This window comes from Musca autumnalis, unplaced genomic scaffold (assembly GCF_047663935.1).
Source record: "Musca autumnalis isolate F117 unplaced genomic scaffold, ASM4766393v1 scaffold_1, whole genome shotgun sequence".
Classification (NCBI taxonomy): domain Eukaryota; kingdom Metazoa; phylum Arthropoda; class Insecta; order Diptera; family Muscidae; genus Musca; species Musca autumnalis.
This window is the reverse complement of record NW_027411644.1, coordinates 55,310,745-55,454,923: the sequence shown is the minus strand read 5'-3', so window position 1 is coordinate 55,454,923 and position 144,179 is coordinate 55,310,745. Positions and strand designations below refer to the sequence as shown.

Sequence of the window (144,179 nt, the reverse complement as noted above, 5' to 3'; positions counted from 1 at the left end):
TTATTAAAAAATCCACGCTTGTCAAGGAGCCTAAAAATAATTTATTAAAAAATCCATGCTTGTCAAGGAGCCTAAAAATAATTTATTAAAAAATCCACGCTTATCAAGGAGCCTAAAAATAATTTATTAAAAAATCCACGCTTATCAAGGAGCCTAAAAATAATTTTTAAAAAAATCCACGCTTGTCAAGGAGCCTAAAAATAATTTATTAAAAAATCCACGCTTGTCAAGGAGCCTAAAAATAATTTATTAAAAAATCCACGCTTATCAAGGAGCCTAAAAATAATTTATTAAAAAATCCACGCTTGTCAAGGAGCCTAAAAATAATTTAATAAAAAATCCACGCATGTCAAGGATCCCAAAAATAATTTATTAAAAAATCCACGCATGTCAAGGATCCCAAAAATAATTTATTAAAAAATCCACGCTTGTCAAGGAGCCTAAAAATAATTTATTAAAAAATCCACGCTTATGAAGGGTCCTTAAAATAATTTATTAAAAAATCCACGCTTATCAAGGATCCTTAAAATGATTTATTAAAAAACCCACGCTTATCAAGGATCCTTAAAATGATTTATTAAAAAATCCACGCTTATCAAGGATCCTTAAAATGATTTATTAAAAAATCCACGCTTATCAAAGATCCTTAAAATAATTTATTAAAAAATCCACGCTTGTCAAGGAGCCTAAAAATAATTTATTAAAAAATCCACGCTTGTCAAGGAGCCTAAAAATAATTTATTAAAAAATCCACGCTTGTCAAGGAGCCTAAAAATAATTTATTAAAAAATCCACGCTTGTCAAGGAGCCTAAAAATAATTTATTAAAAAATCCACGCTTGTCAAGGAGCCTAAAAATAATTTATTAAAAAATCCACGCTTGTCAAGGAGCCTAAAAATAATTTATTAAAAAATCCACGCTTGTCAAGGAGCCTAAAAATAATTTATTAAAAAATCCACGCTTGTCAAGGAGCCTAAAAATAATTTATTAAAAAATCCACGCTTGTCAAGGAGCCTAAAAATAATTTATTAAAAAATCCACGCTTGTCAAGAAGCCAAAAAATAATTTATTAAAAAATCCACGCTTGTCAAGGAGCCAAAAAATAATTTATTAAAAAATCCACGCTTGTCAAGGAGCCAAAAAATAATTTATTAAAAAATCCACGCTTGTCAAGGAGCCAAAAAATAATTTATTAAAAAATCCACGCTTGTCAAGGAGCCAAAAAATAATTTATTAAAAAATCCACGCTTGTCAAGGAGCCAAAAAATAATTTATTAAAAAATCCACGCTTGTCAAGGAGCCTCAAAATAATTTATGAAAAAATCCACGCTTGTCAAGGAGCCTAAAAATAATTTATTAAAAAATCCACGCTTGTCAAGGAGCCTAAAAATAATTTATTAAAAAATCCACGCTTGTCAAGGAACCTAAAAATAATTTATTAAAAAATCCACGCTTGTTAAGGAGCCAAAAAATAATTTATTAAAAAATCCACGCTTGTCAAGGAGCCTAAAAATAATTTATTGAAAAATCCACGCTAGTCAAGGAGCCTAAAAATAATTTATTAAAAAATCCACGCTTGTCAAGGAGCCTAAAAATAATTTATTAAAAAATCCACGCTTGTCAAGGAGCCTAAAAATAATTTATTAAAAAATCCACGCATATTCAAGATCCTAAAAATAATTTATTAAAAAATCCACGCATATCAAGGATCCTAAAAATAATTTATTAAAAAATCCGCGTATCTCAAGGATCCTAAAAATAATATATTAAAAAATCCACCCATATCAAGGATCCTAAAAATAATTTATTAAAAAATCCACGTATCTCAAGGATCCTAAAAATAATTTATTAAAAAATCCACGCATATCAAGGATCCTAAAAATAATTTATTAAAAAATCCACGCATATCAAGGATCCTAAAAATAATTTATTAAAAAATCCACGCATATCAAGGATCCTAAAAATAATTTATTAAAAAATCCACGCATATTCAAGATCCTAAAAATAATTTATTAAAAAATCCACGCATATCAAGGATCCTAAAAATAATTTATTAAAAAATCCACGCATATCAAGGATCCTAAAAATAATTTATTAAAAAATCCACGCATATCAAGGATCCTAAAAATAATTTATTAAAAAATCCACGCATATTCAAGATCCTAAAAATAATTTATTAAAAAATCCACGCATATCAAGGATCCTAAAAATAATTTATTAAAAAATCCACGTATCTCAAGGATCCTAAAAATAATATATTAAAAAATCCACCCATATCAAGGATCCTAAAAATAATTTATTAAAAAATCCACGTATCTCAAGGATCCTAAAAATAATTTATTAAAAAATCCACGCATATCAAGGATCCTAAAAATAATTTATTAAAAAATCCACGCATATCAAGGATCCTAAAAATAATTTATTAAAAAATCCACGCATATCAAGGATCCTAAAAATAATTTATTAAAAAATCCACGCATATTCAAGATCCTAAAAATAATTTATTAAAAAATCCACGTATCTCAAGGATCCTAAAAATAATATATTAAAAAATCCACGTATCTCAAGGATCCTAAAAATAATATATTAAAAAATCCACCCATATCAAGGATCCTACAAATAATTTATTAAAAAATCCACGTATCTCAAGGATCCTAAAAATAATTTATTAAAAAATCCACGCATATCAGGGATCCTAAAAATAATTTATTAAAAAATCCACGCATATCAAGGATCCTAAAAATAATTTATTAAAAAATCCACGCATATCAAGGATCCTAAAAATAATTTATTAAAAAATCCACGCATATCAAGGATCCCAAAAATAATTTATTAAAAAATCCACGCATATCAAGGATCCTAAAAATAATTTATTAAAAAATCCGCGCATATCAAGGATCCTAAAAATAATTTATTAAAAAATCCACGCATATCAAGGATCCTAAAAATAATTTATTAAAAAATCCACGCATATCAAGGATCCTAAAAATAATTTATTAAAAAATCCACGCATATCAAGGATCCTAAAAATAATTTATTAAAAAATCCACGCATATTCAAGATCCTAAAAATAATTTATTAAAAAATCCACGCATATCAAGGATCCTAAAAATAATTTATTAAAAAATCCACGTATCTCAAGGATCCTAAAAATAATTTATTAAAAAATCCACGCATATCAAGGATCCTAAAAATAATTTATTAAAAAATCCACGCATATCAAGGATCCTAAAAATAATTTATTAAAAAATCCACGCATATCAAGGATCCTAAAAATAATTTATTAAAAAATTTTTTATTTATTTATTAAATAATTTATTAAAAAATCCACGCTTGTCAAGGAGTCTAAAAATATAAAAATCGCCTTCAACGACACCCTTTAGATTGTCTATAAAGACTCTCTTTCTATCGTTTATAACTATTCCCCTCAGATCGTCTTTAAGACTCACTTCTGCTCTTCTATAAACACTCCCTCTAAGTCGTCATAAAGACTTCCATTTCCTCTTAACTAACTTCAATTATTTTATTACATTTCCATTGAAAATCCTCAGCTAATATTTTGCGTTTTTTATTCCCACATCCTGCCAACAACACATAATTGAATTGTAAACGGATCAAAGGTTAATTGGCCAATTGACGGTTCACATTACAAAATAATAATTTGATCGGCTTTTTTATGCCAATCAACTTCAGTGAGGAGGTTTAACCTTATAAGCCTTATTTGTTTAAGTGGCGCTTAACAAACAATTTGCGAGGGTACTCCGCGCTATAAAAAACCAACAAATTAAGCCTAAAAATAATTTATTAAAAAATCCACGCTTGTCAAGGAGCCTAAAAATAATTTATTAAAAAATCCACGCTTGTCAAGGAGCCTAAAAATAATTTATTAAAAAATCCACGCTTGTCAAGGAGCCTAAAAATAATTTATTAAAAAATCCACGCTTGTCAAGGAGCCTAAAAATAATTTATTAAAAAATCCACGCTTGTCAAGGAGCCTAAAAATAATTTATTAAAAAATCCACGCTTGTCAAGAAGCCAAAAAATAATTTATTAAAAAATCCACGCTTGTCAAGGAGCCAAAAAATAATTTATTAAAAAATCCACGCTTGTCAAGGAGCCAAAAAATAATTTATTAAAAAATCCACGCTTGTCAAGGAGCCAAAAAATAATTTATTAAAAAATCCACGCTTGTCAAGGAGCCAAAAAATAATTTATTAAAAAATCCACGCTTGTCAAGGAGCCAAAAAATAATTTATTAAAAAATCCACGCTTGTCAAGGAGCCTCAAAATAATTTATGAAAAAATCCACGCTTGTCAAGGAGCCTCAAAATAATTTATGAAAAAATCCACGCTTGTCAAGGAGCCTAAAAATAATTTATTAAAAAATCCACGCTTGTCAAGGAACCTAAAAATAATTTATTAAAAAATCCACGCTTGTTAAGGAGCCAAAAAATAATTTATTAAAAAATCCACGCTTGTCAAGGAGCCTAAAAATAATTTATTGAAAAATCCACGCTTGTCAAGGAGCCTAAAAATAATTTATTAAAAAATCCACGCTTGTCAAGGAGCCTAAAAATAATTTATTAAAAAATCCACGCTTGTCAAGGAGCCTAAAAATAATTTATTAAAAAATCCACGCATATTCAAGATCCTAAAAATAATTTATTAAAAAATCCACGCATATCAAGGATCCTAAAAATAATTTATTAAAAAATCCGCGTATCTCAAGGATCCTAAAAATAATATATTAAAAAATCCACCCATATCAAGGATCCTAAAAATAATTTATTAAAAAATCCACGTATCTCAAGGATCCTAAAAATAATTTATTAAAAAATCCACGCATATCAAGGATCCTAAAAATAATTTATTAAAAAATCCACGCATATCAAGGATCCTAAAAATAATTTATTAAAAAATCCACGCATATCAAGGATCCTAAAAATAATTTATTAAAAAATCCACGCATATTCAAGATCCTAAAAATAATTTATTAAAAAATCCACGCATATCAAGGATCCTAAAAATAATTTATTAAAAAATCCACGTATCTCAAGGATCCTAAAAATAATATATTAAAAAATCCACCCATATCAAGGATCCTAAAAATAATTTATTAAAAAATCCACGTATCTCAAGGATCCTAAAAATAATTTATTAAAAAATCCACGCATATCAAGGATCCTAAAAATAATTTATTAAAAAATCCACGCATATCAAGGATCCTAAAAATAATTTATTAAAAAATCCACGCATATCAAGGATCCTAAAAATAATTTATTAAAAAATCCACGCATATTCAAGATCCTAAAAATAATTTATTAAAAAATCCACGTATCTCAAGGATCCTAAAAATAATATATTAAAAAATCCACGTATCTCAAGGATCCTAAAAATAATATATTAAAAAATCCACCCATATCAAGGATCCTACAAATAATTTATTAAAAAATCCACGTATCTCAAGGATCCTAAAAATAATTTATTAAAAAATCCACGCATATCAGGGATCCTAAAAATAATTTATTAAAAAATCCACGCATATCAAGGATCCTAAAAATAATTTATTAAAAAATCCACGCATATCAAGGATCCTAAAAATAATTTATTAAAAAATCCACGCATATCAAGGATCCCAAAAATAATTTATTAAAAAATCCACGCATATCAAGGATCCTAAAAATAATTTATTAAAAAATCCGCGCATATCAAGGATCCTAAAAATAATTTATTAAAAAATCCACGCATATCAAGGATCCTAAAAATAATTTATTAAAAAATCCACGCATATCAAGGATCCTAAAAATAATTTATTAAAAAATCCACGCATATCAAGGATCCTAAAAATAATTTATTAAAAAATCCACGCATATTCAAGATCCTAAAAATAATTTATTAAAAAATCCACGCATATCAAGGATCCTAAAAATAATTTATTAAAAAATCCACGTATCTCAAGGATCCTAAAAATAATTTATTAAAAAATCCACGCATATCAAGGATCCTAAAAATAATTTATTAAAAAATCCACGCATATCAAGGATCCTAAAAATAATTTATTAAAAAATCCACGCATATCAAGGATCCTAAAAATAATTTATTAAAAAATTTTTTATTTATTTATTAAATAATTTATTAAAAAATCCACGCTTGTCAAGGAGTCTAAAAATATAAAAATCGCCTTCAACGACACCCTTTAGATTGTCTATAAAGACTCTCTTTCTATCGTTTATAACTATTCCCCTCAGATCGTCTTTAAGACTCACTTCTGCTCTTCTATAAACACTCCCTCTAAGTCGTCATAAAGACTTCCATTTCCTCTTAACTAACTTCAATTATTTTATTACATTTCCATTGAAAATCCTCAGCTAATATTTTGCGTTTTTTATTCCCACATCCTGCCAACAACACATAATTGAATTGTAAACGGATCAAAGGTTAATTGGCCAATCGACGGTTCACATTACAAAATAATTATTTGATCGGCTTTTTTATGCCAATCAACTTCAGTGAGGAGGTTTAACCTCATAAGCGCCTTTTTTATTGATACGAACCGTGTTTGTGTAAAAAATCACCCCATAAAACAAAGGGAGTGTTTTTTACAAATGAAAAAAAAAACTGCGACCCCTCTCACAGGATGCACACACACGCAATCACTCACGTAACCACAAAAAATTTGTTTAAGTGGCGCTTAACAAACAATTTGCGAGGGTACTCCGCGCTATAAAAAACAAACAAATTAAGGGTGTTGATTTTTTACCCTCACAACGGAAGGAAGGATAGATGGAGAATGATTACATGATAGAGACCCTCAAAAAAGTGATGATGAAAAATAATCCCCCAAAAAAATTACACACAAATCATCAAAATAATTACAACACTGAAAAAAATGGTCCACAAAAAACAAGGGATGGGAAATTAGGGAAATTGAGGTGTAATGATTGCTCTCTTCATTTCAACGCTTATAAAAAACGGAAGTGGTTGCAGCATTCAACAAATGTCAGTGGCAAGATATTGAATGTTTTAAAAAAATTGGTGGTTAATTATCGGCAGCGTATCTTTAGATAACCAAAAAATGGAAACAAGGGAGTGAGTGATAAGTATCCCAAATTAGGATGAGGGTAATTCCATTACCCCTAAGTCAAATTAAATTGTTTGTTGTTTTTTTTTTTCGTTCCACCTTTTTTATCCTCTTTATTAAATGTCGAACTGTCAAAAGTGATAAGTTTTTTATCACTTTAAACTCCCATTGTGTGATATTGGATAACAGAGAAGAGAGTCAGCAACAAGTTGTTTTTTTAAGATCTACCCTGTATAGCACGTGATATGGAGGGGGTCTTGTTTTTACCCTTCCACATCAAACACATCACTCTTCGTGTGTGTGTGTTTGGCTTCAATTTTGGGGGCATAAACAAAAGGATTACCAATTGGATGACGTCAAAGTGTTTGCGGTAGCAAAAGGGTTTTACTCACATCATTAAATTTATTCTGAGTAGGGATGTTGTTTATGTTATCGGCTGCCATTCGTCACCGTCACCGTTGGTGTTGAGTGTTATTGGGTAATTTAAGACAACAAATGTTTTTATGTTTTGTAAGTAGCTCTTCTTTTCAACATCGGGTTTTCCCGAAATTGATCATTAAAAATAGATTTTTGATAACTCATTTAGAAAAAAATTGAAACCAACCCCTTTTTAACACTTTGAAGAGACTTTCCAAATGTTTTACAAAAACAAATGGATTACAGATGTTTTGGATTTTTCAAGTTCATTGTCAGTAGAGAAAATTAAATATTAGAAATTTAGATGGAGGGAGGAATATAAAAGAGACACAAAAATGATCAGAAAAGGCAGTATCTGAAATATGGCACTTCCTGTCCTACAGGATCACCTTGTGGTCTTCTCTAAGACCTTGTGGACTTCTGTAAGAAGAACTAGTGGTCTTCTATAAGAAGAAAACTTTATGGTCTTCTCTAGGAAGATATTGAGGCCTTCTATAAGAAGACATTGTGATCTTCTATAAGAAAACCTTGCTGTTTTCTAAAATCAGACATTTTAGTTTTCTAGAAGAAGAAGACTTTGTTGTCCTCTATAGAAAGACTATAAGAAGAAGTTGTGGTATTCAATAAGAAGAAGACCTTGTGGTCTTACTTAAGAAAAAGGCCTTGGAGTCTTCTATATGAAAACTTTGTGGTCTTCTACAAGAAAAAGGACTTGAATCTTTTTTAAGAGGAAGAATTTGAAGTCTTCTATAGAATGAAGACCTTCTAATTTTCAACAAAAAGGCCTTGCGGTCTGTAATAAAAGGACGTCGAGGTGTTCTAAGAAGGAAATTGGTCTTAGAAGACTGTGTTTCTCTTTTTAAAGGAGACGCTGTGATCTTCTATAAGAAGCCATTGTGGTGTTCTATTAGAAGAAGACCTTGTGGTCTTCTATAAGAAGAAAAACTTGTGGTCTTCTATAAGAAGAATACCTTGTGGTCTTCTATAAGAAGAAGAATTTGTGGTCTTCTATAAGAAGAATACCTTGTGGTCTTCTATAAGAAGAATACCTTGTGGTCTTCTATAAGAAGCCATTGTGGTGTTCTATTAGAAGAAGACCTTGTGGTCTTCTATAAGAAGAATACCTTGTGGTCTTCTATAAGAAGAATACCTTGTGGTCTTCTATAAGAAGCCATTGTGGTGTTCTATTAGAAGAAGACCTTGTGGTCTTCTATAAGAAGAAAAACTTGTGGTCTTCTACAGGAAGAAGAGCTTTTGGTCTCCTATAAGAAGAAGACCTTGTGGTCTTCTATAAGAAGAATACCTTGTGTTCTTCTATAAGAAGAAGCTCTTGTGGTCTTCTATAAGAAGAATACCTTGTGGTCTTCTATAAGAAGAAGAATTTGTGGTCTTCTATATGAAGAAGACTTTGTGGTCTTCTATAAGAAGTAGACCTTGTGGTCTTTTATATGAAGAAGACTTTGTGGTCTTCTATAAGAAGAAGACCTTGTGATCTTCTATAAGAAGAAGCCCTTGTGGTCCTCTATAAGAAGAAGACCTTGTGGCCTTCTATCAGAAGAAGACCTTGTGGTCTTCTATCAGAAGAAGACCTTGTGATCTTCTATAAGAAGAAGACTTTGTGGTCTTCTATAAGAAGAAGAAGACTTTGTGGTCTTCTATAAGAAGAAGACATTGTGGTATTATGTAAGAAGAAGACCTTATGGTCTTCTGTAAGAAGAAGACCTTGTGGTCTACTATAAGAAGAAAACCTTGTGGTCATTGTGGTCTATAAAAAGCCCTTCTGGTCTTCTATAGGAAGAAGACATTGTGGTCTTCTATAAGAAGACATTGTGGTATTCTGTAAGAAGAAGACCTTATGGTCTTCTGTAAGAAGAAGACCTTGTGGTCTACTATAAGAAGAAAACCTTGTGGTCCTTGTGGTCTATAAAAGAGCCCTTGTGGTCTTCTATAAGAAGAAGAACTTGTGGTATTCTACAGGAAGAAGACCTTTTGGTCTTCTATAAGAAGAAGACCTTTTGGTCTTCTATAAGAAGAAGCCCTTGTGGTCCTCTATAAGAAGAAGACCTTGTGGTCCTCTATAAGAAGAAGACCTTGTGGTCTTCCATCAGAAGAAGACCTTGCGGTCTTCTATAAGACGACCTTGCGATCTTCTATAAGAAGAAGACCTTGTGGTCTTCTATAAAAGGAAGAACTTTGTGGTCATCTATAAGATTCCTAGTAGTCTTCTACAAGAAAAAGACTTTGTGGTGGTTTTCCAATAGAAGAGAACCTTGTGGTCTTTAAAAAAAAGAAGACCTTGTGGTCTTCTATAAGGAGAATACCTTGTGGTATTCTATAAGAATAATACCTTGTTTGTCTTCTATAAGAAGAATACCATGTGGTCTTCTATAAGAAGAAGACCTTGTTGTCTTCTGCAAGAAGAAGGCTTTGTGGTCTTCTACAAGAAGAAGTCCTTGTGGTATTTTATAAGCAGAAGACCTTGTGGCTTTCTAGAGGCAGAAGACCTTGTGGTCTTCTATAAAAAGAAGACCTTGCAGTCTTCTATAAGAAGAAGACCTGGTGGTGTTCCATTAGAAGAAGACCTTGTTGTCCTTTATAAGAAAAAGACCTTGTTGTCTTCTACAAGAAGAAGGCTTTGCGGTCTTCTATAACAAGAAGACCTTGTGGTCTTCTATAAGATGAAGACCTTGTGGTCTTCTACAAGAAGAAGAACTTGTGGTCTTCTACAGGAAGAAGACCTTTTGATCTTCTACAGGAAGAAGACCTTTTGGTCTTCTATAAGAAGAAGACCTTTTGGGCTACTATAAGAAGAAAACCTTGTGGTCCCTGTGGTCTATAAAAAAGCCCTTGTAATCTTCTATAAGAATAATCCCTTGTGGTCTTCTACAAGAAGAAAACCTTGTGGTCTTCTATAGGAAGAAGACCTTGTGGTCTTCTATAAGAAGAAGACCTTGTGATCTTCTATAAGAAGAAGCCCTTGTGGTCCTCTATAAGAAGAATACCTTGTGGTCTTCTATCAGAAGAAGATTTTGTGGTCTTCTATCAGAAGAAGACCTTGTGATCTTCTATAAGAAGAAGACCTTGTGGTCTTCTATAAGAAGAAGACATTGTGGTCTTCTATAAGAAGAAGACCTTATGGTCTTCTATAAGAAGAAGACCTTGTGGTCTACTATAAGAAGAAAACCTTGTGGTCCTTGTGGTCTATAAAAAAGCCCTTGTGGTCTTCTATAAGAAGAAGAACTTGTGGTCTTATATAAGAAGAAGACCTTCTGATCTTCTATAAGAAGAAGACCTTGTGGTCGCCTATAAGAAGAAGACCTTGTGGTCTTCTATAAGAAGAAGCCCTTGGGGTCTTCTATAAAAAGAAGACATTATTGTATTTTATAAGAAGAAGACCTTGTGGTCTTCTATAAGAAGAAGACCTTGTGGTCTTCTATAAGAAGAAGCCCTTGTGGTCTTCTATAAAAAGAAGACCTTGTGGTCTTCTATAAGAAGAAGACCTTCTGATCTTCTACAAGAAGAAGACCTTGTGGTCTTCTATAAAAAGAAGACCTTGAGGTCTTCTATAAGAAGAAGACCTTCTGATCTTCTACAAGAGGAAGACCTTGTGGTCTTCTATAAGAAGAAGCCCTTGTGGTCTTCTATAAGAAGAAGCCCTTGTGGTCTTCTAAAAGAAGAAGACCTTGTGGTCTCCTATAAGAAGAAGACCTTTTGGTCTTCTATAAGAAGAAGCCCTTGTGGTCCTCTATAAGAAGAAGACCTTGTGGTCTTCTATAAAAAGAATACCTTGTGGTCTTATATAAGAAGAAGACCTTCTGATCTTCTATAAGAAGAAGACCTTGTGGTCGCCTATAAGAAGAAGACCTTGTGGTCTTCTATAAGAAGAAGCTCTTGGGGTCTTCTATAAAAAGAAGACATTATTGTATTTTATAAGAAGAAGACCGTGTGGTCTTCTATAAGAAGAAGCCTTGTGGTCATCTATGAGAAGAAGACCTTCTGATCTTCTAAAAGAAGAAGACCTTGTGGTCTCCTATAAGAGGAAGACCTTGTGGTCTTCTATAAGAAGAAGCCCTTGGGGTCTTCTATAAAAAGAAGACATTATTGTATTTTATAAGAAGAAGACCTTGTGGTCTTCTATAAGAAGAAGCCTTGTGGTCATCTATGAGAAGAAGACCTTCTGATCTTCTAAAAGAAGAAGACCTTGTGGTCTCCTATAAGAAGAAGACCTTGTGGTCTTCTATAAGAAGAAGACCTTGTGGTCTTCTATAAGAAGAAGACCTTGTGGTCTTCTATAAGAAGACCTTGTGGTCTTCTATAAGAAGACCTTGTGGTTTTCTATAAGAAGAAGCCCTTGTGGTCATCCATGAGAAAAAGACCTTCTGGTCTTCTATAAGAAGAAAACATTGTGGTATTCTATACCAACAAGACCTTGTGATCTTCTATAAGAAGAAGACCTTGTGGTCTTCTATAAGAAGAAGACCTTGTGGTCTTTCATAAGAAGAAGACTTTGTCTATAAAGACTCTCTTCAGCTTGTCAATAAAAACTCACTTCGACTCATCTACAAAGCCTCCTTTCAGCTCGCTTATAAAGACTCCCTTCAGTTCGTCTGTAAGACTCCCTATCGCTTGTCTATAAAGCCTCACTTCCACTCGTCTATAATGACTCCCTTCCGCTCGAGTATAAGGACTCCCTTCAGTTCGTCTGTAAGACTCCCTATCGCTTGTCTATAAAGCCTCCATTCAGCACGACTATAAGGACTCCCTTCAGCTCGCCTATAAAGACTCCCTTCAGCTCGTCTATAAAGACTCACTTCCACTCGGCTATAAAGCGTCATTTCAGCTCGCTTATAAAGACTCGCTTCAGCTAGTCGATAAGGCTTCCTGCAACTCGTCTATAAAGACTCCATTCAGCTCGAATATAAGGACTCTCTTCAGCTAGCATCTAAAGACTCGCTTCAACTCGTCTATAAAGATCCACTTTCACTCTTATATAAAGCCTCACTTCCACTCGTCTATAAGGATTCCCTTCCGCTCGTCTACAAAGACTTCCTTCAGTTCGTCTATAAAACTCCCTTTCGCTCGTCTATAAAGCCTCCCTTCAACTCTACTATAAGGACTTCCTTCGTCTATAAAGACTCAGTCACACTCGTCCACAAAGTCTGCATATCGCTCGCCTATTAAGACTCCCTTCAGTTCGTCTATAAGACTCCATATCGCTCGTCTATAAAGCCTCCATTAAGCACGACTATAAGGACTCCCTTCAGATCACTTATAAAGATTCCCTTCAGCTCGTCTATAAAGACTCCCTTTAGCTCGTCTATAAAGATTCCCGTCAGCTAGTCAATAAGACTTCCTGCAACTCGTCTATAAAGGCTCCCTTCCGCTAGTCTATAAAGACTCCCTTTAGTTCGTCTTTAAAAACTCTCTTCAGTTCGTCTATGAAGTCTCTTTCCTATTTGTCTCTAAAGAATCCATTCTGCCCATCTATAAAGACTCCCTTGAACTCGTCTATAAAGACTTTCTTCAGGTCGTCTATAAAGTATCCATGGCTCAGTCTCCTAAAAATATCATATTTTTATTTTTTTAATTGTTTATGTTTTATTTATACTTTTATTGTAGGGTATTTGTTGTTGTTTTTGTTGTAACAACAACTACTTATTTTTTATATAAAACTCCCAGCATTAAAAAATCTATAAAAAAAAACTCCCGTTCGTTCTCGGTTTCCTATTCGCTAGGCTTTAACACACACAACTCACACTCCAATATGCAAATCCAAACACCCCACGCCATTTTTGCTTATTTCGGCCTCTTTATTCAAATGAACGCCCCCTTGCTCCAATCGAAAACCACAGACATTTCTCCCCCAACCACCAACATCATCAAAGTTTTTATTTTATTTTTATTTTAAGAAAAAGATGAAAAAAGAAGTCTTTATGAGGCTGTGAAACACGCGTGCGCCATACTTTTGTTGCATTCATTAAAATCAACGACAGGCTGACTGGATGGATGACAGGCAACGACGACTCCACACCTAAGGTATCCCATTGAGGAATACAAATGAAAAACATGCGGCAATACTTATCAACGTGGAAGAGGTAAAAAGGAAAGTGCAAGAGTTGGTTGGAGTCGAGGAGAGTTCTCTTGTGTGAATGAATAGAATGAATGGATGGGATGGTGAATGTGTCTGTGTGTGCGTGTAGTTGCTCCTGGAGGCTGCGAACATTACCGGCAACACTTAAGAAACCAATTAAAGTCATCTCAGCGTCAATAACAACAAATTGCTCGCGATGTTGTTTTTAGTTTAATTTTAAAATGACGACATTTTCTTTTTTCGAAATTTGTTGGAGGGGGAGGGGGGTTTTCCTAGGGAAGGTGGGTGGAGGTGGAGCAAAGTTAGGCATTAGGGATTTTAAGTTGTTGAAATATGTCACATTTTCCAAAATTTAATTAGTTTCAAGGCATTTGGTGTTTGAGGTAAAGGATTACATGTGAATGTTCCTGTAACAGCTTGAAAATATTTGGTAGATGGCAAAAATAGATATTCAGTTCAGCTTCAAAAATAAACTTTAAAAAAATGTATTGCTCGTATGTTCATCGTCTCTCTAGACTCTCTAGTAAGTCTTTAAAGGCAAGAATAGGACTCGTTTGTAATGACTTCCTTCAGTCCATCCATAAAGACTACCTCTATCCAATCTGTAGAGATTCAAGTCTCATATAAGGACTCTCTATTGGAATCTCTCCAATTCGTCTGTAAAGACTACTTATTGACCGCGTAAGTATCCAGTTACTTGTCATTTTAGAACTTCATACTATAATAAAGAGGTCCAGCTTCATAAAATAATCTCATCCACTGTGATAAAAACTGTTATGATAAAAAGGATCAATGTCGAAATTACTGAATCGAACACTAGTACACACACGTGACCGATACAATGAAAGAAAAAACGTAATCCTCTCCACTTTTAAGATCCCCGAGCTCCATGGACAATTAGTAATCAACAATTAGAAGAAAATTAAAACACATTGTCATGCCAACAGAAAGCAAAAAACACAGAAGCCAAACCAAACTTCAAAAAAAACATAAAAAGACAAATTCTAATTTAATCCTGTCAGCGTGTGATTGCCAGATTGTGATCAAAAGTGTCTAAAGAGATCTTCAAAAAATTAGAGCAAAGATTTTATTTCAATCCTCGAACAAAGAAAAAACTGAAAATATGATTTTTATTTTCAAAAAATGGAAAATATTCAATGAAGAAATCGCCAATAAGAGGAAAATGTCACGCTTATTTGCTATAAGGATAATAAGATCTAAAGGACATCTGTTTATGTGCAGCATGTTGCGGACAGCGGTTGGTATTGTCAATGGCAGTGATGGACAGAAATCAAACCAGCCAGTGGACAAAGGCTGCGGGTAGAAACGATAAGTGTTTGGATGGAAAATAAGGATATGGTAAGGATACACCTTAGCCATGACAAAACACATGGCTTGTGACAAGCAACTAAAATGAGTTTGAATATGGTTTGAGGAAGCCAGTATGACAAGTAGGGAAGAGATGTTTGCAGACATTCTAAGGGAGAAGAAATGGAAATTTAGAGAGGACAATAGGGAGTTTTGTAGACTATCTGAAGAAGTCTTCAAAGAGGAACTAATGGGAGTCCTTATATACGAGCGGATGGGAGTCTTTATAGACGAGCGGAATAGAGTCTTTATAGAGGAGCGGAATTGAGTCTTTATAGACGAGCTTAAGGGAGGTTTTTCACACGGACTGGAGAGAGTCTTCATAGACGAGCTGAAGCGAGTCTTTATAGACGAGCTGAAGGGAGTCTTTATAGACGAGCTGCAGGGAGTCTTTATAGACGAGCTGAAGGGAGTCTTTATAGACGAGCTGAAGGGAGTCTTTATAGACGAGCTGAAGAGAGTCTTTATAGACGAGCTGAAGAGAGTCTTTATAGACGAGCTGAAGGGAGTGTTTATAGACGAGCTGAAGAGAGTCTTTATAGACGAGCTGAAGAGAGTCTTTATAGACGAGCTGAAGGGACTCTTTATAGACGAGCTGAAGGGAGTCTTTATACAAGAGCTGAAGGGAGTCTTTATACAAGAACTGAAGGGATCAGAAAGGGAGCGGAAGGGAGTCTTTATAGACGAGCTGAAGCGAGTCTTTATAGACGAGCTGAAGGGAGTCTTTATAGACGAGCTGCAGGGAGTCTTTATAGACGAGCTGAAGGGAGTCTTTATAGACGAGCTGAAGGGAGTCTTTATAGACGAGCTGAAGGGAGTCGTTATAGACGAGCTGAAGGGAGTCTTTATAGACGAGCTGAAGGGAGTCTTTATAGACGAGCTGAAGGGAGTCTTTATAGACGAGCTGAAGAGAGTCTTTATAGACGAGCTGAAGGGAGTCTTTATAGACGAGCTGAAGGGAGTCTTTATAGACGAGCTGAAGGGAGTCTTTATAGACGAGCTGAAGGGAGTCTTTATAGACGAGCTGAAGGGAGTCTTTATAGACGAGCTGAAGGGAGTCTTTATAGACGAGCTGAAGGGAGTCTTTATAGACGAGCTGAAGGGAGTCTTTATAGACGAGCTGAAGGGAGTCTTTATAGACGAGCTGAAGGGAGTCTTTATAGACGAGCTGAAGGGAGTCTTTATAGACGAGCTGAAGGGAGTCTTTATAGACCAGCTGAAGGGAGTCTTTATAGACGAGCTGAAGGGAGTCTTTATAGACGAGCTGAAGAGAGTCTTTATAGACGAGCTGAAGAGAGTCCTTATAGACGAGCAGAAGGGAGTCTTTATAGACGATCGGAAGGGAGTCTTTATAGACGAGCTGAAGGGAGTCTTTATAGACGAGCTGAAGGGAGTCATTATAGACGAGCGGAAGGGAGTCTTTATAGACGAGCGGAAGGGAGTCTTTATAGACGAGCGGAAGGGAGTCTTTATAGACGAGCTGAATGGAGTCTTTATAGACGAGCTGAAGGGAGTCTTTATAGACGAGCTGAAGGGAGTCTTTATAGACGAGCTGAAGGGAGTCTTTATAGACGAGCTGAATGGAGTCTTTATAGACGAGCTGAAGGGAGTCTTTATAGACGAGCTGAAGGGAGTCTTTATAGACGAGCTGAAGGGAGTCTTTATAGACGAGCGACAGAGAGTCTTTATAGACGAGCGACAGAGAGTTTTTATAGACGAGCTACAGAGAGTCTTTATAGACGAGCTACAGAGAGTCTTTATAGACGAGCTACAGAGAGTCTTTATAGACGAGCTGAAGGGAGTCTTTATAGACAAGCGGAAGGGAGTCTTTATAGACAAGCGGAAGGGAGTCTTTATAGACGAGCTGAAGGGAGTCGTTATAGACGAGCGGAAGGGAGTCGTTATAGACGAGCGGAAGGGAGTCGTTATAGACGAGTGGAAGGGAGTCGCTATAGACGAGCGGAAGGGAGTCTTTATAGACGGGCGGAAGGGAGTCTTTATAGACGCGCGGAAGGGAGTCTTTATAGACGAGCGGAAAGGAGTCTTTGTAGACGAGCTGAAGGGAGTCTTTATAGACGAGCTGAAGGAAGTCTTTATAGACGCGCGGATGGAAGTCTTTATGGACGAGCTGAGGGGAGTATTTATAAGCGAGTGGAAAGGAGTTTTTAGACGAGCTGAAGGGAGTCTTTATAGGCGAGCAACAGAGAGTCTTTATAGACGAGCGAGAGAGAGTGGAAAGGAGTTTTTAGACGAGCTGAAGGGAGTCGTTATAGACGAGCGGAAGGGAGTCTTTATAGACGAGCGGAAGGGAGTCTTTATAGACGAGCGGAAGGGAGTCTTTATAGACGAGCGACAGAGAGTCTTTATAGACGAGCGGAAAGGAGTCTTTATAGACGAGCTGAAGGGACTCTTCATAGACGAGCTGAAGGGAGTCTTTATAGACAAGCGGAAGGGAGTCTTTATAGACAAGCGGAAGGGAGTCTTTATAGACGAGCTGAAGGAAGTCTTTATAGACGCGCGGATGGGAGTCTTTATAGACGAGCTGAGGGGAGTATTTATAAGCGAGTGGAAAGGAGTTTTTAGACGAGCTGAAGGGAGTCTTTATAGACGAGCAAGAGAGAGTCTTTATAGACGAACTACAGAGAGTCTTTATAGACGAGTAACAGAGAGTCTTTATAGACGAGCGACAGAGAGTCTTTATAGACGAGCGACAGAGAGTTTTTATAGACGAGCTACAGAGAGTCTTTATAGACGAGCTACAGAGAGTCTTTATAGACGAGCTACAGAGAGTCTTTATAGACGAGCTGAAGGGAGTCTTTATAGACAAGCGGAAGGGAGTCTTTATAGACGAGCTGAAGGGAGTCGTTATAGACGAGCGGAAGGGAGTCGTTATAGACGAGTGGAAGGGAGTCGTTATAGACGAGCGGAAGGGAGTCTTTATAGACGGGCGGAAGGGAGTCTTTATAGACGCGCGAAAGGGAGTCTTTATAGACGAGCGGAAAGGAGTCTTTGTAGACGAGCTGAAGGGAGTCTTTATAGACGAGCTGAAGGAAGTCTTTATAGACGCGCGGATGGAAGTCTTTATAGACGAGCTGAGGGGAGTATTTATAAGCGAGTGGAAAGGAGTTTTTAGACGAGCTGAAGGGAGTCTTTATAGGCGAGCAACAGAGAGTCTTTATAGACGAGCGACAGAGAGTCTTTATAGACGAGCGACAGAGAGTCTTTATAGACGAGCGGAAGGGAGTCTTTATAGACGAGCGGAAGGGAGTCTTTATAGACGAGCGGAAGGGAGTCTTTATAGACGAGCGGAAGGGAGTCTTTATAGACGAGCGGAAGGGAGTCTTTATAGACGAGCGGAAGGGAGTCTTTATAGACGAGCAGAAGGGAGTCTTTATAGACGAGCGGAAGGGAGTCTTTATAGACGAGAGGAAGGGAGTCTTTATAGACGAGCGGAAAGGAGTCTTTATAGACGAGCGGAAGGGAGTCTTTATAGACGAGCGGAAGGGAGTCTTTCTAAACGCGCGGAAGGGAGTCTTTATAGACGAGCGGAAAGGAGTCTTTATAGACGAGCTGTAGGGAGTCTTTATAGACGAGCTGAAGGGAGTCTTTATAGACGAGCTGAAGGACGTCTTTATAGACGAGCGGAAAGGAGTCTTTATAGACGAGGTGAAGGGAGTCTTTATAGACGAGCTGAATGGAGTCTTTATAGACGAGCTGAAGGAAGTCTTTATAGACGCGCGGATGGGAGTCTTTATAGACGAGCTGAGGGGAGTATTTATAAGCGAGTGGAAAGGAGTTTTTAGACGAGCTGAAGGGAGTCTTTATAGACGAGCAACAGAGAGTCTTTATAGACGAACTACAGAGAGTCTTTATAGACGAGTAACAGAGAGTCTTTATAGACGAGCGACCGAGAGTCTTTATAGACGAGCTACAGAGAGTCTTTATAGACGAGCTACAGAGAGTCTTTATAGACGAGCTGAAGGGAGTCTTTATAGACAAGCGGAAGGGAGTCTTTATAGACAAGCGGAAGGGAGTCTTTATAGACGAGCTGAAGGGAGTCGTTATAGACGAGCGGAAGGGAGTCGTTATAGACGAGTGGAAGGGAGTCGTTATAGACGAGCGGAAGGGAGTCGTTATAGACGAGTGGAAGGGAGTCGTTATAGACGAGTGGAAGGGAGTCGTTATAGACGAGCGGAAGGGAGTCTTTATAGACGAGCGGAAGGGAGTCTTTATAGACGAGCGGAAGGGAGTCTTTATGGACGAGCGGAAGGGAGTCTTTATGGACGAGCGGAAGGGAGTCTTTATAGACGAGCGGAAGGGAGTCTTTATAGACGAGCGGAAGGGAGTCTTTATAGACGAGCGGAAGGGAGTCTTTATAGACGAGCGGAAGGGAGTCTTTATAGACGAGCGGAAGGGAGTCTTTATAGACGAGCGGAAGGGAGTCTTTATAGACGAGCGGAAAGGAGTCTTTATAGACGAGCTGAAGGGAGTCTTTATAGACGAGCTGAAGGGAGTCTTTATAGACGAGCTGAAGGAAGTCTTTATAGACGAGCTGAAGGAAGTCTTTATAGACGAGCGACAGAGAGTCTTTATAGACGAGCTACAGAGAGTCTTTATAGACGAGCTACAGAGAGTCTTTATAGACGAGCTGAAGGGAGTCTTTATAGACAAGCGGAAGGGAGTCTTTATAGACAAGCGGAAGGGAGTCTTTATAGACGAGCTGAAGGGAGTCGTTATAGACGAGCGGAAGGGAGTCGTTATAGACGAGTGGAAGGGAGTCGTTATAGACGAGCGGATGGGAGTCTTTATAGACGAGCTGAGGGGAGTATTTATAAGCGAGTGGAAAGGAGTTTTTAGACGAGCTGAAGGGAGTCTTTATAGACGAGCAACAGAGAGTCTTTATAGACTAACGACAGAGAGTCTTTATAGACGAGCGACAGAGAGTCTTTATAGACGAGCTACAGAGAGTCTTTATAGACGAGCTGAAGGGAGTCTTTATAGACAAGCGGAAGGGAGTCTTTATAGACGAGCAGAAGGGAGTCTTTATAGACGAGCGGAAGGGAGTCTTTATAGACGAGCGGAAGGGAGTCTTTATAGACGAGCGGAAGGGAGTCTTTATAGACGCGGGGAAGGGAGTCGTTATAGACGAGCGGAAGGGAGTCGTTATAGACGAGTGGAAGGGAGTCGTTATAGACGAGCGGAAGGGAGTCGTTATAGACGAGCGGAAGGGAGTCTTTATAGACGAGCGGAAGGGAGTCTTTATAGACGAGCGGAAGGGAGTCTTTATAGACGAGCAGAAGGGAGTCTTTATAGACGAGCGGAAGGGAGTCTTTATAGACGAGCGGAAGGGAGTCTTTATAGACGAGCAGAAGGGAGTCTTTATAGACGAGCGGAAGGGAGTCTTTATAGACGAGCGGAAGGGAGTCTTTATAGACGAGCGGAAGGGAGTCTTTATAGACGAGCGGAAGGGAGTCTTTATAGACGAGCTGAAGGGAGTCTTTATAGACGAGCTGAAGGAAGTCTTTATAGACGAGCTGAAGGAAGTCTTTATAGACGAGCGACAGAGAGTCTTTATAGACGAGCAACAGAGAGTCTTTATAGACTAACGACAGAGAGTCTTTATAGACGAGCGACAGAGAGTCTTTATAGACGAGCTACAGAGAGTCTTTATAGACGAGCTGAAGGGAGTCTTTATAGACAAGCGGAAGGGAGTCTTTATAGACGAGCAGAAGGGAGTCTTTATAGACGAGCGGAAGGGAGTCTTTATAGACGCGGGGAAGGGAGTCGTTATAGACGAGCGGAAGGGAGTCGTTATAGACGAGCGGAAGGGAGTCGTTATAGACGAGTGGAAGGGAGTCGTTATAGACGAGCGGAAGGGAGTCGTTATAGACGAGCGGAAGGGAGTCTTTATAGACGAGCGGAAGGGAGTCTTTATAGACGAGCGGAAGGGAGTCTTTATAGACGAGCAGAAGGGAGTCTTTATAGACGAGCGGAAGGGAGTCTTTATAGACGAGCGGAAGGGAGTCTTTATAGACGAGCGGAAGGGAGTCTTTATAGACGAGCAGAAGGGAGTCTTTATAGACGAGCGGAAGGGAGTCTTTATAGACGAGCGGAAGGGAGTCTTTATAGACGAGCGGAAGGGAGTCTTTATAGACGAGCGGAAGGGAGTCTTTATAGACGAGCGGAAGGGAGTCTTTATAGACGAGCGGAAGGGAGTCTTTATAGACGAGCGGAAGGGAGTCTTTATAGACGAGCGGAAGGGAGTCTTTATAGACGAGCGGAAGGGAGTCTTTATAGACGAGCGGAAGGGAGTCTTTATAGACGAGCGGAAGGGAGTCTTTATAGACGAGCGGAAGGGAGTCTTTATAGACGAGCGGAAGGGAGTCTTTATAGACGAGCGGAAGGGAGTCTTTATAGACGCGGGGAAGGGAGTCTTTATAGACGAGCGGAAAGGAGTCTTTATAGACGAGCTGAAGGGAGTCTTTATAGACGAGCTGAAGGGAGTCTTTATAGACGAGCTGAAGGGAGTCTTTATAGACGAGCTGAAGGGAGTCTTTATAGACGCGCGGATGGGAGTCTTTATAGACGAGCTGAGGGGAGTATTTATAAGCGAGTGGAAAGGAGTTTTTAGACGAGCTGAAGGGAGTCTTTATAGACGAGCAACAGAGAGTCTTTATAGACGAACGACAGAGAGTCTTTATAGACGAGCGACAGAGAGTCTTTATAGACGAGCTGAAGGGAGTCTTTATAGACAAGCGGAAGGGAGTCTTTATAGACGAGCTGAAGGGAGTCGTTATAGACGAGCGGAAGGGAGTCGTTATAGACGAGCGGAAGGGAGTCGTTATAGACGAGTGGAAGGGAGTCGTTATAGACGAGCGGAAGGGAGTCTTTATAGACGAGCGGAAGGGAGTTTTTATAGACGAGCGGAAGGGAGTCTTTATAGACGAGCGGAAGGGAGTCTTTATAGACGAGCGGAAGGGAGTCTTTATAGACGAGCGGAAGGGAGTCTTTATAGACGAGCTGAAGGGAGTCTTTATAGACGAGCTGAAGGGAGTCTTTATAGACATCTGAAGACAGTCTTTTAGACGAGCTGAGGGGAGTATTTATAAGCGAGTGGAAAGGAGTTTTTAGACGAGCTGAAGGGAGTCTTTATAGACGAGCAAGAGAGAGTCTTTATAGACGAACGACAGAGAGTCTTTATAGACGAGCGACAGAGAGTCTTTATAGACGAGCGACAGAGAGTCTTTATAAACGAGCGACAGAGAATCTTTATAGACGAGCGACAGAGAGTCTTTATAGGTACGCTGAAAGGAGTCTTTATGGACGAGTGACAGGCAGTCTTTATAGTCGAGCTAAAGCAAGTTTTTATAATATATAAAATTTAAAATATAAAGTTTAAAATATAAAATATAAAACATATAAATATATAAAATATAAAATACAAATTATAAAATATAAAAAATAAAATATAATATATAAAATAAAAAATATAATATATAAAATAATTAATATAAAATATTAAAAATTTAAATATAAAATATAAAATAATAAATATTAAATATAAAATAAAAAACATGGATTATCTATATTAGGCCGGGGCGATTTGTATGGAAGGAAAAAACCTTAATGGGCCCTTTGCGTTTCTGATTCCTGGGATTGAACTGAACAAAAAAGTCCACTGGACCATATATATAGATAAAAATCGAGCCTCCCGATTTTGACTTGAAGTTTTTTATTGACGATTTTTGGATATTTTCGCATATAACAGTCAAACCATTGAGATTTGCGATCCAACACAAAGACCAAAATGGTAGCCAACACAATTATAAAGAACTCTCCAGTACATCGCAAAAGTATTGGTATGCTTCTTCAGGCAGTTTTTGCCTTGAGAAAGTGCAAACTATTCGGAAAATGTCGATAAATGACATTCTGCTTCAAAAGTTGACCAGAAAAATATTCAAGCGTTCTGATGCAAAATTTTATCGTGTTGGGATCCATGGACAACGTAAGTGCCTGTAGTTAGTTTGGGTCACTTTGTTTTGTTTTTTTTTATAACGGTAAAAGTAGTGAAAATCTGGCTTTCTTACATTTTCAAATTTAAACGGACGTATCTTCTTTTTTCACAACGGATATCTATTGATCCTTCTTCCTTTAAAAGGGGCGAATAATATCTTTCGAACAAATTATTATTTTTTTAAATCGGTATATATGACTAATTTCGCTGAAATTTGGAATATGTTAAGGAATTTGTTCTAGACATAAATGTGTCAAATTATATCGAAATCGGTTCAGATTTGGATATTCCTCCTATATATATTTTCGGCCGATTTCCTGTACTTTATGCACCAAACACGCTATATATGTCCAATTTCCCTGAAATGTGGAATGTATAACGGAATTTGGTCTAGAAATATCGAAATCGATTCAGATTTGTATATTGATCCTATGATTTCCTGTAATTGACATTTGGGTAAGTATTTGAAGAAAATTTGAAGGCTACCATTGATTTGAAGGACATTTTAATGGCTATCCTAAAGGGAGTCTTTAGAGCAACGATAAAAACGTAAAAAATGTCAGATCTTATGTATTGTTAGTAGGCTTGAAGTGAATCTTTGTACATATAAGTATCGGTTCAACAATCCTCCCTCTACATCAACAAAAATCTGCACCTTTATGCATCTATTAGAAAACTATTGAAATGTCATTGTCATCGGTGACAAATAAAATTTAACAAAAAATAAATTACAATGCAACTCTACAACGGCAACAGCATCAAAAGAAGTTGTCTTGATGAGCCTACAAAACATCTCACTAACAAAGTCATCCGTCCATCCAACGCGACATTCAATCGCTGCCATGTAACAAAATTAAACCAGCATAAATTGCATTACCTTTCACAATATTCAGCTAAATATTCAATACGAGACCCAAAAAGTATTAAAAACGGGTCACGACAATAGCATTCACACACATACATACATACATATACACACGTACAAAATCCTAAACACATGCCAATGACAAAATATGTATCTGTGAACATCCAACAAAAAAAAAATTGAGGAAATTAATGGAAACAAAATTCTGGGCAATTTTTAGCCATTTAAATATATTTATGTTACGTTGTTGTTGTTGTTTTTGCTGTTTTGCATGTTGTACACATTTCTAATATCCTTTTTATGCAGGATATTTTTATTATTGTTGGCAGAGCAGAGCCGTCATCATCAGTGGCTGTTGCTGTGGATTATTTGTTTTTTTTTATTTCGTTCTTTCAGGGGATATTTATATTGAATTTCCCGAGAAAAAACGGTTATTTTATATTTATGTAGGGATATATTTTATAGACAACTCCACACGCACACACTTACCAGTATTCAAAATAAACAAATTTATTTTGCGCGTGTATTTGTGTTAGGACATCCGTTAGAAACATTGCCTAGTAATGAATATGAATAACCAACAAAAACGAGATACAAATACAGACAGATATGCACAAGGACTCTGGTCTAATGTCATACCTCGTCAAGGGGAGAAGAACATACACACACACATCCACACTCACATGTCGGCATATCCTTCCAGCAACAGCACATAAGAGCCTCCAACAAAACAGCCGGTTTGTTGTCTATGCGTTTTTGCGGAATTATTCAGCTGACACTGAATGAGACACGAACAAAAACAATACCAAACACCAACGACAACAACAACAAATAAAAATACTATAAACACATAATAACTATCAAATACGAGGAATATAGAAAAAGAACGAAACAACGAACCAAACAAAAAAAGCAAAAACCGAATAACATTCAATAAACAGCAAAGTAACAGAAATCAAAATCAACGGAAAATAGCAACAACAACAACCACGCACACACCAGATGAAGTACTCCTACCACCAGTGCCAATGCCACCACCATGATGGACACCTTCACAATTGCCACCATCATCATCCTCATCAGCATATGCAGCAGCATCGCAGCATTAACGTCATCATCAACAACATCGTGACTGTCGGCATCATCGTCACCACCACGTTTGATTTTTTCCTATGTCCTTTCCTTCCACCAAAGTTGTTGGTGGACAACTGGGCTATGCACCCGCTATTGTTGTTGTTGCTGTTTTACTTTTCTTTTTTGCCACTCTATTCCGAGTTTGTGTGTTTTTTGTTCACATTTTCTTCATTCTCTTCCGTTGTCCTGTTTTGTATCCTCGTGTTTACGCCTCATGAGTTTAGCACAAAATATAAATGCAACAACAAGAACAACAAAAAGTGCACTTACTTTTGAATTATAATATCGAGACAGACAGACTGGTCTGTCATTTTAATCATCATCATCAGTGGTCATGCACGAAGTACGAGGGCACCTTGAGCAGGTGAGGGAAAGAAAAAAATTGTCACATACGGCCTGGATTTTTACAGATTTTTTGGAGTACCCAAAAGGCTGCCCAAGGCGTGGATTTTTTAACATTTTTTGGAGTATCCAAAAGACTACCAAAGGCGTAGATTTTATAGATTTTTTGGGGTATCCCAAAGACAACAAAAGGCGTGGATTTTTAAAGATTTTTTGGGGTATCCCAAAGGCTACAAAAGGCGTGGAATTTTAAAGATTTTTAGGTGGATCCCAAAGACCACAAAAGGCGTGGATTTTTAAAGATTTTTAGGTGGATCCCAAAGACCACAAAAGGCGTGGATTTTTAAAGATTTTTAGGTGGATCCCAAAGACCACAAAAGGCGTGGATTTTTAAAGATTTTTAGGTGGATCCCAAAGACCACAAAAGGCGTGGATTTTTAAAGATTTTTAGGTGGATCCCAAAGACCACAAAAGGCGTGGATTTTTAAAGATTTTTTGAAGTATTTCAAAGACCACAAAAGGCGTGGATTTTTAAAGATTTTTTGAAGTATCCCAAAGACCACAAAAGGCGTGGATTTTTAAAGATTTTTTGAAGTATCCCAAAGACCACAAAAGGCGTGGATTTTTAAAGATTTTTTGAAGTATCCCAAAGACCACAAAAGGCGTGGATTTTTAAAGATTTTTTGAAGTATTTCAAAGACCACAAAAGGCGTGGATTTTTAAAGATTTTTTGAAGTATCCCAAAGACCACAAAAGGCGTGGATTTTTAAAGATTTTTTGAAGTATTTCAAAGACCACAAAAGGCGTGGATTTTTAAAGATTTTTTGAAGTATCCCAAAGACCACAAAAGGCGTGGATTTTTAAAGATTTTTTTTGGGATATCCCAAAGACCACAAAAGGCGTGGATTTTTAAAGATTTTTTTTGGGATATCCCAAAGACCACAAAAGGCGTGGATTTTTAAAGATTTTTTGGTGGATCCCAAAGACCACAAAAGGCGTGGATTTTTAAAGATTTTTTTGGTTATCTCAAAGACCACAAAAGGCGTGGATTTTTAAAGATTTTTTTGGTTATCTCAAAGCCCACAAAAGGCGTGGATTTTTAAAGATTTTTTTTGGGATATCCCAAAGACCACAAAAGGCGTGGATTTTTAAAGATTTTTTGGTGGATCCCAAAGACCACAAAAGGCGTGGATTTTTAAAGATTTTTTTTGGGATATCCCAAAGACCACAAAAGGCGTGGATTTTTAAAGATTTTTTTGGTTATCTCAAAGCCCACAAAAGGCGTGGATTTTTAAAGATTTTTAGGTGGATCCCAAAGACCACAAAAGGCGTGGATTTTTAAAGATTTTTAGGTGGATCCCAAAGACCACAAAAGGCGTGGATTTTTAAAGATTTTTAGGTGGATCCCAAAGACCACAAAAGGCGTGGATTTTTAAAGATTTTTAGGTGGATCCCAAAGACCACAAAAGGCGTGGATTTTTAAAGATTTTTAGGTGGATCCCAAAGACCACAAAAGGCGTGGATTTTTAAAGATTTTTAGGTGGATCCCAAAGACCACAAAAGGCGTGGATTTTTAAAGATTTTTGGGTGGATCCCAAAGACCACTAAAGGCGTGTATTTTTAAAGATTTTTAGGTGGATCGCAAAGACCACAAAAGGCGTGGATTTTTAAAGATTTTTAGGTGGATCCCAAAGACCACAAAAGGCGTGGATTTTTAAAGATTTTTAGGTGGATCCCAAAGACCACAAAAGGCGTGGATTTTTAAAGATTTTTAGGTGGATCCCAAAGACCACAAAAGGCGTGGATTTTTAAAGATTTTTAGGTGGATCCCAAAGACCACAAAAGGCGTGGATTTTTAAAGATTTTTAGGTGGATCCCAAAGACCACAAAAGGCGTGGATTTTTAAAGATTTTTAGGTGGATCCCAAAGACCACAAAAGGCGTGGATTTTTAAAGATTTTTAGGTGGATCCCAAAGACCACAAAAGGCGTGGATTTTTAAAGATTTTTTTGGTTATCTCAAAGCCCACAAAAGGCGTGGATTTTTAAAGATTTTTAGGTGGATCCCAAAGACCACAAAGGCGTGGATTTTTAAAGATTTTTAGGTGGATCCCAAAGACCACAAAAGGCGTGGATTTTTAAAGATTTTTAGGTGGATCCCAAAGACCACAAAAGGCGTGGATTTTTAAAGATTTTTAGGTGGATCCCAAAGACCACAAAAGGCGTGGATTTTTAAAGATTTTTAGGTGGATCCCAAAGACCACAAAAGGCGTGGATTTTTAAAGATTTTTAGGTGGATCCCAAAGACCACAAAAGGCGTGGATTTTTAAAGATTTTTAGGTGGATCCCAAAGACCACAAAAGGCGTGGATTTTTAAAGATTTTTAGGTGGATCCCAAAGACCACAAAAGGCGTGGATTTTTAAAGATTTTTAGGTGGATCCCAAAGACCACAAAAGGCGTGGATTTTTAAAGATTTTTAGGTGGATCCCAAAGACCACAAAAGGCGTGGATTTTTAAAGATTTTTAGGTGGATCCCAAAGACCACAAAAGGCGTGGATTTTTAAAGATTTTTAGGTGGATCCCAAAGACCACAAAAGGCGTGGATTTTTAAAGATTTTTAGGTGGATCCCAAAGACCACAAAAGGCGTGGATTTTTAAAGATTTTTAGGTGGATCCCAAAGACCACAAAAGGCGTGGATTTTTAAAGATTTTTAGGTGGATCCCAAAGACCACAAAAGGCGTGGATTTTTAAAGATTTTTAGGTGGATCCCAAAGACCACAAAAGGCGTGGATTTTTAAAGATTTTTAGGTGGATCCCAAAGACCACAAAAGGCGTGGATTTTTAAAGATTTTTAGGTGGATCCCAAAGACCACAAAAGGCGTGGATTTTTAAAGATTTTTAGGTGGATCCCAAAGACCACAAAAGGCGTGGATTTTTAAAGATTTTTAGGTGGATCCCAAAGACCACAAAAGGCGTGGATTTTTAAAGATTTTTAGGTGGATCCCAAAGACCACAAAAGGCGTGGATTTTTAAAGATTTTTAGGTGGATCCCAAAGACCACAAAAGGCGTGGATTTTTAAAGATTTTTAGGTGGATCCCAAAGACCACAAAAGGCGTGGATTTTTAAAGATTTTTAGGTGGATCCCAAAGACCACAAAAGGCGTGGATTTTTAAAGATTTTTAGGTGGATCCCAAAGACCACAAAAGGCGTGGATTTTTAAAGATTTTTAGGTGGATCCCAAAGACCACAAAAGGCGTGGATTTTTAAAGATTTTTAGGTGGATCCCAAAGACCACAAAAGGCGTGGATTTTTAAAGATTTTTAGGCGGATCCCAAAGACCACAAAAGGCGTGGATTTTTAAAGATTTTTTGGTGGATCCCAAAGACCACAAAAGGCGTGGATTTTTAAAGATTTTTTGGTGGATCCCAAAGACCACAAAAGGCGTGGATTTTTAAAGATTTTTTGGTGGATCCCAAAGACCACAAAAGGCGTGGATTTTTAAAGATTTTTTGGTGGATCCCAAAGACCACAAAAGGCGTGGATTTTTAAAGATTTTTTGGTGGATCCCAAAGACCACAAAAGGCGTGGATTTTTAAAGATTTTTTGGTGGATCCCAAAGACCACAAAAGGCGTGGATTTTTAAATATTTTTATTTGGATCCCAAAGACCACAAAAGGCGTGGATTTTTAAAGATTTTTATTTGGATCCCAAAGACCACAAAAGGCGTGGATTTTTAAAGATTTTTTGGTGGATCCCAAAGACCACAAAAGGCGTGGATTTTTAAATATTTTTATTTGGATCCCAAAGACCACAAAAGGCGTGGATTTTTAAAGATTTTTATTTGGATCCCAAAGACCACAAAAGACGTGGATTTTTAAAGATTTTTTGGGGTAGCCAAAAGTTGATAGTCTATAAAGACTCTCTTTTAAAGACTTCCTTTAGCTAGTCTATTAAACCTCCCTCCAGCTCCTTTACAAAGACTTCCTTTTAGTCTCTTATAGTCTATAAACACCTTTTCCTTACTTGTCATACTACCCTCGACCACCCATATTCAAACACAACTGAATTGGTTGGCGCAAGCCATGTGTTTTGTCATAGCTAAGGTGTATCCTTAACATATCCTTATTTTCCCTCAAAAACACTTAACGTTTCTACCCGCAGCCTTTGTCCACTGGCCGATTTCATTTCTGCCCATCACTGTCATTGACAATACCAGCCACTATCCACAACATGCTGCACACAAACAGATGTCCTTTAGATCGTATTGTCCTTATGCCAAATAAGCGTGACATTTTCCTCTTATTGGCGATTTCTTCATTGGATATTTTCCATTTTATTGAAACAAAAAATCATATTTTCAGTCTTTTTTGTTCGAGGATTTAAATAACATCTTTGCTCTAATTTTTTGAAGATCTCTTTAGATACTTGCGATCACAATCAAGCAATCACACGCTGACAGGATTAAATTTGAATTTGTCTTTTTTAATTTTTTGAAGATTGGTTTGGCTTCTGTGTTTTTTTGTTTTCTGTCGGCATGACAATGTGTTTTAAGTTTCTTCTAATTGTTGATTACTAATTGACCATGAAGCTCGGGGATCTTAAGAGTGGAGAAGATTACGTTTTTGCTGTCATTGTTTTGGTCACGTGAGTGTACTCGTGCTGTACTGGATTATGTTGACAGTGATCGTTTTTATCATGAAATGATTTCTATATTTTATGGAAAGGAAAAGGATCAGTTTCATGTGATTGTAAATTTTGAGAAACACGGATAAGTAAGCCAGAGAATTGAGAAAGACAAACTTGAAACTGCAACAAAAAAAGAAAATGGACTAAACGACTAAATATGGTCTGGCAAAAGTTGAGAGTTGTATACTCCGAAAAATCTTAAAAAACCCACCTAAAAATCTTTAAAAATCCACGCCTTTTGTAGTCTTTGGGATCCACCTAAAAATCTTTAATTTTGTGGTCTTTGGGTTGCTCCAAAAAATCTTTAAAAATCCACGCCTTTTGTAGTCTTTGGGGTCCACCTAAAAATCTTTAATTTTGTGGTCTTTGGGTTGCTCCAAAAAATCTTTAAAAATCCACGCCTTTTGTGGTCTTTGGGTTCCTCCAAAAAATCTTTAAAAATCCACGACTTTTGTGGTCTTTGGGTTGCTCCAAAAAATCTTTAAAAATCCACGCCTTTTGTGGTCTTTGGGTTCCTCCAAAAAATCTTTAAAAATCCACGACTTTTGTGGTCTTTGGGTTGCTCCAAAATTCTTTAAAAATCCACGCCTTTTGTGGTCTTTGGGGTGCTCCAAAAATTTTTAAAAATTCCACGTCTTTTGTGGTTTTAGGTTGCTCCAAAAAATCTTTAAAAAGCAACGCCTTTTGTGGTCTTTGGGTTGCTCCAAAAAATCTTTAAAAAGCAACGCCTTTTGTGGTCTTTGGGTTGCTCCAAAAAATCTTTAAAAATCCACGCCTTTTGTGGTCTTTGGGATCTACCTTAAAATTTCTAAAAATCCACGTCTTTTGTAGTCTTTGGGGTGCTCCAAAAATCTTTAAAAATCCACGTCTTTTGTAGTCTTTGGGGTGCTCCAAAAATCTTTAAAAATCCACGTCTTTTGTAGTCTTTGGGGTGCTCCAAAAATCTTTAAAAATCCACGTCTTTTGTGGTCTTTGGGTTGCTCCAAAAAATCTTTAAAAGTCCACGCCTTTTGTGGTCTTTGAGTTGCTCCAAAAAATCTTTAAAAATCCACACCTCTTGTGGTCTTTGAGTTGCTCCAAAAAATCTTTAAAAGTCCACGCCTTTTGTGGTCTTTGGGTTGCTCCAAAAAATCTTTAAAAATCCACGCCTCTTGTGGTCTTTGGGTTGCTCCAAAAAATCTTTAAAAATCCACGCCTTTTGTGGTCTTTGGGTTGCTCCAAAAAATCTTTAAAAATCCACGCCTTCTGTGGTCTTTGGGTTGCTCCAAAAAATCTTTAAAAATCCACGCCTTTTGTGGTCTTTGGGTTGCTCCAAAAAATCTTTAAAAATCCACGCCTTTTGTGGTCTTTGGGTTGCTCCAAAAAATCTTTAAAAATCCACGCCTTTTGTGGTCTTTGGGTTGCTCCAAAAAATCTTTAAAACTCCACGCCTTTTGGGGTCTTTGGGTTGCTCCAAAAATCTTTAAAAATCCACGCCTTCTGTGGTCTTTGGGTTGCTCCAAAAAATCTTTAAAAATCCACGCCTTTGGTAAACTTTTGGCTATTCCAAAAAAATATTTAAAAATCCACGTTTTTCGTAAACTTCTGGCTAATCCAAAAAATGTTTAAAATCCACATTTTTGGTAAAATTTTAGTTACTCCAAAAATGTTTAAAAATACACGCCTTTGGTAAACTTTTTGGCTACTCCAAAAAAAAAAATCTTTTAAAACCCACGCCTCTTGTGGTATGTGGGATACTCCCGAAACATTTTTAAAATCCACGCATTATAATAATACTTTGGCTACTCCAAAAACTCTTTTAAAATCCACTCTTTGGTTCCCTTTTGGATACTTCCAATATTTATCTTTTCTATCGCATAATTTTAATTACATCTTCATTGAACCGAATTGAAATAATAAAAACAGTGTTTAAACTGAATTAACAGCATGTTCGCTCCCTCCCAATCTAAAGTTCATCGGAAGTAATAAATATTCAAATTAAATTATGCATAATCATAATTTCCCAAACACAAAAACCAAAATCCCCTATACCACAATGCATTCTTTTCCACAACCACAAGATTTGTATCAACCCAAGAGAAAGAAGAAGAAAATTCTCATGCCAAAGCATAAGCGTGGTGGCATAATAAAGACTACACTTCCTGTCTAAAAATCCAAATAATCCTCCAAGGATCATCGGGTAAGAAATCAAACAAATCAAAACAATTATCATAAATGAAAATCATATGAAAATTTGAAAGAATTTGGAAAGGGAAGGGAATTGCGCGTGCGCAACACACGCTACCAAAATGGCATTGTTCCCAAGTCCCCACACTCTTTTTTTTTTGTATTGGGATGATGGTGATAAGAAGCAAAAGAGGGAAAACAAATCTGAATCTCTACCGAATAGACGTAAGATTATGAACCCTTGGCAGCACACAGCATCTTTAATGAATGGAATATTTTCCTAATGTTGCATTAGAAAAGCAACAACAACAACAGAAGGGAGGAAAGGAAGTGTAAAGAAAACATCACACCACACCAAGAGGGAAAACTAAGAGCAGCAACAACAATAACACTACATTTCAAAGGACATCTTAAGGGAGCAAATGCTAAGTGATGCTGCTGGGGCATCGAACACTAAGAAGTGTTAGATTCTAGTGGCGCGCGCGTTTCCTTGGTATGTGTCAAAAGTGCTACTAAGGCAGTTGCCGTCATGACCTTTTTATTTCGTCGACCAGACTCTGCCACTGATATGGATGACATTTGTTATGGATTGCGCACTAACAAACATTATTTGAATATTTGTTGAAGAGCATGTCCATGAATGAATCCCTGAATAGTGGAGTGAGAGGATACGGGGGGAGACTGTATTAAATACAGTTCAGAGTTCATGGCATGGCATTATGTGATCCGAAGGGGATATGGATTTCTTAAGAAAATAAATTTTGAATGAAATTCTTTTCTTCTGCCCTTTGCCTTTATTTTGGCTGACATATCCCTTTGCGCACGCGCATTTATTTGATGAGTATGTGTGTGTGTGCCTGTCGTTTTGGTATTCGTGAAAATCAATGTAAATGTTTTGGTCTTAACGACCTATGACTATTTTTGTTGTAACATGTGCTAACCGAAGCAAAGTCGCCAAAGATTGTGTTATTCGAAAGGAATTTGTTATGGAGCGAAGTCTGACACATGAGGAGACTATTAAATCATGTATTTACAGCTGCCGGATGACCCCGCAAATGTACATGTGGGGGAAATTGGAAATTTTAATTTTTTTTTTTTTGGGCGTCTTTAGAGACGAACAAAAGAGAGTCTATTATATACTAGCCTGGAAAACTTTTGGATAATACAAAAAATCTTTAAAAATCCACGCCTTTTGTGGTCTTTGGGAGCCTTTTTGCTACTCCTGAAAATCTTTCAAAATCCAAGTAGTCCAAATCTTTAAAAATCCACGGCTTTTGTGGTCTTTGGGAGCCTTTTTGCTACTCCTGAAAATCTTTCAAAATCCAAGTAGTTCAAATCTTTAAAAATCCACGCCTTTTTAGGACCTTGGGATACTGCAAAAAATCTTTAAAAATCCACGCCTTTTGTGGTCTTTGGGAGCCTTTTTGCTACTCCTGAAAATCTTTCAAAATCCAAGTAGTCCAAATCTTTAAAAATCCACGGCTTTTGTGGTCTTTGGGAGCCTTTTTGCTACTCCTGAAAATCTTTCAAAATCCAAGTAGTCCAAATCTTTAAAAATCCACGCCTTTTTAGGACCTTGGGATACTGCAAAAAATCTTTAAAAATCCACGCCTTTTTAGGACTTTGGGATACTGCAACAAATCTTTAAAAATCCACGCCTTTTTAGGACCTTGGGATACTGCAAAAAATGTTTAAAAATCCACGTCTTATTAGGACCTTGGGATACTGCAAAAAATCTTTAAAAATCCACGTCTTATTAGGACCTTGGGATACTGCAAAAAATCTTTAAAAATCCACGCCTTTTTAGGACCTTGGGATACTGCAAAAAATCTTTAAAAATCCACGCCTTTTGTGGTCTTTGGGAGCCTTTTTGCTACTCCTGAAAATCTTTCAAAATCCAAGTAGTCCAAATCTTTAAAAATCCACGGCTTTTGTGGTCTTTGGGAGCCTTTTTGCTACTCCTGAAAATCTTTCAAAATCCAAGTAGTCCAAATCTTTAAAAATCCACGCCTTTTTAGGACCTTGGGATACTGCAAAAAATCTTTAAAAATCCACGCCTTTTTAGGACTTTGGGATACTGCAACAAATCTTTAAAAATCCACGCCTTTTTAGGACCTTGGGATACTGCAAAAAATGTTTAAAAATCCACGTCTTATTAGGACCTTGGGATACTGCAAAAAATCTTTAAAAATCCACGTCTTATTAGGACCTTGGGATACTGCAAAAAATCTTTAAAAATCCACGCCTTTTTAGGACCTTGGAATACTGCAAAAAATCTTTAAAAATCCACGCCTTTTTAGGACCTTGGGATACTGCAAAAAATCTTTAAAAATCCACGCCTTTTTAGGACTTTGGGATACTGCAAAAAATTTTTAAAATCCACGCCTTTTTAGGACTTTGGGATACTGCAAAAAAACTTTAAAAATCCACGCCTTTTTAGGACTTTGGGATACTGCAAAAAATCTTTAAAAATCCACGTCTTTTTAGGACTTTGGGATACTGCAAAAAAATTTTAAAAATCCACGCCTTTTTAGGACTTTGGGATACTGCAAAAAATCTTTAAAAATCCACGCCTTTTTAGGACCTTGGGATACTGCAAAAAATCTTTAAAAATCCACACCTTTTTAGGACTTTGGGATACTGCAAAAAATCTTTAAAAATCCACGCCTTTTTAGGACTTTGGGATATTGCAAAAAATCTTTAAAAATCCACGCCTTTTTAGTACCTTGGGATACTGCAAAAAATCGTTAAAAATCCCCGCCTTTTTAGGACTTTGGGATACTGCAAAAAATCTTTATAAATACACGCCTTTGGTAGACTTTGGGATACCGTAAAAAGTGTTTAAAAATACACGCTTTATGTGGTCTTTGGGATACTGCAAAAAATCTTTAAAAATCCATGCCTTTGCTAGCGTTTTGGATACATCAAAAATCTTTAAAAATCCACGGTTTGGTACAATTTTAGATACTCGTAAACATCTTTAAAATCGACGCCTTCCGTAGCCTTTTGGATACATCAAAACCGCGGATTTGTAGAATTTTAGATACTCGTAAACATCTTTACAATCGACGCTTTTCGTAGCCTTTTGGATACTCCAAAAAAAATCTTTAAAAAACCACACCTTTGGTAGCCTTTTGGATACTCCAAAAAAAACTTTAAAAATCCACCCCCTTGGATAAGCTTTTGGATACTCCAAAAAAATCTTTAAAAAACCACACCTTTGGTAGCCTTTTGGATACTCCAAAAAAAACTTTAAAAATCCACCCCCTTGGATAAGCTTTTGGATACTCCAAAAAAATCTTTAAAAAACCACACCTTTGGTAGCCTTTTGGATACTCCAAAAAAAACTTTAAAAATCCACCCCCTTGGATAAGCTTTTGGATACTCCAAAAAATCTTTAAAAAACCACACCTTTGGTAGCCTTTTGGATACTCCAAAAAAAAACTTTAAAAATCCACCCCCTTGGATAAGCTTTTGGATACTCCAAAAAAATCTTTAAAAATCCACGCCTTGGATAAGCTTTCGGATACTCCAAAAATCGTTAAAAATCCACGCCTTGGATAAGCTTTTGGATACAAAAAAATCTTTAAAAATCCACGCCTTGGATAAGCATTTGGATCCTCCACAAAATTTTTAAAAATCCACGCCTTGGACAAGCTTTTAGATACTCCAAAAAATCTTTAAAAATCCACGCCTTGGATATGCTTTTGGATACTCCAAAAAATCTTTAAAAATGCACGCCTTGGATAAGCTTTCGGATACTCCAAAAAAATCTTTAAAAATCCACGCCTTGGATAAGCTTTTGGATACTCCAAAAATCGTTAAAATCCACGCCTTGGATAAGCTTTTGGATACTTCACAAAATTTTTAAAAATCCACGCCTTGGACAAGCTTTTAGATACTTCACAAAATTTTTAAAAATCCACGCCTTGGACAAGCTTTTAGATACTCCAAAAAATCTTTAAAAATCCACGCCTTGGATATGCTTTTGGATACTCCAAAAAATCTTTAAAAATGCACGCCTTGGATAAGCTTTCGGATACTCCAAAAAAATCTTTAAAAATCCACGCCTTGGATAACCTTTTGGATACTCCAAAAAATCTTTAAAAATCCACGCCTTGGATAAGCTTTTGGATACTCCAAAAAATCTTTAAAAATCCACGCCTTGGGTAACCTTTTGGAGTATCTAAAAAGCCATGCAATTTGTGGTCTTTTGTATACTCCTAAAGAGCCTATTTCCTTGATTTATTACAACACATTAATAAGATATTCTTTGGAAATAGAAGAAGACCAACAAAAATGAAAAATGGGTTAATACGTTAAAACAACATGTAATCCTTTTAAAATCCCATAATCGACACCCCAGAGGTACACCTCTAACACCTACTAAGCTGGCTGGCTACCCTTTCTACTTCGGTGGCACTTTGGAGTCAGCAGGCCATGATAATACATATTGATCTCATCTCATCAAAGAAGGGAAGACAATGTCATCCCTACCTCTTTCAACTAAAAGTGGATGCAACATGTTGTGTTTTTTTCTGGGGGTTTCTCAAATTTACCCTAAAGTACACACACGCTCATACGCATACACAAACAACATACATACATACATACATCCACATAAATCTCTGACATGGATATTTCCAAAAAACAAGGACATTTATATTAATAAAAATTCAATTTTCATAGTAAACACTAATTTTTGTCGAACTCGTTACAAATGGAAATGGAGTGTTACGTCGACATAGGATGGATGTCAGCAGCAACTACTGCAGCGGCAGCTGTTACACCATGAATAACAACGAATGACACATGTTTTGCCCCAACGACGACGACCCAAAGCAAAAAACACAGGACATTTAGCGTAATGATCCTTAACTAAAAAAACATGCAAGGATTTTAAAAATAGTTTTGTAATATCAGCTACCATAAGAGAACTCATCGCAAAGCAAAGAACACAGAGTAAGGTGTCACAAGGACTTCCTTCTACTGCTTGACAACTTGTTGCAACATCTTGAAATCTTCTGCTTCTATTTGAGAGTGTGTGTGTGTGGTAATTTATGTGACAGAGTTTACATGTTTTTACTTAATTTTAATTTAATTTTTATTGTGTGTAAAAAAACAGAAGGATGGACTTTCCTTCCGCCATCTGATGATGTACTTTACAGGCAGTGATACATATTAGGATATATTTAAAACTAATGAGGAGTACAGGACATGTTTTACATTTTTTAAAATATTTTTTTATGGAAAGGAAGTGAAAACCTTTTTTGCTGTTGGAATCTAAAGATTTGAATATTTTGGCGTCGATTTTTAAAGATTTTTTGGAAGATCCCAAATACCAAAAAAATGCGTGGATTTTTAATGATTTTTAGCTGAATCCCAAAGACAAAGGCGTGTATTTTTTAAGATTTTTAGGTGGATCCCGAAGACCACAAAAGGCGTGGAGTTTTAAAGCTTTGTAGGTGGATCCCAAAGACCACAAAAGGCAAAGATTTTTAAAGATTTTTAGGTGGATCACAAAGACCACATAAGAAGAGTATTTTTAAAAAATGTTAGGTGGATCCAAAAGACCACAAAAAGCGTGGATTTTTAAAGATTTTTAGGTGGATCCCAAAGACCACATAAGACGTGGATTTTTAAATATTTTTAGGTGGATCCCAAAGACCACAAAAGGCGTGGATTTTTAAAGATTTTTAGGTGGATCCCAAAGACCACAAAAGGCGTGGATTTTTAAAGATTTTTAGGTGGATCCCAAAGACCACAAAATGCGTGGATTTTTAAAGATTTTTAGGTGGATCCCAAAGACCACAAAAGGCGTGGATTTTTAAAGATTTTTAGGTGGATCCCAAAGACCACAAAAGGCGTGGATTTTTAAAGATTTTTAGGTGGATCCCAAAGACCACAAAATGCGTGGATTTTTAAAGATTTTTAGGTGGATCCCAAAGACCACAAAAGGCGTGGATTTTTAAAGATTTTTAGGTGGATCCCAAAGACCACAAAAGGCGTGGATTTTTAAAGATTTTTGGTGTTTCCGAAAGACCACAGAAGGCGTGGATTTTTACAGATTTTAGGTGGTTCCCAAAGACTACAAAAGGCGTGGATTTTTAAAGATTTTTAGGTGGATCCCAAAGACCACAAAAGGCGTGGATTTTTAAAGATTTTTAGGTGGATCCCAAAGACCACAAAAGGCGTGGATTTTTAAAGATTTGTGGGTGGATCCCGAGGACCACAAAAGGTGTGAATTTTTAAAGATTTTTAGGTGGATTCCAAAGACCACAAAAGCCGTAGATTTTTAAAGATTTTTAGGTGGATTCCAAAGACCACAAAAGCCGTACATTTTTAAAGATTTTTAGGTGGTTTTTTAAAGATTTTTAGGTGGATCCCAAAGACCACAAAAGGCGTCGATTTTTTAAGATTTTTAGGTGGATCCCAAAGACCACAAAAGGCGTCGATTTTTTAAGATTTTTAGGTGGATCCCAAAGACCACAAAAGGCGTCGATTTTTAAAGATTTTTTGGAAAATCCCAAAGACCACAAAAGGCGTGGATTTTTAAAGATTTTTTGGAAAATCCCAAAGACCACAAAAGGCGTCGATTTTTAAAGATTTTTTGGAAAATCCCAAAGACCACAAAAGGCGTGGATTTTTAAAGAGTTTTTGGAAAATCCCAAAGACCACAAAAGGCGTGGATTTTTAAAGATTTTTTGGAGTAGCCAAAAGTGACCACGGACAAGGATTTTTAAAGATTTTGGAGTAGCCAAAAGTAGACCAAAGACGTGGATTTTTAACGATTTTTTTGGAGTAGCTTAAAGATTTTTTGAAGTAGTTTAAAGTAGACCAAAGACGTGGATTTTTAAAGATTTTTTGGAGTAGTTTAAAGTGGAGCAAAGGCGTGGATTTTAAAAGATTTTTTTGGAGTAGTTTAAATTGGACCAAAGGCGTGGATTTTTAAAGATTTTTTGGAGTAGTTTAAATTGGACCAAAGGCGTGGATTTTTAAAGATTTTTTGGAGTAGTTTAAATTGGACCAAAGGCGTGGATTTTTGAAGATTTTTTGGAGTAGTTTAAATTGGACCAAATGCGTGGATTTTTAAAGATTTTTTGGAGTAGTTTAAATTGGACCAAAGGCGTGGATTTTTAAAGATTTTTTGGAGTAGTTTAAATTGGACCAAAGGCGTGGATTTTTAAAGATTTTTTGGAGTAGTTTAAATTGGACCAAAGGCGTGGATTTTTAAAGATTTTTTGGAGTAGTTTAAATTGGACCAAAGGCGTGGATTTTTAAAGATTTTTTGGAGTAGTTTAAATTGGACCAAAGGCGTGGATTTTTAAAGATTTTTTGGAGTAGTTTAAATTGGACCAAAGGCGTGGATTTTTAAAGATTTTTTGGAGTAGTTTAAATTGGACCAAAGGCGTGGATTTTTAAAGATTTTTTGGAGTAGTTTAAATTGGACCAAAGGCGTGGATTTTTAAAGATTTTTTGGAGTAGTTTAAATTGGACCAAAGGCGTGGATTTTTAAAGATTTTTTGGAGTAGTTTAAATTGGACCAAAGGCGTGGATTTTTAAAGATTTTTTGGAGTAGTTTAAATTGGACCAAAGGCGTGGATTTTTAAAGATTTTTTGGAGTAGTTTAAATTGGACCAAAGGCGTGGATTTTTAAAGATTTTTTGGAGTAGTTTAAATTGGACCAAAGGCGTGGATTTTTAAAGATTTTTTGGAGTAGTTTAAATTGGACCAAAGGCGTGGATTTTTAAAGATTTTTTGGAGTAGTTTAAATTGGACCAAAGGCGTGGATTTTTAAAGATTTTTTGGAGTAGTTTAAATTGGACCAAAGGCGTGGATTTTTAAAGATTTTTTGGAGTAGTTTAAATTGGACCAAAGGCGTGGATTTTTAAAGATTTTTTGGAGTAGTTTAAATTGGACCAAAGGCGTGGATTTTTAAAGATTTTTTGGAGTAGTTTAAATTGGACCAAAGGCGTGGATTTTTAAAGATTTTTTGGAGTAGTTTATATTGGACCAAAGGCGTGGATTTTTAAAGATTTTTTGGAGTAGTTTAAATTGGACCAAAGGCGTGGATTTTTAAAGATTTTTTGGAGTAGTTTAAATTGGACCAAAGGCGTGGATTTTTAAAGATTTTTTGGAGTAGTTTAAATTGGACCAAAGGCGTGGATTTTTAAAGATTTTTTGGAGTAGTTTAAATTGGACCAAAGGCGTGGATTTTTCAAGATTTTTTGGAGTAGTTTAAATTGGACCAAAGGCGTGGATTTTTAAAGATATTTTGGAGTAGTTTAAATTGGACCAAAGGCGTGGATTTTTAAAGATATTTTGGAGTAGTTTAAATTGGACCAAAGGCGTGGATTTTTAAAGATATTTTGGAGTAGTTTAAATTGGACCAAAGGCGTGGATTTTTAAAGATATTTTGGAGTAGTTTAAATTGGACCAAAGGCGTGGATTTTTAAAGATATTTTGGAGTAGTTTAAATTGGACCAAAGGCGTGGATTTTTAAAGATTTTTTGGAGTAGTTTAAATTGGACCAAAGGCGTGGATTTTTAAAGATTTTTTGGAGTAGTTTAAATTGGACCAAAGGCGTGGATTTTTAAAGATTTTTTGGAGTAGTTTAAAGTGTACCAAAGGCGTGGATTTTTAAAGATTTTTTGGAGTAGTTTAAAGTGTACCAAAGGCGTGGATTTTTAAAGATTTTTTGGAGTAGTTTAAATTGGACCAAAGGCGTGGATTTTTAAAGATATTTTGGAGTAGTTTAAATTGGACCAAAGGCGTGGATTTTTAAAGATATTTTGGAGTAGTTTAAATTGGACCAAAGGCGTGGATTTTTAAAGATATTTTGGAGTAGTTTAAATTGGACCAAAGGCGTGGATTTTTAAAGATATTTTGGAGTAGTTTAAATTGGACCAAAGGCGTGGATTTTTAAAGATATTTTGGAGTAGTTTAAATTGGACCAAAGGCGTGGATTTTTAAAGATTTTTGGAGTAGTTTAAATTGGACCAAAGGCGTGGATTTTTAAAGATTTTTTGGAGTAGTTTAAATTGGACCAAAGGCGTGGATTTTTAAAGATTTTTTGGAGTAGTTTAAAGTGTACCAAAGGCGTGGATTTTTAAAGATTTTTTGGAGTAGTTTAAAGTGTACCAAAGGCGTGGATTTTTAAAGATTTTTTGGAGTAGTTTAAAGTGTACCAAAGGCGTGGATTTTTAAAGATTTTTTGGAGTAGTTTAAAGTGTACCAAAGGCGTGGATTTTTAAAGATTTTTTGGAGTAGTTTAAAGTGTACCAAAGGCGTGGATTTTTAAAGATTTTTTGGAGTAGTTTAAAGTGTACCAAAGGCGTGGATTTTTAAAGATTTTTTGGATTAGCCAATTAGTTACCAAAAGCGTAAATTAAAAAAAAAATTGGAGGAACCCAGAGACGACAAGGGAGTCTGCTCTTTCATATAGACTCTCTTTCGCTCATCTATAAGTAATATCTTGTGAATTCGGAAGTCATCACTTTTATCAGTGATAACCATCAAAGTCATGTTTACCTCTAACAGATAACTATCTTCCAGGCTATCGTATTAAATTCTTCTTCCTCATAAGTGTTGCTTATTCGTCTTCTTTTTTTTCCTCAAAACTGTTGCTGACATGGGACACTTACACGGCTTATTTTTTATGAATGACACAACGAAAAAAAAATGATCGATGATCGATAATCTCTGAGAACAAAAAAGGACAATCTCCTTTTTTCGTTGAAGAAAAAATCCTTCTAACAAGGACAATAATTAAAAAACATTTCAATGTAACATGAGCTAAAAAACCAACAGATTAGTAGATGTATCATTCCAATTCATTCAAGGACAACAATTATACCTCAAATGATCTTTGGTTGTCCTGTCCCTGATGATTATTTCATTTCAAATTTTTTGGCAATTTGCAATTGCGTTGTCGTAATGTCTTCCAACTAAATCCGGAAATGTCCTGTGTGTGTGAGCATGTGACAATAGGGTCATTGTTTCTCTTGCCACTTTTGTCCACAAGGATGGATTATGGGGAAAAGGAAGAATAATAAGAATGAGGACAAAAAGTAAAGTATTGGCCACTTCCTCAAGATGTTAACTGTGAAATAGAGAGAGAGAGGGAAAGATAGTTAGAATATGAAACCAAGTGGTTTTCAAAGATGTTACAGAGTTGGCTCTCATTTCAAAAGGACGCTTTTCTAAATGGAAATGGACCGTTGTGTTTGAGAGAGCTCATTTGTGTTAATACAACAACACAATGTGTAAGCAGGATAATACAATGACCCTATCAAAGCAAATGACATTTTAAAAACAAATGTGATCAAAGTAAATAGAGATTTCTGTGACACAACAAGGGGAGAGCGAAATTGTAAGGGACAAGAGAGCGCGCCAAATTTTGAGCACATTGAGCCAACTGCAAATGAAAATTAATGAGGTTTTCTGTTGAAAATGAGCATTTAAGATCATCTTGACGTTGGGACGACTTTGCTGGTTGGCTCAATGGCTGGCCAGCATAGCAAAAGGTGCAACATTTCCCTTCTGCTCAAAGCATCAACATCCCTCATAGAATTGACATTTTTTTTTTGCTTCAAAGAAAATAATGGTCTTGAATGACCTCTAAGGTAACCTCAAACGCGTGTAACGTTTTTCCTTTCTAAGAACGGCTTTTGTTTTGCTTAGAAGACTGGACAATTACTATCTCCAGGTTTTTTTTTGTTTTTCAGTTAAACAATTGACCTTTTGTCATCATCGGCAGTATCATCACAGATTCAATTTATGATAAGAACGAAGAAGGCCCAATCAATTTTTGCGCTTGTGCCAAAGACCTCAAAGATTCTGCTGCTGCTGGATTTTTTACAGGCCGTCATAAAAATGCCTTTTTGGGTTATAAAAATCGACCTTTAATTGTCCACTGTTTAGGGGAGAGAGACATCTGGTGTCTCTTTCTGGTCGAATTACTTTAATAGCGGGTGATATTTGGCGTAGATCTTCCTATGCTACCCTTAAACTAAACTATTCTCCATATTGTTTTTGTGTCATTTTTACACATGTTCTATTTTTTTTAAGAATTGAAAGAATGTGTGTAAATCTTAAATTTATGACCATTTAAAAAAACTGTCCTCTCTTAGTAGATTTTATTGTGTGAGAGTAATAAATTGCTCCAGATTTTTTAGCTCGGGGTTTCCTAAAACATCACTAAGTCTTTTGTCCAAAGACACAATTTTTTTGTTTTCATAGGATACGCCTAACGGATTACATTCGTTTTACAATTTTTATGCTGCTTCATGTTTCTGAAGAGATTTTTTTGTTCTTCTTCCGGTAACCATTGATGGTTAGAACATAACCTAAAAACCATTGGAGTGGTGGTTTAAAAAAAGAGATTTTTCTAAGAATTTTTACGCTTCTTCAGAATGTCAACTTAGCTATTAAAGGTTAAGGGGAAATGTTATATCAATAAGAATGGAGAGAGGATAATATTTTTCTGCAATTTCAAAACCACACAATCCTAGATTTTTTAAGAATTGGCTTGGATTTTTTAACAATATTTTTCCACATATCCCAAGAGCCACAGGCTTGGATTTTTTAAGAATATTTTTCCACATATCCCTAGAAACACAGGCGTGGATTTTTTAACTATATTTTTCCACATATCCCAAGAGCCACAGGCGTGGATTTTTTAACTATATTTTTTCACATATCCCAAGAGCCACAGGCGTGGATTTTTTAACCATATTTTTCTACATATCCCAAGAGCCACAGGCGTGGATTTTTTAACTATATTTTTCCACATATCCCAAGAGCCACAGGCGTGGATTTTTTAACTATATTTTTCCACATATCCCAAGAGCCACAGGCGTGGATTTTTTAACTATATTTTTCCACATATCCCAAGAGCCACAGGCGTGGATTTTTTAACTATATTTTTCCACATATCCCAAGAGCCACAGGCGTGGATTTTTTAACTATATTTTTCCACATATCCCAAGAGCCACAGGCGTGGATTTTTTAACTATATTTTTCCACATATCCCAAGAGCCACAGGTGTGGATTTTTTAACAATATTTTCCACATATCCCTAGAAACCAGGCGTGGATTTTTTAACTATATTTTCCACATATCCCTAGAAACCAGGCGTGGATTTTTTAACTATATTTTCCACATATCCCTAGAAACCAGGCGTGGATTTTTTAACTATATTTTTCCACATATCCCAAGAGCCACAGGCGTGGATTTTTTAACTATATTTTTCCACATATCCCAAGAGCCACAGGCGTGGATTTTTTAACTATATTTTTCCACATATCCCAAGAGCCACAGGCGTGGATTTTTTAACTATATTTTTCCACATATCCCAAGAGCCACAGGCGTGGATTTTTTAACTATATTTTTCCACATATCCCAAGAGCCACAGGCGTGGATTTTTTAACTATATTTTTCCACATATCCCAAGAGCCACAGGCGTGGATTTTTATACCCTCAGCCTTTAGGCTAAAGAGGGTATTTACACTTTGATACGACCAAAAATGTGCCTCATCGAAATAATGGTTTTAGACCCCAAGTATGTTTGTACGATATCCGTTTCAGACAATTTTGAGTAGATCTAGCAATGTCCGTCCGTCTGTCTGTCTGTCCGTCTGTCTGTCTGGCTGGCTGGCTGGTGCGCACGATAACTCTCGAACGGATCAATCGATTCGGTTCAAATTTTGGGTATCGAAATATTTTGCCCAGATTCGATTTAAGTTCGAAGATGGGCCATATAGGTCCACTCCTTCAGGTACCTCCCCCACAAATGTTCAAAAATTGTCGCAAAACTTGTGCGCACGATGACTCTTGTAGGGAATAACCGATTTGGTCCATACTTTGCACATCGTGTAATTTCTACCAAACTTAGATGAGGTTCCAATATGGACTCAATCGGTCCACTTCTTCGGGTACCTCCCCCACAAAATTTCGGAAAAGTTCAGTTTAGGACCTGGTCTCGAATCGCTTTGATTTTTGTTTACTCAAGTTGTATTCGCTGTCCTCTATACGACGCTGTAAGTTTCATTAGGGGCAAGTCCATACTTCCTCAGCAAATAGCCTGAAAGTTACAAAAAACCCTATGACACCGTTTGTAGTGGTTGGAGCGCATGATAACTCTCGAACGGACCTGCCGATTCGGTCCAAAATTTGGCTTTCGTAATATTTTGTCCAAACTTAGTTCAAGTTCAAAGATGGATTATATCGGTCCACTCCTTCCGGTACCTCCCCCACAAAAGTTCGAAAATGTTCGGAAAATTTGTGCGTGCAATAACTCTTGAATGAAGTAACCGATTTGGTCCATACATTGCACATTATGAAATTTCTACCGGACTTAGATGAGGTTCCAATATGGACTCAATCGGTAAACTCCTTCGAGTACCTCCCAAACAAATTTTTGGAAATGTTCAGTTTAGGACCTGCTCTCGAATCGCCTTGGTTTTTGTTGTAACATTTTGTATTCACTGTCCCCTATACGAAGGTACAAGTTTCCTCAGGGGCAAGTCCATACTTCCTGAAAAAATAGCCTGAAAGTTGAAAAATAAACCCTATGACAACATGTTTATGGGTGGAAGCCAAGATAATTCTCGAACGGGAATGCCGATTCCGGCCAAAATTTGGCCTTCGTAATATTGTTTCCAAACTTAGTTTAAGTTCGTAGATAAGCCATATCGGTCCACTCCTTCAGGTACCTACCCCACAAAAGCTCAAAAATATTCGGAAAAGTGTGCACATGATAACTGTTGATGGGAGTGACCGATTTGGTCCATACTTTACACATTCTCATAATATCTACCAGATATAGATCAGGTTCGAATATGGAATATGGAGTGGACAAATATCCCCTCCATCCCGTACCTCCCACACAAAATTTTGGATAAGTTCACTTTAAGACCTGCTATTAAATCACTTTGATTTTTGTTTTTTTGTTAACTTACATTCGCTGCCTCAATTACGATGGTAAAAGTTGTTTCAGGGGCAAGTCCATACTTCATGGGAAATTAGTCCGAAGGGTGTAAAAACCCCCATGGTCTATGTCGGTCCATTCCTTTAAGTACCTTTTCCGCAAAATTTTTGAACTTTAATCATAATCAACATTTTTGTCGGTTCATACGACCAAAATTTTGAAACCCCCTAAATACATAAGTTTTTTTTTGTGAAAAAAGTGTTTCAATTTGCACAGGCTGAGGGTATATCTCTGTCGGCAAAGCCGACTGATACTTTTTAACTTGTTTAACTATATTTTTCCACATATCCCAAGAGCCACAGGCGTGGATTTTTTAACTATATTTTTCCACATATCCCAAGAGCCACAGGCGTGGATTTTTTAACTATATTTTTCCACATATCCCAAGAGCCACAGGCGTGGATTTTTTAACTATATTTTTCCACATATCCCAAGAGCCACAGGCGTGGATTTTTTAACTATATTTTTCCACATATCCCAAGAGCCACAGGCGTGGATTTTTTAACTATATTTTTCCACATATCCCAAGAGCCACAGGCGTGGATTTTTTAACTATATTTTTCCACATATCCCAAGAGCCACAGGCGTGGATTTTTTAACTATATTTTTCCACATATCCCAAGAGCCACAGGCGTGGATTTTTTAACTATATTTTTCCACATATCCCAAGAGCCACAGGCGTGGATTTTTTAACTATATTTTTCCACATATCCCAAGAGCCACAGGCGTGGATTTTTTAACTATATTTTTCCACATATCCCAAGAGCCACAGGCGTGGATTTTTTAACTATATTTTTCCACATATCCCAAGAGCCACAGGCGTGGATTTTTTAACTATATTTTTCCACATATCCCAAGAGCCAAAGGCGTAGATTTTTTAACTATATTTTTCCACATATCCTAAGAGCCACAGGCGTGGATTTTTTAACTATATTTTTCCACATATCCCAAGAGCCACAGGCGTGGATTTTTTAACTATATTTTTCCACATATCCCAAGAGCCACAGGCGTGGATTTTTTAACTATATTTTTCCACATATCCCAAGAGCCACAGGCGTGGATTTTTTAACTATATTTTTCCACATATCCCAAGAGCCACAGGCGTGGATTTTTTAACTATATTTTTCCACATATCCCAAGAGCCACAGGCGTGGATTTTTTAACTATATTTTTCCACATATCCCAAGAGCCAAAGGCGTAGATTTTTTAACTATATTTTTCCACATATCCTAAGAGCCACAGGCGTGGATTTTTTAACTATATTTTTCCACATATCCCAAGAGCCACAGGCGTGGATTTTTTAACTATATTTTTCCACATATCCCAAGAGCCAAAGGCGTAGATTTTTTAACTATATTTTTCCACATATCCCAAGAGCCACAGGCGTGGATTTTTTAACTATATTTTTCCACATATCCCAAGAGCCACAGGCGTGGATTTTTTAACTATATTTTTCCACATATCCCAAGAGCCAAAGGCGTAGATTTTTTAACTATATTTTTCCACATATCCTAAGAGTCACAGGCGTGGATTTTTTAACTATATTTTTCCACATATCCCAAGAGCCACAGGCGTGGATTTTTTAACTATATTTTTCCACATATCCCAAGAGCCAAAGGCGTGGATTTTTTAACTATATTTTTCCACATATCCCAAGAGCCACAGGCGTGGATTTTTTAACTATATTTTTCCACATATCCCAAGAGCCACAGGCGTGGATTTTTTAACTATATTTTTCCACATATCCCAAGAGCCAAAGGCGTAGATTTTTTAACTATATTTTTCCACATATCCCAAGAGCCACAGGCGTGGATTTTTTAACTATATTTTTCCACATATCCCAAGAGCCACAGGCGTGGATTTTTTAACTATATTTTTCCACATATCCCAAGAGCCACAGGCGTGGATTTTTTAACTATATTTTTCCACATATCCTAAGAGCCACAGGCGTGGATTTTTTAACTATATTTTTCCACATATCCCAAGAGCCACAGGCGTGGATTTTTTAACTATATTTTTCCACATATCCCAAGAGCCAAAGGCGTGGATTTTTTAACTATATTTTTCCACATATCCCAAGAGCCACAGGCGTGGATTTTTTAACTATATTTTTCCACATATCCCAAGAGCCACAGGCGTGGATTTTTTAACTATATTTTTCCACATATCCCAAGAGCCAAAGGCGTAGATTTTTTAACTATATTTTTCCACATATCCCAAGAGCCACAGGCGTGGATTTTTTAACTATATTTTTCCACATATCCCAAGAGCCACAGGCGTGGATTTTTTAACTATATTTTTCCACATATCCCAAGAGCCACAGGCGTGGATTTTTTAACTATATTTTTCCACATATCCCAAGAGCCACAGGCGTGGATTTTTTAACTATATTTTTCCACATATCCCAAGAGCCACAGGCGTGGATTTTTTAACTATATTTTTCCACATATCCCAAGAGCCACAGACGTGGATTTTTTAACTATATTTTTCCACATATCCCAAGTGCCACAGGCGTGGATTTTTTAACTATATTTTTCCACATATCCCAAGAGCCACAGGCGTGGATTTTTTAACTATATTTTTCCACATATCCCAAGAGCCACAGGCGTGGATTTTTTAACTATATTTTTCCACATATCCCAAGAGCCACAGGCGTGGATTTTTTAACTATATTTTTCCACATATCCCAAGAGTCACAGGCGTGGATTTTTTAACTATATTTTTCCACATATCCCAAGAGCCACAGGCGTGGATTTTTTAACTATATTTTTCCACATATCCCAAGAGTCACAGGCGTGGATTTTTTAACTATATTTTTCCACATATCCCAAGAGCCACAGGCGTGGATTTTTTAACTATATTTTTCCACATATCCCAAGAGCCACAGGCGTGGATTTTTTAACTATATTTTTCCACATATCCCAAGAGCCACAGGCGTGGATTTTTTAACTATATTTTTCCACATATCCCAAGAGCCACAGGCGTGGATTTTTTAACTATATTTTTCCACATATCCCAAGAGCCACAGGCGTGGATTTTTTAACTATATTTTTCCACATATCCCAAGAGCCACAGGCGTGGATTTTTTAACTATATTTTTCCACATATCCCAAGAGCCACAGGCGTGGATTTTTTAACTATATTTTTCCACATATCCCAAGAGCCACAGGCGTGGATTTTTTAACTATATTTTTCCACATATCCTAAGAGCCACAGGCGTGGATTTTTTAACTATATTTTTCCACATATCCCAAGAGCCACAGGCGTGGATTTTTTAACTATATTTTTCCACATATCCCAAGAGCCACAGGCGTGGATTTTTTAACTATATTTTTCCACATATCCCAAGAGCCACAGGCGTGGATTTTTTAACTATATTTTTCCACATATCCCAAGAGCCACAGGCGTGGATTTTTTAACTATATTTTTCCACATATCCCAAGAGCCACAGGCGTGGATTTTTTAATTATATTTTTCCACATATCCCAAGAGCCACAGGCGTGGATTTTTTAACTATATTTTTCCACATATCCCAAGAGCCACAGGCGTGGATTTTTTAACTATATTTTTCCACATATCCCAAGAGCCACAGGCGTGGATTTTTTAACTATATTTTTCCACATATCCCAAGAGCCACAGGCGTGGATTTTTTAACTATATTTTTCCACATATCCCAAGAGCCACAGGCGTGGATTTTTTAACTATATTTTTCCACATATCCCAAGAGCCACAGGCGTGGATTTTTTAACTATATTTTTCCACATATCCCAAGAGCCACAGGCGTGGATTTTTTAACTATATTTTTCCACATATCCCAAGAGCCACAGGCGTGGATTTTTTAACTATATTTTTCCACATATCCCAAGAGCCACAGGCGTGGATTTTTTAACTATATTTTTCCACATATCCCAAGAGCCACAGGCGTGGATTTTTTAACTATATTTTTCCACATATCCCAAGAGCCACAGGCGTGGATTTTTTAACTATATTTTTCCACATATCCCAAGAGCCACAGGCGTGGATTTTTTAACTATATTTTTCCACATATCCCAAGAGCCACAGGCGTGGATTTTTTAACTATATTTTTCCACATATCCCAAGAGCCACAGGCGTGGATTTTTTAACTATATTTTTCCACATATCCCAAGAGCCACAGGCGTGGATTTTTTAACTATATTTTTCCACATATCCCAAGAGCCACAGGCGTGGATTTTTTAACTATATTTTTCCACATATCCCAAGAGCCACAGGCGTGGATTTTTTAACTATATTTTTCCACATATCCCAAGAGCCACAGGCGTGGATTTTTTAACTATATTTTTCCACATATCCCAAGAGCCACAGGCGTGGATTTTTTAACTATATTTTTCCACATATCCCAAGAGCCACAGGCGTGGATTTTTTAACTATATTTTTCCACATATCCCAAGAGCCACAGGCGTGGATTTTTTAACTATATTTTTCCACATATCCCAAGAGCCACAGGCGTGGATTTTTTAACTATATTTTTCCACATATCCCAAGAGCCACAGGCGTGGATTTTTTAACTATATTTTTCCACATATCCCAAGAGTCACAGGCGTGGATTTTTTAACTATATTTTTCCACATATCCCAAGAGTCACAGGCGTGGATTTTTTAACTATATTTTTCCACATATCCCAAGAGCCACAGGCGTGGATTTTTTAACTATATTTTTCCACATATCCCAAGAGCCACAGGCGTGGATTTTTTAACTATATTTTTCCACATATCCCAAGAGTCACAGGCGTGGATTTTTTAACTATATTTTTCCACATATCCCAAGAGCCACAGGCGTGGATTTTTTAACTATATTTTTCCACATATCCCAAGAGCCACAGGCGTGGATTTTTTAACTATATTTTTCCACATATCCCAAGAGCCACAGGCGTGGATTTTTTAACTATATTTTTCCACATATCCCAAGAGTCACAGGCGTGGATTTTTTAACTATATTTTTCCACATATCCCAAGAGCCACAGGCGTGGATTTTTTAACTATATTTTTCCACATATCCCAAGAGCCACAGGCGTGGATTTTTTAACTATATTTTTCCACATATCCCAAGAGTCACAGGCGTGGATTTTTTAACTATATTTTTCCACATATCCCAAGAGCCACAGGCGTGGATTTTTTAACTATATTTTTCCACATATCCCAAGAGCCACAGGCGTGGATTTTTTAACTATATTTTTCCACATATCCCAAGAGCCACAGGCGTGGATTTTTTAACTATATTTTTCCACATATCCCAAGAGCCACAGGCGTGGATTTTTTAACTATATTTTTCCACATATCCCAAGAGCCACAGGCGTGGATTTTTTAACTATATTTTTCCACATATCCCAAGAGCCACAGGCGTGGATTTTTTAACTATATTTTTCCACATATCCCAAGAGCCACAGGCGTGGATTTTTTAACTATATTTTTCCACATATCCCAAGAGCCACAGGCGTGGATTTTTTAACTATATTTTTCCACATATCCCAAGAGCCACAGGCGTGGATTTTTTAACTATATTTTTCCACATATCCCAAGAGCCACAGGCGTGGATTTTTTAACTATATTTTTCCACATATCCCAAGAGCCACAGGCGTGGATTTTTTAACTATATTTTTCCACATATCCCAAGAGCCACAGACGTGGATTTTTTAACTATATTTTTCCACATATCCCAAGTGCCACAGGCGTGGATTTTTTAACTATATTTTTCCACATATCCCAAGAGCCACAGGCGTGGATTTTTTAACTATATTTTTCCACATATCCCAAGAGCCACAGGCGTGGATTTTTTAACTATATTTTTCCACATATCCCAAGAGCCACAGGCGTGGATTTTTTAACTATATTTTTCCACATATCCCAAGAGTCACAGGCGTGGATTTTTTAACTATATTTTTCCACATATCCCAAGAGCCACAGGCGTGGATTTTTTAACTATATTTTTCCACATATCCCAAGAGTCACAGGCGTGGATTTTTTAACTATATTTTTCCACATATCCCAAGAGCCACAGGCGTGGATTTTTTAACTATATTTTTCCACATATCCCAAGAGCCACAGGCGTGGATTTTTTAACTATATTTTTCCACATATCCCAAGAGCCACAGGCGTGGATTTTTTAACTATATTTTTCCACATATCCCAAGAGCCACAGGCGTGGATTTTTTAACTATATTTTTCCACATATCCCAAGAGCCACAGGCGTGGATTTTTTAACTATATTTTTCCACATATCCCAAGAGCCACAGGCGTGGATTTTTTAACTATATTTTTCCACATATCCCAAGAGCCACAGGCGTGGATTTTTTAACTATATTTTTCCACATATCCCAAGAGCCACAGGCGTGGATTTTTTAACTATATTTTTCCACATATCCTAAGAGCCACAGGCGTGGATTTTTTAACTATATTTTTCCACATATCCCAAGAGCCACAGGCGTGGATTTTTTAACTATATTTTTCCACATATCCCAAGAGCCACAGGCGTGGATTTTTTAACTATATTTTTCCACATATCCCAAGAGCCACAGGCGTGGATTTTTTAACTATATTTTTCCACATATCCCAAGAGCCACAGGCGTGGATTTTTTAACTATATTTTTCCACATATCCCAAGAGCCACAGGCGTGGATTTTTTAATTATATTTTTCCACATATCCCAAGAGCCACAGGCGTGGATTTTTTAACTATATTTTTCCACATATCCCAAGAGCCACAGGCGTGGATTTTTTAACTATATTTTTCCACATATCCCAAGAGCCACAGGCGTGGATTTTTTAACTATATTTTTCCACATATCCCAAGAGCCACAGGCGTGGATTTTTTAACTATATTTTTCCACATATCCCAAGAGCCACAGGCGTGGATTTTTTAACTATATTTTTCCACATATCCCAAGAGCCACAGGCGTGGATTTTTTAACTATATTTTTCCACATATCCCAAGAGCCACAGGCGTGGATTTTTTAACTATATTTTTCCACATATCCCAAGAGCCACAGGCGTGGATTTTTTAACTATATTTTTCCACATATCCCAAGAGCCACAGGCGTGGATTTTTTAACTATATTTTTCCACATATCCCAAGAGCCACAGGCGTGGATTTTTTAACTATATTTTTCCACATATCCCAAGAGCCACAGGCGTGGATTTTTTAACTATATTTTTCCACATATCCCAAGAGCCACAGGCGTGGATTTTTTAACTATATTTTTCCACATATCCCAAGAGCCACAGGCGTGGATTTTTTAACTATATTTTTCCACATATCCCAAGAGCCACAGGCGTGGATTTTTTAACTATATTTTTCCACATATCCCAAGAGCCACAGGCGTGGATTTTTTAACTATATTTTTCCACATATCCCAAGAGCCACAGGCGTGGATTTTTTAACTATATTTTTCCACATATCCCAAGAGCCACAGGCGTGGATTTTTTAACTATATTTTTCCACATATCCCAAGAGCCACAGGCGTGGATTTTTTAACTATATTTTTCCACATATCCCAAGAGCCACAGGCGTGGATTTTTTAACTATATTTTTCCACATATCCCAAGAGCCACAGGCGTGGATTTTTTAACTATATTTTTCCACATATCCCAAGAGCCACAGGCGTGGATTTTTTAACTATATTTTTCCACATATCCCAAGAGCCACAGGCGTGGATTTTTTAACTATATTTTTCCACATATCCCAAGAGCCACAGGCGTGGATTTTTTAACTATATTTTTCCACATATCCCAAGAGTCACAGGCGTGGATTTTTTAACTATATTTTTCCACATATCCCAAGAGTCACAGGCGTGGATTTTTTAACTATATTTTTCCACATATCCCAAGAGCCACAGGCGTGGATTTTTTAACTATATTTTTCCACATATCCCAAGAGCCACAGGCGTGGATTTTTTAACTATATTTTTCCACATATCCCAAGAGTCACAGGCGTGGATTTTTTAACTATATTTTTCCACATATCCCAAGAGCCACAGGCGTGGATTTTTTAACTATATTTTTCCACATATCCCAAGAGCCACAGGCGTGGATTTTTTAACTATATTTTTCCACATATCCCAAGAGCCACAGGCGTGGATTTTTTAACTATATTTTTCCACATATCCCAAGAGTCACAGGCGTGGATTTTTTAACTATATTTTTCCACATATCCCAAGAGCCACAGGCGTGGATTTTTTAACTATATTTTTCCACATATCCCAAGAGCCACAGGCGTGGATTTTTTAACTATATTTTTCCACATATCCCAAGAGCCACAGGCGTGGATTTTTTAACTATATTTTTCCACATATCCCAAGAGCCACAGGCGTGGATTTTTTAACTATATTTTTCCACATATCCCAAGAGCCACAGGCGTGGATTTTTTAACTATATTTTTCCACATATCCCAAGAGCCACAGGCGTGGATTTTTTAACTATATTTTTCCACATATCCCAAGAGCCACAGGCGTGGATTTTTTAACTATATTTTTCCACATATCCCAAGAGCCACAGGCGTGGATTTTTTAACTATATTTTTCCACATATCCCAAGAGCCACAGGCGTGGATTTTTTAACTATATTTTTCCACATATCCCAAGAGCCACAGGCGTGGATTTTTTAACTATATTTTTCCACATATCCCAAGAGCCACAGGCGTGGATTTTTTAACTATATTTTTCCACATATCCCAAGAGCCACAGGCGTGGATTTTTTAACTATATTTTTCCACATATCCCAAGAGCCACAGGCGTGGATTTTTTAACTATATTTTTCCACATATCCCAAGAGCCACAGGCGTGGATTTTTTAACTATATTTTTCCACATATCCCAAGAGCCACAGGCGTGGATTTTTTAACTATATTTTTCCACATATCCCAAGAGCCACAGGCGTGGATTTTTTAACTATATTTTTCCACATATCCCAAGAGCCACAGGCGTGGATTTTTTAACTATATTTTTCCACATATCCCAAGAGCCACAGGCGTGGATTTTTTAACTATATTTTTCCACATATCCCAAGAGCCACAGGCGTGGATTTTTTAACTATATTTTTCCACATATCCCAAGAGCCACAGGCGTGGATTTTTTAACTATATTTTTCCACATATCCCAAGAGCCACAGGCGTGGATTTTTTAACTATATTTTTCCACATATCCCAAGAGCCACAGGCGTGGATTTTTTAACTATATTTTTCCACATATCCCAAGAGCCACAGGCGTGGATTTTTTAACTATATTTTTCCACATATCCCAAGAGCCACAGGCGTGGATTTTTTAACTATATTTTTCCACATATCCCAAGAGCCACAGGCGTGGATTTTTTAACTATATTTTTCCACATATCCCAAGAGCCACAGGCGTGGATTTTTTAACTATATTTTTCCACATATCCCAAGAGCCACAGGCGTGGATTTTTTAACTATATTTTTCCACATATCCCAAGAGCCACAGGCGTGGATTTTTTAACTATATTTTTCCACATATCCCAAGAGCCACAGGCGTGGATTTTTTAACTATATTTTTCCACATATCCCAAGAGCCACAGGCGTGGATTTTTTAACTATATTTTTCCACATATCCCAAGAGCCACAGGCGTGGATTTTTTAACTATATTTTTCCACATATCCCAAGAGCCACAGGCGTGGATTTTTTAACTATATTTTTCCACATATCCCAAGAGCCACAGGCGTGGATTTTTTAACTATATTTTTCCACATATCCCAAGAGCCACAGGCGTGGATTTTTTAACTATATTTTTCCACATATCCCAAGAGCCACAGGCGTGGATTTTTTAACTATATTTTTCCACATATCCCAAGAGCCACAGGCGTGGATTTTTTAACTATATTTTTCCACATATCCCAAGAGCCACAGGCGTGGATTTTTTAACTATATTTTTCCACATATCCCAAGAGCCACAGGCGTGGATTTTTTAACTATATTTTTCCACATATCCCAAGAGCCACAGGCGCGGATTTTTTAACTATATTTTTCCACATATCCCAAGAGCCACAGGCGTGGATTTTTTAACTATATTTTTCCACATATCCCAAGAGCCACAGGCGTGGATTTTTTAACTATATTTTTCCACATATCCCAAGAGCCACAGGCGTGGATTTTTTAACTATATTTTTCCACATATCCCAAGAGCCACAGGCGTGGATTTTTTAACTATATTTTTCCACATATCCCAAGAGCCACAGGCGTGGATTTTTTAACTATATTTTTCCACATATCCCAAGAGCCACAGGCGTGGATTTTTTAACTATATTTTTCCACATATCCCAAGAGCCACAGGCGTGGATTTTTTAACTATATTTTTCCACATATCCCAAGAGCCACAGGCGTGGATTTTTTAACTATATTTTTCCACATATCCCAAGAGCCACAGGCGTGGATTTTTTAACTATATTTTTCCACATATCCCAAGAGCCACAGGCGTGGATTTTTTAACTATATTTTTCCACATATCCCAAGAGCCACAGGCGTGGATTTTTTAACTATATTTTTCCACATATCCCAAGAGCCACAGGCGTGGATTTTTTAACTATATTTTTCAACATATCCCAAGAGCCACAGGCGTGGATTTTTTAACTATATTTTTCCACATATCCCAAGAGCCACAGGCCTGGATTTTTTAACTATATTTTTCCACATATCCCAAGAGCCACAGGCGTGGATTTTTTAACTATATTTTTCCACATATCCCAAGAGCCACAGGCCTGGATTTTTTAACTATATTTTTCCACATATCCCAAGAGCCACAGGCCTGGATTTTTTAACTATATTTTTCCACATATCCCAAGAGCCACAGGCGTGGATTTTTTAACTATATTTTTCCACATATCCCAAGAGCCACAGGCGTGGATTTTTTAACTATATTTTTCCACATATCCCAAGAGCCACAGGCGTGGATTTTTTAACTATATTTTTCCACATATCCCAAGAGCCACAGGCGTGGATTTTTTAACTATATTTTTCCACATATCCCAAGAGCCACAGGCGTGGATTTTTTAACTATATTTTTCCACATATCCCAAGAGCCACAGGCGTGGATTTTTTAACTATATTTTTCCACATATCCCAAGAGCCACAGGCGTGGATTTTTTAACTATATTTTTCCACATATCCCAAGAGCCACAGGCGTGGATTTTTTAACTATATTTTTCCACATATCCCAAGAGCCACAGGCGTGGATTTTTTAACTATATTTTTCCACATATCCCAAGAGCCACAGGCGTGGATTTTTTAACTATATTTTTCCACATATCCCAAGAGCCACAGGCGTGGATTTTTTAACTATATTTTTCCACATATCCCAAGAGCCACAGGCGTGGATTTTTTAACTATATTTTTCCACATATCCCAAGAGCCACAGGCGTGGATTTTTTAACTATATTTTTCCACATATCCCAAGAGCCACAGGCGTGGATTTTTTAACTATATTTTTCCACATATCCCAAGAGCCACAGGCGTGGATTTTTTAACTATATTTTTCCACATATCCCAAGAGCCACAGGCGTGGATTTTTTAACTATATTTTTCCACATATCCCAAGAGCCACAGGCGTGGATTTTTTAACTATATTTTTCCACATATCCCAAGAGCCACAGGCGTGGATTTTTTAACTATATTTTTCCACATATCCCAAGAGCCACAGGCGTGGATTTTTTAACTATATTTTTCCACATATCCCAAGAGCCACAGGCGTGGATTTTTTAACTATATTTTTCCACATATCCCAAGAGCCACAGGCGTGGATTTTTTAACTATATTTTTCCACATATCCCAAGAGCCACAGGCGTGGATTTTTTAACTATATTTTTCCACATATCCCAAGAGCCACAGGCGTGGATTTTTTAACTATATTTTTCCACATATCCCAAGAGCCACAGGCGTGGATTTTTTAACTATATTTTTCCACATATCCCAAGAGCCACAGGCGTGGATTTTTTAACTATATTTTTCCACATATCCCAAGAGCCACAGGCGTGGATTTTTTAACTATATTTTTCCACATATCCCAAGAGCCACAGGCGTGGATTTTTTAACTATATTTTTCCACATATCCCAAGAGCCACAGGCGTGGATTTTTTAACTATATTTTTCCACATATCCCAAGAGCCACAGGCGTGGATTTTTTAACTATATTTTTCCACATATCCCAAGAGCCACAGGCGTGGATTTTTTAACTATATTTTTCCACATATCCCAAGAGCCACAGGCGTGGATTTTTTAACTATATTTTTCCACATATCCCAAGAGCCACAGGCGTGGATTTTTTAACTATATTTTTCCACATATCCCAAGAGCCACAGGCGTGGATTTTTTAACTATATTTTTCCACATATCCCAAGAGCCACAGGCGTGGATTTTTTAACTATATTTTTCCACATATCCCAAGAGCCACAGGCGTGGATTTTTAACTATATTTTTCCACATATCCCAAAGTGAATTCGCCCAGATAAATTTTCAATTACCAACACAAAACCAAGGATTCAAACTGCAAGAAATTTTCCAATTGGAAGTTGTGTGATTGAAAGGACATATACGGTTCTTGTCCTAGATAAACTACTGCTTATGAATGCACTGTACACACATGAAAACATTTGTACCCTCATCCTTTAAAATTTCTTTTTTAATTTTGTACAGTACCCAAGTTCTTCTAAGGAACCTCGTCCCTTTCGATATCTTACAACAATAAAACATTTTTTCATTTGTTTCGTTTGCTTTACATTTATTCTTCTTGTGCAGTCCGAACTTAACGCTTAAATAAGAAATACAAAAAACTCGCATGCAATATAAACTAAATTAATTACGAAAATAGTAAGTCTTCAAAATTAAATAAAAAATTACTCACTAGGAAAATCACACATGGGGACAATTAGGAATATACCATAGGAATAGGAGAGAGAAAAACTAGAAACTCTATGAGGGATAAAAACAGCCTTTAAGTATTCTTAAGATCCAAAGTTTATAGACACGTTCTGTGAAGAGTTTAGAACTCATCGTGTCGAATTGAATCGGGATATAATTTATCTATTAAGGTTCTTAACAATTTTGCTATATCTAAACGATATTCATCTTCAGATTGTGAATAACGATTTCGTAACGTTAAGAGGACGTGTCGAAATTGTGGACTTTGAGACCATAACGGTGAGCAAAACGTCTTTGTATTATCCAGGGCGTTTATGATATATTCCAAAATATCAGGTACCTCGAGGAATTCATAAAGGTTAGTGGTAACCAGAGCGTCCATTGTTTCACAATAGGAATTAGCCTCCAACCATTCGGGAAAACTTAATTCAGCATACTGAGCCGCCGCTAATGGATCATCGTCGGCTGATGATTTGGACAAAACTAATTCTTTTTCCACAATTATATCATTGATAATGGTCGCAGCTTTGGCTTTAATTTTTAATTCTGCCTCTTTACCCAGTACTGAGACCAAGGCTTGTGTCCCAGATGTTGAAAGGATGCGCTGCTGGGCATGTGGAAATTTCCGCAGTAAACTGCTAAAGGCATACAAGGCAGTGGATAGTTCCTCGGTGCGCGTAGAACTCATTAAGATTTGAGTAAGATGGGATCCAACATTACGTTCGTAAACTTTAATTTGTACTTTGGGATTGTTTTGACACATGGCACCCAAGACACGCATTACCTCAACCTTCAAACCCACATGAGTTTGATTAACCAGTGTTGGCAATATGACTTGATCCAGACCACCTTGATCCACAAATAGCAGGGCATTATCATATTGTGACATGAGATAATTGAAACTTTCCAATATTTGTGTTTGTGTCTTAATTCGGGTCTCCACATCTTTGCTGTCCTTGGTAATATTGTGGTATTCCTCTATTAGTTGCACAATGATTTCACCATCAGTCTTAAATGCCTTTCGCATGCCCTCAAAAGTCTTCTTGAGTTCCTCATATGAACGAAATTCACGTTTAATACTTTCCAATCGCTCTTCGGGTGTATAATCAATGCCAATCCTTTTAAGGGCTTCATCTAAATGTTTGATTTTCTTGGGTTTTCCTGCTTCACCTTCATCATCTTCTTCCACCTCCTCTTTTACCATATCATATTCATCAGGCAGCACTGCCAATGCACCATTTTTGTGTATAACTTTTAGAGGATCATTACTGCTTTCATCCGTCTCATCGAGCAGTTTGGCTTCCTTCTTTCCAGTCTGCAAGTTAATACGTACATGTAAACCCTGAGGTATTCCTTGTCCTAAAGGAATAGAAAAAGAACATAAACAACAATGACCATAGAATAGTAAAATCGAGTTGATGATACCTTCTGGAATTTCTTGCCATTCATGTGTCGCCACAAATGTTTGATTCTTCTTCACTTCATTGCTCTCCTTTGCCCATCCTGCAGTGGCTAATAGCCCCAAGACAATTAGAAGAGTGTATGGTTTCATATTTCTAGTATTTCTTTGATAATTATTATTATTTTGACTTATACGCAGAAAATTACAAATAATAACTAACTTTACGTGTACATTGAACAGCTGATAAATGAAGGAACAGGTTCAACAAAGAATGATTCACTGAAAACCCCTATGTACTAGGCCGGTCAATTTTGAACTTGGTCTTTAGTCATTTACCAGATATGACCTAAGCAAGAATGCCGTGCTTCTTATGTGTCGAGGCCTTCAAAAGTAAAGGAACAGACCAACTTATTTTTGGGTGAAGATGTGACGAATGTGACAAACTGAGCACAAATAAATTGGTCCTGGATTTTCCTCCGTCCCGGCACGGACCAAAAGAATTCGGAGCAGGCATTCAAACAAATACGAACACATGTACACTGAGTTGGAAGCCGCTGGCCGGAACGCTGATGTTGTGTGGTTCCGTGTTTCCGGGTCAATCCGGTACGAAAAAACCCGCTGCTATGGGATTGTTGGAAGGATATTCATGCTCTAGAGAGGGAGGTCCCACAATATAGGAGAGAACCCCTAGATCAACAGGCATATCAAGCAGGTTTAAATAGCATTCACACGGACGCGGTTGCTAAGGCCATAAGCAAACATAGTGTGAATAATGTCCTCGGAGTACATCCCCCATCTATCGCAGCTGGGGAGCGTCAGCTGCCACGACAAAACCAGAGTAGTTTTGGCTCAACTAAAACAAAAAAAAAACAACATTGTTCCACAACATCCCATACCGGGACAAGGGTGACTTCTCTCATATCAATGAGTGCACCCGATTCATATTTAGCTCAATGATATTGGACCTACTGTTTATCGCCGAGTCCGAACGGCGTGTCTTAAGACACCACTTGTGGAGAAGTTTTTCAAGGCTGAAATACTCAGGAAATGTCGCCAACATTACTGAGGGGTATTTTCCCACCGTTGAAAAACGGCGGGCGTGCATACCATTGCACCACGGTTGGCTTAACTACGCTCGGGATATTGCAGTCGCCTAAATTCTTATTGGGCGGAAATCGACCACGCCGTGCAATACATCTGCTCAGTATGCTGCTCGTGGGCCCGCACGACACAAAAGCCTTTTCAACTGCCACGCCAAACCTACTCATCTAACTCAAGCATCGAAGCAGCCACTTTCCTTGAACTGGAGATAGACCCAGAGGCAGATTGAACAGAAAAACGAACATACAACCATAAAGGGGAGTACACACTAACAGTCAAAACTGACAGTCAGCGTACTTTAAGGACAATTTTCCGGCAAATAACAACTTTTATTTAGCAAAAAACGTTTGAAATACAATATTTACGATATTATTTAGAGATTATAAAAGAAATTTTTCAATTAGGCTTTGATATTCACGAAATAGACCTCGATGACTGTCAGTTTTGCTTGTCAATGTGTACTATACTTTAGGAACGTAAGGTGTGTACGATAACTTTCCCAGCAATAATTACTCAGCAAGTTCCAGCAACCTCTCTCAATGAGTTTTACTCTCTCGACCTCTCTCTCAATTGCAGAACGTTATCGAACAACATTTTGTAAGAACTTGCAAGAAAGTCAGCTGTTTCCGAAAATGTATTGAAATTGTTTTTGATTCTTTCGATATTTTAAACCGAATGGAACAGACATAAATTTTAAAATTTCATTCGACTTATAGTACGGTTACACTAGAGTTTTTTGCCGGGTTAACCCACTTCATGAGATTTTTATGACGTTTGCGCTATGGAATTGACATTTGAAACCCAAACCCACTGGGTTAATCTGGTTAGTTGTAACCGGGGTATAAATTTGCCTTGATCCCAGCAAAAAAAAAATGGAAGTGATGCAATGTATAGTTATGACTTCACTGCATCCTTCGATGCAGTCCGTCGTTTGTACTAGAGGTTTTTGCCGGGTTAACCTTCTTTATGAGGATTTATTTGACGTTTATAGTACGTTTATATATAACCGGATTTAACAAACCCACTGGGTTTCAAATGTCAATTCCTTTGCGTATACGTCAAATAAATCCTCATTAAGAAGGTTAATAGCACGGTTACACTACAGCCTTTTGCCGGGTTAACCCACTTCATGAGGATTTATTTGATTAATCTGCTCAAATCTGACCAGATGTGCCATACAAAAATTAAATCCTCTCATGGCTGGGTTAATTTTAAATGCGGCACAAATCCACCAAAAATACAGTGTTGTATTCGGTATTTGTGCAAAAAATCCAACTCTACTCAAAAAGTACCAAAAGTTGCAACTGTTTTGAACAGAGCTTGTCGTGTTTTACACGTTTATGATTGGTCGCATGAGATTTTATGGAGTTAATAAATCTAAAGTTATTTGGAAATCATAAAATTATTTATTTTTTTTTCATTAGACACTTTTTTAACAAAATGTAAGATAAAAAAATGTATCCCTGTGTGTAAAATATACCAATATGAGCAAAGAGGGGACGATATCTCGTACGAGAAATTGTAAAAGTGTAACACACGACTTTATTAGTTATTTTGTATGTATACGTAAACAAACATCAGCTGACAGTTTATACCCTCGAAAAGCTAAGTGTAACCAGCAAAGATTAAACCACTAGATCTTTTAAACCCAGTGGGTTAACCTTCAATAGTGTAACCGAGGTATAACCCTGCAAAAGGCTATAATATAAACATGGCCTTATACCCCCGTTAGTCCCAATTTACATTAGACGAGTTTACTTGCGGCAATTGTCAGTTTGTAGGTGAGAGAGGGGGCTGAGAGGCAAAGGGTTACCATATGCCTCACCTCTCTCTCCATTAAACTGACAATTGCCGCAAGTAAACTCGCCTAATGTAAATTGGGACTTACACTATTGAAGGTTAACCCACTGTGTTTAATAGATGCAGTGGGTTAATCTTTGCTGGTTACACTTACTAGGCGTTTACACCAGACAGTTTGTCTTCTAATACAACTCTGATTTACTAACACATGCATACATTTGTCGTTTGTCTCTCAGCTGTCCATCAGTTTTTCACAGACAGCCATGGTATAACAAGAAAGGTAATTTCATGCTAACAGCTGATTTAAATTTTTTTCATGTTTTGAATTTGAAGTACATTCATTGTCAAACTGATGTTGTTTGACATGGTAAAAATTGTACACAAACACATACAAAACGACATTTGTCATTATAAAATATATCATCAAATTGAAATCGAATAGTTAAATAATTGAAAAATAGCTTATATTCATATAACAAATAGAATTGTGACGGAATTGTTTAATTTATAAATGTTCCAAGGAACGAAAAATTTATTAGCGACGAGCGGAAGTGCTTATTGTCGGCTTTGCTCAGTCTGTGACACAAATAAAAGAAGTAAACCTAGTTCTGATGTGGCTAAAATCTTCAAAATACCTAAAATTCGGAGTGAGCGTTTATGGGGAGTTAAACCAAAACATGGACTTATTTGGACCATCTTCGAATAAAAACCAAGTTTGGAAGAAATATCGGTTATTCCGCTCGATAGTTATTAGCGTTCCAGCCAAGGTTATTCCAATGGATAAAAAGAGATAATTCTGGTTTATATGTGTAGTTTTTTGCAACTATCATCTCGAGGAGAATGTACTTCCCAAACAGAATGTAATACTATTGTAGTAAGAACTTCAAAAACTATGATAAGTAAACTTTAGAATTTTATCCGAGAACAGGAAAAAAGTTTGTACTTTTGTGAATAGGTACCTCCATATATGATATCCACTTTCAAATTTGAAGTAAGTATGAAAGCCGTATTACGATGTGTAAACTTTGGACCAAATGGATCAATCTACTCATTGTGCACCGTAATATAAGCCACGAGGACTACCTGCTGTAAAGATTTCAAAACAATCCGACGCATGTCCTTCACCGGCACATTTGAGAATAATTTTGAAATATTGTGTGGGAGGTACCCCAAGGAATGGACCGATATAGGCCATATTGGATCCTTATCTACGTCTGGAATAAATATTACGATGTGCAAAGCATAGACCAAATCGGCTGCTCTCATCGAGATTAATTGTGCAAACCATTTTAGCGAAAATGTTTAAACTTTTCTGGGGAAGGTACCGGAAGGAGTGGACCGATCTACGAATTTAAACTAAGCTTGGTGAAAACATTAGGTTCCCGCGCGTTCCAGAAAGACAGGCGGAAAGACATACACGTCTAAACCGATTCCAAATTTTCTGAAACCGATTTCGTCCAAACATAGGTACATATGTATGTGTTTATAGTACCTTCGTTTGCTTAAAGTTCAAAAGGAGGACCAATATGCATAATAAACGTATATTCCTGGAGGTTGAAAGGGACCAAAAATAGATTTTCTTTAAAGATTTTTAGGATATAAAAATTATGACAATAATTATCGTACTTACACGTCCCAAAAAGGATATAAAAACTATGGTGTTTTGGTGTTCAATATAATTAACGTTAATATTTACAGTAGGTACGAAAAAAAACAAAGATGTACTTGACTAAAACTAACAAATTGAGCCATAAAGGATAACGAACGTAATTTGCTAAAGATTTCTTGAGGAGAGCCAAACAGGATTTCTTCAAGAGATTTTGATGGGGACTATTTGCAGTATTTTAAGGAAAGCGAAGTATTCGGCTCTTGTCTTAATATAATTCCCGTTCTATGTTCCACATGCCAAACAAATGGCATGCCAACATAGAACATATTTTGCACCAGGAAATCAGTTTGTGTCTTTCATTCCAAGTGTTCATAGCCCATCTTTCAGCACTTGGTCTCCATATCCGATGACGCGCCAGCTTCAAAAATACAAAACAATGATTTGTTTTGGTTTTTTCTTTTTTTATTTTCACAAAAAGTACGTATAAAGGTTTTTTTACATACATATGTATTTCAAAATATAAACAAACTATATTTTGTTTTTGTTGTGAAATGTCATGCCGTATTGTTGTTGTTCTGTATGTGACACGCTCCCGTACAGACATACAGGGTTGTATTTATATAAATTTGACAGATGCGACTACCTTTTATCATTCTACCATGACAGACAGCCGGGTTGACAAATTTTTGACATTTTTGTGAAAAAGAAGTGAGATGATAATTCAAATGTGCTGAAAACAAAAGAATATGTACAAACCAAAATATGTGAACGGAAAACAAAAAGAAATCGGTGATTTTCATTCATAATTTTACAACTGTTTTCGCAGTTGTCTGGACGCCTACGTCACACAGGCAAGTTGTGCGATTTTGACAATCAATACATGAAGTCAACTGTCCTGTCATTTGTAAACGCAGGGCTAGCTTTTCGAGGATATAAACTGTCAGCTGATGTTTGTTTACGTATACATACAAAATAGCTCTGTTCCTTTACGTTCAAGAATCTTCAAGTTTTACCACTTTTTACTCGAAAAGCGTTCCTTTACTTCGGACACCATACCATTCATAAAGAAGCAGTTTACATTTTCAAAAATAAAGGAACAGACCAAATAACACATAAATATCAACAAAATAGTTTCGAAAAATTAAAATGGTAACTATTGATGCATTTAAACAGTAATGCTAAGTTTACATTTACGAAATCCACTCGATTTGAACTGTCAAATCCATAGGTTAAACGTCAAATGAAATCCAATGGATTTCAGATGAGATTTCATTTGACGTTTGAGCTATGGAATTGACAGCTGAAATCAAGTGGATTTCGTAAATGTAAACTTAGCATAAGTCTGTCTGGTTACTTTCCCAGAATTATCCAGCAAGTACTTTCCTCAGAGAGTAATACTAGCTGTGTTCCTTTACTTACCTGAGGTTACCATTTTTACCATTTGTTACCATTTTTAACCTGCAAAGCGTTCCTTAACCCCGAAAAGTGGCAAAACTGGAAGCAATTTTTAAGAGAGTGAGAGTGGAGAGAGAGCGAAAATGGCTTTCTCTTCTACCACAGGCTACCAGCAAAATTTCTGCAGGTAAAAAATGGCAGAACTGATTTTTCCACTTTTGTTTGACGATTATTTCACAATGAAGAAGAAAATGGACGAAAAGCAGAAGAAAAATTCGAACGCTGACAAAACTAAATTAAAAACTGTGAAATAAAAGACGAAAATTGATTTTTTTATGTTTGTTTTTGACATTGCTGCCGGATCTACCATTTTTTCGTTCCTTTACTTTTCTGGTAAAAATGTTCATGAGAGAGCAATTTTGACACTTATCTCTTTTACCACTCTTACCATTAAAAAAGTAAAGGAACAAAGCTATTAAACATTCAATTTGTTGGCCTGTTCCCGTACTTTATAAAGTGGTAAAAGTCGTAAAAGTTGTAAAAGTCGTAAACGATTTTCATATAAATTTTGTGTACGGGAACGCAAAATGTGTAAAAGTAGTAAAAATTGTAAAAACTTTTTAGTTCTGGAACAGAGCTTGTATTTTTTATTTTTCGTTAAATAATAACGGCGTAAAGCTACCGTAATAATCAACGGCGTTGCAACACACTTACGACTACCCGATTACTTTAATTAATTCTGACAGCTGCTGGCTGACAGTGAGAAAATAAAAAATAACTGCGCGTAACAAGAACAACGCAGAATATATTTTTCAGATTATTTCACAACAGTTCTCAATTTTCCTGTGGTACGACGTAAATTTTCCCTGATTTTCTTCAAATAAATCTTTAAAATGGCATCATTGACCAGAGTATCACGCCTGTTGCAGGCTCCATTGAGACGTGTTCAAAGTATTCCCGTTGCATTATATCACGAGAATGTAAGTATTTGTAGGTAGAGATCTTTGTTGATTGAATTCCTAAAGTTTAAATAAAGTTTCTTCCCTTATAAATTTATAGTGTGATTAGCTATCGAATGTTTTTGTTGTCGTTGTTGTAGTAGTTTATTGTTGTACAATGAGTACCGAGGAATATTTCAAGGTCTTGTTTAGTTAATTTAGTTAACAACATGCCTCCGTTATATACTCAATATAGTTTGAAGATGGGGGTAGGGAAGAAAGTGAAGGCCTATTTGCCGGCTGTTTTGTTTTGATTTTTTTGGCAATCGTCAAATTATAATGTGGTGAAATTGTAAGATAGAGTGAGGGGATAATGTGAATAGAATAGATGGAATAAGGGGTAGTGACATAGAATTTAACTTATACTAGATTTCCTTTTCGTCATCCATTATGACAATTTTTAGTAGTTATTTATAATAAAAATAAGCTTAATCCTATTGTAGTTAACCAATCACCCTATCAATCTGAAATTATACCACCGATAAATCTGTTTATATTGATTAGGTCAATATAAAATGTTCTAAAGAAAATCATAGCACTCTTATAGAGAATTCATCTTTAAACACATCCAATAGAAGTGCAGGTGATATCGCGAGGGCATTCAAGACGTAATTCTACTGAACGTCAGCTGAGTGCTCTCTCAAACAAATCGATAGAAAAACATTTTCATGATAAACATTTGAAGATGAAAATGTCTTAAAATCATCTTACAAAACCTGCAAGAAGTGCATAACCTTAGTTGAAAAAATAAACATCGTACTAAAAATTGTCACCAAGGAGAGGAAGATGGAACAAAATGGAACCCAACAACAAAATACCTAAGGGCAGAGAACTTAATGAATCAGATGTCGGATCCACACGGCAGTAGAACAATATTATAAATCTCTCGAATCCAGAGGGAAACAACATCTATAACACCTTACCGCAAACAGTTAATAACCATTGCAGACTGTACAGATATATCGACTGGCAGAGACATTAAAGAAATCAACACGAACTTAAGCATGAAGCCCCACAACAAAAGAGCTAAGGGCGCGAGCACTTATATGAATTAGGTCTCGGATCCACTGGGCAGTAACACATAATTAGAAAGCGCTTGACCGAATGATAATGTGATAATTTAATTCCGGGACAACCACATCCAAACCCCCATTCCGCATTGCAGCAACCTTCTGCAAACAGTTAATAACCATTGAAGACTGCGCAGTTACATATGTCGACTGACAGAGATATTAAAGAAATCGACACGAGCTTAAATATCTAACACCCTGAGTCCTCATCTATCATCCTCACATAGTGGACAAAAGATGTAACATAATAGACTCGGGCGTCACGTTCGACACCCTTCATCTTTTGCAAACATGCTGAGATGGAAGCGTTGGAAAGGAACAAATATTAAAAGTTGTAGCTGCATTGCCTGGCGAAAGGACCAAGAAGTCATCCTCAAGGTCATGTTAAATGTAAAATGCGTTCACGTTCTTCTCATAGAAGACCACAAGGTCTTCTCATCTATAAAATTGTCTCATAGAAGACCACTAAGTATTCTCATAGAAGACAAAAAAGTCTTCTTCTAGAAGACGACAAGGTCTTCTTTTAGAAGACTCCGAAGTCTTCTCATAAAAGGTCATCAATTCTACTCATGGAAAACCGAAATTTCTTCTCATAGAAGACGGCAAAGTCTTCTCATAGAAGACCCAAAGGTCTCCTCATAGAAGTCCCAAAGGTCTTCTCATAGAAGATCACTAAGTCTTCTCATAGAAGACAACTAAGTCTTCTCATAGAAGACAACTAAAGTCTTCTCATAGAAGACCCAAAGGTCTCCTCATAGAAGTCCCAAAGGTCTTCTCATAGAAGATCACTAAGTCTTCTCATAGAAGACAACTACGTCTTCTCATAGAAGACAACTAAGTCTTCTCATAGAAGACAACTAAGTCTTCTCATAGAAAATCAAAAGGTCTTCTCATAGAAGATCAAGATCACAAGGTCTTCTGATAGAAGGCCACAAAGTCCTCACAAAGAAAACCACAAGGCATTCCCATAAAGTCAGGGTCATCGCATAGAAGACTACAAGATCTTCTTATGGAAGACCACCGGTTCTTCTCATAGAAGACCACAAGTTTTTCTCATATGACACTGTCTCAAGGTCTTCTCATAGCAGCCCACAAGTTCTAAAAAATAATCGACCTTGCTCTCTTCTGGGATGTATGTGGGAATATTATTTATAAGAACGGAATTCCTTTCGTTTGTTTTCCAAATTATTAGAGCACTTCTTTTAATATGAGCTTACTATGCAGGGCATTAAGTTGAGTAAAATGGAAATGATGAAGTAAAAATTCTACAAACACTACTTTCGAGATAATATTTTGATAGACAGGTGTATGTATTCGTATTTATTTTCAATTTAAATCCCAATCAAACTCCATTAAGTTCTATTTCCAGTCTTGCTATATAACCAAAATCCAAGATTATTAAGAAACCAGTTATAATTAGCAACATCTGTTGCCTTTTCCCAGAAGTTGTTCCCACCACCCTCCGATTTATTTTCTACATGTTATTTTGTAAACAACAGCTATTATCTCTCGACTACTGTCTTCAATTGATAAACCTCTCGTGTACTTCTTGTTGTTTTACACTCATAATTTATTAACATATTTTTGTTTATATATTTCATTCTAGGTTGTTGAACACTACGAAAATCCACGTAATGTTGGTTCTTTAGATAAAAAAGACTCGACTGTCGGCACGGGTCTTGTTGGCGCCCCAGCCTGTGGTGATGTGATGAAATTGCAAATTAAAGTCGATGAAAATGGCAAAATTATTGATGCCAAATTTAAAACCTTTGGATGTGGATCAGCCATTGCAAGCAGTTCATTGGCCACTGAATGGGTTAAAGGCAAGACCATTGATGAAGCTGGTAAATTGAAAAATACCGATATCGCCAAGGAGTTGCGTTTGCCCCCCGTCAAATTGCATTGCTCAATGTTGGCTGAGGATGCCATTAAGGCGGCTTTGGCCGATTACAAAGTCAAACAACAAAAGAAGCAGGAAGCCAATTAAAAAAATTGTCTTATTGAAAATTAAGCTTTATGGAGACTTCGATTTGGATTTTCTCCCTAAAGCAAAAAAAAAAAAAAACAATAGCAACAAACGAAAATTATCTAGTTTTTTAGTACTCATAGGGTATGCCTAGTTTAAACTTGTTGACTAACTATTTTTGTAGTGAAATGAAATGAAATGCTGTATAAAAATATAAGAATGGCTTTCTTGGAAAGTTTTCTTTAATGGTAACTATTTAAGATGAATATACATTAAGGATTTAGTTTTTGTGAAGAAGTAAAAGCGCAAGTCTGATTGTAAAAGAATGTAAAGATTGAAAACAAAACGTTGTCATACAAAAAATATGAAAAACGTTTTTGCACTTAAAATACATAAATATATTAAACAGCTTTTCTTCTTAAACCTGACAGAAAAATAAATAAATAAAATAAAATATATACAAAAATAAATTATATGCTTTAATTGTTACAAAAAATTAAATTTTTTATTGTTATTCTTTCATGTTTACAAGACACATTTAGGATAAACGTACACTGACATTGTTACAAAAAATTAAATTTTTATTGTTATTCTTTCATGTTTACAAGACACATTTAGGATAAACGTACACTGACATTGCCACCACATTCTCCCTTGGATTTCATTTCATAGGCTGTAATATTTAAATAAGTTTTCATTATTAATTTAATATTATATTTTCTTTGAGGTTTTTGAGAAACTTACGATCATCACTGTGTTGACAATTGTAATTGCCCATAACACATTCATTTCCAAAGGTCAAGAGTCGTTCCTTGTTTCCATTTTTGGCTTTGGCACAAATTGGTTCATATTTTTCACCACAATTTGCCGAACATGCGGGTGCTTGTTTATTTTTGGCAGGTCCAGCCATGGACAGGGCCACCAAGCAAATCACTGAAAGTAAGAAAATTTGTATATAGTTTAAAAAATTAATATCTATTTATTAACTATTAAGAATGATTGTATGTTTTCTATCAGCAGTCATTAAATTTGGCCTAATAATCAGAATAATATTAAATCATGATAGTCGCAGTGTACATTAGGATGTCTAAAGCAACATCGTCTAACGCAATAATTTTTGAATATTATGAAAGAAGTGTTAAGAAATACTCTAGACGGTAACATGAATTTATGATTGATATATATTTTTCCATGTTCAACAGCAGACTTCGGGGTAAGTAAACTATTCTTCTGAACGTTTGTTCATAAACAAATAAAAATTATCCTCTATAGATCGAAGGCCACTGAATAGAAAATTTTGAAACTCTGACTTAAACCCTCAAATATTTGATATGTATCTACAGGTGTATCTACAGGTATCCCTATACAAACACATTTTGGAGAGCCACTGAGAATAATTAAACCACTGATTGTAATTTATGGGACTATATCTAAATTGGACCCATACTACCATTTTCAATACCAAAAGCCCAGCAAACAAAATACATTTTAGAAAAATGTGACGATCGGCTGCAATTAGTTTGGGAGCTAAATAGTTTATACCTATTATTTAGATGAATTTCCCGAGGATATACTCAAGTATTTACCAAGTATTAAAAGTATTCCGGTATGTTCTGGGACACACTTCACGCCTCAAGCATTTTGTTCACCACATTTACGCTTATTTTTCGAGTATTTTATGGACGGACTAGAGCGTACTCTTCTTTTTAAATAACCTAATGAATCTTAGCCGCATGAAATTCGCAAAAAATGGGAGTGAATGGGGCGAACAAAATGCTTTAGGCGTGAAGTGAGAGGTGAAGTGTGTTTCAAAACATACCCCATTAACGATCAAAAATGTGCCTCATCGAAACAACTATGTTTGGATGAAATCCGTTTTAGAGTCGATATGTCCGGCTGGCTGGAGCGCCCAAGAACTCTTGAACAAATGAACCGTTTTTTTCCAAACTTTGCTCCTCGTAATATTCTGTCCAAACTTCGATCTTGTTCAAAGATGCGCCATATCGGTCCACTGATGCGAACATTACCAACTCCAAAGTTCAAGCCAAAATGGTGCGCGCAATAACTCTACAGAGGTCTAATTATGTGATTCGATCGGCACGTTTTTGAAAATGATTTTTAGTTTGTCTTTTTTCCCCCTCCGTCAACTTCGAAACGATCCAATTTTGCAATTTTGGCACAATTGAGTGGACAACTTTCTTCAATTCGTTCGACAATGTAGATTGAGCCATGCAATTGCAATCATTGCCATGGGACTTTTGGAAACTTCTCTCTTTTAAAATACATCCTTTAACGTTTACACAATGTAAACTACGGCAATCGAAGATACGCCTTAAATCTAAAATAATTTACTGATTATACAGATCTTTCCAACATGAGAATCAACTTACAGTGCAGATGGCAATTCGAAAGGATTCGACTTGTCCCTCAAATTTCTTCTAATAGATGCAATGTCCTGCACATTTTCTTCATCATCAAAAAATAATTCCACTCAACTTATCATTTTAAAGTAGTTCTTTTTTCGAATTGTGTGTTTTGGATTGAATATAGAGTTCACAAGTTTGAAAAAACACTGATCGTTTATTGACCACCCAGTTGGGTTGACATCAACAATACATCATTTCATCTCAGTTGCGCTGGTAATTGACAACACAACTCAAGTTTAGTGGCAAAGCATAATCGACCCCTTAATAATTCGCGACAGACATCCCAACCTCAGTTTTACGACAGCAATCAAAACGATAGCCGGACTATCGATAGTCAGCTCAGCTCTACACCATTTTCACATGTAATTCGAATAATTTCAGTTGTAATTTGAGAATTCCAATCGAAATTCGAATTATTTCATTTATAATTTGTGTTTTTCTTTGGTAAAACAAATTTCATTTGTAATTTGAATTTATATATTTGTAATTCGAAATTTTCCATTTGTATTTTAAATTGTTTATTATAAATTACAAACGAAATAATTCAAATTACAAATGGAAAAATTTGGATTACTAATGAAATAACTCGAAATACAAATGAAAAAATTCAAATTATAAATAAAATAATTCGAATTTCAAATGGAATTCTCAGATATGCCTAAATTCTACATTTTTCGAAAAAATTGCAGTTTAAGGACATGTTTCGGATAGAGGTGGCAAACTATCGATAGTCGGACTATAGTTTTGATCAAATCTTTGTTTATATAACGGACTCTGAAGAAATTATGGGGGTTATTCTGAACGACAATTCCCCGTGGGTTTTATCTTTCCGCCGTTACAGCTTAAGGGAGAATGTGAAAGAACTCACGGGGAAATTTCGTTCGGAATAACTTCATATGATTTTAATAATTCGCTACAGATAACCCAAATGACTTGTTTTGGTGGCCGATGTAACCTATGTTTTCGGCAGCAATCAAAATGATATTCGGGCTATCGATAGTATGCCAGATCTAGTCACGGATTGTTTTGACATTTTCTTGAAACGAGTTGTCCTCACTGCCCTATTACGACGGTACAATTTTTTTGGCGGCAAGTCCATACTTTCCAAGATAATGACCCAAAAGTGCATTAAGTTCCATAAGGTCTATGTCAGACAACAACTTCGGGAAACTCCCTTCCTGTCAAAAGTCCAAATTTTGACTTATGTCCAGTTTAGGGGTTCTAGGATAGTTTTGAAATTTTTACTGAAAGTACTCTTTGTGGTTGAGTTTTCAGCGACACATTTTTTTCGTGGGCAAGTCTATGACTTGAAGGCAAGATAACTATGGAAAGGAGTGTCTGACAATGGTGCAGGCTCACATCATATTTTTTATCAAAACATAAATCAAACACGAATATGGACTATATCGGAAGCCTACTTCGGGTACCTCCCTCACAAAAAATCAACATTTGCCCTTATGTGCAGATTAAGGGCTGTTTAAGGATCATTTTTGGTCTGTTCCTTTACTTTTGAAAATGGTAAAACCGGCAAAAGTGGTAAAAGTTGTAAACTGCACCCATATGAATTGTATGGTGTCTGAAGTAAAGGATCGCTTTTCGAATAAAAAGTGGTAAAACTTGAAGATTCTTGCACGTAAAGGAATAGAGCTTTTGTAATCTAAATCAACTTCTTGTGGTCCTATTTACTGCGATATAATGTCTTTCGTGGGCAAGTTCATGCTTCCTAACATGAAGGTCCAAAAGCTACAAAAAAATCCTACGGTAACCAATAAAGTGACTGAAGGCACGATAACTATGGAAATGAGTGTTTAACAATGGTGCAACCTTTGCAAATCGTCTCTCAAATCAAGTTCGAAGATTGACTATAACGGACAACTCCTCACAATAATTCAAAATTTGCGAATATGTGAAGATTGAGGCCTGTTCAAGGATCGTTTTAAAATTTTTCATGATGATATACAATTTTTCATGGGCAAGTCCATGATTTCTGATATAATATAACATTTGCACATAGTAATATTTCTCTATATCTCAACAATCAAGTTCGAAGATAGACCATCGGAAAATGTATTCCAAATCTACATTTCAAGTTTATTGTAGTACCCAATTATTTGTTGACCAGTGTAGTCGAATATCATAATTTATAAATTAGAATACTCCGGATTTTATTGTGTGAATAATTAAAACTTAAATTTCCACAGAATTGTTGTTCAGCAAGCGGCGTGTGACGACAAATTTGCAAAACAAAACAAAAAATCGGATGGATGGACGATAAGCAATTTTGCACACAGTCAATTAAAAATGGAGATAGGTATAACTGAAAATTTGACCGATGTTATCATAATTATTTCAATTGGAACAATTAACAAATTGAAACATACGTACATACATACATAATTACTGAGGTATGTACTGATTTCAAATCACTAATTATTGTTGTTGTGATTTAGAATTAAATGCAAAACTCCACAACAAACCATTTTATATATTACTTTTTTATTTTCACTATAAATAGCAGATGTAATTTACTTACCCAAGAAAAATCCCAAAGCAAAACGCATCTTTGTTGTTTTGTTCGTTTTTAGAAAATAGAAAAGTAAATCACCGCTTGATAAACAAGTTTAATCCGAGGTTACACTTCAATCTCAACTAAAGCTGAAAGCTTTTTTGTTGTTGATTTTATACACGCAAATTAATGATCAACAAAAGCAGCCGGTCACTCAAAGCGGCGGCTACTGAACAAAAATAAACAATGGAAGCTTTAAAACCCAAACATTAATAAAAAATTAAAAAAAATATGGACATTACGTGTCACAGAGAGAGATTTTAGATCATTTTTTAATGTGTGTTTTGTTTTTTGACACATGTTTGTCCGTCCGCTTTCCAATATGTTTATATTTGCATATGTATGAATGTTAAATATAGTCCGGTCAAAATAGACATTGAAATAGCAAAAATTCCCCCATCGATCCCATGTGTGCAAAAAAAGTTATTCGGGGTCAAAGGTCAAATTTTAATGGTTTTTAGGTTTTCGGATTTATTTTTTGAAAACAGTTGATCTAATCAAAAAGTGACTAAAGTAAATATTGTAGACAGAAAAATTATCTACAAGTTTGATCTTTATATTTTTTTCCCTAGAAGGAACCATTCTTAAGATATAGCTGTTCTAAAAAACACATGATTTTTATGCACTTATAAGGGAAATATGGACATCTTCATACGAACCGGCTAAAATAAGCGTAGTAACCGAGTCTGTCCCCCAAAAATATATATTTTCTTGAAGAGCAAAATTATAGCTATATTTTAAAAAAATTCCAACAAAATCGGAACGTGTTTAGTAGAGTGATTCAATGTTAGAGTCATTTTATGCAAAAATAGCCCATTTAACCCACATGTGTAATTGTAAGCCCAACGGGAACGACCCAAACGAAAACTCTCCGATTTTTTTCAAGTTTTGTCAGAAGGTAGGGTTTGTTGCGCTGATTACGAAAATGTATAATTTTCAACGGTTGCGGATCCGGTTCGCCGGTTATTCGACCCGAAAGGCCAAATTTAAAAACCGGGTTAGACCCGGTTCTACTGATTCGATTACTGCAAAGTGGATATCGTTCGAAAGCTTATGAAAGTATCTAACACATAGTGTCATTACTTTAACCGGTTCGCCTCATAATGTACTTACGCGGCTATTTTTTTATTTGACCTTTAGATCGCGATATCTCGAAAATGGTAAGTCTTTTTTAAAAATCATAAAGACCACTCTTGTAGACAATTATTAAATCTACAACTTTTATTTTAGCCGGCTTTTGCTAAATCTTACCGTTTTTGAGAAAAATTAAAAAACTGAATAATGCCTCCAAAAATGACCTTTGACCCCGAATAATTTGTTTTGCACACATGGGATCGATGGGGACTTTTAGGACGTTGCTTCTAATGGCCAACCCTAGCTCTCCACCAAAATTCAGCTTTGTGGGAATTTTTGATATTTCCCCCTTATACGCATGTCTATTTTGACCGGACTAATAGTTGTTTTTTTTTTTTTGACAAAATACAATTATTAACCCTTTGAGGCTATATTTTACTTTTTAGATGCTTCAAGGGGACAGACGATCTATTACATATATTAGGAATTATCGGGTGATGTAAGGTATAGGAAACCGTTACGAAGAATCGGGATGCTACTGTACTTATTTATTTCAGTGGCCTGATACATAAGCTGTATCTTTCCGTAATTTTCATTACAATTTCGAATACCTGGCTTAAAGATAGATTTGGTCACTTATCTATTGCATCAGTGGTAAGAGATTTGTTTCTACGTACTTTTATAGGGGTTGTTGTTGTTGTAACAGTGTTTTTTTTATTATGTTTGTTCCTCTGTTCAATCTGGCTCTGGGTCCAGAAAAATGGCTGCTTCGATAGGATGTAGCCACAGATCCACTGGAGTTAGATGGGTAGGTTTGGCGGGGCAGTTAAAAAGGTGTTGTGAGTCGTGCGGGCCCATGCCGCATACTGGGCATATGCACGGCGCGATCGATTTCCGCCCAATAAGAATTTAGGCGACTGCAGTATCCCGAACGTAGTTGAGCCAAAACTACTCTGGTTTGTCGTGGCAGCTGACGCTCCTGGGGATGTACTCCGAGTACTTTATTCACACTATAATTGCTTAAGGCCTTGGCAACTGCGTCCGTGTGAATGCTATTCAAACCTGCTTTATATGCTTGTTGATCTAGGGGTTCTCTCCTGTATCGTTGGACCTCTCCCTCTAGAGCATGGATATCCTTCCTGATCTGCCTGAATGTGTCGGGCCTACCCACAAGATGGTAATTGGGATGGCTCACACGTTAACATCCAAGCAGGTACTGCAACGAAAGCATCTCATTGTGTTGCTTTACTGGAAGAATCTTTGCCTCCTCATGTAGATGGTCCACTGAAGATTTGAGGAGGCACCCAGTTGCTGTTCTCAGGGCGGCATTCTGGCAAGTTGGAATCTTTTTCCAATTCGTATCACATAATCTCGGGGACCAGACTGGGGCCGCATAGCTTACCACAGGCCGACCTATCGCGTTATATGTGGTCAACAAGGTTTCTTTATCTGCACCCCAAGTGCTGCCGGCTAGGGACATGAGGACCTTGTTCCTACTTTTCAGCTTGTCGCAGATAGCTGTGGCGTGTGTGCACGACGTGGATGTAGTGTCGAATGTAACCCCTAAAATTTTAGGACAGTTTGTGGTCGGAATTCTGCTACCGTCGACCACGACATTCAACTCACGTCCAAACTGCGCTGTCCATGTGATGAACAGAGTGGCTGTAGGGGTAGGATTTCTTTATGCTTTTTGCATGACCTAGCCAACGCGATCGCTGTAATTCAATACGCACTCCTACATTCCATGGTCCATGACATAAACAGGGTCGCCTTGGATTTCAAAGGCGAGATTAGAAAAATTGCGCTAGACTAAATAGAGTCCTAGGTAAGGTTTGTTGTTGTTGTTGTAAGAGTGTTTATTATTATGTTTTTATGTTCCAGTTCCAGGAAAGTGGGTGCTTCGATTGGATGTAACCACATATCCACTGTAGTTTAGGTGTGAACAGAATGAAATACGCCGCTTTTTTCACGCTCAGTTTCATGTCAAAGATTAAAGGCCAAGTACTACCTAATTCAAACCCTGCCTAATTAATTTGAATTAGGTAGTACTTTGCCTTTAGTCTTTGTCCCAATTTACATTAGGCGAGTTTATTTGCGGCAATTGTCAGTTTGTAGGTGAGAGAGGAGGCTGAGAGGCAAAGGGTTACCATATGCCTCACCTCTTTCTCCATCAAACTGACAATTGCCGCAAGTAAACTCGCCTAATGTAAATTGGGACTTTTACAGGAAACTGAGCGTGATAAAGAGGCGTATTTCATTATACCCTCAGCCTTTAGGCTAAGGAGGGTATATACACTTTGATACGATGAAAATGTGCCTCATCGAAATAATGGTTTTAGACCCCAAGTATGTTTGGACGAAATGTGTTTCAGACAATTTGGAGTCCGTCCGTCTGTCTGTCCTGCTGGCTGGAACGCACGATAACTCTCGAACGGATGAACCGATTCGGTTAAAATTTTGGCTTTCGTAATATTTTGCCCAAACTTAGTTTAAGTTCGAAGATGAGCTATATCGGTCCACTCCTTCCGGTACCTCCCCACAAAAGTTCGAAAATGTTCGGAAAGTTTGTGCGCACGATAACCCTTGAAGGGATTGACCGATTTGGTCCATACTTTGTATAGCGTAAACTTTCTACCAGAGTAATATGAGGTTCCAATATGGTCTTAATAGGTCCACTCCTTCGGGTACCTCCCACACAAAATGTCGGAAAAGTTCAGTTTAGGGCCATCTCTCGAATCGCTTTGATTTTTGTTTTAGCAACATGTATTCACTGCCCTCCATACGACGGTAGAAGTTTCATCAGGGGCAAGTCCAAACTTCCTGGGAAAATAGCATGAAAGTTGCAAAAAACCCCTATGACACCGTGTGAGGTGGTTGGAGCGCAAGATAACTCTCGAACGGATCTGCCGATTCGGTCCAAAATATGGCCTTAGTAATATTTTGTCCAAACATAGTTTAAGTTTGAAGATAAGCCATATCGGTCCACTATTTCAGGTACCTTCCCCACAAAAGTTCAAAAATGTTCGGAAAAATTGTTCGTACGGTAACTCTTGAAGGGAGTGGCCGAATTGGTCTATACTTTACGCATCCTAATATATCTACCAGATATAGATCAGGTTCAAATATGGACTATAATTGTCCACTCCAACCGGTACATCCCACACAAAATTTCGGATAAGTTCACTTTAAGACCTGATATGGAATCACTTTGATTTTTGTTGAAGCAACTTGCATTCGCTGCCTCAATTGCGATGGTAAAAGTTTTTTCGGGGGCAAGTCCATACTTCTTAAGCAAACAGCCCGAAGGGTGTAAAAACCTCCTATGGTACCATATGTAGTGGCTGGAGATCCATTCTTTTTAGTATCTCCTCCGCAAAACTTTTGATCTTTAATCCAGATCAACATTTTTGTTGGTTCAAACGCCCAAAATTTTTAAAACCCCCTAAATACATGCGTTTTTTTGGGAAAAAATTGTTTCAATATCCACAGGCTGAGGGTATATCTCTGTCGGCAAAGCCGACTGATACTTCTTTACTTGTTGTGTTTCTACCTTTAGATGAGTAGGTTTGGCTGGTCAGTTAAAAAGGTGTTTTGAGTCGTGCGGGCCCATGCCACATACTGGGCAGATGTTTTGTACGGCGCGGTCGATTTCAGCCCAATAAGAATTTAGGCTACTGCAATATCCCGAGCGTAGTTGAGCCAAAACTACTCTGGTTTGTCGTGGCAGCTGACGCTCCTCAGCTGCTATAGATAGGCGTTGTACTCCGAGTACTTTATTCACACTATAATTGCTTAAGGCCTTGGCAACTGCGTCCGTGTGAATGCTATTCAAACCTGCTTGATATGCTTGTTGATCTAGGGGTTATCTCCTGTATCGTTGGACCTCTCCCTCTAGAGCATGGATATCCTTCCTGATCTGCCTGAATGTGTCGGGTCCACCCACAAGATGGTGATTGGGATGGCTCACACGGTAACATCCAAGCAGGTACTGCAACGAAAGCATCTCATTGTGTTGCTTTACTGGAAGAATCTTTGCCTCCTCATGTAGATGGTCCACTGAAGATTTGAGGAGGCACCCTGTTGCTGTTCTCAGGGCGGCATTCTGGCAAGTTTGAATCTTTTTCCTTTTTTCTCAGGGACCAGACTGGAGCCGCATAGCTTACCACAGACCGACCTATCGCGTTATATGTGGTCAACAAGGTTTCTTTATCTGCACCCCAAGTGCTGCCGGCCAGGGACTTGAGGACCTTGTTCCTACTTTTCAACTTGTCGCAGATAGCTGTGGCGTGTGCGCACGACGTGAATGTAGTGTCGAATGTGACCCCTAAAATTTTAGGGCAGTTTGTGGTCGGAATTCTGCTACCGTCGACCACGACATTCAACTCACGTCCAAACTGCGCTGTCCATGTGGTGAACAGAGTGGCTGTAGATTTTGTGGGGGAAATCTGCATATTCCTCGAATGGAAAAAGGTGGTAAGATCGGTTAAATAGTTGTTCACTCTCTCACAGATGTCATCAGGATAGGTACCCGACGCCAGGATCGTGCAATCATCCGCATACGTTAAACAGTTCCGGAGATATCACCCCACTTTGGGGAACTCCCTGTCTCACTCTACGGGGTTTGGACTTCTTGTTCCTGAATTCCACGTACGACTGGCGTCCACACATATAATTGACTATCCAACGTTTCAAGCTTGGCCGGAGGGTTGTCTGCTCAATGTCCTCAAACAGCGTGGAGTGCCTGACTGTATCAAAGGCTTTAGATAAGTCAAGCGCCACCATCACTGTTCTATCGCACGGCCGTCTCTAGTTGAGTCCTTGACAAATATGTGTGGTAATGGCATGCAGCGCATTTTTCGTGCTGTGCTGCTTACGGAATCCATGCTGATGATCGGCAACTTGATAGCTATTTCTGATACTGCGGAGGACTAAGGCCTCAAGGGTCTTTGCTACGGGCGACAAAAGCGGCCTGTACGATTCACTTTTGCTGGCATTCTTGCCGGGCTTCCGTAGTGGGACCACCCTGCCCATTTTCCAGACTTCGGGAACAATGAGGGTGGATAGCGACAAGTTGAGAACTTTAGTGAGATACTCCACTCCCGGCTCATCTAGCTGCTTCAGCATTTCCATGGAGATTCCACCAGGGCCCAACGCTTTGGATGATTTAGCGTTCCTGATGGCATTGGCAACATCATCCATTGTAAACTGTGGTGGTTCCTCCTCGGCAGGAAGAGATCTGATGCGACGTAATACTCTTCGCCCTGTCACTCTCGGGGTGCTCGACAAACTGTCGATTGAAATAACTTGCGCACCTCTTCCAGGGTTCGAGAGTTACTTAACCGTTGCCCACAATTCACCTATACCGGTTCCAATGTTGCAACTCTTCATATGATTTCACCACTTGTTCCGCTTATGCTCGCTGATTAGCCTGTTAACTTCCAGTGTCAGCTCCCTGGATCTGGGGTCATTGGGGTTGGTTCGGCGAAGCTCATCACGCTCATTTGCTAATCCCGTCGCTTCTGCTGGGAAGTTTGGTCTTACTGCGGGTATTCGACCAGCAGGGATATGGCGAGCGGCTGCAGCTGTGATGATGTCTCGGAACATAGGATTCTCGTCTAGCCATTTCGTCAGTTTTTTCGTCTCCCATAAAGTCGCAGTGTCCTGGTATCCAGTATAATCGGAAACTATTTGTTAGTTTTTCCAAAGCTGTTCTACACTCAAGGACGGCCTCAGACTTGATGTTGAACGATTTGATGGCCTTAAGAGCGGTTCAAAGATCTCAGCATCCAGACTTCTGCGGCCTCACTGATAGCGACGATTTCAGCTTGCAATGTCTAAAAGTGCTGTTTGCATCACTTCCTTAAAGAGACCGGAATTGCTGTGAGTCAGACAACAACGTGTTCGTGTTCTGGCGTGTTATTCGTCGTGTCTTCCTTACCATCGTACTTTGATGGAAGATCTAGCTCCTTGACACATCAGCTGCTATCGCTAAGGCATCCAATACGTCATTCAATTGGTGGTCAACCGATTTTCGATAGTGACCTCCATGAAAACAATGGTTCTCCGAAGTCATAAACGGCTATAGATGCAATAAATTCATAAATCAACATCCACCTGCAATTTCAAACAGCATTTCTTGCCTCCAAACACCTCATCATACTTTGCATTCCTTTAATTGCCCTTCTAACCTAAAAAATCTACATCCAATAGATTTATGGTGAAAACCAATTGAGGTGGAGTTGTTTCTCCCAATTCTTTGCATACAAACAATTAACATTCTCTTTTCCATTTTTCTCTTCCCGTTTCATTCTTATTTTATTTCTTCAGGATAGAACCCGCGACACCAGACGAAATGTGACAACAAAAAGCCGTGGTCGTGGGTCTTTCGAAACTCACAAAATACTGAGGAATATTTCACCGGAATATTAGCAAGAGCTTTGATCTCTTTGCTGCCTTCCCGGGGACAGAATTCCACGCATGAGACCAAATGTTCCATCCAAGACGAACTGAACTGATTGACATAACATAGGGCTAACATACCATATGACAGAATAATTGAAGAACTGAACACAGACATGTATACTCTTGTTCTTCAGTACCTACAACATCTTGATCACCACACAACTAATTCCAAACGGAATTAGAAGTCCTTTTGGTTCCCAAAAGTATAAATCCCTCTTCCTTTTGGTACCAAACATCCTCTATTAGATGCCCAAAAGTATGCAATATATTTCTACCGTCAATTTATTGAGAATCACACCTCGCCAAACGAGCTGTGGTGAGGATACACAGGACGCAAAAATCCACCACAAAATTCCACCTAATTTTCCATCCGGGACGTCCACATTGGCACAAGAACGTGTCAACAAAATTCACAATCATTCTGGTTTCCAAATTGGTTCCATCCAAGAACTTATTGGCACAACATCGGGCTAACATACCATATGACAGAAGAATTGAACAACTGAACACAGAAATTTATACTCTTGTTCTTCAGAACCTATGCCCCAAGTACATACAACATCTTGATCACCACACAATTAATTCCAAACGGAATTAGAAGTCCTTTTGGTTCAAAAGTATAAATTCCTCTTCCTTTTAGTTCCCAAAAGTATAAATCCCTCTTCCTTCTGGTACCAGACATTCTCTATTTAGATGCCAAAAAGTATGCAACATATTTCTGCCGCCTGTTTATTGAGCATCCCACTATATATATATATATATGGCCAGGTCAGGCAATTAGGCGCCTGTGTGCGCTCATTTAGCGTTGCTCTCTCCACACACACAATTCAACCCATTGAAAAAGCATGCACTCACACAATGACGCCCCGTAAAGTATGCAATAGAAAAGTATGGTGCCTGACCTGGATATATGGATATCATTGGATTTAGCTACACTAACTAGCGCGTTTTTCTTGGGAAGATGTTTTGGTTCCCGTAGCTTTGTTAAATACGATATTTTCATTGTCTAACTGGACTATTGAATCACTCTTTTAGATCCGAACCGTACCTTTCTTTAAATGTTTTTACTTTATGAACTACCCTGGTCCATTTCCTTTCCGCTGGGATCAGAAAACCCCAAGATTAAGGAGATATTCTCTATGTGATATCACAGTCCAACATAGTTAACTCTCCAAGAAACAGATTCCCGAGATTACTCTGACAGAGTCTTGATTCAAACAACCTGCCCATGAAGTGGTGCCCAGTTGGACAATGGAGCTCACTACATTTCCCCGAAAAATTTATTTTTATCTTTTATGTGAAAATTTCTTAAAGTAATACAGGTTTATGACTTCCATCTCTGAAAATCGTTCACACGATTTTTTTGATAATACAATTAATAATAATAACAATAATGCATTTTACCCCGACATCCATAGCGAGCTAAATAAAATTTAGTTTATTCTCTGAGCTTGCGATAAGAAAGTTAACAGGCAACCACCGGTCGGGGAGCTATTAAATTAAATGTTGTCTTGGTTTAATCGTACCCGAACTGCCATTATCATTGGATGTTTGGATTTGTTCATTTATTCTATGGTAGCTGCTGTTACTCTAGAAAATTTGGAATATGATCGATTTTCACAATACGACTATGATGATTATAGTGATGTTTATAAGAGTTATGAAGAACGGGAACATCGGAAACTATATTGTACGATTTATGTGATTATGTGTGCAATAATGGTGTTGGTATCGTTGCTGTTAATATGGGGTGTTTTAACGGTAAATATAAATGTTGGTAAAAATATATTAATTAATAATTTATTAATTTGATAAATTTTTTCCATAGAAACGACCTGCATGCATGTCTCCCTGGCTTTTGGGATCGTTTATTGTGTTAATTTATAGCAGTATTGTTGTCTTGGATGATATCTTCTTAAAGGCGTCATTTGATGGAGTAGCATATACAATCGTATTTTTCACCGTACTTTTTATTGTCTTTGGTAAGTTTTAATTTACACGGATATACAATACATAAAGTATCCATGTGTTTATGTTTCATTTAAGGTTTCCAGACATTCTGCTTGGCATTGGTCTACAGCTTGTATCGCAACTATCAATTGGAAAATGTTTTACAACACTTTAGACACCAGCTTTATGAAGAAATCCATAAGGAATATATGGAAGTAATTGCTCTTAAGATGGATCAAATACTTAAATCTGATTCGAAAATCGACACCAGCAAACCCAACGGAAAATCTAAAAAATTAAAATAAAACTTTTCAAATTTAAAAAAGAAAAAGTTGTAAAAATTGCAGAAATACAATTGAACTTATTTAACTTATCTATAACGTAGCTGCTGGGACAGAGGTTTACTACATTATAGAGAAAATTTGTTATAGAGAGTGCCTCTTTTAATTCATACTTTTTTTTATAAAACGATTCGTTATAAAAACGTTCGCTATATGGAAAATGGCTGTAGTAGATTCTTGCCAATCCTGTAAGTTAAGCAAAAGTTATTTAACAAAATTTGCAAGGACATTAATAAGTTATGGTCTTATTCCCTGTTTACATATACTATATCGTTCTGCCGAGATAACCTTCTTTATGAAGAGGAATGGAACAATATTACCAATATTTTTAACAATATTTTTCAGGCATCAGCGGAACCATAATGATTGATTGTTAAATAATAGGTCTGTACGATAACACAAAAGTTTGTATAAATTTGTAGAAACTTTTACTAGGCGTTTACACCCGACAGTCTGTCTTCAAATACAACTCTGATTCACTAACACATATGGTATGTTCCAGTACTGCAAGAATCTAATAATTTTTATAATTTTTTTTTCGATAATTTTTGACATTTTTGTGAAAAAGAAGTGAGATGATAATTCAAATGTGCTGAAAACAAAAGAATATGTACAAAAACAAAATGTGTGAACGGAAAACGAAACGGAATCGATGATTTTAATTCATAATTTTACAACTGTTTTTGCAGTTGTTTAGAGTTTAGGGTTTTTGACAATCAATACATGAACTCAACTGTCCTGTCATGTGTAAACGCAGTGTTACAAAATGCTGTTCGATAGTCTGTGTTTAGACACGCAAATTTCTTGGGAAAGTAAATTGAGTTTTTTTGGAGAGAGCGGAGAGGAAAGAGCTCCTCAATACTCTTTCCTACCCCCTATTGCCTAAAAGCTGAATTTACTTTCCCGAGGAATTTGTGTGTCTAAACACGGACATAACAAACTTGTTCAGTAAAAAAAAAACTGAGAAGTCTTGCAAGTAGTTGCAAGAACTTACAAATTATTTCTACTGTACTGGTTTCTGTTGTAGTTGTTGCCTGATGCATTTACCTTGGTAAATATGCCTTGTATTTGTGGCAATTGTGGTCCTTTCAGAGCAGAGTGTCTTTCGATCTGATCAAGTATAAACGTAATCTATATATGTTTATACATTTATTTGACATGAATTCAAAGACGTGGGCTTTTTTACACTTTTGGTGTCAACAAATTATAATAAAGAGGTTTATCGTGCCAATAAGCACTAGTATAAGGCCATGTTTATATTATAGCCTTTTGCAGGGTTAACCTTCTTTATGAGGATTTGTTTGACGTATATGTAATGGAATTGACATTTAAAACCCAGTGGGTTTGTTAAATCCGGTTATATATAAACGTACTATAATTGTTTCTGTATTATGCCATTTAGATATGACACCATTAGCCGGATTTAGTGCATTATCAGGTTTTATTTGCTAAATCCAGCCAAAATCTACCAGATTTCACATACAAAAATAAATCCTCCTATTGAGTGGATTTGTTTTATATCTGGCATAAATCCTCGTATACAACTCTGTTTTTTGCAACATGTTGCTAGAAAATAAAAAAAGTTGCAAGCTGGCACAAGAAACAAGGTAGATGCGTCGGTGAATTGCTACACTAAAAATAATTTAAAATGTAAAAATTTGTAAACAAGGCGGAAAAATCAAATTTGTTTTGATGTACAAAGTTGATTTTAATCAACCAAGACTAATAACCCGTTTATATATAACCGGATTTAACAAACCGACTGGGTTTTAAATGTCAATTGCATTGCTTATATTTCAAACAAATCCTCATAAAGAAGGTTAACCCTGCAAAAAGCTCTAATGTAAATAGCATATAGTATTTATGATGTCTAAACGATAAAATAATTCGTTTATTTATTTTAGATGGGCAAACTGCGATAAAATAACTCTTTATTTGCTCTTTAGTTAGCATTAGTAGCAAAATATTGTTACGAATGTAACTGATAGGTTTAAGTTAGTTTAGTTTAATTTCCGTTAATTTAAAAATTTGAATTGTAACGTAAAGTTTTATTACGCAGTTACTTTATTTAAGCAACAACAATTATCATGTAGAATTATCTTCATTATTCTAGATGTTCTTTACCTTTCATTAATGTGCTTTTGTTTTGTTTTGCCACAATCATGTGATTATTGTTTAGTTTGTTACATGGTACAATAATTCATAGGTAGGCCAGGTATGAGAATCGCCAAAAAAATACAACCCTGTCGCTATGGCTTAAAACGTCAAAATTGTTTTGATGAATGATAACGGATGAGTAAACAAAGAAGAAGAAGAACGAAATGTTGAAATGAAAACAAATCAGAGTTGAATTTTTTGATCAATAATAAATATCAACTCTGCATGTCAACACGGTTTTGACAGATTAAGCCATAACAAAAAAAAAATTGTAATCAGCTGTTAGCTGTGGCCTACCTAAGAATTATTGTACCATGGTTTGTTACTTCTTTATTGCACTTGTTTGTTGTTGTAGTTACGTCATTACTGTGCTTGTCGTCCAATTGTATTCCCCCATGTATGTATGTGAGTATGGTTGTTCGCTTAGTGCGAATGTGCGTCTGTGTGTTCGCTGCACAGATTCGAGATGTTGCCATATGTGTTCTGGAGGACTCTAGAACAGGGAGACTTTGGGGTATAAATACCGGGGAAATGTCAATGACGGAGTAGTTGTGTTTTAAGCGTTGAACTGAACAGATCGGTTAAAGAATAGCTGCGTGCTAACTAGAGACTTGCTTTGTGCTTAGTAATTAAAGTCGGTTACGAATAAGTGTAATAAAGTAAATAAAGCATTGTAGAAACGTAATCTAAAACGAACCCTGTTTTATTTGGTACAAATCGTACTGGGGTATAAAACAACGTCTACACGGAGATTAGTTAAATCTAATTCCGTAACAATTGGTGTCAGGAAGTGAGATTACGATAATCCTACAATGAAGATGAAGTTCAAGGATCTACGAAAGGAAGATTTGAAGAAGGAGCTAAGTAAGTTGGAGTTGTGTTCTACTGGCAACAAGGCCGAACTACAAAAACGCTTGTTGGAAGAGTTCGAGCGCCGTGGAATGAACATCGACGAATATGAGTTTGATATTAGAGATGAAACTTCAGACGCGGTTCCGAGTTATACGGAGGTTGCAAAAGTTATTGCAGTAACGTTGGCGAAGGAATTTAGTAAGAGAATGGAAGAGGAATCTATTGCAATAAATGAAAGCTTCAAATGTCTGACGGAGGAATTCGACGAAAAATTGGAAGAATTAGAGGCAAAATCAGCGAAAGACTCGATAATATTACGCAAGTTATTGGAAAGCGATTCGAGGTTATGGAAAACTATTTAAAGAAATTGGATAGGCAATTTCTGGCCCACGACGAGAAGATTGTGAATCTGGAAAAGAAAAAAAAACTGGAAATCAAAGGAGGACCAGTGCGAGTTATTGATAACACTCTGAAAATCAAGCCTCCTGAATTCGACGGATCTACATCGTTTGATGTCTTCAAATTACAATTTGAGACGGTTGCTTCGAGAAATTCGTGGAACGATAACGACAAGGCGGTTCGACTACTTATGGCATTGAAGGGCGGTGCTGCTGACGTATTACAGAATATTCCCGCCGCTTCTAGAAACAGTTATGGAGATATAATGGCTGCTCTTGAACTTAAGTACGGTGACGGACATAAGCAAGAGACAATGGTGAAACCTCAGGCTTGCAATGTGCAGAGGCTGGAAGTTGAGGACAACAATCCTCAGACCGTTGTCGAACTAATGAAAGATGCACTAATGCAGGTAGTAGGTAAAGTGAAACGAAGGGCTGGTAAAACGAGAAGGACTTGCTACAACTGTCGGAAAGCTGGACACATTGCACGAGAATGCAGATTGCAACGACCAAGGACCAGATCCGCCTCACCGCCTTCAAAAAGCGACGACCAACCGGTGGCCAAGAATCTGGAAAGAGAGACATCAGGTGAATCAAATAAAATGAATTCCGTCAATCACGAGACGCCGCTGGCAGATGATGAAAACGATGGTCCCACAATCTCTATAGCCATAGTCCAGCAGGAGAATCACAACTTAACAGCTAAAGGCTTTATCAATGGTGCATTACGTACTTTGACATTGGACACCGGTGCAGCAAAGTCCATTATTAGACCGGATTTGGTGAAAGGGAAGGTATTGCCGTTAAATGGAGTCAAATTGCGGACGGCCACAGGCGAGACTACAACGGTGCATGGAAAGGCCTACCAAAGGCTGAGCATGGGTAGAAAATCGGTAAATTTCGATTTTATAGTGGCCGATATTGTGGACGAAGTTATACTTGGTGTAGACTTCATGATTGCCTTCGATATCAACCTGGACATAAAGCACCGTGTGATGACTTGGTCCAATGTGGAAATACCGATAAATGTGGGCTACAACGAGAAAAGCAAACATCGCCCAAAGGCAGAATCCGGCGAGATTGCTGTCGATGTCCGTACGCTGAAGGTGGAAGCCGCCGACAATTGGCCCGTAGGAAAGCGGAAAAATCCAGCAACGAGGACGAGAAAGCGAAGATGTACGTCCATCGAAAAGCGTCCGTACAACAAGGAAGGACAAGTCCGATGACGACCAGGTGGCACTTAGGAGGGTGACCGAGAAAGAAGATATAACGTCACGATACCTGGAGAGAAAAGAGCGAAAGTCCAAAGCTAATGGCGTAGAGGGTACATCTAAATCAGTTGCTACCACTACGGAAAGAGAACTGTGTCTAGTCCAGAGGAACAGGCTTAAGCGGGAGGCAGTGTTACCAATGCCCATACCACAGAGAGGGAACTGTGCCTATTCGGGACGAACAGGCTTAAGCGGGAGGCAATGTTACGAATGTAACTGATAGGTTTAAGTTAGTTTAGTTTAATTTCCGTTAATTTAAAAATTTGAATTGTAACGTAAAGTTTTATTACGCAGTTACTTTATTTAAGCAACAACAATTATCATGTATAATTATCTTCATTATTCTAGATGTTCTTTACCTTTCATTAATGTGCTTTTGTTTTGTTTTGCCACAATCATGTGATTATTGTTTAGTTTGTTACTTCTTTATTGCACTTGTTTGTTGTTGTAGTTACGTCATTACTGTGCTTGTCGTCCAATTGTATTCCCCCATGTATGTATGTGAGTATGCCATTTCTTTCACCCATTCGACATTCTCTATGTTTGTCAAAATTGACGTCATCCATACAACTTTCAATTTGTGCGTTCATACCTGCAAGTGTTATTTTCGTATGACATAACCTAAAAATATAAAAACAGCTGTTTTTGTCATTATTTACATTTATTGTTGAGTTGCAATTTTGCGCAATTTTTAATTTTGGTTGAAGGAAACTGAATTGGTAGAATTGGTGTTTGGAGTTATAGAGGCATTCATGTTTTTGTCACCAAACAATCATTTCAAAGACTGCTTCTTTCGACCAATCGATCTGAAAATAACATTATAAACGCCATTTATTTACTTTACTGAATATTTAAATATACATACCTTTCCATTTTCTTTTAAAAGATTTTGTTTTTCATTTTTTGTTTGAGAATGACAGAAAACAGCTGATAAATTTATGTTACATACGAGAATGCCGTATCAAATAGAGCGCTCTCTAAATGAAAAATTTACATATGAGTTGCCAAATCATTTTGATAGATGAACATTTTCATAGTGGTCACACTATGTGTACAACATTCGCAGGTAGAAAATTTGACATCTCACACGACATTGATAGATGGTGTAAACAACCCTTTAGTGCGAATGTGCGTCTGTGTGTTCGCTGCACAGATTCGAGATGTTGCCATATGTGTTCTGGAGGACTCTAGAACAGGGAGACTTTGGGGTATAAATACCGGGGAAATGGCAATGACGGAGTAGTTGTGTTTTAAGCGTTGAACTGAACAGATCGGTTAAAGAATAGCTGCGTGCTAACTAGAGACTTGCTTTGTGCTTAGTAATTAAAGTCGGTTACGAATAAGTGCATGGTATAACAAGAAAGGTAATTTCATGCTAACAGCTGATTTAAATTTTTTTCATGTTTTGAATTTGAAGTACATTCATTGTCAAACTGATGTTGTTTGACATGGTAAAAATTGTACACAAACACATACAAAACGACATTTGTCATTATAAAATATATCATCAAATTGAAATCGAATAGTTAAATAATTGAAAAATAGCTTATATTCATATAACAAATAGAATCGTGACGGAATTGTTTAATTTATAAATGTTCCAAGGAGCGAAAAATTTATTAGCGACGAGCGGAAGTGCTTATTGTCGGCTTTGCTCAGTCTGTGACACAAATAAAAGAAGTAAACCTAGTTCTGATGTGGCTAAAATCTTCAAAATACCTAAAATCCGGAGTGAGCGTTTATGGGGAGCTAAACCAAAACATGGACTTATTTGGACCATATTCGAATAAAAACCAAGTTTGGAAGAAATATCGGTTATTCCGCTCGATAGTTATTAGCGTTCCAGCCAAGGTTATTCCAATGGATAAAGAGAGATAATTCTGGTTTATATGTGTAGTTTTTTGCAACTATCATCTCGAGGAGAATGTACTTCCCAAACAGAATGTAATACTATTGTAGTAAGAACTTCAAAAACTATGATAAATAAACTTTAGAATTTTATCCGAGAACAGGAAAAAAGTTTGTACTTTTGTGAATAGGTACCTCCATATATGATATCCACTTTCAAATTTGAAGTAAGTATGAAAGCCGTATTACGATGTGTAAACTTTGGACCAAATGGATCAATCTACTCATTGTGCACCGTAATATAAGCCACGAGGACTACCTGCTGTAAAGATTTCAAAACAATCCGACGCATGTCCTTCACCGGCACATTTGAGAATAATTTTGAAATATTGTGTGGGAGGTACCCCAAGGAATGGACCGATATAGGCCATATTGGATCCTTATCTACGTCTGGAATAAATATTACGATGTGCAAAGCATAGACCAAATCGGCTGCTCTCATCGAGATTAATTGTGCAAACCATTTTAGCGAAAATGTTTAAACTTTTCTGGGGAAGGTACCGGAAGGAGTGGACCGATCTACGAATTTAAACTAAGCTTGGTGAAAACATTAGGTTCCCGCGCGTTCCAGAAAGACAGGCGGAAAGACATACACGTCTAAACCGATTCCAAATTTTCTGAAACCGATTTCGTCCAAACATAGGTACATATGTATGTGTTTATAGTACCTTCGTTTGCTTAAAGTTCAAAAGGAGGACCAATATGCATAATAAACGTATATTCCTGGAGGTTGAAAGGGACCAAAAATAGATTTTCTTTAAAGATTTTTAGGATATAAAAATTATGACAATAATTATCGTACTTACACGTCCCAAAAAGGATATAAAAACTATGGTGTTTTGGTGTTCAATATAATTAACGTTAATATTTACAGTAGGTACGAAAAAAAACAAAGATGTACTTGACTAAAACTAACAAATTGAGCCATAAAGGATAACGAACGTAATTTGCTAAAGATTTCTTGAGGAGAGCCAAACAGGATTTCTTCAAGAGATTTTGATGGGGACTATTTGCAGTATTTTAAGGAAAGCGAAGTATTCGGCTCTTGTCTTCATATAATTCCCGTTCTATGTTCCACATGCCAAACAAATAGCATGCCAACATAGAACATATTTTGCACCAGGAAATCAGTTTGTGTCTTTCATTCTAAGTGTTCATAGCCCATCTTTCAGCACTTGGTCTCCATATCCGATGACGCGCCAGCTTCAAAAATACAAAACAATGATTTGTTTTGGTTTTTTCTTTTTTTATTTTCACAAAAAGTACGTATAAAGGTTTTTTTACATACATATGTATGTATTTCAAAATATAAACAAACTATATTTTGTTTTTGTTGTGAAATGTCATGCCGTATTGTTGTTGTTCTGTATGTGACACGCTCCCGTACAGACATACAGGGTTGTATTTATATAAATTTGACAGATGCGACTACCTTTCATCATTCTACCATGGAATAAGTGTAATAAAGTAAATAAAGCATTGTAGAAACGTAATCTAAAACGAACCCTGTTTTATTTGGTACAAATCGTACTGGGGTATAAAACAACGTCTACACGGAGATTAGTTAAATCTAATTCCGTAACAATATGCTAACATTTTCAGTATTAAACAATGCATTTGTAATTTGACGTATGTTTTTTGAAAAATTCTTTTGACGTTTCACATTCGTTCAGATGGGCTGGTGCATCTACCTTGGCAATTGTGCTATGAACAAAAATCAGCTGACTGCCATTTAAATCCAGTCGAGGATTTATGGCTAGTCTAATAGTACGTTTATATATAACCGGATTTAACAAACCCACTGGGTTTTAAATGTCAATTCCATTACATATACGTCAAAGAAATCCTCATAAAGAAGGTTAACCCAGCAAAAAGTTCTAATATAAACAGCATATAAATGAGCTATATGTTAAATCATCATCACATGAAGCAAAGAATTCAAATGACTAAACACCCCTTAATTTTGTCAACAACAAACTGAACAGCTGTTTCTTAACAATTCTAAACTACAAAGTCAACACTGAAATCCTACCAACGCATTGCCAAGCAAAAGAATGACGTTTCAATTGACACAGCACACAGCACAGCGACACAAAAGAAAACACCAAGGAAATCAGTAGGATAGTTTAAAGATTTTAAAACAAAAAAATACACATTAAAAGTTAAACCCACATTAATTTACTAAACCGTAATGACTTCACGTAAACGTAGTGGTAGTGGTTCTTCCAAAAGGCCCAAAGAAAAAGTTGTTTATATCTATGAATTGTTCTTCCGCGGTGAAGATCCTAGTAAAGAACGTCCTGAATATGATGAATTTTGGAATGAATTCTTTTTGCTGCAACCAAATGTGGAAGCATTGGAGGCAGAAATTGCCAAGCTGACGGGGGAGCAGTTTGCCTTAGTAAAACCAAATTTAAATTTGATATTCCAGAAATGTATAGAAATGTTGGATACCGGTGAGTAGTGGAGAGAAACGAGGAACAGTGGTAGTTAGGGCAACACACAATTTAGCTGTGGGAAATAAACTGCAGCAAGAGGGTTACAGGGTGTGGCATAATTTTGTTAATAATTATTTTGTTTATTTTTCTTTCCACAGATCATCCCAAACGTTTGTGCAATAGCCTCCAGACATTATGTTCAATGTTCTATGGAATATTTAAAAAATCTACAGCAGATACCTCTTATGATATCTTGACTGATATATTTGGTTATGAACATATGGATAAATGGATGAAGCAGTTAATGGTTCATTGTAATAGGATATTGTTGGGTATGTTGTTATTGTACATGATTGTTTTGTTTATATCAGCTTTATCGCCTAGATTGTCAAAATTTACAAATGCGCAATATATTACCCCCATGAAAAGCCTTCAGTATTATAATCAAATAATGAAAATATGATCACAAATGCAATTTATTTAAACATAGCCACTACTATAAAATGCAATTTCATCCGTTAACTGGTTATGCTGAGCTTTTGGGCATTTTTATAACAAAATACAAATACGAAAACGAGTCACCATCTAATTTTTTCCAAAAATAAAGGATAAGCAGGTTATAATCTCAGTAGTGGGCAAGCCCTTCATCCGGAAAATGACTTAAAAATCCAACTGTGACCCTCTATATGACTAAGTAGCACCATAACCCAAACAAAAAGAAATACATCGGGTAACTCCTCCTACTCCTACTTCCGTCGAACAAAATTTCAGAAATTAAAAATTTAATTTTTTGCAAGTGTCATTTTTATAGGGTTTGTTCGAAGATAGTTTTGACATTTTTACGGAAGGTGATATAATTTTGGTCGTGAAGAAATCCAGCTCTAAAAAATCATACGGTGACAAACAGATGGGGCCTCCTAGAATCTCTGGAGGAGCAAGTGGAAGTGGTGTTTGGTTTCTCTCATCTAATATTGTAAAAAACACAATTGACAGTTCCAAAGTGTAATTTAGGCTACGGCTATGAAATAGCAACCATTATTAAAGACTTGTTTGTGGAAAACCCTCATCGTCAATGTGTACATTAAAAATATACATTATTGCAATAGATGCCGCCATGCTTTGTATCAATAACTAAAATCCACTGTAAGTCAAAGGGGATATTTTATTGACCAAAAATCTTAAAGTTGAAAATAGTATTTGGTTTAAGTCAAAATAGCGTTGTTAGCTTCAGCAAAAGTAAAATAGAATAAAGTTGGCCAAAAAGTTAACTCTTTATGGACCAAATACACAACACCTGCCTTAACCTTTTGGGTACTAAAACTAAAAATTGAAATTTTGCCTACAGAACTGAAGACATCGACTACCGATAACACTGTGCAACACTGAAAATGCAAACAACTTCTAGTGGGCATTTTCTGAAAGTACATATTAAGACTACCAAACCCCTAGTTTTTAGATCGGGTTTGGATTTTATGGCCTCATCTATACCGGGCTAAACGACCTTTTTTAATTGATTTGTGCATTATCTCAGAAACTAATAAGAATTTAGCTATGCGGTCTTCGGCAATTTTGTAGTCCTAAAGTAGTAGAACTTACATGTCTGACATACGAACTACGAGAAACCGCATATAGCGCATCAAAATTGATAAAATATAGGAAAGATTGCATAATTTCTGGAATTATGGTCAGTAACTGCCAAACTATTGAGAGTTGAACCAAGTAGCCTTTCGCAAAAACTTTCCAAATAATGTCCTTAGCAATTCTTCAGAACACTCTGAAACTGTATAACACTTATTTCATGTTGTTTAGGCGGTATTTCATATCATACTTTCTACAAAACATATTTCAAACAACGTTCACACAGGCTGTTTATTCTCATATTTGAAATTTCAATGTATTGTTGATATATTTATCAAATTGTCGTTGAATAATATGCTACAAACAACGCGATAGAGGAATTTTACAACAATGATATGTTCTGAAGAGTTGTGTATTACTTTCCAGTGAATATTTTTCCCAAAGATAACGTTAAGAAAAATTTGACGGTTTTGGAGATACCCTGCGAAACATATGCAAATCACGGAAATTTTAGATATATTATAAAATTTGAGGCAATAAATGAGGTTATTCGTGTTCATTATGTTTCCAAATACATTCTTCTTGTACTTATCTACAAGTTTGCTGCGGATGTCATGGAAAGATTCGTATTGGTTTCAAAGATATAGCCCCGATTTTCTTTAAAAAGTCAATATTTAGCCATGTTTAGATAGGCCATAAAATCCGAACCCGATCTAACAAAACAAAATCAAAAGAGGGTTTTTGTCTGTTGCGTCTGTACTTTCATAAGAACCGCATATTAAGTTGTTTGCAAAAAATTACCTTGAAAATGTTGCACAGTGTAATAGAAGCTTTTTTAGTTGTGTGTCGTTTTAGTAGATGTAGATGTGAAGAAAGAAGCCGAGACATGTTTTCTGATATTATGAAAAATTTATGAATATACTTCAAATTTAAAATGAAATTTTTATCGTAAATATATTTGTCGCCAACACTCGTATGACGAATAACCAAAAAAAAAAAAAAAAAAAAAAAAAAAAAAAAAAAATCTGGCTAGTGTTGGACCTATAATCTAGAGTACAGCTATTTATCTGCTGCGGTATGTCTTCGTTAAGCAACTTTATCTCGGCAGTTCCACACCTAACTGCTACCACCATACTTTCCATTAGAGCCAGGTTCAAGAGAGATATTATATTTAGATAATCCACGTTTCAAACTCATATTATTCCCTAAAATAGTTAGAATCGCACCTTTATGCTCTGTAAGTCCTTAAATAATTCACGTTTATAGCTTGAAGGTCTCTCAAACAAAAATTCGTAAAAAAGTTTGTTTTGTTTATTGTTTTATTGTTGAAGATTCAATCTCATTTCGATTGTTTGAGTGGAGTATTCCCCCATTGGCTCAACTTCATTTATTACCCTCTATTACAGAGAGTAATGTTTTTCAAAACGAACTGAACGAACTGAACACTAAAAAAGGCATCATTTCAAAAACTGAGAAGCCAATTGATAATTCCCTTCGCCGGGATGAAATCATGATATTGGTAGCGATCAGTAAAATTCATCAGTTCGTTTTGAAAAACTTTACTCTCTGTAATAGAGGGTAATAAATGAAGTTGAGCCAATGGGGGAATACTCCACTCGAAACATTCGTAAAAATACCATTTCTTGTCCAGATAAACCTGAAAGAAAATTACTTTTTAAAACTTTCCACATTTCTTTTTCTTCCCTTTTTTCAGGTGATGTACCAGAAAATGCCCGATTTATGTGCTTAAAATTACTATTGGTGCTTGTAACGGGTACCGATAATGTCAGTCAAAATGTCCTCTTGGAATATTTAATGATGAACACTTTGTTCGATGCCTTTGTTAAGCTGCTGAGTGATCCCAGTCTAAGGGCACAACATGGTCATGATATTGTTATACTTCTTACGATATTGGTTAATTATCGTAAACATGAAGCTACAAATCCTTATATAGTCCAACTGTCGATATTGGCCGATGAATTGGCCTTAAATGGTTATGGTCAAATGATATCCCAGTCTTTAATTGATTTTTGTCGCCAATATATGCAAAGCCTTAATAATGCACAATCATCATCGTGGTTCTCCTCGCTATCGAATATTGTGGGTAATATGTTTGTATCAGATGAGGGTTGTGAAAGGGTACAACAAATTAAAGCCAATAATGGTTTGCTGCTAGCCCTTTATGAGGCAGTGCATCTAAATCGTAACTTTATTACAACATTGGCTCACACACAAACCGAATCAAGTGCACCTCCATCGCCCAGTAATACCCTGAGTTTAACACAACCAGTGCCGGATTTGGCCAATGCACCCATTATTGATATGACCCAATATCCAACAAATTTATTGGTTGCTGTTTTTCAATATTGGTAAGTTGCTCCTTTTTGAGTTTATTTTTTACCAATAAATTGAATCTCGTTTCTTCCTTACAGTTCCATTGTCATGCAGGATAACAAAAATGAATCCAGTGTTGCCAATTTGAAATTATGCTTTTTAATATTAACCTGCATTTCCGAGGATCAATATGCCAATTCCATGATGCATGACAGTAATTTGACATTTAAGGTAATGCTTCATAGGGCCCAGATGCGTCATCGTAAATTAAATGTTGATCGTGTGGGTAAATCCCAACCGCTGGCTGCTACCCTACTTGATCTTTTGGTTGAATTTATTGTGTCACACTTAATGAAGAAGTTCCCTATGGAACTGTATCTGCTGTGTGTTGGTGTTATACATCGTATTTTGTGCTACCAAAAGAGATGTCGTGTGCGTTTAAATTACCCCTGGAAAGAATTGTGGTCAGCCTTAATTGGTTTACTGCGGTTTTTGGTGAATCAGGAACAGACGTTGGTCAAGAAATGTAATATATTTTATTTGTCGTTGCAGGTGAGCTGTATATAATTTTTTTATTATTTAACAATACTTAAATGTTACTCTTTTTCTAGGTGGTTAATATTTTCAATTTGTTTATAACCTATGGTGATACATTTTTGGCAACCACAAATAGTTATGATGAGCTCTATTATGAGTTGAATCGAGAGGAGAAGGTGTTCACCGAACTACATGCCATGGGTAAGTCAAAAATTGAAACTTTTTTTTATAATATATTAATTCACATTAAAATATCCTCTTCAGTCCTACGCTACACAACAATGCCTGATTGTGAATTTAAAGATGATGTTATTAAACTATTAAATGCCTTGGTTAATATTTTGGCAATTGTTAAACATTTTCAAAATAAAATCAAAGAATGGCTAGCCGAACAGGGCCTTTCAACACCCACCGAGGAGCAAATTCTCGATGTGGTGCGAAAGAATTACGACTTGACTTTGAAACTTCAAGATTCTCTTGATCACTATGATCGCTATGCTGAGGCACCACATCATACCACATTTTTCAAAAATATGGTACGTGATGTTGTCGCAGATACCCGCAAACAAATCTATGGTTATGTTAAGGAAGCTGTATCAACAATACCTGAACCTGATGCTGCAATGATAACATCAACTTCCTCCAATTCGTAAATCTTTAAAATCATTGATAATTTTCTCTGCTCCCCCATCATCTGTTATTTTGATATCATATAGAAATATCTTTAAAAAATGACTGTTTTTATTAATATTATTATTATTATTATTCATACTATTACAATGCATATAATGATTATAATAATGTATTATTTCTTTTAGCTATATAAATTATATTTACCTGTACAATAATGTACGACTGTTGTCGCATAATCGAAAACATAAAACATATATATTTGTTTAGTTAATAATTAGATTCTAAATGCATATACATTTTTTTAAAATTATATTTAGATAAAATTTGCAAAAGAAAAAACAACAGATAATAAAAATGTATACATAAATTTATTGATTTAATGAACAAATAAATATATTTATTTAAGAATAAAATGTACAACACATGCCTTGTCTCTAAACTTTGGAAAGAAGAAATAATGAAATACAGTGTGGGGAAAATTGCGATAACTAAAATATTTGGAAACAGATTAATACAAACAGTCCAAAACTTCGATGGGATCTAAAACAACCTTTTTACTTTCATGGCCTTGACCGACAGTAGGGTAATGGCGGCAAAGTTTAGTAGGGAAAACGATGGTAATATGGAAGTTGGGGAAATGGAGTCAGAAGCACAACTGGCAGCAACCTCAGTTCCAGTTATTCTGAAGGAAAATTCACCGTGGGAGAAAGTGAAAAAAACTCACGGGGTATTTTTGTTCAGAATAACCCTAATTAACTCTGCAATTATTAGCTGACGGGCTTTGATCCTAAGGTTCATATTAGGGTTATGACTTTTTACAACCTCATATCGTAGCGTGATGAGTTTCTACATAAGTTTACAAAAATCTTAATTATAAAATGATTCGGTGAAAAAATCTCACGCACTAAATAATTTAAAAATTTTAATTTATCAGAATGATAGGCAGATATACAGACAGGGACAAAATTTACATACACCCCATAAATCGGGTTTTAGTATAAGTAATGATTTTTATGAAATTCCAAGTATGTATGCAGTTTTATTTGTTTTCACTAATAAACAATATTTGATACATACATTGTATTAGACTATATTACAAAGCACTTCAAGGCCTTTTGGATGTAATTTGCGCAAAGAATTTTTCGGAATCTTTTAACTTCCAGGAAGGAATAATATGCACAAGAACAACTTCAAAGCTTTCTAGGGTCACAAGATTTGCCATCTGACACTAATTTTGTTATTTTTTAAAGTACAATACGTTAAAACGCAAAGAATTAAGCAAGGGTCAGCTTTGATGAGGAATACCAGAATTCTGACCTTAAATAACGGCATTTAACCCCCAAAAATTATTTTTGTTTCTCTAAAATATATCTTGGACACCCACAGACGTTCGCTGAAACAATAAAATGTATAAATTTTGCTGCCAGTTCCATAAATTCTACGGTAATACACATATGTATTTCCTTTTGGTGTATGTAAACTTTTGTCCCCATCATTTTTTGGTTTTTGTAAAATTTCCGTTATTTGTATTATGGATTATACTTTTATTGTTTCAAATATTGGTTATTAGTGAGAAGAAATAAAACTGCATACTTGGAATTTCATAAAAATCATTACTTATCCTAAAACCCGAGATCTATGGGGTGTATGTAAACTTTTGTCCCTGACTGTATAAACTTTAGAGTCACATGAGATAGATAACCAAACTGGTATCAAATTTGTTTCTCACTAATTTTCTTTAATTCCGAGAATCGTAAAAATGTCGCAAATGCTTTTTTCAAAGATATATTAAAAAAAAATCAAAATTTGTATTATTATTATTACAGTGTTTTATTTAACTTGCCTTGGTGTGTGTTTAGTTCAAATCTGTTAACTCATTTTTAACACGGTTGCAGTAGACCAATCTTAGTAAAACTTTGCACACTTTTCAGATTTGGATGACAATACACGAATATGAAATCAAAACCAATATTGGTCTATTTTTACACTGTTTTACAGTGTTTTATCTAATTTGCTTTTCAAATCTGGTAACTAATTTTTCACAAAGTTGCAGTTGACCAATCGAACTTAAAATTTGCACACATTTCAGATTTGGATGACAATACATGAATATGAAATCAAAACCAATATTGGTCCATTCTGACAGTGTTTTTACGGTGTCTAACTTAACCCCCTTTTCAAATCTGGTAACTGATTTTTAACGCGGTTGCAGTTGACCAATCAAAATAAAACTTTGCACCTTTTCAGATTTAGATGACAATACGTGAATATGAAACCAAAATCAATATGGGTCCATTTTTTCCTATAGCCCCCATATAACGGTACCACCCGATTTCCGGTATTTTGCTTTTCAAATCTGGTAACTCATTTTTCACACAGTTTCAGTTGACCAATCGAACTAAAACTTTGCAAACTTTTCAGATTTGGATGACAATACATGAATATGAAATCAAAATGAATATTGGTCCATTTTTACACTGTTTTACAATTTTTTATCTAATTTACTTTTCAAATCTGGTAACTCATTTTCAACACAGATGTAATTGACCAGGCGAACTAAAACTTTGCAAGCTTTTCAGATTTGGATGACAATAGGTGTGTTCGTTTACTCAAAATTTGTACAAATTGTTACTGGATGTCGTTCGTGTACTCTACAGTACAATGCAAAAGACCTTAGCCGATTACAAGAAGTTACTGAACTTGTACAAATTTGTGCAAATTGTTGAGTAAACGAACACACCTAATACATGAATATGAAACCAATCGTAATTGAGGCAGCAAATGCAAGTTGCTTCAACAAAAATCAAAGTGATTCGAGAGCAGGTCTTAAAGTGAACTTATCCGAAATTTTGTGTGGGAGGTACCGGATGGAGTTGACAAATATAGTCCATATTTGAACCTGATCTATATCTGGTAGATATATTAGGATGTGTAAAGTGTAGACCAATTCGGCCACTCCCTTCAAGAGTTACCGTACGAAAAATTTTTCCGAACATTTTTGAACTTTTGTGGGGGAGATACCTGAAGGAGTGGACCGATATGGCTTATCTTCAAACTTAAACTATGTTTGGACAAAATATTACTAAGGCCATATTTTGGACCGAATCGGCAGATCCGTTCAAGAGTTATCTTGCGCTCCAACCACCTCACACGGTGTCATAGGGGTTTTTTGCAACTTTCGTGCTATTTTCTCAGGAAGTACGGACTTGCCCTTGATGAAACTTGTACCGTCGTATAGAGGGCAGTGAATGGCCCTAAACTGAACTTCTCCGAAATTTTGTGTGGCAGGTACCCGACGGAGTGGACCTATTGAGACCATATTGGAGCCTCATATTACTCTGGTAGAAAGTTTACGCTGTACAAAGTATGGACCAAATCGGTCACTCCCTTCAAGAGTAATCGTGCGCACAAACTTTCCGAACATTTTCGAACTTTTGTGGGGGAGGTACCGGAAGGAGTGGACCGATGTAGCTCATCTTCGAACTGAAACTAAGTTTGGGCAAAATATTACGAAAGCCAAAATTTTAACCGAATCGGTTCATCCGTTCGAGAGTTATCGTGCGCTCCAGCCAGCAGGACAGACAGACGGACGGACATTGCTAGATCGACTCCAAATTGTCTGAAACACATTTCGTCCAAACATATTTGGGGTCTAAAACCATTATTTCGATGAGGCACATTTTCGTCGTATCAAAGTGTATATACCCTCTTTAGCCTAAAGGCTGAGGGTATAATTATGAATGAAAAACTCTAAAAATCATAAAAATAACTATAAATAATAAAACTTAAGTAATTTTCACGAGTTTAATGTACATCAACATTACGAAACCATATCAAATTACGCATAGTTTTGAACTTAGATTTGACCTGTGGTCAGGACAGAGTATCGCCTCTGGAATCTTCCCTATACAAACCTCGTCCAAACTGAATACATGGAATGAAAGATAGAGTCCCAGAGAACATTTCCTCATACTAGGAATGTTCAATTTCAGTTTTTTGTAGAACAAAGTTGTTGATTTTTCGTTTTCTAACTGGAGATCAGGACAGAGTGTCGCCTCTGGAATCTTCCCTATACAAACCTCGTCCAAACTGAATACATGGAATGAAAGATAGAGTCCCAGAGAACATTTTCTCATACTAGGAATGTTAAATTTCAGTTTTTTGTAGAACAAAGTTGTCGATTTTCCGTTTTCCAACTAAAGTTCAGGACCGATTATCGCCTCTGGAATCTTCCCTATACAAACCTCGTCCAAACTGAATACATTGAATGAAAGATAGAGTCCCAGAGAACATTTCCTCATACTAGGAATGTTCAATTTCAGTTTTTTGTAGAACAAAGTTGTTGATTTTTCGTTTTCTAACTGGAGGTCAGGACAGAGTGTCGCCTCTGGAATCTTCCCTATACAAACCTAGCCCAAACTGAATACATGGAATGAAAGACAGAGTCCCAGAAAACATTTCCTCATACTAGGAATGTTCAATTTCAGTTTTTTGTAGAACAAAGTTGTTGATTTTCCGTTTTCCAACTGGAGGTCAGGACAGATTATCGCCTCTGGAATCTTCCCTATACAAACCTCGTCCAAGCTGAATACATGGAATGAAAGACAGAGTCCCAGAAAACATTTTCTCATACTAGAAATGTTCAATTTCAGTCTTTTGTAGAACAAAGTTGTTGATTTTTCGTTTTCTAACTGGAGGTCAGGACAGAGTGTAGCCTCTGGAATCTTCCCTGTACAAACCTCGTCCAAACTGAATACATGGAATGAAAGATAGAGTCCCAGAAAACATTTCCTCATACTAGGAATGTTCAATTTCAGTTTTTTGTAGAACAAAGTTGTCGATTTTCCGTTTTCCAACTGGATGTCAGGACCGATTATCGCCTCTGGAATCTTCCCTATACAAACCTCGTCCAAACTGAATACATGGAATGAAAGATAGAGTCCCAGAGAACATTTCCTCATACTAGGAATGTTCAGTTTCAGTTTTTTGTAGAACAAAGTTGTCGATTTTCCGTTTTCCAACTGGAGGTCAGGACCGATTATCGCCTCTGGAATCTTCCCTATACAAATCTCGTCCAAACTGAATACATGGAATGAAAGATAGAGTCCCAGAGAACAGTTCCTCATACTTGGAATGTTCAATTTCAGTTTTTTGTAGAACAAAGTTGTTGATTTTTCGTTTTCTAACTGGAGGTCAGGACAGAGTGTCGCCTCTGGAATCTTCCCTATACAAACCTCGTCCAAACTGAATACATGGAATGAAAGATAGAGTCCCGGAAAACATTTCCTCATACTAGGAATGTTCAATTTCAGTTTTTTGTAGAACAAAGTTGCCGATTTTCCGTTTTCCAACTGGAGGTCAGGACAGAGTGTCGCCTCTGGAATCTTCCCTGTACAAACCTCGTCCAAATTGAATACATGGAATGAAAGATAGAGTCCCAGAGAACATTTCCTCATACTAGGAATGTTCAATTTCAGTTTTTTGTAGAACAAAGTTGTCGATTTTCCGTTTTCCAACTGGAGGTCAGGATCGATTATCGCCTCTGGAATCTTCCCTATACAAACCTCGTCCAAACTGAATACATGGAATGAAAGATAGAGTCCCAGAGAACATTTCCTCATACTAGGAATGTTCAATTTCAGTTTTTTGTAGAACAAAGTTGTCGATTTTCCGTTTTCTAACTGGAGGTCAGGACCGATTATCGGCTCTGGAATCTTCCCTATACAAACCTCGTCCGAACTGAATACATGGAATGAAAGATAGAGTCCCAGAGAACATTTCCTCATACTAGGTATGTTCAATTTCAGTTTTTTGTAGAACAAAGTTGTCGATTTTCCGTTTTCCAACTGGAGGTCAGGACCGATTATCGCCTCTGGAATCTTCCCTATACAAACCTCGTTCAAACTGGATACATGGAATGAAAGATAGAGTTCCAGAAACCATTTTTTCATACCAGGAATGTTCAATTTCAGTTTTTTGTAAAAACAAAGTTGTTTATTTTTCGTTTTCTAACTGGAGGTCAGGACAGAGTGTCGCCTCTGGAATCTTCCCTATACAAACCTCGTCCAAACTGAATACATGGAATGAAAGATAGAGTCCCCGAAAACATTTCCTCATACTAGGAATGTTCAATTTCAGTTTTTTTTGTAGAACAAAGTTGTCGATTTTCCGTTTTCCAACTGGAGGTAAGGACCGATTATCGCCTCTGGAATCTTCCCTATACAAACCTCGTCCAAACTGAATACGTGAAATGAAAGATAGAGTCCCAGAAAACATTTCCTCATACTAGGAATGTTCAATTTCAGTTTTTTGTAGAACGAAGTTGTCGATTTTCCGTTTTCCAACTGGAGGTCAGGACCGATTATCGCCTCTGGAATCTTCCCTATACAAACCTCGTCCAAACTGAATACATGGAATGAAAGACAGAGTCCCAGAGAACATTTCCTCATACTAGGAATGTTCAATTTCAGTTCTTTGTAGAACAAAGTTGTCGATTTTCCGTTTTCCAACTGGAGGTCAGGACCGATTATCGCCTCTGGAATCTTCCCTATATAAACCTCGTCAAAACTGAATACATGGAATGAAAGATGGAGTCCCAGAGAACATTTCCTCATACTAGGAATGTTCAATTTCAGTTTTTTGTAGAACAAAGTTGTTGATTTTTCGTTTTCTAACTGGAGGTCAGGACAGAGTGTCGCCTCTGGAATGTTCCCTATGCAAACCTCGTCCAAACTGAATACATGGAATGAAAGATAGAGTCCCAGAAAACATTTCCTCATACTAGGACTGTTCAATTTCAGTTTTTTGTAGAACAAAGTTGTCGATTTTCCGTTTTCCAACTGGAGGTCAGGACCGATTATCGCCTCTGGAATCTTCCCTATACAAACCTCGTCCAAACTGAATACATGGAATGAAAGACAGAGTCCTAGAGAACATTTCCTCATACTGGGAATGTTCAATTTCAGTTTTTTGTAGAACAAAGTTGTCGATTTTCCGTTTTTCAACTGGAGGTCAGGACCGATTATCGCCTCTGGAATCTTCCCTATACAAACCTCGTCCAAACTGAATACATGGAATGAAAGATAGAGTCCCAGAGAACATTTTCTCATACTAGGAATGTTAAATTTCAGTTTTTTGTAGAACAAAGTTGTCGATTTTCCGTTTTCCAACTAAAGTTCAGGACCGATTATCGCCTCTGGAATCTTCCCTATACAAACCTCGTCCAAACTGAATACATGGAATGAAAGATAGAGTCCCAGAGAACATTTCCTCATACTAGGAATGTTCAATTTCAGTTTTTTGTAGAACAAAGTTGTTGATTTTTCGTTTTCTAACTGGAGGTCAGGACAGAGTGTCGCCTCTGGAATCTTCCCTATACAAACCTAGCCCAAACTGAATACATGGAATGAAAGATAGAGACCCAGAAAACATTTCCTCATACTAGGAATGTTCAATTTCAGTTTTTTGTAGAACAAAGTTGTTGATTTTCCGTTTTCCAACTGGAGGTCAGGACCGATTATCGCCTCTGGAATCTTCCCTATACAAACCTCGTCCAAGCTGAATACATGGAATGAAAGACAGAGTCCCAGAAAACATTTTCTCATACTAGAAATGTTCAATTTCAGTCTTTTGTAGAACAAAGTTGTTGATTTTTCGTTTTCTAACTGGAGGTCAGGACAGAGTGTCGCCTCTGGAATCTTCCCTGTACAAACCTCGTCCAAACTGAATACATGGAATGAAAGATAGAGTCCCAGAAAACATTTCCTCATACTAGGAATGTTCAATTTCAGTTTTTTGTAGAACAAAGTTGTCGATTTTCCGTTTTCCAACTGGATGTCAGGACCGATTATCGCCTCTGGAATCTTCCCTATACAAACCTCGTCCAAACTGAATACATGGAATGAAAGATAGAGTCCCAGAGAACATTTCCTCATACTAGGAATGTTCAGTTTCAGTTTTTTGTAGAACAAAGTTGTCGATTTTCCGTTTTCCAACTGGAGGTCAGGACCGATTATCGCCTCTGGAATCTTCCCTATACAAATCTCGTCCAAACTGAATACATGGAATGAAAGATAGAGTCCCAGAGAACAGTTCCTCATACTTTTAATGTTCAATTTCAGTTTTTTGTAGAACAAAGTTGTTGATTTTTCGTTTTCTAACTGGAGGTCAGGACAGAGTGTCGCCTCTGGAATCTTCCCTATACAAACCTCGTCCAAACTGAATGAAAGATAGAGTCCCGGAAAACATTTCCTCATACCAGGAATGTTCAATTTCATTTTTTTTGAGAACAAAGTTGTCGATTTTCCGTTTTCCAACTGGAGGTCAGGACCGATTATCGCCTCTGGAATCTTCCCTTACAAACCTCGTCCAAACTGAATACATGGAATGAAAGATAGAGTCCCAGAAAACATTTCCTCATACTAGGAATGTTCAATTTCAGTTTTTTGTAGAACAAAGTTGTCGATTTTCCGTTTTCTAACTGGAGGTCAGGACCGATTATCGGCTCTGGAATCTTCCCTATACAAACCTCGTCCGAACTGAATACATGGAATGAAAGATAGAGTCCCAGAGAACATTTCCTCATACTAGGTATGTTCAATTTCAGTTTTTTGTAGAACAAAGTTGTCGATTTTCCGTTTTCCAACTGGAGGTCAGGACCGATTATCGCCTCTGGAATCTTCCCTATACAAACCTCGTCCAAACTGAATACATGGAATGAAAGATAGAGTCCCAGAAACCATTTTTTCATACCAGGAATGTTCAATTTCAGTTTTTTGTAAAAACAAAGTTGTTTATTTTTCGTTTTCTAACTGGAGGTCAGGACAGAGTGTCGCCTCTGGAATCTTCCCTATACAAACCTCGTCCAAACTGAATACATGGAATGAAAGATAGAGTCCCCGAAAACATTTCCTCATACTAGGAATGTTCAATTTCAGTTTTTTTGTAGAACAAAGTTGTCGATTTTCCGTTTTCCAACTGGAGGTAAGGACCGATTATCGCCTCTGGAATCTTCCCTATACAAACCTCGTCCAAACTGAATACGTGGAATGAAAGATAGAGTCCCAGAAAACATTTCCTAATACTAGGAATGTTCAATTTCAGTTTTTTGTAGAACAAAGTTGTCGATTTTCCGTTTTCCAACTGGAGGTCAGGACCGATTATCGCCTCTGGAATCTTCCCTATACAAACCTCGTCCAAACTGAATACATGGAATGAAAGACAGAGTCCCAGAGAACATTTCCTCATACTAGGAATGTTCAATTTCAGTTCTTTGTAGAACAAAGTTGTCGATTTTCCGTTTTCCAACTGGAGGTCAGGACCGATTATCGCCTCTGGAATCTTCCCTATATAAACCTCGTCAAAACTGAATACATGGAATGAAAGATGGAGTCCCAGAGAACATCTCCTCATACTAGGAATGTTCAATTTCAGTTTTTTGTAGAACAAAGTTGTTGATTTTTCGTTTTCTAACTGGAGGTCAGGACAGAGTGTCGCCTCTGGAATGTTCCCTATACAAACCTCGTCCAAACTGAATACATGGAATGAAAGATAGAGTCCCAGAAAACATTTCCTCATACTAGGAATGTTCAATTTCAGTTTTTTGTAGAACAAAGTTGTCGATTTTCCGTTTTCCAACTGGAGGTCAGGACCGATTATCGCCTCTGGAATCTTCCCTATACAAACCTCGTCCAAACTGAATACATGGAATGAAAGATAGAGTCCCAGAGAACATTTCCTCATACTAGGAATGCTCAATTTCAGTTTTTTGTAGAACAAAGTTGTCGATTTTCCGTTTTCCAACTGGATGTCAGGACCGATTATCGCCTCTGGAATCTTCCCTATACAAACCTCGTCCAAACTGAATACATGGAATGAAAGATAGAGTCCCCGAAAACATTTCCTCATACTAGGAATGTTCAATTTCAGTTTTTTGTAGAACAAAGTTGTCGATTTTCCGTTTTCCAACTGGAGGTAAGGACAGAGTGTCGCCTCTGGAATCTTCCCTGTACAAACCTCGTCCAAAGTGAATACATGGAATGAAAGATAGAGTCCCAGAGAATATTTCCTCATACTGGGAATGTTCAATTTCAGTTTTTTGTAAAACAAAGTTGTCGATTTTACGTTTTCCAACTGGAGGTTAGGGCCGATTATCGCCTCTGGAATCTTCCCTATACAAACCTCGTCCAAACTGAATACATGGAATGAAAGATAGAGTCCAAGAGAACATTTCCTCATACTAGGAATGTTAAATTTCAGTTTTTTGTAGAACAAAGTTGTCGATTTTCCGTTTTCCAACTGGATGTCAGGACCGATTATCGCCTCTGGAATCTTCCCTATACAAACCTCGTCCAAACTGAATACATGGAATGAAAGATGGAGTCCCAGAGAACATTTCCTCATACTAGGAATGTTCAATTTCAGTTTTTTGTAGAACAAAGTTGTTGATTTTTCGTTTTCTAACTGGAGGTCAGGACAGAGTGTCGCCTCTGGAATGTTCCCTATGCAAACCTCGTCCAAACTGAATACATGGAATGAAAGATAGAGTCCCAGAAAACATTTCCTCATACTAGGACTGTTCAATTTCAGTTTTTTGTAGAACAAAGTTGTCGATTTTCCGTTTTCCAACTGGAGGTCAGGACCGATTATCGCCTCTGGAATCTTCCCTATACAAACCTCGTCCAAACTGAATACATGGAATGAAAGACAGAGTCCTAGAGAACATTTCCTCATACTGGGAATGTTCAATTTCAGTTTTTTGTAGAACAAAGTTGTCGATTTTCCGTTTTTCAACTGGAGGTCAGGACCGATTATCGCCTCTGGAATCTTCCCTATACAAACCTCGTCCAAACTGAATACATGGAATGAAAGATAGAGTCCCAGAGAACATTTTCTCATACTAGGAATGTTAAATTTCAGTTTTTTGTAGAACAAAGTTGTCGATTTTCCGTTTTCCAACTAAAGTTCAGGACCGATTATCGCCTCTGGAATCTTCCCTATACAAACCTCGTCCAAACTGAATACATGGAATGAAAGATAGAGTCCCAGAGAACATTTCCTCATACTAGGAATGTTCAATTTCAGTTTTTTGTAGAACAAAGTTGTTGATTTTTCGTTTTCTAACTGGAGGTCAGGACAGAGTGTCGCCTCTGGAATCTTCCCTATACAAACCTAGCCCAAACTGAATACATGGAATGAAAGATAGAGACCCAGAAAACATTTCCTCATACTAGGAATGTTCAATTTCAGTTTTTTGTAGAACAAAGTTGTTGATTTTCCGTTTTCCAACTGGAGGTCAGGACCGATTATCGCCTCTGGAATCTTCCCTATACAAACCTCGTCCAAGCTGAATACATGGAATGAAAGACAGAGTCCCAGAAAACATTTTCTCATACTAGAAATGTTCAATTTCAGTCTTTTGTAGAACAAAGTTGTTGATTTTTCGTTTTCTAACTGGAGGTCAGGACAGAGTGTCGCCTCTGGAATCTTCCCTGTACAAACCTCGTCCAAACTGAATACATGGAATGAAAGATAGAGTCCCAGAAAACATTTCCTCATACTAGGAATGTTCAATTTCAGTTTTTTGTAGAACAAAGTTGTCGATTTTCCGTTTTCCAACTGGATGTCAGGACCGATTATCGCCTCTGGAATCTTCCCTATACAAACCTCGTCCAAACTGAATACATGGAATGAAAGATAGAGTCCCAGAGAACATTTCCTCATACTAGGAATGTTCAGTTTCAGTTTTTTGTAGAACAAAGTTGTCGATTTTCCGTTTTCCAACTGGAGGTCAGGACCGATTATCGCCTCTGGAATCTTCCCTATACAAATCTCGTCCAAACTGAATACATGGAATGAAAGATAGAGTCCCAGAGAACAGTTCCTCATACTTTTAATGTTCAATTTCAGTTTTTTGTAGAACAAAGTTGTTGATTTTTCGTTTTCTAACTGGAGGTCAGGACAGAGTGTCGCCTCTGGAATCTTCCCTATACAAACCTCGTCCAAACTGAATGAAAGATAGAGTCCCGGAAAACATTTCCTCATACCAGGAATGTTCAATTTCATTTTTTTTGAGAACAAAGTTGTCGATTTTCCGTTTTCCAACTGGAGGTCAGGACCGATTATCGCCTCTGGAATCTTCCCTTACAAACCTCGTCCAAACTGAATACATGGAATGAAAGATAGAGTCCCAGAAAACATTTCCTCATACTAGGAATGTTCAATTTCAGTTTTTTGTAGAACAAAGTTGTCGATTTTCCGTTTTCTAACTGGAGGTCAGGACCGATTATCGGCTCTGGAATCTTCCCTATACAAACCTCGTCCGAACTGAATACATGGAATGAAAGATAGAGTCCCAGAGAACATTTCCTCATACTAGGTATGTTCAATTTCAGTTTTTTGTAGAACAAAGTTGTCGATTTTCCGTTTTCCAACTGGAGGTCAGGACCGATTATCGCCTCTGGAATCTTCCCTATACAAACCTCGTCCAAACTGAATACATGGAATGAAAGATAGAGTCCCAGAAACCATTTTTTCATACCAGGAATGTTCAATTTCAGTTTTTTGTAAAAACAAAGTTGTTTATTTTTCGTTTTCTAACTGGAGGTCAGGACAGAGTGTCGCCTCTGGAATCTTCCCTATACAAACCTCGTCCAAACTGAATACATGGAATGAAAGATAGAGTCCCCGAAAACATTTCCTCATACTAGGAATGTTCAATTTCAGTTTTTTTGTAGAACAAAGTTGTCGATTTTCCGTTTTCCAACTGGAGGTAAGGACCGATTATCGCCTCTGGAATCTTCCCTATACAAACCTCGTCCAAACTGAATACGTGGAATGAAAGATAGAGTCCCAGAAAACATTTCCTAATACTAGGAATGTTCAATTTCAGTTTTTTGTAGAACAAAGTTGTCGATTTTCCGTTTTCCAACTGGAGGTCAGGACCGATTATCGCCTCTGGAATCTTCCCTATACAAACCTCGTCCAAACTGAATACATGGAATGAAAGACAGAGTCCCAGAGAACATTTCCTCATACTAGGAATGTTCAATTTCAGTTCTTTGTAGAACAAAGTTGTCGATTTTCCGTTTTCCAACTGGAGGTCAGGACCGATTATCGCCTCTGGAATCTTCCCTATATAAACCTCGTCAAAACTGAATACATGGAATGAAAGATGGAGTCCCAGAGAACATCTCCTCATACTAGGAATGTTCAATTTCAGTTTTTTGTAGAACAAAGTTGTTGATTTTTCGTTTTCTAACTGGAGGTCAGGACAGAGTGTCGCCTCTGGAATGTTCCCTATACAAACCTCGTCCAAACTGAATACATGGAATGAAAGATAGAGTCCCAGAAAACATTTCCTCATACTAGGAATGTTCAATTTCAGTTTTTTGTAGAACAAAGTTGTCGATTTTCCGTTTTCCAACTGGAGGTCAGGACCGATTATCGCCTCTGGAATCTTCCCTATACAAACCTCGTCCAAACTGAATACATGGAATGAAAGATAGAGTCCCAGAGAACATTTCCTCATACTAGGAATGCTCAATTTCAGTTTTTTGTAGAACAAAGTTGTCGATTTTCCGTTTTCCAACTGGATGTCAGGACCGATTATCGCCTCTGGAATCTTCCCTATACAAACCTCGTCCAAACTGAATACATGGAATGAAAGATAGAGTCCCCGAAAACATTTCCTCATACTAGGAATGTTCAATTTCAGTTTTTTGTAGAACAAAGTTGTCGATTTTCCGTTTTCCAACTGGAGGTAAGGACAGAGTGTCGCCTCTGGAATCTTCCCTGTACAAACCTCGTCCAAAGTGAATACATGGAATGAAAGATAGAGTCCCAGAGAATATTTCCTCATACTGGGAATGTTCAATTTCAGTTTTTTGTAAAACAAAGTTGTCGATTTTACGTTTTCCAACTGGAGGTTAGGGCCGATTATCGCCTCTGGAATCTTCCCTATACAAACCTCGTCCAAACTGAATACATGGAATGAAAGATAGAGTCCAAGAGAACATTTCCTCATACTAGGAATGTTAAATTTCAGTTTTTTGTAGAACAAAGTTGTCGATTTTCCGTTTTCCAACTGGATGTCAGGACCGATTATCGCCTCTGGAATCTTCCCTATACAAACCTCGTCCAAACTGAATACATGGAATGAAAGATAGAGTCCCAGAGAACATTTCCTCATACTAGGAATGTTCAATTTCAGTTATTTGTAGAACAAAGTTGTCGATTTTCCGTTTTCCAACTAAAGTTCAGGACCGATTATCGCCTCTGGAATCTTCCCTATACAAACCTCGTCCAAACTGAATACATGGAATGAATGATGGAGTCCCAGAGAATATTTCCTCATACTAGGAATGTTCAATTTCAGTTTTTTGTAGAACAAAGTTGTTGATTTTTCGTTTTCTAACTGGAGGTCAGGACAGAGTGTCGCCTCTGGAATCTTCCCTATACAAACCTCGTCCAAACTGAATACATGGAATGAAAAATAGAGTCCCAGAGAACATTTCCTCATACTGGGAATGTTCAATTTCAGTTTTTTGTAGAACAAAGTTGTCGATTTTCCGTTTTCCAACTGGAGGTCAGGACGGATTATCGCCTCTGGAATCTTCCCTATACAAACCTCGTCCAAACTGAATACATGGAATGAAAGATAGAGTCCCAGAGAACATTTCCCCATACTAGGAATGTTCAATTTCAGTTTTTTGTAGAACAAAGTTGTCAATTTTCCGTTTTCCAACTGGAGATCAGGACCGATTATCGCCTCTGGAATCTTCCCTATACAAACCTCGTCCAAACTGAATACATGGAATGAAAGACAGAGTCCTAGAGAACATTTCCTCATACTGGGAATGTTCAATTTCAGTTTTTTGTAGAACAAAGTTGTCGATTTTCCGTTTTCCAACTGGAGGTCAGGACCGATTATCGCCTCTGGAAACTTCCCTATACAAACCTCGTCCAAACTGAATACATGGAATGAAAGATAGAGTCCCAGAGAACATTTTCAATTTCAGTTTTTTGTAGAACAAAGTTGTTGATTTTTCGTTTTCCAACTGGATGTCAGGACAGAGTGTCGCCTCTGGAATGTTCCCTATACAAACCTCGTCCAAACTGAATACATGGAATGAAAGATAGAGTCCCAGAAAACATTTCCTCATACTAGGAATGTTCAATTTCAGTTTTTTGTAGAACAAAGTTGTCGATTTTCCGTTTTCCAACTGGAGGTCAGGACCGATTATCGCCTCTGGAATCTTCCCTATACAAACCTCGTCCAAACTGAATACATGGAATGAAAGATAGAGTCCCAGAGAACATTTCCTCATACTAGGAATGCTCAATTTCAGTTTTTTGTAGAACAAAGTTGTCGATTTTCCGTTTTCCAACTGGATGTCAGGACCGATTATCGCCTCTGGAATCTTCCCTATACAAACCTCGTCCAAACTGAATACATGGAATGAAAGATAGAGTCCCCGAAAACATTTCCTCGTACTAGGAATGTTCAATTTCAGTTTTTTGTAGAACAAAGTTGTCGATTTTCCGTTTTCCAACTGGAGGTAAGGACAGAGTGTCGCCTCTGGAATCTTCCCTGTACAAACCTCGTCCAAACTGAATACATGGAATGAAAGATAGAGTCCCAGAGAATATTTCCTCATACTGGGAATGTTCAATTTCAGTTTTTTGTAGAACAAAGTTGTCGATTTTACGTTTTCCAACTGGAGGTTAGGGCCGATTATCGCCTCTGGAATCTTCCCTATACAAACCTCGTCCAAACTGAATACATGGAATGAAAGATAGAGTCCCAGAGAACATTTCCTCATACTAGGAATGTTAAATTTCAGTTTTTTGTAGAACAAAGTTGTCGATTTTCCGTTTTCCAACTGGATGTCAGGACCGATTATCGCGTCTGGAATCTTCCCTATACAAACCTCGTCCAAACTGAATACATGGAATGAAAGATAGAGTCCCAGAGAACATTTCCTCATACCAGGAATGTTCAATTTCAGTTATTTGTAGAACAAAGTTGTCGATTTTCCGTTTTCCAACTAAAGTTCAGGACCGATTATCGCCTCTGGAATCTTCCCTATACAAACCTCGTCCAAACTGAATACATGGAATGAAAGATGGAGTCCCAGAGAATATTTCCTCATACTAGGAATGTTCAATTTCAGTTTTTTGTAGAACAAAGTTGTTGATTTTTCGTTTTCTAACTGGAGGTCAGGACAGAGTGTCGCCTCTGGAATCTTCCCTATACAAACCTCGTCCAAACTGAATACATGGAATGAAAAATAGAGTCCCAGAGAACATTTCCTCATACTGGGAATGTTCAATTTCAGTTTTTTGTAGAACAAAGTTGTCGATTTTCCGTTTTCCAACTGGAGGTCAGGACGGATTATCGCCTCTGGAATCTTCCCTATACAAACCTCGTCCAAACTGAATACATGGAATGAAAGATAGAGTCCCAGAGAACATTTCCCCATACTAGGAATGTTCAATTTCAGTTTTTTGTAGAACAAAGTTGACGATTTTCCGTTTTCCAACTGGAGATCAGGACCGATTATCGCCTCTGGAATCTTCCCTATACAAACCTCGTCCAAACTGAATACATGGAATGAAAGATAGAGTCCCGGAAAACATTTCCTCATACTGGGAATGTTCAATTTCAGTTTTTTGTAGAACAAAGTTGTCGATTTTCCGTTTTCCAACTGGAGGTCAGGACCGATTATCGCCTCTGGAATCTTCCCTATACAAACCTCGTCCAAACTGAATACATGGAATGAAAGATAGAGTCCCAGAGAACATTTTCTCATACTAGGAATGTTCAATTTCAGTTTTTTGTAGAACAAAGTTGTTGATTTTTCGTTTTCTAACTGGAGGTCAGGACAGAGTGTCGCCTCTGGAATCTTCCCTATACAAACCTCGTCCAAACTGAATACATGGAATGAAAGATAGAGTCCCAGAAAACATTTCCTCATACTAGGAATGTTCAATTTCAGTTTTTTGTAGAACAAAGTTGTCGATTTTCCATTTTCCAACTGGAGGTCAGGACCGATTATCGCCTCTGGAATCTTCCCTATACAAACCTCGTCCAAGCTGAATACATGGAATGAAAGACAGAGTCCCAGAAAACATTTCCTCATACTAGAAATTTTCAATTTCAGTCTTTTGTAGAACAAAGTTGTTGATTTTTCGTTTTCTAACTGGAAGTCAGGACAGAGTGTCGCCTCTGGAATCTTCCCTGTACAAACCTCGTCCAAACTGAATACATGGAATGAAAGATAGAGTCCCAGAAAACATTTCCTCATACTAGGAATGTTCAATTTCAGTTTTTTGTAGAACAAAGTTGTCGATTTTCCGTTTTCCAACTGGATGTCAGGACCGATTATCGCCTCTGGAATCTTCCCTATACAAACCTCGTCCAAACTGAATACATGGAATGAAAGATAGAGTCCCAGAGAACATTTCCTCATACTAGGAATGTTCAGTTTCAGTTTTTTGTAGAACAAAGTTGTTGATTTTTCGTTTTCCAACTAAAGTTCAGGACCGATTATCGCCTCTGGAATCTTCCCTATACAAACCTCGTCCAAACTGAATACATGGAATGAAAGATGGAGTCCCAGAGAATATTTCCTCATACTAGGAATGTTCAATTTCAGTTTTTTGTAGAACAAAGTTGTTGATTTTTCGTTTTCTAACTGGAGGTCAGGACAGAGTGTCGCCTCTGGAATCTTCCCTATACAAACCTCGTCCAAACTGAATACATGGAATGAAAAATAGAGTCCCAGTGAACATTTCCTCATACTGGGAATGTTCAATTTCAGTTTTTTGTAGAACAAAGTTGTCGATTTTCCGTTTTCCAACTGGTGGTCAGGACGGATTATCGCCTCTGGAATCTTCCCTATACAAATCTCGTCCAAACTGAATACATGGAATGAAAGATAGAGTCCCAGAGAACATTTCCCCATACTAGGAATGTTCAATTTCAGTTTTTTGTAGAACAAAGTTGTCGATTTTCTGTTTTCCAACTGGAGATCAGGACCGATTATCGCCTCTGGAATCTTCCCTATACAAACCTCGTCCAAACTGAATACATGGAATGAAAGACAGAGTCCTAGAGAACATTTCCTCATACTGGGAATGTTCAATTTCAGTTTTTTGTAGAACAAAGTTGTCGATTTTCCGTTTTCCAACTGGAGATCAGGACCGATTATCGCCTCTGGAATCTTCCCTATACAAACCTCGTCCAAACTGAATACATGGAATGAAAGATAGATTCCCAGAGAACATTTTCTCATACTAGGAATGTTCAATTTCAGTTTTTTGTAGAACAAAGTTGTTGATTTTTCGTTTTCTAACTGGAGGTCAGGACAGAGTGTCTCCTCTGGAATCTTCCCTGTACAAACCTCGTCCAAACTGAATACATGGAATGAAAGATAGAGTCCCAGAAAACATTTCCTCATACTAGGAATGTTCAATTTCAGTTTTTTGTAGAACAAAGTTGTCGATTTTCCGTTTTCCAACTGGATGTCAGGACCGATTATCGCCTCTGGAATCTTCCCTATACAAACCTCGTCCAAACTGAATACATGGAATGAAAGATAGAGTCCCAGAGAACATTTCCTCATACTAGGAATGTTCAGTTTCAGTTTTTTGTAGAACAAAGTTGTCGATTTTCCGTTTTCCAACTGGAGGTCAGGACCGATTATCGCCTCTGGAATCTTCCCTATACAAATCTCGTCCAAACTGAATACATGGAATGAAAGATAGAGTCCCAGAGAACATTTCCTCATACTAGGAATGTTCAATTTCAGTTTTTTGTAGAACAAAGTTGTTGATTTTTCGTTTTCTAACTGGAGGTCAGGACAGAGTGTCGCCTCTGAAATCTTCCCTATACAAACCTCGTCCAAACTGAATACATGGAATGAAAGATAGAGTCCCGGAAAACATTTCCTCATACTAGGAATGTTCAATTTCAGTTTTTTGTAGAACAAAGTTGTTGATTTTTCGTTTTCTAACTGGAGGTCAGGACAGAGTGTCTCCTCTGGAATCTTCCCTGTACAAACCTCGTCCAAACTGAATACATGGAATGAAAGATAGAGTCCCAGAAAACATTTCCTCATACTAGGAATGTTCAATTTCAGTTTTTTGTAGAACAAAGTTGTCGATTTTCCGTTTTCCAACTGGATGTCAGGACCGATTATCGCCTCTGGAATCTTCCCTATACAAACCTCGTCCAAACTGAATACATGGAATGAAAGATAGAGTCCCAGAGAACATTTCCCCATACTAGGAATGTTCAATTTCAGTTTTTTGTAGAACAAAGTTGTCGATTTTCCGTTTTCCAACTAAAGTTCAGGACCGATTATCGCCTCTGGAATCTTCCCTATACAAACCTCGTCCAAACTGAATACATGGAATGAAAGACAGAGTCCTAGAGAACATTTCCTCATACTGGGAATGTTCAATTTCAGTTTTTTGTAGAACAAAGTTGTCGATTTTCCGTTTTCCAACTGGAGGTCAGGACCGATTATCGCCTCTGGAATCTTCCCTATACAAACCTCGTCCAAACTGAATACATGGAATGAAAGATAGAGTCCCAGAGAACATTTCCTCATACTAGGAATGCTCAATTTCAGTTTTTTGTAGAACAAAGTTGTCGATTTTCCGTTTTCCAACTGGATGTCAGGACCGATTATCGCCTCTGGAATCTTCCCTATACAAACCTCGTCCAAACTGAATACATGGAATGAAAGATAGAGTCCCCGAAAACATTTCCTCATACTAGGAATGTTCAATTTCAGTTTTTTGTAGAACAAAGTTGTCGATTTTCCGTTTTCCAACTGGAGGTAAGGACAGAGTGTCGCCTCTGGAATCTTCCCTGTACAAACCTCGTCCAAACTGAATACATGGAATGAAAGATAGAGTCCCAGAGAATATTTCCTCATACTGGGAATGTTCAATTTCAGTTTTTTGTAGAACAAAGTTGTCGATTTTACGTTTTCCAACTGGAGGTTAGGGCCGATTATCGCCTCTGGAATCTTCCCTATACAAACCTCGTCCAAACTGAATACATTTAATGAAAGATAGAGTCCCAGAGAACATTTCCTCATACTAGGAATGTTCAATTTCAGTTTTTTGTAGAACAAAGTTGTCGATTTTCCGTTTTCCAACTGGATGTCAGGACCGATTATCGCCTCTGGAATCTTCCCTATACAAACCTCGTCCAAACTGAATACATGGAATGAAAGATAGAGTCCCAGAGAACATTTCCTCATACTAGGAAAGTTCAATTTCAGTTATTTGTAGAACAAAGTTGTCGATTTTCCGTTTTCCAACTAAAGTTCAGGACCGATTATCGCCTCTGGAATCTTCCCTATACAAACCTCGTCCAAACTGAATACATGGAATGAAAGATGGAGTCCCAGAGAATATTTCCTCATACTAGGAATGTTCAATTTCAGTTTTTTGTAGAACAAAGTTGTTGATTTTTCGTTTTCTAACTGGAGGTCAGGACAGAGTGTCGCCTCTGGAATCTTCCCTATACAAACCTCGTCCAAACTGAATACATGGAATGAAAGATAGAGTCCCAGAGAACATTTCCTCATACTGGGAATGTTCAATTTCAGTTTTTTGTACCTCGTCCAAACTGAATACATGGAATGAAAGATAGAGTCCCAGAGAACATTTCCCCATACTAGGAATGTTCAATTTCAGTTTTTTGTAGAACAAAGTTGTCGATTTTCCGTTTTCCAACTGGAGATCAGGACCGATTATCGCCTCTGGAATCTTCCCTATACAAACCTCGTCCAAACTGAATACATGGAATGAAAGACAGAGTCCTAGAGAACATTTCCTCATACTGGGAATGTTCAATTTCAGTTTTTTGTAGAACAAAGTTGTCGATTTTCCGTTTTCCAACTGGAGATCAGGACCGATTATCGCCTCTGGAATCTTCCCTATACAAACCTCGTCCAAACTGAATACATGGAATGAAAGATAGATTCCCAGAGAACATTTTCTCATACTAGGAATGTTCAATTTCAGTTTTTTGTAGAACAAAGTTGTTGATTTTTCGTTTTCTAACTGGAGGTCAGGACAGAGTGTCGCCTCTGGAATCTTCCCTATACAAACCTCGTCCAAGCTGAATACATGGAATGAAAGACAGAGTCCCAGAAAACATTTCCTCATACTAGAAATTTTCAATTTCAGTCTTTTGTAGAACAAAGTTGTCGATTTTCCGTTTTCCAACTGGATGTCAGGAACGATTATCGCCTCTGGAATCTTCCCTATACAAACCTCGTCCAAACTGAATACATGGAATGAAAGACAGAGTCCCAGAAAACATTTCCTCATACTAGAAATTTTCAATTTCAGTCTTTTGTAGAACAAAGTTGTCGATTTTCCGTTTTCCAACTGGAGATCAGGACCGATTATCGCCTCTGGAATCTTCCCTGTACAAACCACGTCCAAACTGAATACATGGAATGAAAGATAGAGTCCCAGAAAACATTTCCTCATACTAGGAATGTTCAATTTCAGTTTTTTGTAGAACAAAGTTGTCGATTTTCCGTTTTCCAACTGGATGTCAGGACCGATTATCGCCTCTGGAATCTTCCCTATACAAACCTCGTCCAAACTGAATACATAGAATGAAAGATAGAGTCCCAGAGAACATTTCCTCATACTAGGAATGTTCAGTTTCAGTTTTTTGTAGAACAAAGTTGTCGATTTTCCGTTTTCCAACTGGAGGTCAGGACCGATTATCGCCTCTGGAATCTTCCCTATACAAATCTCGTCCAAACTGAATACATGGAATGAAAGATAGAGTCCCAGAGAACATTTCCTCATACTAGGAATGTTCAATTTCAGTTTTTTGTAGAACAAAGTTGTTGATTTTTCGTTTTCTAACTGGAGGTCAGGACAGAGTGTCGCCTCTGGAATCTTCCCTATACAAACCTCGTCCAAACTGAATACATGGAATGAAAGATAGAGTCCCGGAAAACATTTCCTCATACTAGGAATGTTCAATTTCAGTTTTTTGTAGAACAAAGTTGCCGATTTTCCGTTTTCCAACTGGAGGTCAGGACAGAGTGTCGCCTCTGGAATCTTCCCTGTACAAACCTCGTCCAAATTGAATACATGGAATGAAAGATAGAGTCCCAGAGAACATTTCCTCATACTGGGAATGTTCAATTTCAGTTTTTTGTAGAACAAAGTTGTCGATTTTCCGTTTTCCAACTGGAGGTCAGGAAGGCTTATCGCCTCTGGAATCTTCCCTATACAAACCTCGTCCAAACTGAATACATGGAATGAAAGATAGAGTCCCAGAGAACATTTCCCCATACTAGGAATGTTCAATTTCAGTTTTTTGTAGAACAAAGTTGTCGATTTTCCGTTTTCCAACTGGAGGTCAGGACCGATTATCGCCTCTGGAATGAAAGACAGAGTCCTAGAGAACATTTCCTCATACTGGGAATGTTCAATTTCAGTTTTTTGTAGAACAAAGTTGTCGATTTTCCGTTTTCCAACTGGAGGTCAGGACCGATTATCGCCTCTGGAATCTTCCCTATACAAACCTCGTCCAAACTGAATACATGGAATGAAAGATAGAGTCCCAGAGAACATTTTCTCATACTAGGATTGTTAAATTTCAGTTTTTTGTAGAACAAAGTTGTTGATTTTTCGTTTTCTAACTGGAGGTCAGGACAGAGTGTCGCCTCTGGAATCTTCCCTATACAAACCTCGTCCAAACTGAATACATGGAATGAAAGATAGAGTCCCGGAAAACATTTCCTCATACTAGGAATGTTCAATTTCAGTTTTTTGTAGAACAAAGTTGCCGATTTTCCGTTTTCCAACTGGAGGTCAGGACAGAGTGTCGCCTCTGGAATCTTCCCTGTACAAACCTCGTCCAAATTGAATACATGGAATGAAAGATAGAGTCCCAGAGAACATTTTCTCATACTGGGAATGTTCAATTTCAGTTTTTTGTAGAACAAAGTTGTCGATTTTCCGTTTTCCAACTGGAGGTCAGGACGGATTATCGCCTCTGGAATCTTCCCTATACAAACCTCGTCCAAACTGAATACATGGAATGAAAGATAGAGTCCCAGAGAACATTTCCCCATACTAGGAATGTTCAATTTCAGTTTTTTGTAGAACAAAGTTGTCGATTTTCCGTTTTCCAACTGGAGGTCAGGACCGATTATCGCCTCTGGAATCTTCCCTATACAAACCTCGTCCAAACTGAATACATGGAATGAAAGACAGAGTCCTAGAGAACATTTCCTCATACTGGGAATGTTCAATTTCAGTTTTTTGTAGAACAAAGTTGTCGATTTTCCGTTTTCCAACTGGAGGTCAGGACCGATTATCGCCTCTGGAATCTTCCCTATACAAACCTCGTCCAAACTGAATACATGGAATGAAAGACAGAGTCCCAGAAAACATTTCCTCATACTAGAAATTTTCAATTTCAGTCTTTTGTAGAACAAAGTTGTCGATTTTCCGTTTTCCAACTGGAGATCAGGACCGATTATCGCCTCTGGAATCTTCCCTGTACAAACCACGTCCAAACTGAATACATGGAATGAAAGATAGAGTCCCAGAAAACATTTCCTCATACTAGGAATGTTCAATTTCAGTTTTTTGTAGAACAAAGTTGTCGATTTTCCGTTTTCCAACTGGATGTCAGGACCGATTATCGCCTCTGGAATCTTCCCTATACAAACCTCGTCCAAACTGAATACATAGAATGAAAGATAGAGTCCCAGAGAACATTTCCTCATACTAGGAATGTTCAGTTTCAGTTTTTTGTAGAACAAAGTTGTCGATTTTCCGTTTTCCAACTGGAGGTCAGGACCGATTATCGCCTCTGGAATCTTCCCTATACAAATCTCGTCCAAACTGAATACATGGAATGAAAGATAGAGTCCCAGAGAACATTTCCTCATACTAGGAATGTTCAATTTCAGTTTTTTGTAGAACAAAGTTGTTGATTTTTCGTTTTCTAACTGGAGGTCAGGACAGAGTGTCGCCTCTGGAATCTTCCCTATACAAACCTCGTCCAAACTGAATACATGGAATGAAAGATAGAGTCCCGGAAAACATTTCCTCATACTAGGAATGTTCAATTTCAGTTTTTTGTAGAACAAAGTTGCCGATTTTCCGTTTTCCAACTGGAGGTCAGGACAGAGTGTCGCCTCTGGAATCTTCCCTGTACAAACCTCGTCCAAATTGAATACATGGAATGAAAGATAGAGTCCCAGAGAACATTTCCTCATACTGGGAATGTTCAATTTCAGTTTTTTGTAGAACAAAGTTGTCGATTTTCCGTTTTCCAACTGGAGGTCAGGAAGGCTTATCGCCTCTGGAATCTTCCCTATACAAACCTCGTCCAAACTGAATACATGGAATGAAAGATAGAGTCCCAGAGAACATTTCCCCATACTAGGAATGTTCAATTTCAGTTTTTTGTAGAACAAAGTTGTCGATTTTCCGTTTTCCAACTGGAGGTCAGGACCGATTATCGCCTCTGGAATGAAAGACAGAGTCCTAGAGAACATTTCCTCATACTGGGAATGTTCAATTTCAGTTTTTTGTAGAACAAAGTTGTCGATTTTCCGTTTTCCAACTGGAGGTCAGGACCGATTATCGCCTCTGGAATCTTCCCTATACAAACCTCGTCCAAACTGAATACATGGAATGAAAGATAGAGTCCCAGAGAACATTTTCTCATACTAGGATTGTTAAATTTCAGTTTTTTGTAGAACAAAGTTGTTGATTTTTCGTTTTCTAACTGGAGGTCAGGACAGAGTGTCGCCTCTGGAATCTTCCCTATACAAACCTCGTCCAAACTGAATACATGGAATGAAAGATAGAGTCCCGGAAAACATTTCCTCATACTAGGAATGTTCAATTTCAGTTTTTTGTAGAACAAAGTTGCCGATTTTCCGTTTTCCAACTGGAGGTCAGGACAGAGTGTCGCCTCTGGAATCTTCCCTGTACAAACCTCGTCCAAATTGAATACATGGAATGAAAGATAGAGTCCCAGAGAACATTTTCTCATACTGGGAATGTTCAATTTCAGTTTTTTGTAGAACAAAGTTGTCGATTTTCCGTTTACCAACTGGAGGTCAGGACGGATTATCGCCTCTGGAATCTTCCCTATACAAACCTCGTCCAAACTGAATACATGGAATGAAAGATAGAGTCCCAGAGAACATTTCCCCATACTAGGAATGTTCAATTTCAGTTTTTTGTAGAACAAAGTTGTCGATTTTCCGTTTTCCAACTGGAGGTCAGGACCGATTATCGCCTCTGGAATCTTCCCTATACAAACCTCGTCCAAACTGAATACATGGAATGAAAGACAGAGTCCTAGAGAACATTTCCTCATACTGGGAATGTTCAATTTCAGTTTTTTGTAGAACAAAGTTGTCGATTTTCCGTTTTCCAACTGGAGGTCAGGACCGATTATCGCCTCTGGAATCTTCCCTATACAAACCTCGTCCAAACTGAATACATGGAATGAAAGATAGAGTCCCAGAGAACATTTTCTCATACTAGGAATGTTCAATTTCAGTTTTTTGTAGAACAAAGTTGTCGATTTTCCGTTTTCCAACTAAAGTTCAGGACCGATTATCGCCTCTGGAATATTCCCTATACAAACCTCGTCCAAATTGAATACATGGAATGAAAGATAGAGTCCCAGAGAACATTTTCTCATACTGGGAATGTTCAATTTCAGTTTTTTGTAGAACAAAGTTGTCGATTTTCCGTTTTCCAACTGGAGGTCAGGACGGATTATCGCCTCTGGAATCTTCCCTATACAAACCTCGTCCAAACTGAATACATGGAATGAAAGATAGAGTCCCAGAGAACATTTCCCCATACTAGGAATGTTCAATTTTAGTTTTTTGTAGAACAAAGTTGTCGATTTTCCGTTTTCCAACTGGAGGTCAGGACCGATTATCGCCTCTGGAATCTTCCCTATACAAACCTCGTCCAAACTGAATACATGGAATGAAAGACAGAGTCCTAGAGAACATTTCCTCATACTGGGAATGTTCAATTTCAGTTTTTTGTAGAACAAAGTTGTCGATTTTCCGTTTTCCAACTGGAGGTCAGGACCGATTATCGCCTCTGGAATCTTCCCTATACAAACCTCGTCCAAACTGAATACATGGAATGAAAGATAGAGTCCCAGAGAACATTTTCTCATACTAGGAATGTTAAATTTCAGTTTTTTGTAGAACAAAGTTGTCGATTTTCCGTTTTCCAACTAAAGTTCAGGACCGATTATCGCCTCTGGAATCTTCCCTATACAAACCTCGTCCAAACTGAATACATGGAATGAAAGATAGAGTCCCAGAGAACATTTCCTCATACTAGGAATGTTCAATTTCAGTTTTTTTGTAGAACAAAGTTGTTGATTTTTCGTTTTCTAACTGGAGGTCAGGACAGAGTGTCGCCTCTGGAATCTTCCCTATACAAACCTCGTCCAAACTGAATACATGGAATGAAAGATAGAGTCCCAGAAAACATTTCCTCATACTAGGAATATTCAATTTCAGTTTTTTGTAGAACAAAGTTGTCGATTTTCCGTTTTCCAACTGGAGGTCAGGACCGATTATCGCCTCTGGAATCTTCCCTATACAAACCTCGTCCAAACTGAATACATGGAATGAAAGATAGAGTCCCAGAGAACATTTCCTCATACTAGGAATGTTCAATTTCAGTTCTTTGTAGAACAAAGTTGTCGATTTTCCGTTTTCCAACTAAAGTTCAGGACCGATTATCGCCTCTGGAATCTTCCCTATACAAACCTCGTCCAAACTGAATACATGGAATGAAAGATAGAGTCCCAGAGAACATTTCCTCATACTAGGAATGTTCAATTTCAGTTTTTTGTAGAACAAAGTTGTCGATTTTCCGTTTTCTAACTGGAGGTCAGGACCGATTATCGGCTCTGGAATCTTCCCTATACAAACCTCGTCCGAACTGAATACATGGAATGAAAGATAGAGTCCCAGAGAACATTTCCTCATACTAGGTATGTTCAATTTCAGTTTTTTGTAGAACAAAGTTGTCGATTTTCCGTTTTCTAACTGGAGGTCAGGACAGAGTGTCGCCTCTGGAATCTTCCCTATACAAACCTCGTCCAAACTGAATACATGGAATGAAAGATAGAGTCCCGGAAAACATTTCCTCATACTAGGAATGTTCAATTTCAGTTTTTTGTAGAACAAAGTTGCCGATTTTCCGTTTTCCAACTGGAGGTCAGGACAGAGTGTCGCCTCTGGAATCTTCCCTGTACAAACCTCGTCCAAATTGAATACATGGAATGAAAGATAGAGTCCCAGAGAACATTTCCTCATACTGGGAATGTTCAATTTCAGTTTTTTGTAGAACAAAGTTGTCGATTTTCCGTTTTCCAACTGGAGGTCAGGACCGATTATCGCCTCTGGAATCTTCCCTTACAAACCTCGTCCAAACTGAATACATGGAATGAAAGATAGAGTCCCAGAAAACATTTCCTCATACTAGGAATGTTCAATTTCAGTTTTTTGTAGAACAAAGTTGTCGATTTTCCGTTTTCCAACTGGAGGTCAGGATCGATTATCGCCTCTGGAATCTTCCCTATACAAACCTCGTCCAAACTGAATACATGGAATGAAAGATAGAGTCCCAGAGAACATTTCCTCATACTAGTAATGTTCAATTTCAGTTTTTTGTAGAACAAAGTTGTCGATTTTCCGTTTTCCAACTGGAGATCAGGACCGATTATCGCCTCTGGAATCTTCCCTATACAAACCTCGTCCAAACTGAATACATGGAATGAAAGATAGAGTCCCAGAGAATATTCCCTCATACTAGGAATGTTCAATTTCAGTTTTTTGTAGAACAAAGTTGTCGATTTTCCGTTTTCTAACTGGAGGTCAGGACCGATTATCGGCTCTGGAATCTTCCCTATACAAACCTCGTCCGAACTGAATACATGGAATGAAAGATAGAGTCCCAGAGAACATTTCCTCATACTAGGTATGTTCAATTTCAGTTTTTTGTAGAACAAAGTTGTCGATTTTCCGTTTTCCAACTGGAGGTCAGGACCGATTATCGCCTCTGGAATCTTCCCTATACAAACCTCGTCTAAACTGAATACATGGAATGAAAGATAGAGTCCCAGAAACCATTTTTTCATACCAGGAATGTTCAATTTCAGTTTTTTGTAAAAACAAAGTTGTTTATTTTTCGTTTTCTAACTGGAGGTCAGGACCGATTATCGGCTCTGGAATCTTCCCTATACAAACCTCGTCCAAACTGAATACATGGAATGAAAGATAGAGTCCCAGAGAACATTTCCTCATACTAGGTATGTTCAATTTCAGTTTTTTGTAGAACAAAGTTGTCGATTTTCCGTTTTCTAACTGGAGGTCAGGACAGAGTGTCGCCTCTGGAATCTTCCCTATACAAACCTCGTCCAAACTGAATACATGGAATGAAAGATAGAGTCCCGGAAAACATTTCCTCATACTAGGAATGTTCAATTTCAGTTTTTTGTAGAACAAAGTTGCCGATTTTCCGTTTTCCAACTGGAGGTCAGGACAGAGTGTCGCCTCTGGAATCTTCCCTGTACAAACCTCGTCCAAATTGAATACATGGAATGAAAGATAGAGTCCCAGAGAACATTTCTTCATACTGGGAATGTTCAATTTCAGTTTTTTGTAGAACAAAGTTGTCGATTTTCCGTTTTCCAACTGGAGGTCAGGACCGATTATCGCCTCTGGAATCTTCCCTTACAAACCTCGTCCAAACTGAATACATGGAATGAAAGATAGAGTCCCAGAAAACATTTCCTCATACTAGGAATGTTCAATTTCAGTTTTTTGTAGAACAAAGTTGTCGATTTTCCGTTTTCCAACTGGAGGTCAGGATCGATTATCGCCTCTGGAATCTTCCCTATACAAACCTCGTCCAAACTGAATACATGGAATGAAAGATAGAGTCCCAGAGAACATTTCCTCATACTAGTAATGTTCAATTTCAGTTTTTTGTAGAACAAAGTTGTCGATTTTCCGTTTTCCAACTGGAGATCAGGACCGATTATCGCCTCTGGAATCTTCCCTATACAAACCTCGTCCAAACTGAATACATGGAATGAAAGATAGAGTCCCAGAGAATATTTCCTCATACTAGGAATGTTCAATTTCAGTTTTTTGTAGAACAAAGTTGTCGATTTTCCGTTTTCTAACTGGAGGTCAGGACCGATTATCGGCTCTGGAATCTTCCCTATACAAACCTCGTCCGAACTGAATACATGGAATGAAAGATAGAGTCCCAGAGAACATTTCCTCATACTAGGTATGTTCAATTTCAGTTTTTTGTAGAACAAAGTTGTCGATTTTCCGTTTTCCAACTGGAGGTCAGGACCGATTATCGCCTCTGGAATCTTCCCTATACAAACCTCGTCTAAACTGAATACATGGAATGAAAGATAGAGTCCCAGAAACCATTTTTTCATACCAGGAATGTTCAATTTCAGTTTTTTGTAAAAACAAAGTTGTTTATTTTTCGTTTTCTAACTGGAGGTCAGGACAGAGTGTCGCCTCTGGAATCTTCCCTATACAAACCTCGTCCAAACTGAATACATGGAATGAAAGATAGAGTCCCCGACAACATTTCCTCATACTAGGAATGTTCAATTTCAGTTTTTTGTAGAACAAGGTTGTCGATTTTCCGTTTTCCAACTGGAGGTAAGGACCGATTATCGCCTCTGGAATCTTCCCTATACAAACCTCGTCCAAACTGAATACGTGGAATGAAAGATAGAGTCCCAGAAAACATTTCCTCATACTAGGAATGTTCAATTTCAGTTTTTTGTAGAACAAAGTTGTTGATTTTTCGTTTTCTAACTGGAGGTCAGGACAGAGTGTCGCCTCTGGAATCTTCCCTATACAAACCTCGTCCAAACTGAATACATGGAATGAAAGATAGAGTCCCAGAGAACATTTCCTCATACTGGGAATGTTCAATTTCAGTTTTTTGTAGAACAAAGTTGTCGATTTTCCGTTTTCCAACTGGAGGTCAGGACGGATTATCGCCTCTGGAATCTTCCCTATACAAACCTCGTCCAAACTGAATACATGGAATGAAAGATAGAGTCCCAGAGAACATTTCCCCATACTAGGAATGTTCAATTTCAGTTTTTTGTAGAACAAAGTTGTCGATTTTCCGTTTTCCAACTGGAGATCAGGACCGATTATCGCCTCTGGAATCTTCCCTATACAAACCTCGTCCAAACTGAATACATGGAATGAAAGACAGAGTCCTAGAGAACATTTCCTTATACTGGGAATGTTCAATTTCAGTTTTTTGTAGAACAAAGTTGTCGATTTTCCGTTTTCCAACTGGAGATCAGGACCGATTATCGCCTCTGGAATCTTCCCTATACAAACCTCGTCCAAATTGAATACATGGAATGAAAGATAGATTCCCAGAGAACATTTTCTCATACTAGGAATGTTCAATTTCAGTTTTTTGTAGAACAAAGTTGTTGATTTTTCGTTTTCTAACTGGAGGTCAGGACAGAGTGTCGCCTCTGGAATCTTCCCTATACAAACCTCGTCCAAGCTGAATACATGGAATGAAAGACAGAGTCCCAGAAAACATTTCCTCATACTAGAAATTTTCAATTTCAGTCTTTTGTAGAACAAAGTTGTTGATTTTTCGTTTTCTAACTGGAGGTCAGGACAGAGTGTCGCCTCTGGAATCTTCCCTGTACAAACCACGTCCAAACTGAATACATGGAATGAAAGATAGAGTCCCAGAAAACATTTCCTCATACTAGGAATGTTCAATTTCAGTTTTTTGTAGAACAAAGTTGTCGATTTTCCGTTTTCCAACTGGATGTCAGGACCGATTATCGCCTCTGGAATCTTCCCTATACAAACCTCGTCCAAACTGAATACATAGAATGAAAGATAGAGTCCCAGAGAACATTTCCTCATACTAGGAATGTTCAGTTTCAGTTTTTTGTAGAACAAAGTTGTCGATTTTCCGTTTTCCAACTGGAGGTCAGGACCGATTATCGCCTCTGGAATCTTCCCTATACAAATCTCGTCCAAACTGAATACATGGAATGAAAGATAGAGTCCCAGAGAACATTTCCTCATACTAGGAATGTTCAATTTCAGTTTTTTGTAGAACAAAGTTGTTGATTTTTCGTTTTCTAACTGGAGGTCAGGACAGAGTGTCGCCTCTGGAATCTTCCCTATACAAACCTCGTCCAAACTGAATACATGGAATGAAAGATAGAGTCCCGGAAAACATTTCCTCATACTAGGAATGTTCAATTTCAGTTTTTTGTAGAACAAAGTTGCCGATTTTCCGTTTTCCAACTGGAGGTCAGGACAGAGTGTCGCCTCTGGAATCTTCCCTGTACAAACCTCGTCCAAATTGAATACATGGAATGAAAGATAGAGTCCCAGAGAACATTTCCTCATACTGGGAATGTTCAATTTCAGTTTTTTGTAGAACAAAGTTGTCGATTTTCCGTTTTCCAACTGGAGGTCAGGACGGCTTATCGCCTCTGGAATCTTCCCTATACAAACCTCGTCCAAACTGAATATATGGAATGAAAGATAGAGTCCCAGAGAACATTTCCCTATACTAGGAATGTTCAATTTCAGTTTTTTGTAGAACAAAGTTGTCGATTTTCCGTTTTCCAACTGGAGGTCAGGACCGATTATCGCCTCTGGAATGAAAGACAGAGTCCTAGAGAACATTTCCTCATACTGGGAATGTTCAATTTCAGTTTTTTGTAGAACAAAGTTGTCGATTTTCCGTTTTCCAACTGGAGGTCAGGACCGATTATCGCCTCTGGAATCTTCCCTATACAAACCTCGTCCAAACTGAATACATGGAATGAAAGATAGAGTCCCAGAGAACATTTTCTCATACTAGGAATGTTAAATTTCAGTTTTTTGTAGAACAAAGTTGTTGATTTTTCGTTTTCTAACTGGAGGTCAGGACAGAGTGTCGCCTCTGGAATCTTCCCTATACAAACCTTGTCCAAACTGAATACATGGAATGAAAGATAGAGTCCCGGAAAACATTTCCTCATACTAGGAATGTTCAATTTCAGTTTTTTGTAGAACAAAGTTGCCGATTTTCCGTTTTCCAACTGGAGGTCAGGACAGAGTGTCGCCTCTGGAATCTTCCCTGTACAAACCTCGTCCAAATTGAATACATGGAATGAAAGATAGAGTCCCAGAGAACATTTTCTCATACTAAGAATGTTCAATTTCAGTTTTTTGTAGAACAAAGTTGTCGATTTTCCGTTTTCCAACTGGAGGTCAGGACGGATTATCGCCTCTGGAATCTTCCCTATACAAACCTCGTCCAAACTGAATACATGGAATGAAAGATAGAGTCCCAGAGAACATTTCCCCATACTAGGAATGTTCAATTTCAGTTTTTTGTAGAACAAAGTTGTCGATTTTCCGTTTTCCAACTGGAGGTCAGGACCGATTATCGCCTCTGGAATCTTCCCTATACAAACCTCGTCCAAACTGAATACATGGAATGAAAGACAGAGTCCTAGAGAACATTTCTTCATACTGGGAATGTTCAATTTCAGTTTTTTGTAGAACAAAGTTGTCGATTTTCCGTTTTCCAACTGGAGGTCAGGACCGATTATCGCCTCTGGAATCTTCCCTATACAAACCTCGTCCAAACTGAATACATGGAATGAAAGATAGAGTCCCAGAGAACATTTTCTCATACTAGGAATGTTAAATTTCAGTTTTTTGTAGAACAAAGTTGCCGATTTTCCGTTTTCCAACTGGAGGTCAGGACAGAGTGTCGCCTCTGGAATCTTCCCTGTACAAACCTCGTCCAAATTGAATACATGGAATGAAAGATAGAGTCCCAGAGAACATTTCCTCATACTAGGAATGTTCAGTTTCAGTTTTTTGTAGAACAAAGTTGTCGATTTTCCGTTTTCCAACTGGAGGTCAGGACGGATTATCGCCTCTGGAATCTTCCCTATACAAACCTCGTCCAAACTGAATACATGGAATGAAAGATAGAGTCCCAGAGAACATTTCCTCATACTAGGAATGTTCAATTTCAGTTTTTTGTAGAACAAAGTTGTTGATTTTTCGTTTTCTAACTGGAGGTCAGGACAGAGTGTCGCCTCTGGAATCTTCCCTATACAAACCTCGTCCAAAATGAATACATGGAATGAAAGATAGAGTCCCAGAGAACATTTCCTCATACTGGGAATGTTCAATTTCAGTTTTTTGTAGAACAAAGTTGTCGATTTTCCGTTTTCCAACTGGAGGTCAGGACGGATTATCGCCTCTGGAATCTTCCCTATACAAACCTCGTCCAAACTGAATACATGGAATGAAAGATAGAGTCCCAGAGAACATTTCCCCATACTAGGAATGTTCAATTTCAGTTTTTTGTAGAACAAAGTTGTCGATTTTCCGTTTTCCAACTGGAGGTCAGGACCGATTATCGCCTCTGGAATCTTCCCTATACAAACCTCGTCCAAACTGAATACATGGAATGAAAGACAGAGTCCTAGAGAACATTTCCTCATACTGGGAATGTCCAATTTCAGTTTTTTGTAGAACAAAGTTGTCGATTTTCCGTTTTCCAACTGGAGGTCAGGACCGATTATCGCCTCTGGAATCTTCCCTATACAAACCTCGTCCAAACTGAATACATGGAATGAAAGACAGAGTCCTAGAGAACATTTCCTCATACTGGGAATGTTCAATTTCAGTTTTTTGTAGAACAAAGTTGTCGATTTTCCGTTTTCCAACTGGAGGTCAGGACCGATTATCGCCTCTGGAATCTTCCCTATACAAACCTCGTCCAAACTGAATACATGGAATGAAAGACAGAGTCCTAGAGAACAATTCCTCATACTGGGAATGTTCAATTTCAGTTTTTTGTAGAACAAAGTTGTCGATTTTCCGTTTTCCAACTGGAGGTCAGGACCGATTATCGCCTCTGGAATCTTCCCTATACAAACCTCGTCCAAACTGAATACATGGAATGAAAGACAGAGTCCTAGAGATTTCCTCATACTGGGAATGTTCAATTTCAGTTTTTTGTAGAACAAAGTTGTCGATTTTCCGTTTTCCAACTGGAGGTCAGGACCGATTATCGCCTCTGGAATCTTCCCTATACAAACCTCGTCCAAACTGAATACATGGAATGAAAGATAGAGTCCCCGAAAACATTTCCTCATACTAGGAATGTTCAATTTCAGTTTTTTGTAGAACAAAGTTGTCGATTTTCCGTTTTCCAACTGGAGGTAAGGACAGAGTGTCGCCTCTGGAATCTTCCCTGTACAAACCTCGTCCAAACTGAATACATGGAATGAAAGATAGAGTCCCAGAGAATATTTCCTCATACTGGGAATGTTCAATTTCAGTTTTTTGTAGAACAAAGTTGTCGATTTTACGTTTTCCAACTGGAGGTTAGGGCCGATTATCGCCTCTGGAATCTTCCCTATACAAACCTCGTCCAAACTGAATACATGGAATGAAAGATAGAGTCCCAGAAAACATTTCCTCATACTAGGAATGTTCAATTTCAGTTTTTTGTAGAACAAAGTTGTCGATTTTCCGTTTTCCAACTGGATGTCAGGACCGATTATCGCCTCTGGAATCTTCCCTATACAAACCTCGTCCAAACTGAATACATGGAATGAAAGATAGAGTCCCAGAGAACATTTCCTCATACTAGGAATGCTCAATTTCAGTTTTTTGTAGAACAAACTTGTCGATTTTCCGTTTTCCAACTGGATGTCAGGACCGATTATCGCCTCTGGAATCTTCCCTATACAAACCTCGTCCAAACTGAATACATGGAATGAAAGATAGAGTCCCCGAAAACATTTCCTCATACTAGGAATGTTCAATTTCAGTTTTTTGTAGAACAAAGTTGTCGATTTTCCGTTTTCCAACTGGAGGTAAGGACAGAGTGTCGCCTCTGGAATCTTCCCTGTACAAACCTCGTCCAAACTGAATACATGGAATGAAAGATAGAGTCCCAGAGAATATTTCCTCATACTGGGAATGTTCAATTTCAGTTTTTTGTAGAACAAAGTTGTCGATTTTACGTTTTCCAACTGGAGGTTAGGGCCGATTATCGCCTCTGGAATCTTCCCTATACAAACCTCGTCCAAACTGAATACATGGAATGAAAGATAGAGTCCCAGAGAATATTTCCTCATACTAGGAATGTTCAATTTCAGTTTTTTGTAGAACAAAGTTGTCGATTTTCCGTTTTCCAACTGGATGTCAGGACCGATTATCGCCTCTGGAATCTTCCCTATATAAACCTCGTCCAAACTGAATACATGGAATGAAAGATAGAGTCCCAGAGAACATTTCATCATACTAGGAATGTTCAATTTCAGTTATTTGTAGAACAAAGTTGTCGATTTTCCGTTTTCCAACTAAAGTTCAGGACCGATTATCGCCTCTGGAATCTTCCCTATACAAACCTCGTCCAAACTGAATACATGGAATGAAAGATGGAGTCCCAGAGAATATTTCCTCATACTAGGAATGTTCAATTTCAGTTTTTTGTAGAACAAAGTTGTTGATTTTTCGTTTTCTAACTGGAGGTCCGGACAGAGTGTCGCCTCTGGAATCTTCCCTATACAAACCTCGTCCAAACTGAATACATGGAATGAAAGATAGAGTCCCAGAGAACATTTCCTAATACTGGGAATGTTCAGTTTCAGTTTTTTGTAGAACAAAGTTGTCGATTTTCCGTTTTCCAACTGGAGGTCAGGACGGATTATCGCCTCTGGAATCTTCCCTATACAAACCTCGTCCAAACTGAATACATGGAATGAAAGATAGAGTCCCAGAGAACATTTCCCCATACTAGGAATGTTCAATTTCAGTTTTTTGTAGAACAAAGTTATCGATTTTCCGTTTTCCAACTGGAGATCAGGACCGATTATCGCCTCTGGAATCTTCCCTATACAAACCTCGTCCAAACTGAATACATGGAATGAAAGACAGAGTCCTAGAGAACATTTCCTCATACTGGGAATGTTCAATTTCAGTTTTTTGTAGAACAAAGTTGTCGGTTTTTCGTTTTCTAACTGGAGGTCAGGACAGAGTGTCGCCTTTGGAATCTTCCCTGTACAAACCTCGTCCAAACTGAATACATGGAATGAAAGATAGAGTCCCAGAAAACATTTCCTCATACTAGGAATGTTCAATTTCAGTTTTTTGTAGAACAAAGTTGTCGATTTTCCGTTTTCCAACTGGATGTCAGGACCGATTATCGCCTCTGGAATCTTCCCTATACAAACCTCGTCCAAACTGAATACATGGAATGAAAGATAGAGTCCCAGAGAACATTTCCTCATACTAGGAATGTTCAGTTTCAGTTTTTTGTAGAACAAAGGACCGATTATCGCCTCTGGAATCTTCCCTATACAAACCTCGTCCAAACTGAATACATGGAATGAAAGACAGAGTCCTAGAGAACATTTCCTCATACTGGGAATGTTCAATTTCAGTTTTTTGTAGAACAAAGTTGTCGGTTTTTCGTTTTCTAACTGGAGGTCAGGACAGAGTGTCGCCTCTGGAATCTTCCCTGTACAAACCTCGTCCAAACTGAATACATGGAATGAAAGATAGAGTCCCAGAAAACATTTCCTCATACTAGGAATGTTCAATTTCAGTTTTTTGTAGAACAAAGTTGTCGATTTTCCGTTTTCCAACTGGATGTCAGGACCGATTATCGCCTCTGGAATCTTCCCTATACAAACCTCGTCCAAACTGAATACATGGAATGAAAGATAGAGTCCCAGAGAACATTTCCTCATACTAGGAATGTTCAGTTTCAGTTTTTTGTAGAACAAAGTTGTCGATTTTCCGTTTTCCAACTGGAGGTCAGGACCGATTATCGCCTCTGGAATCTTCCCTATACAAATCTCGTCCAAACTGAATACATGGAATGAAAGATAGAGTCCCAGAGAACATTTCCTCATACTAGGAATGTTCAATTTCAGTTTTTTGTAGAACAAAGTTGTTGATTTTTCGTTTTCTAACTGGAGGTCAGGACAGAGTGTCGCCTCTGGAATCTTCCCTATACAAACCTCGTCCAAACTGAATACATGGAATGAAAGATAGAGTCCCGGAAAACATTTCCTCATACTAGGAATGTTCAATTTCAGTTTTTTGTAGAACAAAGTTGCCGATTTTCCGTTTTCCAACTGGAGGTCAGGACAGAGTGTCGCCTCTGGAATCTTCCCTGTACAAACCTCGTCCAAATTGAATACATGGAATGAAAGATAGAGTCCCAGAGAACAGTTCCTCATACTGGGAATGTTCAATTTCAGTTTTTTGTAGAACAAAGTTCTCGATTTTCCGTTTTCCAACTGGAGGTCAGGACGGATTATCGCCTCTGGAATCTTCCCTATACAAACCTCGTCCAAACTGAATACATGGAATGAAAGATAGAGTCCCAGAGAACATTTCCCCATACTAGGAATGTTCAATTTCAGTTTTTTGTAGAACAAAGTTGTCGATTTTCCGTTTTCCAACTGGAGGTCAGGACCGATTATCGCCTCTGGAATCTTCCCTATACAAACCTCGTCCAAACTGAATACATGGAATGAAAGACAGAGTCCTAGAGAACATTTCCTCATACTGGGAATGTTCAATTTCAGTTTTTTGTAGAACAAAGTTGTCGATTTTCCGTTTTCCAACTGGAGGTCAGGACCGATTATCGCCTCTGGAATCTTCCCTATACAAACCTCGTCCAAACTGAATACATGGAATGAAAGATAGAGTCCCAGAGAACATTTCCTCATACTAGGAATGCTCAATTTCAGTTTTTTGTAGAACAAAGTTGTCGATTTTCCGTTTTCCAACTGGATGTCAGGACCGATTATCGCCTCTGGAATCTTCCCTATACAAACCTCGTCCAAACTGAATACATGGAATGAAAGATAGAGTCCCCGAAAACATTTCCTCATACTAGGAATGTTCAATTTCAGTTTTTTGTAGAACAAAGTTGTCGATTTTCCGTTTTCCAACTGGAGGTAAGGACAGAGTGTCGCCTCTGGAATCTTCCCTGTACAAACCTCGTCCAAACTGAATACATGGAATGAAAGATAGAGTCCCAGAGAATATTTCCTCATACTGGGAATGTTCAATTTCAGTTTTTTGTAGAACAAAGTTGTCGATTTTACGTTTTCCAACTGGAGGTTAGGGCCGATTATCGCCTCTGGAATCTTCCCTATACAAACCTCGTCCAAACTGAATACATGGAATGGAAGATAGAGTCCCAGAGAACATTTCCCCATACTAGGAATGTTCAATTTCAGTTTTTTGTAGAACAAAGTTGTCGATTTTCCGTTTTCCAACTGGAGATCAGGACCGATTATCGCCTCTGGAATCTTCCCTATACAAACCTCGTCCAAACTGAATACATGGAATGAAAGACAGAGTCCTAGAGAACATTTCCTCATACTGGGAATGTTCAATTTCAGTTTTTTGTAGAACAAAGTTGTCGATTTTCCGTTTTCCAACTGGATGTCAGGACCGATTATCGCCTCTGGAATCTTCCCTATACAAACCTCGTCCAAACTGAATACATGGAATGAAAGATAGAGTCCCGAAAACATTTCCTCATACTAGGAATGTTCAATTTCAGTTTTTTGTAGAACAAAGTTGTCGATTTTCCGTTTTCCAACTGGAGGTAAGGACAGAGTGTCGCCTCTGGAATCTTCCCTGTACAAACCTCGTCCAAACTGAATACATGGAATGAAAGATAGAGTCCCAGAGAACATTTCCTCATACTAGGAATGTTCAGTTTCAGTTTTTTGTAGAACAAAGTTGTCTATTTTCCGTTTTCCAACTGGAGGTCAGGACCGATTATCGCCTCTGGAATCTTCCCTATACAAATCTCGTCCAAACTGAATACATGGAATGAAAGATAGAGTCCCAGAGAACATTTCCTCATACTAGGAATGTTCAATTTCAGTTTTTTGTAGAACAAAGTTGTTGATTTTTCGTTTTCTAACTGGAGGTCAGGACAGAGTGTCGCCTCTGGAATCTTCCCTATACAAACCTCGTCCAAACTGAATACATGGAATGAAAGATAGAGTCCCGGAAAACATTTCCTCATACTAGGAATGTTCAATTTCAGTTTTTTGTAGAACAAAGTTGCCGATTTTCCGTTTTCCAACTGGAGGTCAGGACAGAGTGTCGCCTCTGGAATCTTCCCTGTACAAACCTCGTCCAAATTGAATACATGGAATGAAAGATAGAGTCCCAGAGAACATTTCCTCATACTGGGAATGTTCAATTTCAGTTTTTTGTTGAACAAAGTTGTCGATTTTCCGTTTTCCAACTGGAGGTCAGGACAGAGTGTGGCCTTTGGAATCTTCCCTATACAAACCTCGTCCAAACTGAATACATGGAATGAAAGATAGAGTCCCAGAGAACATTTCCTCATACTGGAAATGTTCAGTTTCAGTTTTTTGTAGAACAAAGTTGTCGATTTTCCGTTTTCCAACTGGAGGTCAGGACGGATTATCGCCTCTGGAATCTTCCCTATACAAACCTCGTCCAAACTGAATACATGGAATGAAAGATAGAGTCCCAGAGAACATTTCCCCATACTAGGAATGTTCAATTTCAGTTTTTTGTAGAACAAAGTTGTCGATTTTCCGTTTTCCAACTGGAGATCAGGACCGATTATCGCCTCTGGAATCTTCCCTATACAAACCTCGTCCAAACTGAATACATGGAATGAAAGACAGAGTCCTAGAGAACATTTCCTCATACTGGGAATGTTCAATTTCAGTTTTTTGTAGAACAAAGTTGTCGGTTTTTCGTTTTCTAACTGGAGGTCAGGACAGAGTGTCGCCTCTGGAATCTTCCCTGTACAAACCTCGTCCAAACTGAATACATGGAATGAAAGATAGAGTCCCAGAAAACATTTCCTCATACTAAGAATGTTCAATTTCAGTTTTTTGTAGAACAAAGTTGTCGATTTTCCGTTTTCCAACTGGATGTCAGGACCGATTATCGCCTCTGGAATCTTCCCGATACAAACCTCGTCCAAACTGAATACATGGAATGAAAGATAGAGTCCCAGAGAACATTTCCTCATACTAGGAATGTTCAGTTTCAGTTTTTTGTAGAACAAAGTTGTCTATTTTCCGTTTTCCAACTGGAGGTCAGGACCGATTATCGCCTCTGGAATCTTCCCTATACAAATCTCGTCCAAACTGAATACATGGAATGAAAGATAGAGTCCCAGAGAACATTTCCTCATACTAGGAATGTTCAATTTCAGTTTTTTGTAGAACAAAGTTGTTGATTTTTCGTTTTCTAACTGGAGGTCAGGACAGAGTGTCGCCTCTGGAATCTTCCCTATACAAACCTCGTCCAAACTGAATACATGGAATGAAAGATAGAGTCCCGGAAAACATTTCCTCATACTAGGAATGTTCAATTTCAGTTTTTTGTAGAACAAAGTTGCCGATTTTCCGTTTTCCAACTGGAGGTCAGGACAGAGTGCCGCCTCTGGAATCTTCCCTGTACAAACCTCGTCCAAATTGAATACATGGAATGAAAGATAGAGTCCCAGAGAACATTTCCTCATACTGGGAATGTTCAATTTCAGTTTTTTGTAGAACAAAGTTGTCGATTTTCCGTTTTCCAACTGGAGGTCAGGACGGATTATCGCCTCTGGAATCTTCCCTATACAAACCTCGTCCAAACTGAATACATGGAATGAAAGATAGAGTCCCAGAGAACATTTCCCCATACTAGGAATGTTCAATTTCAGTTTCTTGTAGAACAAAGTTGTCGATTTTCCGTTTTCCAACTGGAGGTCAGGACCGATTATCGCCTCTGGAATCTTCCCTATACAAACCTCGTCCAAACTGAATACATGGAATGAAAGTCAGAGTCCTAGAGAACATTTCCTCATACTGGGAATGTTCAATTTCAGTTTTTTGTAGAACAAAGTTGTCGATTTTCCGTTTTCCAACTGGAGGTCAGGACCGATTATCGCCTCTGGAATCTTCCCTATACAAACCTCGTCCAAACTGAATACATGGAATGAAAGATAGAGTCCCAGAGAACATTTCCTCATACTAGGAATGCTCAATTTCAGTTTTTTGTAGAACAAAGTTGTCGATTTTCCGTTTTCCAACTGGATGTCAGGACCGATTATCGCCTCTGGAATCTTCCCTATACAAACCTCGTCCAAACTGAATACATGGAATGAAAGATAGAGTCCCCGAAAACATTTCCTCATACTAGGAATGTTCAATTTCAGTTTTTTGTAGAACAAAGTTGTCGATTTTCCGTTTTCCAACTGGAGGTAAGGACAGAGTGTCGCCTCTGGAATCTTCCCTGTACAAACCTCGTCCAAACTGAATACATGGAATGAAAGATAGAGTCCCAGAGAATATTTCCTCATACTGGGAATGTTCAATTTCAGTTTTTTGTAGAACAAAGTTGTCGATTTTACGTTTTCCAACTGGAGGTTAGGGCCGATTATCGCCTCTGGAATCTTCCCTATACAAACCTCGTCCAAACTGAATACATGGAATGAAAGATAGAGTCCCAGAGAACATTTCCTCATACTAGGAATGTTCAATTTCAGTTTTTTGTAGAACAAAGTTGTCGATTTTCCGTTTTCCAACTGGATGTCAGGACCGATTATCGCCTCTGGAATCTTCCCTATACAAACCTCGTCCAAACTGAATACATGGAATGAAAGATAGAGTCCCAGAGAACATTTCCTCATACTAGGAATGTTCAATTTCAGTTATTTGTAGAACAAAGTTGTCGATTTTCCGTTTTCCAACTGGAGGTCAGGACCGATTATCGCCTCTGGAATCTTCCCTATACAAACCTCGTCCAAACTGAATACATGGAATGAAAGATGGAGTCCCAGAGAATATTTCCTCATACTAGGAATGTTCAATTTCAGTTTTTTGTAGAACAAAGTTGTTGATTTTTCGTTTTCTAACTGGAGGTCAGGACAGAGTGTGGCCTTTGGAATCTTCCCTATACAAACATCGTCCAAACTGAATACATGGAATGAAAGATAGAGTCTCAGAGAACATTTCCTCATACTGGGAATGTTCAATTTCAGTTTTTTGTAGAACAAAGTTGTCGATTTTCCGTTTTCCAACTGGAGGTCAGGACGGATTATCGCCTCTGGAATCTTCCCTATACAAACCTCGTCCAAACTGAATACATGGAATGAAAGATAGAGTCCCAGAGAACATTTCCCCATACTAGGAATGTTCAATTTCAGTTTTTTGTAGAACAAAGTTGTCGATTTTCCGTTTTCCAACTGGAGATCAGGACCGATTATCGTCTCTGGAATCTTCCCTATACAAACCTCGTCCAAACTGAATACATGGAATGAAAGACAGAGTCCTAGAGAACATTTCCTCATACTGGGAATGTTCAATTTCAGTTTTTTGTAGAACAAAGTTGTCGATTTTCCGTTTTCCAACTGGAGGTCAGGACCGATTATCGCCTCTGGAATCTTCCCTATACAAACCTCGTCCAAACTGAATACATGGAATGAAAGATAGAGTCCCAGAGAACATTTTCTCATACTAGGAATGTTCAATTTCAGTTTTTTGTAGAACAAAGTTGTTGATTTTTCGTTTTCTAACTGGAGGTCAGGACAGAGTGTCGCCTCTGGAATCTTCCCTATACAAACCTCGTCCAAACTGAATACATGGAATGAAAGATAGAGTCCCAGAAAACATTTCCTCATACTAGGAATGTTCAATTTCAGTTTTTTGTAGAACAAAGTTGTCGATTTTCCGTTTTCCAACTGGAGGTCAGGACCGATTATCGCCTCTGGAATCTTCCCTATACAAACCTCGTCCAAGCTGAATACATGGAATGAAAGACAGAGTCCCAGAAAACATTTCCTCATACTAGAAATTTTCAATTTCAGTCTTTTGTAGAACAAAGTTGTTGATTTTTCGTTTTCTAACTGGAGGTCAGGACAGAGTGTCGCCTCTGGAATCTTCCCTGTACAAACCTCGTCCAAACTGAATACATGGAATGAAAGATAGAGTCCCAGAAAACATTTCCTCGTACTAGGAATGTTCAATTTCAGTTTTTTGTAGAACAAAGTTGTCGATTTTCCGTTTTCCAACTGGATGTCAGGACCGATTATCGCCTCTGGAATCTTCCCTATACAAACATCGTCCAAACTGAATACATGGAATGAAAGATAGAGTCCCAGAGAACATTTCCTCATACTAGGAATGTTCAGTTTCAGTTTTTTGTAGAACAAAGTTGTCGATTTTCCGTTTTCCAACTGGAGGTCAGGACCGATTATCGCCTCTGGAATCTTCCCTATACAAATCTCGTCCAAACTGAATACATGGAATGAAAGATAGAGTCCCAGAGAACATTTCCTCATACTAGGAATGTTCAATTTCAGTTTTTTGTAGAACAAAGTTGTTGATTTTTCGTTTTCTAACTGGAGGTCAGGACAGAGTGTCGCCTCTGGAATCTTCCCTATACAAACCTCGTCCAAACTGAATACATGGAATAAAAGATAGAGTCCCGGAAAACATTTCCTCATACTAGGAATGTTCAATTTCAGTTTTTTGTAGAACAAAGTTGCCGATTTTCCGTTTTCCAACTGGAGGTCAGGACAGAGTGTCGCCTCTGGAATCTTCCCTGTACAAACCTCGTCCAAATTGAATACATGGAATGAAAGATAGAGTCCCAGATAACATTTCCTCATACTGGGAATGTTCAATTTCAGTTTTTTGTAGAACAAAGTTGTCGATTTTCCGTTTTCCAACTGGAGGTCAGGACGGATTATCGCCTCTGGAATCTTCCCTATACAAACCTCGTCCAAACTGAATACATGGAATGAAAGATAGAGTCCCAGAGAATATTTCCTCATACTAGGAATGTTCAATTTCAGTTTTTTGTAGAACAAAGTTGTCGATTTTCCGTTTTCCAACTGGAGGTCAGGACCGATTATCCTCTCTGGAATCTTCCCTATACAAACCTCGTCCAAACTGAATACATGGAATGAAAGACAGAGTCCTAGAGAACATTTCCTCATACTGGGAATGTTCAATTTCAGTTTTTTGTAGAACAAAGTTGTCGATTTTCCGTTTTCCAACTGGAGGTCAGGACCGATTATCGCCTCTGGAATCTTCCCTATACAAACCTCGTCCAAACTGAATACATGGAATGAAAGATAGAGTCCCAGAGAACATTTTCTCATACTAGGAATGTTAAATTTCAGTTTTTTGTAGAACAAAGTTGTTGATTTTTGGTTTTCTAACTGGAGGTCAGGACAGAGTGTCGCCTCTGGAATCTTCCCTATACAAACCTCGTCCAAACTGAATACATGGAATGAAAGATAGAGTCCCGGAAAACATTTTCTCATACTAGGAATGTTCAATTTCAGTTTTTTGTAGAACAAAGTTGCTGATTTTCCGTTTTCCAACTGGAGGTCAGGACATAGTGTCGCCTCTGGAATCTTCCCTGTACAAACCTCGTCCAAATTGAATACATGGAATGAAAGATAGAGTCCCAGAGAACATTTTCTCATACTGGGAATGTTCAATTTCAGTTTTTTGTAGAACAAAGTTGTCGATTTTCCGTTTTCCAACTGGAGGTCAGGACGGATTATCGCCTCTGGAATCTTCCCTATACAAACCTCGTCCAAACTGAATACATGGAATGAAAGATAGAGTCCCAGAGAACATTTCCCCATACTAGGAATGTTCAATTTCAGTTTTTTGTAGAACAAAGTTGTCGATTTTCCGTTTTTCAACTGGAGGTCAGG

The 144,179-nt window shown here is 37.5% G+C and overlaps 5 protein-coding genes across 7 annotated transcripts; 3 read left to right on the top strand and 2 right to left on the bottom strand.

Moving 5' to 3' along the window:
• Positions 1-58,879: 58,879 nt before the first annotated feature.
• Sil1 (Sil1 nucleotide exchange factor) lies at positions 58,880-61,303 on the bottom strand. The gene is made up of 2 exons (XM_073974599.1): positions 60,474-61,303; positions 58,880-60,407 (listed from the first exon to the last, which is right to left on the bottom strand). The coding sequence occupies exons 1-2, from the start codon at positions 60,598-60,600 to the stop codon at positions 59,170-59,172; spliced, it is 1,365 nt and encodes a 454-aa protein (XP_073830700.1). The 5' UTR covers positions 60,601-61,303; the 3' UTR covers positions 58,880-59,169.
• A 5,771-nt stretch (positions 61,304-67,074) lies between these two features.
• On the top strand, positions 67,075-70,491 carry IscU (Iron-sulfur cluster assembly enzyme). The gene is made up of 2 exons (XM_073974612.1): positions 67,075-67,335; positions 70,030-70,491. Exons 1-2 carry the CDS (start codon positions 67,249-67,251, stop codon positions 70,408-70,410), a joined length of 468 nt encoding a protein of 155 aa, XP_073830713.1. The 5' UTR covers positions 67,075-67,248; the 3' UTR covers positions 70,411-70,491.
• A 376-nt stretch (positions 70,492-70,867) lies between these two features.
• LOC141397849 (uncharacterized) lies at positions 70,868-75,507 on the bottom strand. Of its 2 annotated transcripts, XM_073974639.1 has the most exons (4): positions 75,349-75,507; positions 71,134-71,322; positions 71,029-71,062; positions 70,868-70,952 (listed from the first exon to the last, which is right to left on the bottom strand). In XM_073974639.1, exons 1-4 carry the CDS (start codon positions 75,374-75,376, stop codon positions 70,928-70,930), a joined length of 276 nt encoding a protein of 91 aa, XP_073830740.1. In that variant the 5' UTR covers positions 75,377-75,507; the 3' UTR covers positions 70,868-70,927. The 2 variants fall into 2 exon arrangements, with proteins under 2 accessions (XP_073830740.1, XP_073830729.1); XM_073974628.1 differs by having other exon boundaries at positions 70,949-71,062.
• A 6,601-nt stretch (positions 75,508-82,108) lies between these two features.
• On the top strand, positions 82,109-85,217 carry LOC141390542 (uncharacterized). Of its 2 annotated transcripts, none has more exons than XM_073963487.1 (3): positions 82,109-84,678; positions 84,746-84,899; positions 84,964-85,217. In XM_073963487.1, the coding sequence occupies exons 1-3, from the start codon at positions 84,421-84,423 to the stop codon at positions 85,170-85,172; spliced, it is 621 nt and encodes a 206-aa protein (XP_073819588.1). In that variant the 5' UTR covers positions 82,109-84,420; the 3' UTR covers positions 85,173-85,217. The 2 variants fall into 2 exon arrangements, with proteins under 2 accessions (XP_073819588.1, XP_073819587.1); XM_073963486.1 differs by having other exon boundaries at positions 84,354-84,690.
• Positions 85,218-93,819: 8,602 nt separating this feature from the next.
• Positions 93,820-99,731, top strand: LOC141397832 (armadillo-like helical domain-containing protein 3). The gene is made up of 6 exons (XM_073974589.1): positions 93,820-94,250; positions 94,391-94,564; positions 97,525-98,179; positions 98,243-98,696; positions 98,756-98,882; positions 98,946-99,731. Exons 1-6 carry the CDS (start codon positions 93,986-93,988, stop codon positions 99,332-99,334), a joined length of 2,064 nt encoding a protein of 687 aa, XP_073830690.1. The 5' UTR covers positions 93,820-93,985; the 3' UTR covers positions 99,335-99,731.
• Positions 99,732-144,179: the final 44,448 nt, after the last annotated feature.

Bases quoted from the DNA above. Each gene is read 5' to 3' on its own strand.
- LOC141390542 (XM_073963486.1), top strand. From the start codon at position 84,421: ATGTTGTCTTGGTTTAATCGTACCCGAACTGCCATTATCATTGGATGT. The intron at 84,691-84,745 runs GTTGGTAAAAAT...TTTTTTCCATAG, and splicing joins TTTTAACGGTAAATATAAAT to AAACGACCTGCATGCATGTC. The intron at 84,900-84,963 runs GTAAGTTTTAAT...GTTTCATTTAAG, and splicing joins CGTACTTTTTATTGTCTTTG to GTTTCCAGACATTCTGCTTG.
- LOC141397849 (XM_073974639.1), bottom strand. From the start codon at position 75,376: ATGCGTTTTGCTTTGGGATTTTTCTTGG. The intron at 71,323-75,348 runs GTAAGTAAATTA...TCTTACTTTCAG, and splicing joins TGCTTTGGGATTTTTCTTGG to TGATTTGCTTGGTGGCCCTG. The intron at 70,953-71,028 runs CAATGTCAGTGT...AATTTTTTGTAA, and splicing joins TCCAAGGGAGAATGTGGTGG to CAATGTCAGTGTACGTTTAT.
- Sil1 (XM_073974599.1), bottom strand. From the start codon at position 60,600: ATGAAACCATACACTCTTCTAATTGTCTTGGGGCTATTAGCCACTGCA. The intron at 60,408-60,473 runs GTATCATCAACT...CTATTCCTTTAG, and splicing joins ATGGCAAGAAATTCCAGAAG to GACAAGGAATACCTCAGGGT.
- LOC141397832 (XM_073974589.1), top strand. From the start codon at position 93,986: ATGACTTCACGTAAACGTAGTGGTAGTGGTTCTTCCAAAAGGCCCAAA. The intron at 94,565-97,524 runs GTATGTTGTTAT...CCCTTTTTTCAG, and splicing joins TTGTAATAGGATATTGTTGG to GTGATGTACCAGAAAATGCC. The intron at 98,697-98,755 runs GTGAGCTGTATA...CTCTTTTTCTAG, and splicing joins TATTTTATTTGTCGTTGCAG to GTGGTTAATATTTTCAATTT.
- IscU (XM_073974612.1), top strand. From the start codon at position 67,249: ATGGCATCATTGACCAGAGTATCACGCCTGTTGCAGGCTCCATTGAGA. The intron at 67,336-70,029 runs GTAAGTATTTGT...ATTTCATTCTAG, and splicing joins TTGCATTATATCACGAGAAT to GTTGTTGAACACTACGAAAA.